The sequence below is a fragment of the Mus caroli genome, unplaced genomic scaffold (genome assembly GCF_978045245.1).
Source record: "Mus caroli unplaced genomic scaffold, Mus_caroli_1 scaffold_13, whole genome shotgun sequence".
Lineage (NCBI taxonomy): Eukaryota > Metazoa > Chordata > Mammalia > Rodentia > Muridae > Mus > Mus caroli.
The window spans coordinates 26,425,117-26,565,990 of NW_028227268.1; the positions used below are offsets into that span (position 1 = coordinate 26,425,117).

Below are 140,874 nucleotides of genomic sequence, written 5' to 3' on the forward strand. Positions count from 1 at the left end.
CACACCTTCTGCTATCTCTTTACTTTTAGCCACGAACAGGTGAAGGGTTTGGTCATGAGGGGGGCTCCTCTTTTTTTTGTTAGGACAGTTTCTCACCCAGTGCTCTTCTTTTTTAACAGTAAACACTTTGATCTTTAGCCAAAAGCTTTTTTTTGTTGCCAGGTACTAAGTTTTCTATTTTCCCTGACTTTTGTGGCCAGCATTTTATTTTTCTTATCTTTTCTGAGTCTGCTGAAGCTTTGCTCTCAGCTCTTTTTTGCAGACCTCTATCCTTCTCTTAACTTCTGTAACTTTTTATTATCTCGGTCAGATTGTTGGGGCACTTTCTAATCCCACAGAGACGAGACCCTCATCAGAGCCTGGCAGTTAGACTCGCAGGTGCTCCTTACCTTGGATGTCTCCCTCACCGGAGCTTAGAACAAACTCACTGCCAGCAGCTCAGGGCGGTGCCTGAGAAGAGAAAACACATGGGGCAGAGAAGGGAGTGCAGCTCTCACATCTGGCTGCACCAGACCACTGATATCTCAAAATGAATGCAATTTTTTCTGTTAACAAGAGACAGGATACAGGGGACAGGGGAATGGCGCAAACTCCTGGGAGTTGCAAACAAACACTGGCAGGGAGGGGGGGAAGGTGGCAGAGGCAACAATTTAACCACTTGATAGACACCCGGTGCTCTCTGCACTGTCTTCCCGCATGGCTTGAGCCCTTGGAGGCGGCAGCGGGCCAGGCGGACACAAGGGAGTGCGGGTAGACTCTGGGGGGGAAGCCAAAGGAGGGACGGCGGCCGCAGTCGGCCCCTCCCCAGCTGTGGCAGGCTTCACGGCCACTCCAGGGCGCCAGGCGGGACCGGCAGGCCGCCGCACTCGCCACCAGCATCTCACAACTCGCTCGCGGGGCGGTGCCTGCAAAACCCAGAACCTCAGCGCCACTGCTGCTATCAAAGCCCTAACTGTGCCGCCAAAGCCGGAAATTTTTAGCCCAGCTCTGCATCTCAGAGCTCTTTTGAGCAGCCTGGGGCTCCCCAGCCGAGTGCAGACCGTGCGCCGCCTTTGTCCGCCGGTGGCAGCTGGTCTCGCGGCCGTCGCCCCGCGATGGCCCCGCAGCAAGGCCGGCCGGCGCTGCCCGCCTGCTGCGAGCCGCCGGTACCGCCTCGCCGAGAGCGTGGTGGGCAGGACCGGCCTGGTGGTTTTTTTTTTTTTCCTTTTTTAAAACCATTGCTGACAAATTCTGTCCTGACATCAGTCCAAGTCTACAGTCGACAAAGGGTTAACACACACACACACACACACACACACACAGTCTGTCACGTGACAAAAACCACAACCAGCCAAACGCCACTTTCTGACGGGGTCGGATTCCACATCGACTCCCTTTCCTGACGGGGGTGGGACTCCACACATTCAGTCCCGCCCTGGCAGAGAGAACACTGTCCTGACGGGGGCGAGATTTCACATCCACTCCCGCTCTGGCAGATTGTCCTATTTTTAGAATAACAGCAGACACAACAAGAGCGGACACGAGACTGAGACAAAAAAGAAACCAAAAACAGCGGCGACTTCGCGTCGCCCACAGGCAACTTACAGAATCAGATGGCCTCTCCAAGGCCGGCCGATTTAGACCTTCCACCAAAGTGATGGTCTCTTGGCCTTCAGAGGGGTCCACCAGGCGTCCCCGGTCCTCCCCTTGTCTTCCTGGGGCGTCCCCCAGGGCGAGCGGATGGTGGACACCGGACACGTCTATCCCTATCCACCCCGCGCTCCCTCCCGGAGCACGGTCTCAGGTGCTCATACTGAGCACAGAGCGTCGCGCAAAACCGAAACTGCGATCGCACCAGATACAGATTCAGATGGCCTCTCCAAGGCCCACAGATCGAGACCCTTCCTGGCCTCCAGAAACAGAACACAGACACCAGACCAAGTCAAAACAGAAAATCTTACCTCTGAGTGGGTCCAGGACCTCTGGGTAGTCGCGCTGTTTCCCGGCCAATGCACCAAATGAAAGACCCCCGGAGGGCAGACACTCACTCAAGCCTCGGGACAGCCGCGCACCCAAGAAGACACTGAGACCGAACTTAAGATGTAGAGAGTAAGATTTAATACAACAACAAGAAAGCACATAAAAAGCACATAAACCAGAGCTCTGGGGTCGAAACTCATACACCCAGCATGGTGTAGAGGAGAATCGACGCCCGGCCCAAATTTTTCACAGGCTTTTATAGGAAAAAGCCAGGGGAAAAGTACAAGTTTTACGTCACCAAGGGGTCGTGTCCTATATTTTGGCAATGTACCCGATCTATTGGAACATTCTGGGGTAGTACCAGGAGGCCCTTATCTCAAAAATGTTCTTGGAACAGTCTTCAGTTAGGAGGGGTAGGACTAGGTTTGTTCCAGGAGACCCTTATCTAAAAAATGTTCCTGGAACAGTTTTCATTTGGGAGGGGGTCGGACTCTGGGGTGAAGAGTTCAGGAATGTACTCTGGGGTGAGAAGTTCAGGTGTGTTCCGGGAACAATCTCTAGATGAGAGGGGTAAGAGGACTCTGAGTTGAAGAGTTCAGGTGTCCAGTAATTTTCCTCTTTCATCTCCATTCTGCCCATTCTTATTTAATAAATACAGTGCTTGAATCCTTAGCCAGAGGGCCTGGTTGGCTCTCATCTGTAATTGGAGCAATTGGGAGGTTAAGGTAGGAGGATGTGAGTTCAAGGCCATCCTGGGCTACAGTTCTTTCCATCTAGGAGTGGTGGGGGGGTTGGAGAAAAGAGGGTGGTTGTAAGGAGCCGCCCTCACATTCGCCATTATAAGATGGCGCTGACACCCGTGTTCTAAGTAGTAAACAAGCAAGCTGCGCATGTGCTGGGGTAGCTTTCCACCCCATGTGCTCTGCCTTCCCCGTGATGACAACTCCGGCCGATGGGCTGCAGCCAATCAGGGAGCGACACGTCCGAGGCGGAGGACAGTCCTCCATAAAAGGGATAGGGCTCCGCCATCTCTCTCTCTCTCTCTCTGGCTCTCTTCTCCACTGGCTCCTGAAGGGGTAAGCAATAAAGCTTGTGCCGCAGAAGATTCCGGTTGCCCTGAGCGTGTTCTTACCATGGGGGACAAAAGCGCGGGCAATAAATGGTGCCGAAACCCGAGAGCTACTACATCACTGGGAAGGAGCGGTTAATGAAGTGTTCCCACAAAGTGTTCCCTGTTGAGAAGGATCCGGCGTGGGTTCAGAACTCTTCAGCTGGGGAACTGTGGTAATGAAGTGTTCCCGAAAAACAGACTGTTGAGAAGGATCTGGTGTGGGTTCAGAACTCTTCAGCTGGGGAACGGAGTGGAACCAGAACTGTGGGACGGGACGTGCGTTACAGCTTTACAAGGTATGTCTGGTCTTGAACTTTCTCTAGTGTTAAAAGCCCTTTTATTTCTTTTCACATGTCAACAAGTGGTTAAGGCAGGGTGGAGAATTCTGGACAAAATTCAAGACAGTCTATCAGAAGTAAAGCAGGGAGAGAGAGCAGGAGCAAAGAGGAAACATGGTGCACCAAATAAGTACACAGGCCTTTCCACGGGTCTTGAACCCGAGGAAAAGTTAATATCAGGGAAGAATACCTGGGGAGAGATTAGAAGGAAAGAGGAGAAAAAACAAAGGAAAAAAGAAAAGTTAATGTCAGGCAAAAATACCTGGGGAGAGATTAGAAGGAAAGAGGAGAAAAAAGATGAGTTTAAAGAGCCAGTTCTTAGTAGCTGTGAATCAGATAAAGAAATTAGCCCTTCTGAGGAAACAGACTTGGAGGAGGGAGCAGCTCGTTATGAGAGAGAAATGCGAGCTTATAGGTCAAGAAAAAAGCCAAAAGCAGTTGGCAAAGGCCAGCTTGCTGCTCGGTCTCAGGGCAGTCGGCTTCAAGGTCATAGTGCACCTCCGCCCTATGCGGAGCCCCCGCCCTGCGTAGTGCATCAGCCCTGCGCAGAGAGGCAGTGCGCAGAGAGACAGTGTGCAGACTCGTTCATTCCAAGAGAGAAACAAAGGAAGATGCAACAGGCATTTCCGGTCTTTGAAGGAGCCGAGGGTGGGCGTTAAAGAGCTTGCCGAATTGGTCCGTAAATATGGAGCCAATGCTAATTTTACTTTGGTACAGTTAGACAGGCTTGCCGGCATGGCACTAACTCCTGCCGACTGGCAAATGATTGCAAAAGCCGCTCTCCCCAATATGGGCAAATATATAGAATGGAGAGCTCTATGGCAAGAGGCTGCACAAACGCAGGCCTGAGCAAACGCTGCTGCTTTGACTCCAGAGCAGAGAGAGAGTTCTTGCCAGTTCCTCATGTGGGAATTAACCCACGCGGTATTCGACCTCTACAGGTCTGGCAAATGGATGTTGCACATGTTTCTTCCTTTGGAAAACTTCAATATCTCCATGTGTCCATTGACACATGCTCTGGCATCATGTTTGCCTCTCCTTTAACCGGAGAAAAGGCCTCACATGTGATTCAACATTGCCTTGAGGCATGGAGTGCTTGGGGGAAACCCAAACTCCTTAAGACTGATAATGGACCAGCTTATACATCTCAAAAATTCCAACAGTTCTGCCATCAGATGGATGTGATCCACCTGACTGGACTTCCATCTAATAAAACAGAAAGGGGGACTCGAGGAGGCTCTACCCTGAGTACCAAGAGTGTCTGTGTCTATGGCACTCTTTACACTCAATTTTTTAAATCTTGATGCTCATGGCCATACTGCGGCTGAACATCATTGTTCAGAGCCAGATAGGCCCAAAGAAATGGTTAAATGGAAAGATGTTTTAAATAACAAATGGAAAGACCCGGATCCTATTTTAATAAGATCCAGGGGAGCTGTTTGTGTTTTTCCACAGAATGAAGACAACCCATTTTGGATACCAGAAAGACTCACCCGAAAAATCCAGACTGACCAAGGGAATACTGATGTCCCTCATCTTGGTGATGTCCAGGGCGACAACAACAAAGGGAGAGCAGTGTTGGGAGATACAGAATTGGACGGCTAAATTTGAACAGACCCTTTGAAAATTGAGACTTGCCCCATGCACTTGGACCTGTCCCTGACCAAGGATTATCTCCCCAACATTTTCCTTCTTTAAAGAATGGGTGGGGGTGGGATTATTTGGAGCTGTTCTTTGCTGTGGATTAGTGTTGCTTCTCTGGTTGGTCTGTAAGCTTAAGGCCCAAACTAGGAGAGACAAGGTGCTTATTTCCCAGGCGCTTGCAGCACTAGAACATGGTGCTTCCCCTGATATATGGTTATCTATGCTTAAGCAATAGGTCGCTGGCCACTCAGCTCTTGCACCCCACGAGGCTAGTCTTATTGCACGGGATAGGGTGAGTGTGCTTCAGCAGCCCAAGAGAGTTGCACGGCTAAGCACTGCAGTAGAAGGGCTCTGCGGCATATATGAGCCTATTCTAGGGAGACATGTCATCTTTCAAGAAGGTTGAGTGTCCAAGTGTCCTTCCCCCAGGAAAAAACGACACAGGAGCGGACCAAGACCCCTTCGGGTGATGAGCCTGGGAGGAGGTTTTGTGTAAAGCCCCTATTTTACACACTGGGGATTTGACCTCTATCTCCACTCTCATTAAAATGGGTGGCCTATTGCTCTTAAATAAAAGAAAAGGGGGAGATGTAAGGAGCCGCCCTCACATTCGCCATTATAAGATGGCGCTGACACCCGTGTTCTAAGTAGTAAACAAGCAAGCTGCGCTTGTGCCGGGGTAGCTTTCCACCCCATGTGCTCTGCCTTCTCCGTGACGACAACTCTCGTCGATGGGCTGCAGCCAATCAGGGAGCGACATGTCCGAGGCGGAGGACAGTCCTCCATAAAAGGGATAGGGCTCCGCCATTCTCTCTCTCTCTCTCTGGCTCTCTTCTCCACTGGCTCCTGAAGGGGTAAGCAATAAAGCTTGTGCCGCAGAAGATTCCGGTTGCCCTGAGCGTGTTCTTACCATGGGGGACAAAAGCGCGGGCAATAGGTGGTGGATAGAAATTGAAAAGAAATAATTCAGATTATTCCCATTGACAAACATGCTTGAGAAAGAAATTAGAACAACACCTCCATTCATGGGAGATTAACAAAATTACCTAGTAATAGCCCTAAGCTAAGCAAAGGACTGAAAAAAATCTCATGATAGTATTGGTGAATGCCAGGCCTGGCTTGAAGTTTAAAAGTTCCCTTGGCCAAATCTCATAACATACATGGCTTAACCAGATGTTGGGAGTTAGTCCCAGAGACCAAATCCTTCTCTACACTAAAGAGAAAACAGCTTCCACTTTGACAGTCCTCAGTATTCTTGAAGATTCTGACCTCAAACTTATTGGCATACAACTACGATTTTGGCACCATAGAGCCTTACCACTTTGCATGCCACCCAGAAAAATGGTCTTCCTGCCTTCAGAGTGAAAATTTCAAACACTGAAAAAGAATTAGAAAGCTGGGCGGTGGTGGCACACGCCTTTAATCCCAGCACTCGGGAGGCAGAGGCAGGCGGATTTCTGAGTTCGAGGCCAGCCTGGTCTACAGAGTGAGTTCCAGGACAGGCAGGACTACACAGAGAAACCCTGTCTTGAAAAACCAAAAAAACCAAAAAAAAAAAAAAAAAAAGAGAGAGAGAGAATGCATTAGAAGATGGAAAAATTTAACAATGTTCTTCACAGAATGGGGGATGAAATCCTACAGTTCGTCTTGCACAAGCACAAAGAAACCCCAAGTGGCCACAGCAACTCTGACAAAGTAAGCCACCACCACCACCATCACCACCACCACCATCAGAACACCAGATTTCTGATCATCTGATCATCACCAAATTATACTTCAGACTCATATGAATTTCAAACTTCTGGTTTGTTTGGAAAGTCAGTTATGTCAAATGATGTTTTGCTGGGGCACACAGGAAAAAGGATGTGTTGTTAAAGCAGACATGTGAAAGAATGTTTTCCTGAAGTAGACACAGGTGAAAGGATGTTTCGCTATAGTGGACACGTGAAAGAACACATGATGAAGGAGTATAAACATGACCCCACAGACAGTGGTGTCAGAGACCATCCCGTGAGAAGATGATCCCCTCTCAAATCTCTTTAACAAATCAAATGGCCTTGTGCTAAGAGCTGGTTGCCACCCCCCTTCCTCCTTATTCCCTTCCTAACACCTAAGGCTGTAAAGTTGAATAATGGTCCCCTCTTCCTTATCTCTTCCTGAGTTCCCATGACATCCAAGGACATGAGTTACGCCTGAGCCCAGCCTGACACCCAAGGCTGTCAAGGAGGATCTATGTTCCAGAGATAAGATGCAGAGTGCCCGCAAGTTTGGCGCCTGACCTCAGCCCCCATGTCAGCAGATGCCCACTTCTTTGTTCTTTGTATAATTCTCCCTCGACCCCTCCCATTTTCTCCGCGATGTATGCTTTAAAAAGAAGGCACCTCAGCTTAATAAATGAGACCTTGATAGGTACAATTCTACTTGGTCTCCGCCTCTCTTTCTTTTCCTCCCATTTCCTTCCAGGTTCGCGGTCCCCCTCGCACCCACGAATAACTGAATCCCGCGGGACGGGATACAGTGGGAGTTGAGCAATGGTTTGCTCTGCCTTGCTATTCTTCGCTAACAACACACATATATTGGTTCGCCTTACATTGCGTTGTTGAGCTCTGCTACTTGTGGTGATGCTGCCATTGAGAGAAACTTGCCAAAGAACAGCTTGTGCGGTTCCTGAAGCTTCTTAGCGATTCAGCAGCCTCGGGCTGGGTGGCAAGCCTTGCAGTTTCTTCAGGATTGAACTACAGCTGCTGGTTTGTGCGTGGTGTCTGCCTACCTAGAGGATTGGACTGTAGCTGCTGATTTGTATTTAGTGTTTGCTGTGGTGCTGAACTGCTGAGAAAGAAGATGGAACTCGCCCCCAAAGAACTACAGCTGAACAGCTCCTCTTCCTCCATATCCTAATAATTTTTCTCTTCCTCTGCGGGGTGGTGGGCTAGAGGAGAGGGTGAAGCCTTATTAAAACAGGCTGCAAAAAATTTATGCCTACACCCATAATACCAGAAGAGCTTGATGCTGACACAAAAGCAAACACAGACCAAAAGAATCGAATGCAGAGTGTCCAACCTGTGACCTACGGGGCTGCATATGTCCTAGGATAGCTCTGAGTGTAGCCCAACAGGTATGTATAGGCTACAGAATCGTGTCTTGATGTCAAAAGAGATCCCAGAAATAAACCCACACAGAGACAGCCATCTGAATTTTAACAGAGGTTCCAGGCAACAGATATTGGAGAAAATATGGTATCTCAACAAATGATGTTTGAGACACTGGACATTTACAGGCCAGTGAATGAAGCTAGATGCCTATCTCTCATTGGGCATCAAAACACAAAACAAAACAAAATCAGTGCAAATGTATCAAAAGCCTCAATAGATGATTGGAAACTTTGAAGATGCTTGAGGAAAAACAGAAAAAAAAAAAAGAAAAAAAGAAAAAGAAAAAGAAAAAAAAAAAGAAAAAGAGAAAAAAAGAAAAGAAAAAAGAAAAACCTAGAGGATGTAGGCAGAGGGTGTTCTTCCCAAAAAGTACTTCAATATCGCAGGGAATGATCACGTGAATAAATGGGCATTGTGTAGAATCAAAGAAATTCTGCACAGTAGAGGAAGACAGAATGAAAGACAGACTGCTGACTGGACTCAATGCCAAAGGGCGGAGGAGAGGGTTCAATCAATGAATGAGTGAGCTGGGGGCTGGAGAAATGGCTCTGCAGTTAAAGCATGTGCTGCCCTCGGAGAGAACAGCTTTCAGCATCCCCAGTGGACAGCTCACTACTGTATGGTAATTCCAGCTTCAGGGGATCAGACGCCCTCTTGTGGCCTCAGGGGGTACTAGGCATGCATTTGGTGCTCATATACACATAAACTAGGCACATGTGTCTAGTCCCAGCACTTGCAAAAATAGAGATAGGAGCGTCAGGAGTTCAGGGTTATCCCCAGTTACATAGAGAGTTCCGGGAAGTTAGTGTTACATAGTGAGACTCTGTCTCAAAGCTACACACATAGATGGCATAGGAGATGGGAAACCTCATTTCAGAAGTATGGGTGGGTCCGCCGACAATGACCTCCAAGCCTGCTAATGCTTGACTAGCTACCTGACAACAGTTACAGCCAAGACAGAACAAAGAAACATTCCGCCCAAGACAACAGTTACCCCAGGGAGACAGCCAAGGACAGAACAAAGAAACATTCCACCCAAGTCCAGTGTGCTGAGCCAATGAATTCCCTGGGCCTGTTTACAAGAGCATGAGATGAGAAGTTACTGACTGGTAAGTCCACTGAGTTGCTCCTGTTATGATTGATTATCTCATAAGGGCTACATCCTGGGGCCCTGCTTCAGTTAACCTCCTGTCTCAGATCTACTCTAGCACTTTCCAAGACCACTTGCAGTGGTACCCAGGAGTGGGTAGTGGTGGTTTGTAAGGTTATGGGCCTGCCATCCTCCCTGTCTTCTGCTAGGGAGTGGTGCTTGCTTTACTATTATTACTGTAGACATAACTGCTGTTTTCCTTGTTGCCTTGCAGGGGTTGTGAAGCTGCACGTAGCTCTGTGATAGTCACACTCACCTGGAGGAAACAGTCCTTTATGTCCTCTACCAGCACTCACCCTTCAGCAGCCTGTATTTATTCAGCTTCTACAACATTTCTATCTATTATCGATCTATCTGTCATCTATCTATCTATCTATCTATCTCTATTATCTGTGAATGAATGCAAGACAAGGTATCTATCTATCTATCTATCTATCTATCTATCTAATTTTTGGAGTCTAGGCTGCCTGTGAATTTGTAACCTTTTACCTCAGCTTCTTGAGCTGGGATTATAAGAATATAATAATCCCAAGAGAGAGTCTCACCTGGTATGGTCTGAAACTCACTGTATTGCCCATCTAGGCTGAACTTGAACTCATAACCCTCCTAAGTGCTGGGATTATAAATATGCATGATGCCGGTCGTGGTGGCGCACGCCTTTAATCCCAGCACTCGGGAGGAAGAGGCAGGCGGATTTCTGAGTTCGAGGCCAGCCTGGTCTACAAAGTGAGTGCCAGGACAGCCAGGGCTACACAGAGAAACCCTGTCTCGAAAAACCAAAAAAAAAAAAAAAAAAAATGCATGATGAAGATTTCCTTTTTGGTCTTTATTTTATTTTATTTTATTTTAAGAAAGGGTCTCTCTATTTGCTGGCTACTGACTGTAATGGAACTCACAGCTACCCTCTTGCCTCTGCACCCCAAGTGTGCTGGAATGAAAGGCACCACCATACCCAGTCTGCTTTGAGTTTTGTTTTTTTTTTAAGGGGGGGCAGTTGAGACAGGGTTTCTCTGTATAGCCCTGGCTGTCCTGGAACTCTGTAGATCAGGCTGGTCGTGAACTCAGAAATCAGCCTGCCTCTGCCTCCCAAGTGCTAGGATTAAAGGCGTGCGCCACCACTGCCTGGCTCCTTTTGGGTTTTTAATGGATGCTTTACTATATACCTGATACTAATAGACTGGGTGAGAGATCCCACAAGGTGTATGTGATGGTTTGTACGTACTCGGCTCAGGGAGTGGCACTATTAGGAGATGTGGCCCTGTTGGAGTAGGTGTGTCACTGTGGGTGTGGGCTTTAAGACCCTCACCCTAGCTGCTTGGAAGTCAGTCTTCTACTAGCAGCCTTCAGATGAAGATGGAAAAACTCTCAGCTCCTCTTGCACCATTCCTGCCTGGATGCTTCCATATTCCTCCTGCCTTGATGATCCTGGACTGAACCTCTGAACCTGTAAGCCAGCCCTAATTAAATGTTGTCTTTTATAAGACTTGCCTTGGTCATGGTGTCTATTCACAGCAGTAAAAGTCTAAGTGTCCATATTCTTCTCTGCTTTTCTGTGCAACATTCCTTCTTCCTCGTCTGAACAGGACCTCTATGCCATGGGGTCCTATAGAGACAGGATCAAAGGAACACTAGAACTTGGGACTTGGGTGGGGAAAGGAGCCACTTGCTTCAGAGTCTGTTTTGGAAGTATGTCAGCAGAATTAACAAAAAAAAATTTGCTCTGACAGTGTCTTAGTTGGGGTTTCTATTGCTGTGAAGAGACCCCATGACCAAGGCAACTCTTATAAGGATGACATTTAATTGGGGCTGGCTTATAGTTTCAGAGTTTGAGTCTATTATTGTCAAGGCAGGAAGCCTGGCAGCATGAAGGCAGGCCTGGTGCTGGAGGAGCCAGGACTTCTACATCTTGGTCTGAAGGCAAACAGGAGAAGACTGAAGAGAAGGCCTCCAGGCAGCTAGGAGGGTCTCAAAGCTACCTCCACAGTGACACAGTTCCTCAGACAAGGCCACATTTACTCTCAGCAAGGCCACACCTCCTAACTGCTGGGAGCCTCCCAGCCTGGGGCAGGGTAGGGGTGGAGTGACAGAGTAGGACTCTGGTGAAGACTTTAAAGTCTGAGGGTCTCAGGGCTTTCTAGCTTTCTAACTGTACTGAAATGCTGATGATAACTTCTAAAAAGTCCTAAAAACTTTCTTGTTCTTTCTGAGGGTAAAAGACTGCTGGTTTAGGTGATTAACACCTGTAGCATAACAGTGGAGGATTAAACAATGCAGCCTTTGTTCTATCTCAGCAGGAACTGCTGGGCTCTAACTTTCAGCCTGCTAGTTGGAAGTCACAGGAAGAGAAGTGATTATAGAGTTTATTATTAAAGTTGCAAAAAGTTTCCTATGAAAGCTATCTACCAGCACTTGGGAGGCAGAGGCAGGCAGATTTCTGAGTTCGAGGCCAGCCTGGTCTACAAAGTGAGTGCCAGGACAGCCAGGGCTACACAGAGAAACCCTGTCTCGAAAAACCTAAAAAAAAAAAAAAAGAAAGCTATCTAAGGGGAAAAGCAGAAAGATCCTAAGCAGGTAAAGGGAAAAGTGGGGAAATGGAAAAGATTCTAGTCTAAGTGAGGAAAGGCAAAAAAGTCTCCTCTATCGAACTCACTTATCTCTTTGTCCTCAGTACTTACACATCTTTCAGAATACATGATCACATGTTACAAAGTTCATTACAAGTTCACACAAAAAAAAAATCAAATCATAAATTGAAATAGAAGTTTACAACAGAGAATGCTTATATGCGTATCCATTAAGAGTGCTTATCTAGCTAAACATCGATCACCTGTCTCAGCTCCACAGGTTCACCGAAGGTTTAAAACCATAACTATGTTATTAGTGAAGTTTTGTATAGATAAACCCAGTAAATATTTTATCTTCTGTCCTAACAGCAATAATAAGTCTTTATGTTCCTTTTTGTGACCTTTGGTTAATTGTTTTACAACCTCTTGGACTGTGCTCTGAGTAGGAGAAAGTCTGATTGCTATCTAAGAGCAATTAACTGATGACACTTGGGAGACTGGCAGAGTTCTCATCGAAGTTTTGATCACCAGAAAAGGTCCTAATAGTGGTCCCATTAATAAAAGAGCTCAATGATCACAGATATAATTTTAGGAATTCTTATAGGATCATCATGAGGACTTAAGTCATCTATTTGTCTATATAGCATCACTACAAGATAGTACATCTTCATGGATCTGCTCCAAAGGGGTGTGCCACTATTTAGTGATTGCTATATATGTATAATAATGACAGGAAAAGCATATTAATAGCAGGAATCTTTCCTAAAATGAGTCCCTCACAGCCTTGCTTAATAAGGGCTCACCTGTCGCAGATTATATAATAATCCGAAGCAGGCCACTTCAGGATGATCACCTGTTAGTTATTAGCTTGTTCCATTATGTCTCCTGACTCCTAACAGTGCCACTTCCTGGGCCAGCATATTCAAACCACCACAGACAGTATTTGAATAACCACAATAGTTCTTTAATAGAGATGTCCTGGGTTAAACACATCAGTGAATAACTCAGAGTCACTGACAAAGAACTGGTGTCACATTAAGGGAGAACATGAAAACCCTGTCATTAAACCAAGAACAAATCCAGATGTGAATTCTGTCTGTCATATGCCCAGTAACTCTCATCCTTCTATCTGACCATTGCCTGAGTCTGAATCCATGTCTGCCTCTGTACCTGTGTCTGTCTCTGTCTGTCAGTCCTTAACAAAGGGCTTCACACACAAGGCATCACGTGGAGGAAAGAATGAGGGGCACTTCACAGAAATCTTTAACAGAGTTTACAAAGGGATTATGTCACTGGCTCCAATGGATCCCAACTGACACAGACAACAAACATCACTGCTTACCATCCAAGAGTCATAAACGAATCTTCATTTTAGGGGCATGGAAGGTACATCATAATTTAACGAGTATATAACCTAAACTATTTAGTGTTAGTGTAGGTCATAAAAACTTCTCCGTTCTCTGTGGTAAACCCAAGGCAAGTGAGGTTATCTGTTACATTGTTCTCTTAAAGGAAGATTAAACAAACAGGCTGAGTACTCAGGCTTAAGGGACTTCAAAGTATATTATTAACTTTGGTTGTGGGGTTCAGCAAAATTCCAGACTCTCAAAATGTAAGAGACACATTGCGATGAACATTTGCACGTGAAGGTGCGTGGAGGGGATCTACTGTGGGCCACAGTGGGCCACACTGCAGCTTCTGCAGTGGAGGGTTCGATGCTTTGTTGTTGTTATTGTTGTTTGTGTGCTTTTTATTTGGGGAGGGGAGGTTGCAAAGGCAAAGGGTGAGTAACAGGGGACAGGAAGAGGAGCAGGACTTGGGTGCATGATGGGAAACACACAAAGAATCAATAAGAAGTTTAAAAAATGTAAGAGACAGTTTCATAAAATTGCATTGCCACAAGAATTTTTTCTTTCTTCTTTTCTTCTTTCTTTTCTTCTCTCTCTCTCACTCCCCTTCCCTCCCTTCCTCCCTCCCTCCCTCCCTCTCTCTCCCTCTCCCTCTCTCTTCTTTCTTTCTTTCTTTCTTTCTTTCTTTCTTTCTTTCTTTCTTTCTTCCTTCCTTCCTTCCTTCCTTCCTTCCTTCTTTCCTTCCTTCCTTCCTCCCTTCCTCCCTTCCTCCCTTCCTCCCTTCCTCCCTTCCCCCTCCCTCCCTCTCCCCCTCTTTCTCTCTCTTTCTCTCTCTCTTTCTTTCTTTTTCCAAGACAGGATTCCCTGGCTGTCCTAGAATTCAGTCTGAGAGTAGGCAAGTCTTGAACTTTGAGATTTGAATGCCTTTGTTTCCCAAGTGCTGGGATTAAAACCTCAGCTGGCAATCTATGTATCTATCTATCTATTTTTGCCACAGAAATTTCAAATAAGAGTATGTGTGTGTGTGGGGGGGGGTGGTGGTGGCTGAAGAGATGGCTCAGCATCTCTTAAAGAGACTTGGCTGCTCTTACAGAGGACCTAGTTTCAATTCCCAGTGCCCACATGGTAGCTCACAACTTTCTGTAACTCCAGTTCTGACACCCTCATACAGATGTACATGCAGGCAAAAACATTAATGCATACAAAATAAAAATAAATAAATTAAAAAAGAATGTGCATTCATGTGTGTGTGTGTGTGTGTGTGTGTGTGTGTGTGTAGTTAGTTCCCCAGGGGAGAGCATGAATACAGTCCCTCACTATCAAAAATTATACAATCAAGTTTCACAAATTTGGAGAAATCACAACACATGTAGACTGCAGTAGACAATCCTTTGCCTGGCATCTCCCCTGTCAGGTAAAGATTCAAAAGAGAATATTAAATAGCAATGGTACTGAGAAGGCAGAGGCAAGTGGATCTCTCTGAGTTCCAGGCCAGCCTGGCCTACATAGTGAGTTCTAGGACAGCCAGAGTTATGTAAAAAGACTCTCTATACGGACTGGAGAATGGCTCAGCGGTTAAGAGCACTGACTGCTCTTCCAGAGGTCCTGAGTTCAATTCCCAGAAACCACATGGTGGCTCACAACCATCTGTAATGGGATCCTATGCCCTCTTCTGGTGTGTCTGAAGACAGCGACAGTGTACTTATGTGCATAAAATAAATAAATGAACCCCCCCTTAAAAAAAAGACCCTATACTTTATTTCTAACACTTGCTAGGAAGAAGCAGGTGATCTCCATGATTTTGAAACCAGTCTGGTCTACAGAGCAAGTTACAGGCCAAGCAAAGCTACACAGTGAGAGAGAGAGAGAGAGAGAGAGAGAGAGAGAGAGAGAGAGAGAGAGAGAGAGAGAGAGAGAGAGAGACCCTTAAAAGTATTTCCCCCTTGGGGCTGGGGAGATGGATAGTCAGTAAAGTGTTTGCCATACAAACAGAAAGACCTAAAGACCTGAGCTCTAACCATAGAGATCCATGTCTGTTGCCCCAGCACTGAAGGGGTAGAAATAGGTAGATCCCTGCAGCCCACTAGCTAGCCAGTCTAGACAAACTGGTGAGCTCCAGATTCAATAAGAGACTGTTTCCAAAAATAAGGCGGAGAGTAATGGAAGTCAAGAATCTTGGCTTCTCCTGATTAGAAGTGTCCAAAGAAAGGAACAGGTCCGGTAGGAGCCAGGAACTGTGTCTCTGGTCCACATCCCACTGTTATTGACACTGTGATCCATTTTCAGAGAAGTTGGGGAAGATCAGAATTTCTATGACCCACTGAGAACCAAAAACAAATTGCTGCGGACAGTCCCTGTCATGGTGTGATGCTGGGGACAGCAACAAATCACAACACTGCAGTGACACAGGAGGCATGATGGGATGAACCCTTTCCCACTCTGCTTGCAAGCTGTTGTGCCGCCCACCCTACTTATAACAGATTAAACCTCTGAACCTGTAAGTCAGCCCCAGGTAAGGGTTGTCTCTTCGTAGCAATGGAATAGTGACAAAGGCAGTCAGCTTTTTTTAATCTGAGTAAACCTTTAATACTTAGAAATTTGCAAGCCTTATTTATCAAAAAGATTTTATTCATCAAACATGTTGTTCCTCATCTAAAAATTTTACTCTCAGGACAAAAATTATCATAGAAAATCCATCCTAGGAGCCGGGCGTGGTGGCGCACGCCTTTGATCCCAGCAGTCGGGAGGCAGAGGCAGGCGGATTTCTGAGTTCGAGGCCAGCCTGGTCTACAAAGTGAGTTCCAGGACAGCCAGGGCTATACAGAGAAACCCTGTCTCGAAAAACCAAAAAAAAAAAAAAAAAAGAAAAAAAAAAAAAAGAAAAAAGAAAATCCATCCTAATCCAAAATGCCTTGAAGATCTGCTCTTGCCTCCTTAGTCTAAAATGGAGACATCGTGATAAACCCAGAGCTCAGTGGGACTAAGAAGTGTTCCCTTAGTCATCTCAATCAAGATGGTGGTGAAATTATGTGGCATGGACTCTCTTTTCTTTTAGAAATGGTGGCTGCCAACCACAGGGTTGCTTCTACCCTGATGAGGTCATCCATCAAGATAGAGGCAAGACTCATTGTTGGAATTTTAAAACATCTATTTTCCCAAACAGAGTTGAATTCAAACTGCATATACACTCTACAGTAGTAAATTAACATTATCTTATGTGTGAATTTTTGTAAACTATCAATCTTTTGTTTTTGTTTTTGAGGCAGGGTTTCTCTGTGTAGTCCCGGTAGCTGTCTCAGAATGTCCTTTGTAGATCAGGCTGGCCTCAAACTCAGAGATCTGCCTCACTCTGCCTCCCTAAAGGTGTGGACCATCATGCTTGGTTGCTTGTTACACTCATTTTTTTTTTTTTAAATAGGTTTCTCTTTGTGTAGCTCTGGCTGTCCTGGAACTCACTCTGTAGACCACACTGGCTTTGAATTCACAGAGATCCAGCTGCTACTGCCTCCTGAATGCTGGGATTAAAGGCATGGGTTATGATACTTGAAAAATATTTTACAGATTTTTAAACCACACCTAGTGAATTTACAAATCTGGAGATAAAGAGTTTACGTATAGTCTTAAGAGATTTCTTTATGAGAGCAGACTGTAAAGAAATAGAAAAGGGGGGGAGGGTATGGGGGACTTTTGGGATAGCATTGGAAATGTAAATGAGGAAAATACCTAATTTAAAAAAAGAAATAGAACAGATAGGAGATTTTTTAAAAGAGTGGATAAGTAGAAAAAAGCTTATAGATTAGAAACTTTTGGAATCATTTGCTTGTGTGGTGGCAGAAGTTGTTATAATCCATGAGAATTTGAAAATTTTGTGGCCACAAATCTGTCCTGAGGCCAAGTAATTTTTGGGAAGATACTGAAGCACTAATGTAATCTCTGAGTCCAAGGATGAAAAGAGAGGGTTGCATGAACAAAACTCCTCCAGAGGAAAGGGTCTGTTGTGTCTTGTTTGAGAGCCCCAAAAGATGACCAGGTAGCCCACTCTGATGCAATCGTACTAAGGGTCTTTATTCAAGCTCGAGCTTGGGCAACAACACAGTCTCTCTGATGCCGCCGCAGAACGGGAGGGTGAAGCCTGAGCTCTCAGAGGGACAAGGCTTTATAGGAAATGGTGAGCAAGCAAGAGGGTTTCAACCCAGCAAGCATCTAGTTTATGACTATTGTAAACTGACAGGTGGGTGCTCTGAAAAAAACCATGAAGCAATCACAAACCCTCGGAAATTATATTTGAAACAATCAGACTAATCCTTAATTGACTGTTGCTAGGAAGTAGCTAGGGAGTAACTCTGGGGTATAGGTCAACGATAAGTCATGGGGTCCTTCCTGGTACTTGGGTGTAGCTGGGGTACAGCTCTAGGTCAAGTTTCTCTTAAGATGGAGGCCAGTCCCAAGATGGAATAGGTTTGGCCTCTTAGTTCCAGTTCCAGCTCCCAGAAGGGAGCTGAGAGACAGCAGGGACAAGGATCAGAAGCAGGAATTCTACCAGCAGGATTCCAGTATTGTAGAGGTCCTGGAGGGCATAAGGAGGAGATAGAGTGGGCAGCTCCCGAGGGAGATGAGGAAGTGCCAGGAAGGAGCTGGGAACATGTGGTCCTTGTGACAGTTTCAATTTGGAGCATTCCCAAGTAGATCAAGAGACTTGTCAGAGAGAAATATCCCAAGTTAAAGATGAGGAAAGGTGGGCTGGAGAGATGGCTCAGCGGTTAAGAGCACCGACTGTTCTTCAAAAGGTTGTGAGTTCAAATCCCAGCAACCACATGTATCTGTTAACGAGATCTGATACCTTCTTCCAGGGTGTCTGAAGACAGACAGCTACTGCAAGTGGGTGGAGCAAAGAGAAAAAGTGCCTGAAGATAGCTACTTACTTTTTTTGGTTTTTTGTTTTTTTTTGTTTTTGTTTTTTTTTTTTTCCGAGACAGGGTTTCTCTGTATAGCCCTGGCCTCGAACTCAGAAATCCGCCTGCCTCTGCCTTCCGAGTGCTGGGATTAAAGGCGTGTGTCACCACACCTGGCCTATTTTTTTTTTTAAGATTTATTTATTATTATATCTAAGTACACTGTAGCTGTCTTCAGACACACCGGAAGAGGGCGTTAGATCTCATTACAGATGATTATGAATCACCATGTGGTTGCTGGGATTTGAACTCAGGACCTTCGGAAGAGCAGTCGGTGCTCTTAACCACTGAGCCATCTCTCCAGCCCCCTACAGTGCACTTACGTATAATAAAAAAATAAATAGGCATCCTTTTCCAAGTGACTGGGGTCCAGGAGGGTGAAGGAGCTTCCTGGCACACCTGTATGGTTTTTATAGTAACAGTAGGCTCCTTTGAGACAAAGTAGGCAGCTTCAGGGTGACACTCAGCAGATGAGGAGAGAGCAGGTGGAGGGAGAGTAAACCTTTCCAAGTGGTGAACTCCCAGGAGGGCATAGCAGTCTCCAAGAGTCAGAGAGACTGAGAGATGCCCTCACAGTGGAGATGAAGAGCAGGAGGGCAAGAAGTGGTTGAAGAGGCAGACCCCAGAATTTGGAGGCAAATATGGTGGGTGACAGAAGCCAGCAGAAACAAATGAACCATAGGTCCATATACACCTTACTGAAATAAAGTCAGCAGCTTGGTTCCGTTAGGAAGCCAGGCCCCTTGGAAAGGGGTTTATTTATACCCCACTAAGAGGTTTCAGCATCTGATGTATAAAGTGAAGGTGTGGCCACCCCAAGGTATGGTTGAAGGCATGGTTTCTATTGTAGATGTGAGGGAGAACACAGTCAGAGGCATCTGGAAGAGTTTAGAGCATAGAGACTAAGTAGTTTAGTCAATTGAATGTGGCCAGCAGACTGAACTTGGCCATGGGAAGGCAGGGAGCGAGAGGGCGCAGCTGACCTGTCTCAGAAAACAAGAAAGAAAGAAAGAGAGAGAGAGAGAGAGAGAGAGAGAGAGAGAGAGAGAGAGAGAGAGAGAGAGAGAGGAAAGAAGAAAGAAAGAAAGAAAGAAAGAAAGAAAGAAAGAAAGAAAGAAAGAAAGAAAGAAAGAAAGAAAGAGGAAAGGAAAGGAAAGGAAAGGAAAGGAAAGGAAAGGAAAGGAAAGGAAAGGAAAGGAAAGGAAAGGAAAGGAAAGGAAAGGAAAGGAAAGGAAAGGAAAGGAAAGGAAAGGAAAAAGAAAAAAGGGTGCACAGCTGAAATGGCAGGGTTTTAAGGGAAGGAGAAAGTGAGGAAGGGACCCGTATGGGCTGGGAACAGTTAGGGTAGGGAGTGGGGTGGGAAAAGCAGCCACTGGTAGTTGTGAAATTGAGGAAGTCTGCATGCAGGTCAGCATCCACTTTGGCATACTACTAAATACCACAAATAGTCTTTTGTCCTGACCTGACAGGCGCCATACCACTACCCAGAAAGCTGAATTCATATCCACCATGAAAAGAAAAGGGGCTCTCTGACGCCCACCAGTCTTTCTGGCCTCTGCTTCCCTCTTCCCAGTTCTCTCTCCGAGTGTTTCCCCCCTCCCCCACCTCTTTCTCTGTCTCTCTTTGTCTCTTTCTGCTTCTACTTCATTCTCAACCCCCTTTCCATCCCCCCCTCAAAAAAAAAAAAAAGAAAAGAAAAGAAAAAGAAAAGAGGGAGATCAGACTTATGATGGAGTTGGAAAAAATGGCTTTATTCTTTCTTTTTGAATTTCTTGTATATTCTATGGAAATCCTGTCAGGTGTACAGTGGGGCAAAGATCCCCCCTCCCCCACGCCGCATTCTATGAGTTATATATTCATCTAACTGGTATGTAACTAAGGGTGACCTTGGATTCCGATCCTCCTGCCTCAGTGACTATATCTTTCTTACCTGGCTGGATATTTAGGATTACTTTGTTTTTAGCCGTACTTCCTTTCCGGGACACGGCAAGGTATACCATGTGTAAGCAGATTGCACACCGTCCTCTGCATACCTGAAACTAGCCGTATGCTCGCAGTTTGGCAGAATCAGAACAACAGTAGGATCCCATCTTCATCTCAACGGAGAAGAGCCCCCCCCCAAAAAAAAAACCCACCCCCAACACCTTTCGAAAAGGGTTTCACAAATGCAAATGCGGAACGATTTCGTGTGAAATTCGCTTTTTTCCTACGTCCAAGCAAAAAGGCATCATGTGGTCGGATAGGTCATTGTAAGAGGGATTGGGCTACGGATGCCGCTTTGTTTTCCTGTCACGACAATCTGCGGTAGAGTGTTAGGGGAAAGGTAAGGGCAAAGGCTGAATTTGAGGGAACTGAAATTTGAGCTGTAGAAGGGCGGGTAGGGGCCCGAGATGACAGGGAGACTTGGGAGTGGGCTACGAAACTGTGTTTCTTTCTAGGGTGGACAGAAAACCTTGATGACCCGGGGAGGCTGAGAAAGAGGATCAATTTGGAAAGAAGCACAGGGGCCAGGGTTGCGGGTTGCGGGTTGCGGGTGGCAGTGAGCGCCCAGGTTATCAGGGCGGTGCTAGGACACGCCCTGAAGCCTGGAGGACCGCTCTGGAGCGAGAACAGAAAGAGCGGAAAGCCATTTGCCCCGATGAGGGAAGCGGTGGCACGGAATCGTACTTTCTCCAGCTTCACCTAGTTCATCCTGAAGTTTGGGTAAAACTCTGAATCCGCTCTATCTCCCTCCGAAAGACCTGCCCACCAAAGAAATGTAGTGAGCTGCCCTGGGGGCGTGAGCAGAGATGGCTTGCATTTTTAGCCCCGAACCCAAAGGACATAAAATACACCAAAGTGGTTTGAGATGCTGCTTACTATTTGATGATCCCCAACTTGCCTAGATTTCTTCATCTGAAAAGCAAGCCGCAGAACTGTCGTTGGGGCTGTTATAGCTTATACAAGTTAATAAAGCATTAGGACCTGACTGTAACTCTTCTAGGCGGGGCGTTGGTCACCGGAGGGATCATGTCGTACAGGGACATAGGCTCCTGGCGCCGCACAACCACAGTGGACCAACTCAAAGAGTGTCAAAACCGTTGGAACACATCCTGGACCCAAGGCAAGGTCCAGCGCCTGGGCGGGGGTTGTGCGAGGTAGGCGGGCGCGGTCCCTGGGACTCGCAGCTCATTCCTGCTCGCGTCCGGACCTGCGGTGGGCAGTCTGCAGAGGTGGCTGGAGCGAGCTGCGATGACTTCCAGGTAGTGAGTGTCCCTGGGCCGGAGGAACGTGGGTACGCGGAGTTGGGGTGGGGGTGGGGGACACAGGTGTAACGGCGGCAGCCAGCAACCTGCTGGTGGAGCCCGGGGAGTCTTCGCGTGGGTGACAAGGATCTCCCGGCACAGTGCGTGCCTTCCTGGCTAGACATCCCGCTCCTCTCTCCGGTCTCAGACGCTGCGCCGACTCAAACCCCGAACCGGTTTTCCCATGGGGAAATCCGACTTGGAGGTTGATCCACAGTTAACCAAACGGGGGTGGGGGGCAAGTCCGAGCGTGGGGTCGTCTTGGGGGTGCCGGGTGCGCTGAGCGGGCATCAGGCGCCTACCTGACTGAGTCTGGTACCCAGTTGTAGGATGTGGGGCTTAGGCAAGTGTAAGAGCCTGGATCTCTGAGTCCTTTCCAGAGAGTTTTATAGCAGCCCTCACAGAGCCTATGGGTTTCAGAAGGTTGGTTGCATCAGGGGTAAGAGGCTCAGCTGTACCTCAATGCACCGCACAACAGCGAACGCTGAAGAGGCTGTACTTAGGCGTGTTCGATTAAGTTTTACAAAACACTCAGAAGGATCAGAAACGAGTGTGTGAGTTAGAAATCTTTTTGGTGTGTTACACGCCCCACCCCCCCCACCCCCAAAGTTATTTTCTCTGATTTTTTTTTTCAAAAGCAAATGCAGTTAAGGGGAGGGGCATGTAGCTCTGATGGTGAAGTGCTTGCCTGACACTCAGGAGCCAGTCACTACTACTAAACTTCCTGGAAGGCAGAGGGCCACAATTCTGAGGCCAGATGGCCATCCTATCTGATCTCAAAACTTTCAAAGGGGCTGAGGAAGTTGCTCGGTGGTGTAACGTTTGCAGACTATGCACCAGGACCTGGTTTGGGGGGCGGGGGGGGGGATTTGTTTGTTTGTTTGTTTTTAAAGCACACATTTGTTCCACAAAGGATTTAGGGAGAGAGGGGAGGAAGGCAGATATTGGGAGTCTGCTGTGCATTGCTAAGGGCTTCAGGAATCCCAGAGTCCTTCAATATTCTTTCTAGCTTCCTGCTTCCTGCATGTGGGAGGAGGTAGGAGCTGGGACTTACCTTTCATAGACTCAGTCAACATGAATGATGCTAATGAACACAAGGCTGGCACATTTTGGGCCAGACTTTGTTTTTCCTCTACTTATAAAGAGCTAGAATTGTATTCTTAGATCTACGATTTTCATTTCTGAAGTCTGCTATTTTCCTGTTTTGACTACACAGTGCTGGCCAGTGTGGCCTTGGGGAAACATCTCTTCCAACTTCTGACTTTCTACTTCTGAAATGGGACAGTTCCCCCCAAAAACAAACAAACAAAACCCACACAAAACCAAAAAACAAACAAACACCTCCCCCAAATAAAACAAAAGCCCAAGAAGAGATTAGTGTCCTCTAAACAAAACTGACTATATATTAATTATTCCACTCATTTCAAAAGCCAGTGTGGTGGCTCATGTCTGTGGTCTCCACTCTTCAAGGTCATCTTTTGCTACATTGTGAGTTTGAAGCCAGCCTGGGCTACATGAGACCTTGGCTCCAAAGGTGGAAAAAAAGTTCAATTCATTTTATACCCAGGGAGCACCTAGGGGAGGGCTCCAGGATTATGTGTCTCTGTAAAGTGGACTGAAAAGCCTGATGAAGGAAGAGGGGGGCCAGGATGGAGAGATGCACTCGTTCCTATGCAGCACTGATTCAGGATGGAGTGGCTGTGTTCTGGATTCTCCCAGCAGCTCTCCTAACAATTCCTATGAAGAATATACTGCATGGATCTCCACTTTACAGTGGGGGAAATGGAGGGAGAAGGTTGTCTGAGGGCCATGCTGGAAGGAGCTGATTGGATTGTAGCAATTGTTTACTAGAATTTTATTTAACCAGTGTTGGAGGACTTTCTCTCTCCCCCACCTCCCTTTCTCATTTTCACACACTCACTTAAAAAAAAAAAAAAAAAAGCTAGCTACTGGATAGTCCCTACTATGTGCTGGGTATCTTTTTTTGTTGTTGTTGTTGGCTTTTTTTGTTTGTTTTTTGTTTTTTTGGGGGGATGTTTCGAGACAGGGTTTCTCTGTATAAGTGCTGGGCATCTTTTGTTGTTGTTGTTTTGTTTTGTTTTGTTTTTCGAGACAGGGTCTCTGTATAAGTGCTGGGTATCTTTGTTGTTGTTGTTGTTGTTGTTTTTGTTTGTTTTGTTTTTTGTTTTTTTTTCGAGACAGGGTTTCTCTGTATAAGTGCTGGGTATCTTACTAGGTTCTGGAAATATAAAAGTCCCAACCTCTTGGAGAAGTGGTAACTGTGGTATTTGACACCAGCATCTAAACAGATGTCCTGGGCAAAGGCTTTCATTCCAATGTTACATTCCCCTCCCTTGGACCTTGAAAGACACCACATTTCTTTAAATGCGCTCTCATTACTTTCAGTGAAACCGAACATTTCTGCAGCCCGCTCCTGTCTGCAGGACATGCACACGGAAGTCAGAGGGCAACTTTTCGTTGGCCTTGTTAGTTCCAGGGGGTCAAATTCATGGCTTCAGGGTAGCAAGTGTCATGTTTTATAAAAAAAAAAAAAAAAAAAAAAAAAAGGGAGGAAGAAGAGGAGGAGGAGGAGCCAGGAATATGTTTAATAGAGCCAGGTATGTGGAGGTGAGATGGGTTCCTTAGCTGGCTCATGCTGAGGCATTCGTTCCCCCTGAGGTACCAGCCACACAACGGGTTTAGTACAGCATAGAGTTTATCTAGGACATGGGAAGGTGAGTTGAGAATGGAGTAGAGAGAAGGCCGGGCTGGGGGGGGGGGGAGTGGGGAGAGGAGGAGGAGAGGGAAGGAAAGAAGAGGCTGACCAGGAACATGTTGGGGAGGGGAGGGAGAATGGGGTCAGAGAGGGAAGAGAGTCAGAGATAATAAGAGAGCCCCGCCTACCTGGCTGTCCCTGGTAACAGCTGGGCAGAACCTAGAAGGAAGCTAACAGCAAGCACCTTTAAATGTGAGCCCGTCCAGCCACCCAGCCACCCTTCCCTCCCCCCCACCGCCCCCTCCCTTTTTTTCCCTTGCTTCCTTTCTTTTTTCTGATTCAGTGATAGAGTTTCATGTAGCCCAGGTTGGCTTTGAACTCATTATATACCCAAAGATGACCTTGAACGTGGGATTTCTCCTCCACCTCCATGTCCCACTGTGGCAGTTTTAACACCCTCTTCCTCTTTGGGATCAAATTATTTTGGTAACCGATGAATAAGCAATAAGTATCTTCTTGTGTCTCTTGTTTTCTTATTTAGTGTGTGTACGTATGTGTGCACATGTGAACATCTCCAAGTGGTACATGCAAGGAGGTCATGGGACAGATTTTGGGTGCCCTCACCTTCCGCCTTGTTGAGGCAGGGTCTTTCCTGCTTCTGCCAGTGGGATGCGTACTCCACTCCTGGCCTAAAGCTTCCTGATGATTCTCTCGGCCTTCCCATTTTATCTTTTCTGCGGTTGTTTTTTGTTTGTTTGTTCTTGAGAGAGGGCCTCACTATGTAGCCCTGGCTGTCCTAGAAGCTATGTAGATCAGGCTGGCCTCAAATTCACAAAAGATCAGGAGTGCCTCCATCTCACAAACACTGGGATTAAAGACATGGGCACCTTGCTTGGGAGCCCCCCTCCCATTTTTTCGGTAGAAATGCTGAGACTATAGATGCATGTCTTTTTATGTGGGTTCTGGGGTCAAACTCAGGATGTTGGGTTCCCACAGCAAGTATGTTTGCTGACTGAGCCATTTCCCCAGTTTTTCTTTCTATTTAGGGCAATAAAAAAGTTATATTTTTAAAAGATTTTCAAGTTGTGCGAAATATGTATGAAGGAAAGAGTTACCAGTGACAGGGTGCTTGTCTAGTTTGCATGAAGGCCTGGGTTCATGCACTGTATTACCCAAAGGGGCAGAGCTTAGTTAGCTAAGATGTTTAATTCATAGTTAATAAAAGGTTACACTTCTTAAGCCAAGCATGGTGGGTCTCTCCATCTCACGGATCTTGGTCTACAGGGGCAGTGGGAGCAGAGACCTCCAGGAGGCAGACCAACTTTACTCAGGGTGACTTAAGGCTTTTAAAGTTTTGGGGAACTGAGGGTACGGACTTTCAGGATAGGCAAAGATCATTGGCTGGGAGTTTAGGGTATCTGGAATGTCTCATTTATATGGGGAAGCATTCCAGGAATCTCAGGTCCTGGAATCTAATTGAGGCTACATGACATTCCTCAGGGAATGAGCCAGGGTCCTAATCTCCTCACTATAGGTCAAAGGGTCACTTGGATGGAAGGCTAGAGAAACCCTGTTTCAAAAAAACAAAACAAAACAAAAAACCCAAACAAAACAAAAAACCCAAAACAATTCAGGTTGAACAGAGAGGGAAAAAAATCCTACTCTCTAAAACAGCTAGAGAGATTCTGTATATTATAAAATTAATTCACTTGCCAGCTTGTTCTTATAAAGAATCCAGGTGGCTGTCTGTGAAGCAGTGCAGTAAAGAAACTGCTGATGTGACTACTCCATGATTATTATAGATTGTGTGTGTGTGTGTGTGTGTGTGTGTGTGTGTGTGAGAGAGAGAGAGAGAGAGAGAGAGAGAGAGAGAGAGAACAGTCAGAAGCATATGGAAGAATCTAGAATAGACAAAGAAAGAACTCAACTGAACACGTCCAGAGCTAGGGAAGTGGGAGAGAAGAGTGGACATAGAGAGATAAAGAATAGAGCAGAGCTAGAGAGAGTAAGTCAGAGAGAATTGTGGGAATGGCCAGGCTATATGAAGGAGGACTAGCTGAGAGGAGGGAGGCCTGTGAGCTGCGGGGAGCTTAGGGTCGCCGAGGAAGTAAGAAGACAGGATGCTGGCATGGACTCTGAACTGTCCAACAGGTACCTGTGATATCAGAACAGGTGTTGACATGCTGACAGGCGGCAGCACAGGTCTCTTCTGCCAGAGAGAAGGGAAATGACATCTTGATAGATGGGAACAGGCTTCACAAGTCCCCGAGGAAGTTTGACTTTTATCTAACCACCAGAATCCTATAGTCCAGGCTGGGCTCATTTCTGGCTCTTTGGACAGCCTGAGACCTGACACTGAGAACCAGGTGGATGCTGGGAGCCAATCACCCGACTCTGAGTTCTTCAGATTAAATTCCTCATTAAGGGAAAAATCGAAAGATCCGGTGCCTGGCTGGGGCTCCCATATGTCCTGAAAACACAACAGTAAGCAGCTGTGCAGAAATGAAGACAGAAATCTTCCTATTTTTCTGGGATGAAGTACCCTGTGCAAAAATTAAAAATCCCCCAAATCAAATACAATGGAAGGGCTGGTGAGATGGCTCAGTGGGTGAAGGCCTTGGCACACCACAGACCTGAGACGAATCCTTGGAACCACACGCAGGAAAGGCAGAACCCACTGCACAAAGCTGTCCTCTGATCTCCACATTTGCATGGTATGTGTGCCCCACCCCATGCCTGTGCACCTGAACACACACACTTGCTCACAGACACACAAAACCCATACACACACACCAAGAGGGGCATGGTGGCTCATTTCTTTAATCCCAACCAACACTCCAGAGGTAGAGACAGGCAAATCACTATGAGTGTAAGGCCAGCCTGGTCTATGTAGAGAGTTTTAGGATAGCCAGAGCTATGTAGAGAGACCCTGTTTCAAAACAAAAATTAACAAATAAACAAAGCAACAACAACAAACCCCCAAAAGCTTTTGTTTACATGGGATATTTTTACTGCTACTTGACAAGCTGTGAATTAAAGCTGAGGCCATTTAAAGATACTTAAGAATTCATTAAAAGTGATAGGGGCTGGGGGTGGTGTTGGGGTGCTAGCATTACAGTCAATACAATTAATCAATCAATCATAACCTTAGTAGGTGTTATCCCAAATTCATCTATTTATTTATGTTAAAGATTCCCCATGTAGCCTAGGCTGGCCTGGAATTTGCTTTCTAACCTCAGCCTCTTGAATTCTGAGTTTACAGGTATGCCCTGCCATGCTCAGGTTTAAACATATTTTAATAAAAACATAACTATAACGAGTTATGTTTTATATAACTATAATTAGACCTGAGTAAGTCTCCAGTATCCACTTCCTAGCTCAGTCCTGTACCCTTTGCTTAGAGGTTCTAGATTTTCTTCAGGTGAAACTCTTACCAATTCACCATATGGAAACGAGTTTCAGAGAGAGAGAGAGAGAGAGAGAGAGAGAGAGAGAGAGAGAGATCTGGGAGAGTTCAGAGTGACATGAGTAGATTGAGCCAGGTCATGTGATGAGAGATGGGAGAGGAGAGGAGGAGATAGGAACTAGATTAAGGGGTCAGGAGGTTAAAGTGTAGATAAAAGGGCGAGGTAATGAAAATGGCTGGATTTATAGGGTAGGGGGGGTTATGGTGTGCCAGCCAGGAGGGCCCTGTAACAGGTAGGGGCCAGTGTCTGGCTTTGACAACGTTAAGTAGGCACTTCCACAGTCTGTCTGGGGTTTACAACTTCCTCCTCAGGAAATCATCTGAGGACACCACCAAGGCTATGTGCATGTTTGCTGATTGCAAAAGCCAGTGTGAGAAAGGATGACACGACCGGTTACCACGGTGAGCTGAGGAGTCTGTCTTCTACCGCGAAGTCAAAATGGAGTCCTATGTCCCGACCATACAGGTTTCCAATGCTGAGCAGACAGCTTGCCTTTGAGGCGACCACTTGATAACCACAGCTGAAGACATTCTGGTTCCCAGAAAAACCATAGGCAGACGGCTCACAGTGTGTCGGTTGACAGTCCTTTCCTGCTTTGTGACAGGTTGTTTCTCCACGGGTGAAAGAAGTCAATTCAAGCCAGATTAGATTATATTAAAGTCAGGTTTATTGGGAAGCTGCTGGCCCCAAGGACCGAGGTCAGGGAAGTCGCCATGGGAAGGGGAGGGGAAAGAGATAGCGTGCTCTCAGAGAGAAAGAGAGAGAGAAGGAGAGCGGGGAGGCCAAAATGTCTGGATTATATAGAGAAGAGCCTCTAAGGGGAAGGGCAGCCCAACCTCTGGGCTGGAAAATTCAGGGATGGGGGCAGGGTATGCGAGGTAGGGACTGAGGGATGCTGGGAGAACCTTGAGGCCCCGTCTGCTTTGGTATTTAAAATATGCACCTCAGCCACCCACCCCCACTCCAGGGTCTGAAACCCTTTTCTGTAAACTCCAGACAGGATGGCTTTTTACATGGTCTCCAGGGGTTGAACTCAAGTTATTGGGCTTGCAGAGCAAGCACTTGTATGTTGAACCCCATAGGAGTCATTTTCTTTTCTTTCTCTCTTTCTTTCTTTTTTTTTTTTTTTTTTTTTTTTTTTTTTGGTTTTTCGAGACAGGGTTTCTCTGTGTAGCCCTGGCTGTCCTGGAACTCACTTTGTAGGCCAGGCTGGCCTCGAACTTAGAAATCCACCTACCTCTGCCTCCCAAGTGCTGGGATTAAAGGCATGTGCCACCACTGCCCGGCAGGAGTCATTTTCAAAGCAGGGTTGGAATCTATTAGGGAAACTACATAGATTTAAAGACCCAGTAAAAAGGGAGGGGTCTCAGAGAAAAGATCAGACATCTTCAAGGGTCAGTATGGACTTCTGAAGGGGTCACCCTAAATTATTTTTGCATCTTTTATGATCTGAAGAGTAGTTTTGTTTGGCTGCACTTATTTTATGCTGAATTTAATCTAACACCACTCATTTTCGTTTCTTTGAGGGCAGCTTTTCCTCCTGTGCAGTATCTTTTGGTTTAGGGCAGTGAGGATCATCTGCAGGAGGCAGGGTGGGGGGTGGGGACAGGGACGGGGGAGTGGGGGGAGGCTCCTGTGTGGGTCAACCCAGCTTGGACACCTGAATATGCTCACTGTCCAGAGAATCTATACCCAACCTTGAAGCTCAGTTGTATTGTCTGTGTTAAGGCTTGTTTATGCTTATGAGTACGGGTGTTTTTTGCCTGCTTGTATGTATGTATGTATGTATGTATGTATGTATGCAAACCCCGTGTGCACCCAGCATCCGAGGAGGTCAGAAGAGGGTGTTGGATCCCCTGCTTACTGACCTCTTGTTGCTGAACATGCCTGCTCTCTTGGGTCCCACATCCACAGGCAGGCCTGGGCTTCTCTTCCTACACAGTGCCCTCATCCTGGCAGCTGCTAAGGGTTGCACCTTCCTGCCCTGTTGATTCTTCTCCCAAACACTAATAAAACAAACAGCCTTCGGTTTCCTTCTGAATGTATTTTAAATTTCTTTCATTAGCAAGACCGAGAACCCATAAAAAGGAACTCTAGTTCTCTGGTTACATCAGAAAGTAGATTGGGGTTATAGCCAGCTCTGAGCCACTGGTACTAAGGAATGAAGAGGAGTCCTCTGTGGGAACAACAAAAGCTCTAACTAGGAAGTCATTTTAACAGACTCTGGTGTCTTCTTTTTTAAAAAAAAGTGTGTGTGTGTGAGCGCGCGTGCATGCGTGTGCACGAGCTCGTGTTTCTGTATCTGTGTCTAGGTATAAGCACGTCTGTGTAATTGCCCTTGGAGTCCAGAGGAGGCACTAGGTCTTTTGGAGCTGGAGTTACAGGTATTGGGTGCTAGGAATCAAACTGAGGTCCTCTGCAAGGGCAGTCAGTGCTCTGAACCATTGAACCAGACCCCAACCTGACTTCCAAACTCTAATCCATGTTCTTAAGTATCTGCTGTAACCAGCAACTGGAGTTTCTTTTTGTGGGTTCTTGGTCTTGCTAATGAAAGAATTTTAAAGTAGATTCAAAAGGAAACTGAAGGCTGTTTTATTAGCTTTTGAGAGAAATATCAAAACCAAAAAAAAAAAAAAAAGAAAGAAAGAAAGAAAGAAGAAAGAAAAAAAAGAAAAGAAAAAAAAAAGCCGGGCGGTGGTGGTGGACGTCTTTAATCCCACCACTTGGGAGGCAGAGCCAGGTGGATTTCTGAGTTCAAGGCCAGCCTGGTCTACAAAGTGAGTTCCAGGACTGCCAGGGCTACACAGAAAAACCCTGTCTCGAAAAAGAGAGAGAGAGAATGAGAGAGAGAGAAATATCAACAGGGCAGGAAGGTGCGAACCTTTGTGGCTGCCGGGAAGAGGGTAAGAGGGTGCTGGGTAGGACAGCGAAGCCCAGGCCTGTGGATGTGGGACCCAGGAGAGCAGGTATGTTCAGCAACAGAAGTTGGTAAGCAGCTGGTGGTGGTGGTGGGATGCTCAGAGGAAGACCAGGGTGTCTGGACAAGTAGGTTTAGGTTATGGCTGGTCCCAAAGAGATAGAAGGTGTAAAACGGAAATGTTAAAACTGAGAAGAGAGACCAGCAAGATGGCTTAGGGGGTAAAGGCACTTGCCCCAAGCCTGACGGATCTGAATTCAGTCTCTGGAAGTCACATGGTAGAAGGAGAGAGCTGACTGCACAAAGTTGCCCTCTGACCTCCACACATGGGCTGAAGCAGGCTGGCTGCCTTTCCCCACACAAGACAGACAAACAAGTTGGAAAACGCATAGGCTTCGAAGTGAGGATCCTTAGCACTGAACTGAGGGAAGGCTTCTAGACCTAAGAGCACATGATCTCGTAAAAGTTACTCTTTCCGTTTTCATGCCTTTGGATGAAGCAACATTTTCAGTGTGGAAGTCTCCCAGCCCGGTGATTGACAGGTAGTTCCTTATTACTAATTAACATTAGGGAAAGGAACAATGGCATATAGTGTTCTGACCTTTGGGGTAGATCAGAACACCAGGTCTCCAGGCCAGGCCAAGGAAAGAGTTCAGATTTCATTCCTTTAACTAGGAGGAAGTAACTTTACTGAATGGGGCTCAATGGAGTCCTGATTTCCACCTCCTTTGATTTGGTGGTTTGAATTTTAAGTGGGCATTGTAGAATATTTGACCACATCGGGAACCCCGAGATTGTGTTGGGAGACTCTGTTTCTAATTGTGATATAGCTCAGCTCTTAGCACACACCTTTAATACCCTGACTGGAATAGAGACAGGCCCTGAGTACACATCTTTAACCCCCCAAAATGAAGGTAAAGTTAGTTTGTAGAAGGAAGCACCCGTGTTTGAAAGTGATGTCTAATTGAGTGGCAGACAAAGTGACGAATCAGAGAAAGATCTGCTAGAACAGGATCTGCCCAACTCTCAGGAGAAGAGAGAGGAAAGGGACGCTACTTGAGGGGCAGAGAGAGAAACAGTTTTACTGGAACAGTTGTACAGAGACTGGTTGCAGAGAAAGAGCAAGCTAGACACAGGTGAAGACAGAATGAGCCAAAGAATGATCTAGAAGATTAGAACAGATTACCAGAGTTAGAGGCCAAGCAGAACAATTGAGAGAGAGAGAGAGAGAGAGAGAGAGAGAGAGAGAGAGAGAGAGAGAGAGGAGCCAGATTGAAGCAGTTTTCGCAGAGAGGAGTTTAAGCCAGAGTATAGAAAGAACAAAAAAGGGCAAGCTTATTCAGAAGCAAGTCTCCAGGCCTAGATTAGACTATACCGAGGCTAGAAGCTTCTAGGACTAGTTCTAGGTTAGCAGGCAAAAGCAGTACGCATCAGAGAGAGAGAACAATTCACAGGAAAACTAAAGATATAAATGGGGGCAAAGATGATCCTTCCCTTTCTAGAGTGTCCAGAGAAATGGGGGTGGGGGGGCACATGCAAAACTGATCACGAGGGAAGGGTCCATCTTTTTTTTTTTTTTTTTTTTGGTTTTTTGAGACAGGGTTTCTCTGTGTAGCCCTGGCTGTCCTGGAACTCACTTTGTAGACCAGGCTGGCCTCAAACTCAGAAATTCGCCTGCCTCTGCCTCCCGAGTGCTGGGATTAAAGACATGTGCCACCACTGCCCGGCAGGAAAGGTACATCTTGACTGGCCTTCAAGCCTGCCAGTACTTGTCCAGTCACCCAATAACTGCAGGAAAAAACCAACCAGCACTCATTTTGTACCCTATGCCCAGCACTGCCCTTTGGTCTGTCACCTCTGCACTCTTGTTACCATTTTAACTCTGGAGCGGTTCTCATTGGTTCTTTCAGATACTTGTGGGGTTTGTGGGTAAGCATCTTCATTAACTTGTGGGAGGACATGAGCAAATGTCTATTCACCCCGGCTAGGTCACCAATGACAGACGTAAGTAGGACCCCACCAAAGCCCAACCTAACAAGCCAATGAGCTTTGAGGACTTACAGAAAGAGCATGACTGAGGAGTTCTTCACAGGAACACGGGTGACCGCAAAATAATGACATCAGTACAAAGTTGCACCCCATTGTGGATGGAGACTTAGCGGGAGCCACACTGTGGAGTCCCATTTCTAGTCAACCGTCTACTTCTTATGAATCCTAGCATCTCCCAAGATCACTTGCAGCTGGACAGTCCTGCGACCTTTCCTTGGTTCCTTCTACTTCCAAAGAGCAACAGCTGTAACCAGGGAACCAACCGTTACTGGAGACCTGGAGGCCTCAGTCTTTTTTAATTAATAGCCATGGCAATCAGCCAAAGGATTCTCCACACCAAAGAAACGCCCGGAGGAAAGGAGTCACATTGCAATATCCTTGAAGGCAGGGACAGTTTTACAGACAGGTCCTCAGCATGGTGATGCACACCTTTAATCCCAGCACTGAGAGAGGCAGAAGCAGGCTGATCTCTGAGTTCAAGGCCAGCTGTGATCTATATAGAGTTCCAGGTCAGCCAGGGCTACATTGTGAGATAGTTTCAAAAAAAAAAAAAGGAAAGAAAAAGAAAAAAGAATAACAGCCTTTAAAAAATATATATTTTTGAGGTGTGGAGTCTTATTAATTCAGCTGAGATGGCCAGGAACTTATAGAGATCTTTCTGAGTCTACCTTGGGAGTGCTGGGTGCTGAGAGTAAATGCATGCACCATCACACCTATAACTATGTAATATTTAATATGTGTTTCCCCACTGTGCACGAGTCGCTGTGCACGAGTTGCTGTGCACGAGTTACTTTTCTCGTCATTGTCATGTAATATGTTAGAGAGGCAATCTAGGACAGAGTGGCTTCTGTTCAGTTCGAGGCTACATCTGTCCATCCATCTGTCTGTCCGTCATGGGAAGGGGGTGGTGGCAGCAAGCTGAGGCATCTGGTCAAGTTGTAGCTCCGGTTGGGAAGCAGCACCATGAGTGCCGTTACTTAAATCACTCTCTCCTTTTAAATCTAAGTTTTTAAAAGGCTTTTGATGATGGGTGTGTGAAGAATGTGTGTGTAGGCACACATACAAGTGTGTGCACTTGGCAGGTCCAAGATCCATGTTAAGAGTTGCCCCTGGGGCTAGGAGAGATGGCTCAGTGGTTAAGAGCACTGACTGTTCTTCCACAGGTCCTGAGTTGGATTCCCAGCACCCCCATGGTGACTCACAACCATCTATAATGGGATCCGATACCCTCTTCTGGTGTGTCTGAAGACAGCTACAGTGTCCTCATATAAATAAAATAAATATATATTTTTTAAAAAGGCATTTTATTTATTTAATTTTTTAAAGATTTATCTATTTATGTTATTTATATGAGGACACTATAGCTGTCTTCAGCCATCTCTCCAGCCCTATTTATATAATTTTTGTTTGTTTGTGTGAGACACGGTCTCACCATATAGCTCTAGCTGTCGTGAAACTTACTCTGTAGACCAGGCTGGCCTCGAACTCAGATCCTCATGCCTCTGTCTCCCGAGTGCTGGGATTAAGAGTATGTATAAATATGCCTGGTTTATCATTATTTAATATATGTATCTATTTATTTACTCATTTTATATGTATAATATGAGTGTATGTCTGTATACCATATGTATGCAGTGCCCACAGAAGAGGGCATCAGAACCTGCACAGCTGGAGTTAAGGATGGTTGTGAGTGCTAGGAATTGAAACTGATCCTTTGCAAGAGTAAAAAGTGCCGCCGGGCAGTGGTGGCGCACACCTTTAATCCCAGCACTTGGGAGGCAGAGGCAGGAGGATTTCTGAGTTCAAGGCCAGCCTGGTCTACAGAGTGAGTTCCAGGACAGCCAGGGCTACACAGAGAAACCCTGTCTTGAAAAACAAACAAACAAACAAACAAACAAAAAAAACCAAACCAAAGTAAAAAGTGCTCTTAACCACTAAACTTTCTCTCCAGTCCCCCCCCCCCCCAAAGTATTTTACTTTCACTGATAGCTTTGACTGGTCTGTAACTTACTCTGTAGCCCAGGCTAGCCTTGAGTTTCTAGCAATCCTCCTCCTGTCTACCAAGTGCTTGGATTACCAGCCTATGGCCTCACCCACTTCTGCCCCACCCCCTTGTGCATGTTAGCTAAACATCTACAACTGGGCTTCACCCCCCAGCTTTGTTCTTAACCTTTCTTGGGAAAAGTTTCAGTAGTTTAGTAAGTTGTTAACCAGCAACATTGGATAGTTTTTTGTCAACCTGATACAAAGCAAAGTCATCTGAGAGGAAGGAAGCTCAGTGAAGAAAATGTTTCCATAAGATCGAGCTGTAAGGTGTTTTCTTAATTAGTGATTGAGGGCTGAGGGCCCAGCCCATTGTATGTGGCCATCCCCTGGTTTGGTGATCCTGGGTTCTGTAAGAAATCAGGATAGCAAGCCAGTAAGCAGCACTCCTCCACAGCCTCTGCATCAGCTCCTGCCTCCAGGTCCCTGTCCTGTTTGAGCTCCTGTTCCTTGATGATGAACAGAGAATTGAGAATATAAGCCAAATAAACCCCTTCCTCCCCAACTTACTTTTGGTTGGTCATGGTGTTTCATTGTAGTAATGGTAGCCCTAACTAAGACACAAGCTTTACTTCAGAAACATTTTTCACTATGCAAGAATTTTTAAAGTTCTGATATATATTTAAATATTCTGTCTCTTCCACCACAGGTGTTTCTGGATAGTCAGTGGCTATGACTCACGAGGGGTTGGTGGGAAAAGTGCACAGAAATAATGAGTTAGGAGCTGGAAAGATGGAGATTAAGAACCCATTCTGGTTGTGTAGAAAACCTGAGTTCAGTTCGAAGTACTCACAGTGGGTGGCTCACAAGTGCCTACAACTTGAGTTCCAGGAGATCCAGTGCCCTCATCTGGACTCCACAGGCACCTGTACTCACATATACAGAGACACGCACACACTTAAACATAAGTCGGGGCTGGTGAGATGGCTCAGTGGAAAAGAGCACTGACTACTCTTCCGAAGGTCCTGAGTTCAAATCCCAGCAACCACATGGTGGCTCACAGCCAGCCGTAATGAGATCTGATGCCTTCCTCTGATGTGTCTGAAGACAGCAACAGTGTATTTATAATAATAAATAAATCTTTGGGCCAGAGCAAGGAGAGGCTGAGCGAGCAGGGCCGACCCAACAATTCAATTCCCAACAACCATATGAAGGCTCATAACCATCTGTACAGCTGCAGGGTACTCATACATAAATATATAACTAAATCATAATAAAAAATAAAATGTCTTTAAAAAATAATTTATTTTATGTGCATTGGTATGAGGATGTCAGATCCCCTGGAACCAGAGTTACAGTCAGTTGTGAGCTGCTATTTATCAGTACTAGGAATTGAACCCATGACCTCTGGAAGAGCAGCCAATGCTTTAACCACTGAGCCATCTCTCCAGCCCCAAATGAAATAAGTCTTTTTTTAAAAAAAAAAAAAGAGTTTCTAAAGCAAACGCCAAAAAAAAATTTTTTTTTTCCTGGTTTCTGAGAGAGGGTTTCCCTGTGTAGCCCTGGCTGTCCTGGAACTCACTTTGTAGACCAGGCTGCCCTCGAACTCAGAAATCCGCCTGCCTCTGCCTCCCAAGTGCTGGGATTAAAGGCATGCGCCACCACGCCTGGCACAAACGCCAAATCTTGAAAAACATAATCACCACCACCTTCTTGTGTCGGACCAGGAGAAAGACCCATCTGGGTCTCAGGGTTCCGCTGTCCCCCATTTCTGCTCATTTCAAAAGCAAACCCTGCCAATTGCATATAAGCCAGAAGGGACGCACTGCTAACTGTCTTTACTTTGGCATGGACGTTTATAGTGTACACAGTGGTTCTTCCTTGGATGTTTCTTAGGTGTTGTTCAACCAGCTTCCATGAAAGCACATAAACTGTATTGTTTTAACAGGATAAAATCTTTTTACTTATCCAGTAAAAATTAAACCTTCATTAATAATCTCCTACTACAACAATCTCTGATAATGATGTTATTCTAGTTAGAGCCAGATTTGGGTAGTCAGAAGCCTAAGAACATGGGGCTGAGGGTTTAACTCAGTGGTAGAGTGTTTGCTGCACATACAGAAGGCTGTGGGATCAACATGTAACATTACCAAAAAGTCCAAGTCCAGGGATTTAAGTTGACCACGGTGTTCCACACCTGTCATGCTGGCCCTTGGGCTAGGGGTAGGATCGGAAGGAACAGAGAGTCCCTGGAGCAGGAAGTCAAGGTTATCTTTGGCTAGACGGTGAAATTGTGGTCAGCTTGTGATTTTTTTAGTTTTTATTAAAGAAAAGTCCAACGGCCACGGAGATGGCTCAGCATATAAAGGTTCTTGCCTCCAAGGTAAACAAACGACATCCAATCTAAAGGCGTGCGCCACCACTCTCAGCAACTAAATGGTTTTTAAGAGCTTTAGGAATTGAATAGAGGTCTATTTTCTGCTAGTGTTTCTGAAACTTGATTACTTTAAATGAATGTGTTTTGATACCATTTTATAAAGTTCAGACATTAATAGGCATACATAACAAAGGTAGTGTAATTTCCTCATACACACACACACACAGAGGTGTGTGTGTGTGCTCATTTCATGAAGTTATTCTGAGTTCTTGTTGATTCCTGGATCAATAACCATGCCTTAAAATCACTAGCTCCTTTGAAAGCTCACCCTAGAGTATAGCCACTCCCCATTTTTCTTTTATCTTTTTGTTTGCTTTGGGGGGGGGTTGTTGCTTTTTCAAGGCAGGGTTTCTTTGTGTAGCCCCAGGTGTCCAGGAACTCACTCTGTAGACCAGGCTGATCTCAAAACCAGAGATCCACCTGTCTCTGCCTCCCAAGTGCTAGGATTAAAGGTGTGTGTAAGTATGTGCTTTGAGTATCTGTGTGGGCATCACTTGTGCACAGGTGCCCAAGGAGGCCACATGAGAGTGTTGGCTCAGATCTTCCTGACCTGGAGTAGTAACTGTGAGCTACCGTTTGAGTTATGGGAATTGAACTTCATCCTTCTGCAAGAGCATCAGGTGCTTTTAAACCACTGAGCATCTCTCCAAGTCCCATACGGTAGCTGTTTTGGTGTATGCTTAATTTATTAATTTCATATTTTGTCATGAAAAAAAATGTGCATTTAAGGTGGGTGGTTGTGGTGCCTTTAATCCCAACACTACGGAGTCAGAGGCAAGTGGGTCTCTGTGAGTTCAAAGTCAGCCATCCTGGTCTACAGAGTGATTGCCGGGACAGCCAGGGCTACAGAGAAACTCTGACTCATGAACAATAACAAAAAAAGTGTATATTTAAATTTTACCATTTTCCTCTCAATATATAGTTCTAGCACATTTCGTAGTGTAGTATGTTGTGGGACGCCTGACTCGCCAGCAAGAAAGACACCACAATAGGATCCTTCTGCACATGTTTATTGGGCTGCGCATTGACTGTGTAGGCGAAAGACCCCGAGCCTTGGGCCTCTCTTATATACTATCAGTTCCCATCCACTCACAGCAGGCCACATCACCTCACCAGGTATGCAGCTTCAGCTAATCAGGGCAGCAGGGGCATATCTCCACCAAAATGGCTTCGCCAGTAACCTGGTACACCTGCGCAGCTCTCACAATGTTTGTGGTTTATATGAGGAAGTCAGGTGCAAGTCAGACAACTTAGCTGCAGTCCCTGGCGCCTTTGGAACTGTCTCCACACCCGCTCCCCACATCTCCTTTTTTTTGGCAGAGAGAATGTCTGTCTTAGATTGCCCCCTGCAGCAATGTCACTTACCCGTCCTTGGGAGACAAACAGCATTGGTTTGATCCCTGTCTTAGGTTGGTGACATGCCCAGGAAGTCTTATCTGTCACTGACTACTTCTCTGTCATGCCAAGCCACACTTGGGGAGATTGTGTTTTGCTTGCGGCAGGTGCATCAAAAGGCCAGGATGTTGATTAATCTATGGCCAGATCTTAATTGCTGCAAGCAAGCCTCATGGGTGAAGGTAGAGGTCTGATCCCCAGTGTGCAAGCATAGGGGCCTTACACAAAACCATCCCTTGGGCTCATCACCCAGAGAGGTCTTGGCCAGCTCCCGTGTCATTTTTCCTGGGGGAAGGGAACTAGGACATTGAACCTTCATGCAATCAGACGTGCCTTCCAGAGGATGCCAACAGCAAGCTATCCTCTGTGCAGTGCTTAGCCTCGCAACCCATGGCATAATGCAGCATAATTTCTTTTAGAGTGGCAAACCGAATCCGAGGATATTGTCCTGCCTCCACTGCAGCAAAAGCTTACGCTACCATGGCGAAAGTGCGGGCCTGCACACGCTGCACCTAACACATGTGCCAAACACACAACACACACACTATTACAAGCATACATCCCAGGGCTCCCATCCCCGCTCATCAGCCCTGAAGCAAGGGATCTTATGAACAATAAACACAAAAGGAGGTCACGTACAAACAGGCATAGCCTGAAAAGAAACATTCCTTCCTTCAGCAAATTGAAATACAGAAGTTTCAAACACATTAGAACTGTTCCAATAAAATTTGCATTATCCCAGCCCCCCCCAACCTGGCTTAAGGGGGAAAGATCAGTGCAACTACCATTCACCCCACATAACAACCATACATATAAGGGGCACTGCCCAAGGTGGAAGGGAATCAGGAACACTCCTACAAAAAGGAAAGGGGGGCCCATCTAGGTTGAGAGGGTATAGTGCCATTGCCCTTGGATATACTGGCAGGCCACACCCCTCGAATCCAGGTAGCATTAGTTTTAGTAGATACAGCTGAACACAATCACTCATCTGTGGAATATTTTGAATCATCTGAAAACAACAATCCCTTTAACTGAAGCAGCATAGAAAAAAGGCAATTGTAGTGAAGCATTAGATGTAAAGAATTGAGGAAACACTTGCATGCGTCAATGACATGGGTTTCAGGAACACAGCCCCAACGTAGCTCTTCAGTTCTCACTAGCCGGAGCATTCCCAGCCACAGGTACATCCACGTCCTCACAGCTCCACCTGCCCTGAATTGCTCTGGTCAGCCACTCCGGGACCTGCAGCTGTTGTCGATGATCCTGAGGAAACACAAACAGACCCTCTCTCCCAAACCAATTGAGAGCACTCCTCTCTTACCTGATTTAGTGCCTCATTGCCTCTCTGGAGTTCTACCAGACCTTCAACACCAGTGGGCAATGATTTCCACACCCTTATGGCAATCTGATTCACCTGCTCAAACACCTGCACTGGATATCCTGTCTGTTGTTGTGCAAAGCGACCTTGACCAAGCAGCATGTCCCTAGCCCATGCTGGATTTCCTGCAGCAATGTTAGCCATTGCCTGTTCATTTGTAAATTCAATAAGGAAGGCTTTCCAATCTAAATACTGCCCAGGTGAAAGGCATCCCTTTACCAAGCCTGCCCAATGCATCATGCAGTGTCTATTCAAGGCCTCTACTTGAGCCACAATATAGGAAGCACTCAGGCCGTATGTCCGCACGGACTCAGCCAAATTCTTAATTACCTTGAAATCCAGAGGCTCATGATATCTCTGCCCTGTTTGGTCAGTGAAAATAGGACATCCCAGCAAGGAGAATCTAACCTTTCTCCAATCCTCCAGACAGAAGGTCTGCTTATAGGCAGCTGCCAAGGAAGCATAGGGAGGGGGCGCGGAAGCTAATTTGCCTTCCTCCTCTGCCTCGGCTCTTTTGCTTTGTCCTTTCTGTCCACCTGATAACACTGTGTCTCCTTTCCTTTTTCTTTTTAAGCCCTTCTCCTCTTCCAACATACTCTCTTATTGCTCTGTAAGGATTTTCTGACCTGTCTTGACTGCCTGACAATTCAAACAGTAACAGAGTCCATATATCAGAACAAACAAGACCAATATTATCAGACCTACCCACAAAGGGTCAATGGGAGAAAAAAGCATAACTACACAGCGAGGATCTATTGATCACTACACTGAGGTTATCATAGTTCCTTAACTTGTCCCCAAACCATGAATCTTAATTTGTCCCAAAACCGTGAACCTTAACTTGTCCCAAAACCATGAACCTTATTGTTACTGCCAGAGAGGAAACAGGACGTCTCCCGTTTTCCTTCTGTCCCTAGGAGAGCTCTGAAATAACTTATTTTCATTTTTCTCTTCTTATATTTCTTATTTTACTTATATTTCTGCGCATGCTTTCTTTTTCATTTCTCTCTGTTTCTGATATGCTTCCCTGGTGCTCCTGCAAAAGTTGCTACCCTTATCAAGGCAAGCGACAATTACCGGACCTACTGCGTAAGAAAGCATACCTTTCAGAGACTCACATTAATTTCTTTTTACTTACCGGTACCACTGTTCCCCAGCTGAAGAGTTCTGAATCCATGCAGTTGAATCCTTCTCAACAGTCTGTGTTGCGGGAACACTTCATTAACCGCTCCTTCCCCGTGATGCAGTTCTGAATCCTCCCTGTAACAGGGGGTCTTCGCTCATGCCTGAAGATGTTACTTCCCGGGTTTCGGCACCATTTGTGGGACGCCTGAAAGACAAGACGCAAGAAAGACACCACAATAGGATCCTTCTGCACATGTTTATTGGGCTGCGCATTGACTGTGTAGGCGAAAGACCCCGAGCCTTGGGCCTCTCACTCTTATATACTATCAGTTCCCATCCACTCACAGCAGGCCACATCACCTCACCAGGTACGCAGCTTCAGCTAATCAGGGCAGCAGGGGCATTATCTCCACCAAAATGGCTTCGCCAGTAACCTGGTACACCTGTGCAGCTCTCACAAAGTTTGTGGTTTATATGAGGAAGTCAGGTGCAAGTCATACGACTTAGCTGCAGTCCCTGGCGCCTTTGGAACTGCCGCCACACCCGTTCCCCACAGTATGTTCTGGATTTGTTTGTTTGTTCATTTGTTTGTTTGAGATGTGTAGTGGTTTGAATAAGAATGGCTCATAGATTTGAATGCTTGCTTACTATAGTGTCGCTATTTCACAGGATTAGGAGGCATGGCCTTGTTGGAGGAAATGTGTTCCTGGTGGTGGGCTTTGAGGTTTCAAAAGCCCATGCAAAGCCCAGAGTCTTTCTGTCAGTGAATCAGGATATAGCTTCCAGCTCCTTCTCCAGCGCCATTTCTTCCTACATTCCACCATGCTTCCTGCCATGATGATAGTGGACTAAACTCCTAAAACTGTAAGCCAGTCCCAATTAAATGCATTCTCTTATAAGAGCTGCTTTGGTCCTGGTGTCTCTTCATAGAATTAGAACATTGATAAAGACAAGATGGAGGTGTCATAATGGGGGCTGGGGTCCTTGCAGGTATCAGACCAGGAATTGAACCACATAAAGAGAGAAGACTGAAAACCCAGAGTAGACTGATTTGGCAACCTGGATCGGACTTCAGGGAGTCTAACGCCAGGTGGTTCATTGTTGGCATATTTAAAATACAGTACAATTTGGGGAAAGGTTTCCAGGCAACAATCAGTCCAATTGCAGGTTCACAATAAAGCTTTAGGAATGTGTACTGGCTAGTTTTGTGTCAACTTGACACAGCTGGAGTTATCACAGAGAAAGGAGCTTCAGTTGAGGAAATGCCTCCATGAGATCCAACTGTAAGGCATTTTCTCAATTAGTGCTCAAGGTGGGGAGGTCTCCTTGTGAGCAGTGCCATCTCTGGGCTGGTAGTCTTGGTTCTATAAGAGAGCAGGCTGAGAAAGCCAGGGGAAGCAAGCCAGTAAAGAACATCCCTTTATGGCCTCTGCATCAGCTCCTGCTTTCTGACCTGCTTGAGTTCCAGTCCTGACTTCCTTGGTGATGAACAGCAGTATGAAAGTATAAGCTGAATAAACCTTTTCCTCCCCAAACGTCTTCTTGGTCCTGATGTTTGTGCAGGAATAGAAACCCTGACTAAGACAGTGTGATTACTTATAAACTCTGTTATAAAGTACATGTGCCCATGAGGGTGGGTTCTATAGCTAAAAGGCCTAGACTCTAGTGTGGTCTCTCACTGATAGCACAGAGGTCAGCAGGCCATGAAGTCCATGTGACATCTCCCCTGAGGATGATCTAGGGAGGGGGAAAGAGTCTAGGATATCATTCTGGGGAACTGGGTGAGGTCTGCCTCTATAGCAAAAGGTGGGTGAGCTGCTTTCACAGATAGCTGAAATGTCACCAGATTATTAATAAAACCCACTCTCAGCTTTCTAGATGGAATTCAGGGATTTGACTTTATCTCCTCCATTGAGGAGACACTCCTGCAAGACTCTTGGTCCTCTTAGTTCTTCTCTATGAGCACAAGGACCTCTGTGGCCCCACCATCATAAGGCCCAGGTTAGCCTCAAATTCCCAGTGTAGCTGAGGGTGCTGTTGAACCTCTGATCTTCCTGCTTCCACTGCCCCAGGGCTAGAGCTACAGGCATGGGCCGCCACACTTGGTGTATGTGGTGCTGGGAATTGAAACTAGGGCTTTGTACACAGCAGGCAAGCACTTTGGCAAGTTATTTATATCTCCTGGCCTAGAGTTATGTATTTATTCTTGCTCTGATGGTCTTGATTCAAAAGATGCCTTTGAGAGCTTTAAAGTTTTCCATATTCGAAGGTTGGCTATAGTAGCACATGCCTTGACCCCAGCACTCAAGAGGCAGTGAGTTCAAGGCCAGCTTGGTCTACACAGGATGTCCAGGTCATTGAAACCTTGTCTTTAAAAACAGTCATAGATTCTATGAAACCACAGTTACTCTGCATATTCTCCCTTGGAGAGGGGATGTTTCAAGAATTTGTCACAATTTCCTTTCATAGAGGACTTCATAAGATATTTTTTTCTACTTCTATCATAGTTAATGGCCCAAATAGACTTTAAAAACTGACTGGGTGCATATTACTCTTAGCTTCAGAAGATATATGTATATTTAAGAGGTATTTAGCTATTATAAATTATTTTGATGACTTAAAAAATGTTAATGCTGCTGGGCGTGGTGGTGCACGCCTTTAATCCCAGCACTCAGGAGGCAGAGGCAGGCGCATTTCTGAGTTCGAGGCCAGCCTGGAACTCAAGTTCCAGGACAGCCAGGGCTGTACAGAGAAACCCTGTCTCGAAAAACAAAAAACAAACAAACAAAACAAAAAAAATGTTAATACTGAGTTGTATATTTTAAAATAAATTTTATTAGTTTAATAAAAAAAGAATTAAAAAAATAGCAATAGATATAGTAGTAATGGTGATTGTAACGATTGTGCATTGGGGCTGTAGAAGTGGAATCCATCGCAGAGTTAAGAGCTCGTACTTATTTGTCACTGGAAGCAAATGCTGGGGACAACCACACCTACTTGCTTTGACAATTCTAGGCAAGTGCTCTACCACTGAACTAATCCCAAGTTTGGTTTTTATATTTTTAAATTTTGATCTGTTAAGAATTGAATGGGTGTGACAGCGCAGTGGCTAAGTGTTATTATTAATTGTTACTTTATTTCTTTTTAAGATTTACTTATTTATTTTTTATACATGAGTACATCTCTTCAGACACACCAGAAGAGGGCATCGGATCCCATCATTATAGATCGTTGTGAGCCACCATGTGGTTGCTGGGAACTGAACTCAGGACCCCTGGAAGAGCAGTCAGTGCTCTTAACCACTGGAGCCATCTCTCCAGCTCCCTCGTTACTTTATTACTAATGGTGCCAAGGGCGGCACCCAGGGCTTTGACAATTCTAGGCAAGTGCTCTACCACTGAATTAATCCCAAGTTTGGTTTTTATATTTTTAAATTTTGATCTGTTAAGAATTGAATGGGTGTGACAGCGCAGATGGCTAAGTGGTTAATAGCACTTGCTACTCCTGCAGAGGAACCTGAGTTGGTTCCCAGCATCCATATCAGGTGGCTCACACTTGGCTGGAATGCACTGGAACAACTGCAGGCTTAGGCCAAGAAGTCAAGAGCTACCTCCCCCCAGCTTTGGAAAGGACAGTTAGCCAAGCTTGCAGCCCAGAGGTCAAGAGCTACTCCTCCTTGACATGAAGCAAGAAAGAGCATCACCCAGACCCCCAGAGATAGAACCCACCGTTCAACCCCATAGATTACCCATCCCTCCCTAAGTTGCTCTTTTTGGCTTTAAAACTGAATCTGCGAATTCACTCGGGTCCTTTTATCCAGGTGGAATTGGGTCCCTGCATGCAGGAATAAACGCTCTTTGCTTTTGCGTACTATTTGAGTCTTCAGCAGTTCACAGACCCTAACCTTCTGTGTATTGGCCAGGAATCGCTGGAGACCCCCACTCCAATAGTTGAACATTTTGGAGGAGCCTCTCTCCCCACCAATCGGAGGCCAGAAAGGGCAAAGCAGATACATATTTTGCCGCTCAGCGGCTGGGAAATAAGGGGAACGCCTACTCCCCCAAATCCCACCTGGAGAGCCCCCCCCAATGCCTTCTCATGCAATCCAGAGAACCTGGGAGTTCTCACCGGGTTTCTGGAGAATCTGAATATTTCCACCTGGTTTCTGAACCACACCTTAGGTCTCCGCTGCTCTCGTGCACGGAGGAGGGAGAGACTGTCTGAAAGGCGGTTCCTGTTTTCCTTTCCTTTCTGTCCGGCCCTATGTGCTCTGTAACTGTTGTTATTCTGTACTGGCTTTTAGGATATCATCTTGATTTTAAAAATGGGACAAGCGCAGAGCACCCCTCTGAGTCTGGTTCCGGGCCGTATTTGGAACTTCCGCCAGGTTATGGAGGCCTCAGGGCTGATGCAGATATAAAGCCCACTTTATACGTGGCTGGCCCAAGGAGGAAACTTATCTTCCCATCATTTACTGGGTAAAAACTGTGGTCTTTGGGGCCTCGGGTCCCTGGGCCAGGTGCCTTATGTCATCATATGGTGGAAAGACCCCCTCTCTTTGGATGAAATCCTTTTTGCTAACAGCTACACCACCCCCTGCTCTCCTTCCTCCCAAGGATAGGAGGCCCAGGCAGCCAGTCTTACTTCCTCCTTCAGACCCAGAGGAGGTCTCCCCCCCGACCCCCACACCCCCCACACCCCCACACCCCCCACATCCCACCAACCCCCATATTGCTTCCTCAGCTCCTGCCCACCAGGTGCAGGCTGAAAAGGAAGCTCCTGATTCATCCTGGAGCCTGCCACATACTTGGGGTTCTAGCGGCCCAGAGAGCTCACTCAGGTTCTCATCAGGCTGCCTCAACCACCACCCTACCCCTCAGGGCTACAGGACCCCCTAGATCCACTGGGCAGACCTTTTATGACCTATTTGCCTCTAGCCAGTAATGACAACAGGCACCAAGCTCTATCCATGGACAAGTGGGAGAAAGTGGACTTGGGAGTGGGGCAGGTAGCTCACCCTTTTATGGTCATCCCAGGATGCTCATACCCTCTGCAAAGGAGAGATCTCCTCACTAAAATGGGAACCCAATCCCATTTTGGCTGAGAGAAAATGGAAATGCTGGGTAAGAAGAGGTATAACTTGTCATTCTGCAACCCCGCAACCTGTCCCGTCCTCAGATGTACAACATGACGGCTCTGTAGTTTGAGGGCATGTTCAGAACATTAGGCCAGACCTGACTGGCATACCCTGGCCAGATGTTGAATGCATCTATATCATGGGTGGGAACAGTTTTGTTCAACATGAAACCAAGTGTCCAGGGGTAGCAATAATGAACTTGACATGGGACTCTGTTGTTTGGGCAGTTGCTTTGCCACCAGGAACATCAGCCCCAAAAAGCTGACCTGATATCCTTGATCCAAGTTCTAAAGCTGGCAGAAGGGGCCATAGTCAACATCTACACGGATAGCAGATATGCCTTTGCTACTGCACATGTGCATGAGTGTATAGACCAAGAAAGGGGATTATTGACTGCAGACGGGAAAACAATTAAAAATAAAAAAGAGATGTTTGCTCTACAGTCAGCACTATGGCTCAAGATGGCTATAATCCATTGCCCAGGGCATCAGAAGGGACCACTGGAGATAGCCAGGGGAAACAGTGGCTGAGAAGGCTGCCAAGGAAACTGGCACAACTCCCACTGCTCACATCCAGGTGGCCCTGCCACCCCCTGCACTCCCTACGGATCAGGCTAAATGCAAAGGAATCTACAGAAAAAATGGATGACTGCATACCAATGAAGGTTGGACCATCCTACCCAAGGAGTTTGCCAGACAGCACATCCACCAAATCCACCAAGCTTCACATTTGAGTCACCAAACACTAAAAATCATTGCTAAGAGGGCCAAAATTCAAAACATTTGCTATAAGACACTAACCAGGCAATCTCAAATTGCCCCACCTGCCAGGCTATCATCTTGCAACTCCAGCCAAGAAACTCCAGGAATTAGAATCAGAGGCCAAAAGCCTGGAGCCAATTGGGGAATAGATAACACAGAATTAAAACCAGGAAAATATGGGTATAAATATCTATTAGTATTTATAGATACCTTTTCAGGATGGGTAGAAGCCTACCCAATAAAAGAGACTGCCAATGTAATGACAAAGAAGATTTTGAAAGAAATTATACCAAGGTATGGCTTGCCTGTCCTCCTTGGGTCAGACAATGGCCCAGCATGTCTCATGGGGTGTTCCTAGCAGCCCAGAGAGGCCATTGTGTGATGCTGTGAAGGTGAAAGCCTGGATTGCCATGGAGACCCCAAGATGTTGGAAGCATCAGAGTCGTGGGATTTCTGCAGAGAAAGGCAGCTAGCAGGGAATGGATCCAGCCCAAGAGAAAATGCATTGCAGTCAACAAAGCTGAAAGGCGTTGGAGATCTGAAGAGCACTTTGACATCAGACATGGAGATTCAGAGATGGGAGTTTGCCCGGCTGGTTTTTGGTCTCACCTTGGCCCAGCGTTTCCTCCCTGTGTTCCTTCTCCTCTCTCCTGGGATGGTAATGAATGTCTTCTGTCATTGTTGGACGTATGTCATCTGTTTTTTTTTCATTTTGATTTTACAGGAGGTCAATGCTTAAGAGATGGCAATGCTTATCAGAGACTTTGGACTTTTAAACATTGATGAGACTGCAATAGACTACGGGGACTTTTGGAGGAGGACTAAGTTCATTTTGCGTTAGGGTATGGCTATAAGCCTAGAAGGACCAGGGAGTGAAAGATAATGGTTTGAATGAAAATGAGCTCCCATAGGCCCCATAGGGAGTGGCAGTATTCGGAGGTGTGGCCGAGTGGCAGGAAATATGTCACTGGGGGTGGGCCTTGAGATTCAGAGGCTCAAGCCAGGCCCAGTGTCACTCTCTCTTCTTGTTGCCTTCGGATCCTGATGCAGAACTCTCAGTTACCTCTCTAATACCATGTCTGTTTGTGTTCTGCTATGCTTCTGGCCACGACAATAATGGATTAAACTCCTGAGCTATAACCCAGCCCCGATTAAATGTTTTTCTTTATAAGGCTTCCTGCCATGGCCGTGGTTTCCTCTTCACAGAAATAAAATCCTAACCGGAGAGAGTCTGCGAAAACATTTCCAGAAGGATTAAATGGGTGACTTACTTGTTAAGGTTCAGAAAGTTTTGAGTCACAATATTCCTTCAAGGAAGGAGGAGGACACACTCAAAATGTAAACAAACAACTAAGCAGCTATGCAGGGCCCCTCCTAAGCCTATAAAGACAGCAAGCAGCCACTGGGACACGATGCTTTTCCCACCAGCCACAGAGCTGCTTGCAGGAGCCTCTGAGAGCTGTTGGAGAGAAGGAAGCCTGCGTGCGGGTTCTGCAGTGAGCTCGGGCGGTGCAGCTTTCCTGAGTTGTCAGCCATGTTGTGCTTGGTGATGCAGCTGCCTATGGATTGTCGCATCTCCAGCAAGAAACCTCTCACCCAGATTCCCAATCAGTTCATTGCGTCACCAGGTCGGTTTTGATATCATCTTTACTTTCGGCTGTTGCCGTTCCCTGTTTAGAGTGGACGAGTGTTGGTTCACGCTAAAGTGTCTGAAGACGGAACAGAAAGAAAGACCCAGCCTGGGTGTAGGGGGTAATGTCCCTTGGGCTGGAATTCTGCTCTCCCAACTTCCTGTTTTGCTTTGATGTGAGGAACCCCCTTGGGGCCTTCTTTGCACTGAGTGACTAAACTTCTTAAACCATTTGTAATGGGGTCCGACGCCCTCTTCTGGTGTGTCTGAAGACAGCTGCAGCGACAACGCAGTGAGACCTGACTTCAGATGTTTTTTGCACAAATTCCAGCTCTCCTTCTCTCTCTCTCCCCATCCCTTCATTTGGGATCTTCTGGGTCCTTTTTGTCACTTGATTCCTTCCTTCTCTGTTTTGTGAGTTGTCCTAAGAAATGATTTCCACCTTCTTTAAGGCAGAACCTCTGCCTAGTGGTGGCGGCAGCGGCGGCGACGCATGCCTTTAATGTCAGCACTCGGGAGGCAGAGGCAGGAAGTTGTTCTCTGTGAGTTTGAGGTCAGCCTGGTCTATAGAGCCAGTCTCAGGCAAGCCAGGGCTAAATCTTTTCTCAGAAAACAGTAACAACAATGAGAGAGAGAGAGAGAGATCTTATTGCCTTGGAGCTTACCATTAAACTGTCTGGCCAGTGAATCCCTGCCCCTAATATCCTCTATTGTCTTCCTGTTTAACTTCATACCCAACTTAAAAAAAAAAAGTTAATCAGGGCTGGAGAGATGGCTCAGCGGTTAAGAGCACTGTCAGCTCTTCTAGAGGTCCTGAATTCAATTCCCAGCAACCACATGGTGGTTCACAACCATCTGTAAAGGGATCCAATGCCCTCTTCTGGTGTGTGTCTGAAGACAGTTACAGTGCACTCATACATATAAAATAAATGAGTAATTCTTAAAAATGAAAAACAAAAACAAAAAAGTAATCCAGAACCCAGTCATGGTGATGCTCGCCTTTAATCTCAGCATGAGAGGCAGAGGCAGGCAGATCACTATGAATTCAAGGCCAGTATGATCTACATGGTGAATTCCAGGCCAGCTAGGCTTATATGGTGGGACCTGTCTCAAAAAAAACAAAGTAAGACTAATAGTTATTACTATTGAGAGTGTGGAATGTCCACGAGCAAATGCCATGGCTCGGGTATGGGTGTCAGAGGACAACTCGTTAAGACTCCGCCCTGTCCTTCTACCCCGGGTTCTCAAATGAAGTCTTTAGGATTACAAGGTGAGCGCTCTTGCCCACTGAACCATACCCAGCTTTTTACGTGGTTGCAGGAGACTGCACTCAGGCCTCTCCTGTGCAGCGTTCCTGTCTACACCATCTATCTCCCCAGATCTTGATGTCAAACATTCTAATGTGTTTTGCTTTTTCAGCGTGTCTTTTGCCAGCTTCAGGTTTCCATGGCTCCTCAAGACATTTGTCATCATGGTAGGACTTGCCACTGTTGCATTTATGGTGAGAAAGGTGTCCCTTACAACAGACTTCAGCACCTTCAAGTCAAAGTTTCCGAAGCCTGCGCCGGTTGACCCAGTGCTGAAACTTCTACCAGAGGAGCACCTGAGGAAGCTCTTTACCTACAGTGACATCTGGTGAGACTCTGGGTGCTCCAGCCTCCCTGTTGTCCCCCTCAATGTCACTTCCCTGATTCTCCTTGAGCCTTAGACGTTGTAGACAACTCAGAACGGGTGCTAGTTATTAAAGTGAGTCTCAGAGCCCAGGGGTGGTCTGTGGGACCCAGTCTCTGTTTCCCGCACCACCAGTAACCTTGCAACCTCACTGGGAGGGTGCGGTTCCTGCCATCTGCCCTAATGGGACTAGCTGCCAACTGAAGTGCCTGTGGCTTTTAAAGAAGCAAGATAGAAGGGATAATGCTAGAGAGGGCTGTTAGGCATGGTAGTGCACTCAGGCAGCTAAGGCAGGGGGGTTACCATAAGTTTAAGGCCAGCCTGGGCCACATAGGCAAGATCTCCGTCTCAAGAAAGAAAAGGAAAAGAAGAAAGAAAAGACAGAGGGAACCGTCTTTAGTCCCTCCCTTCATCCCCACTCCCTCATCCTGTCTCTGTGAGGGGGGTCACTGCTGGGTGGTTGCAGGATATCATCCCAGTTAGGGTAGCTATGTGGTGGTAAAAAAAAAAAAAAAAAAAAATTTCAGTGTGAGTGACACACAAGTTTAGGGCTAAGGTCCTGCCCTCCCTGCAGTCAATCATGCTTATAAGCTTTTCTCCCTCGTTCTAGGCTCTTTCCCAAAAATCAGTGTGACTGTAACTCTGGCAAACTGCACATGAAATTTAAGTTTCAGGATGCCTATAACCAGAAGGACCTTCCAGCTGTGAATGCCAGAAGACAGGCGGAATTTGAGCACTTTCAGAGGAGGTGATGCAGGCTGTGGGGGCTCCTGGGTTTCTGGGAACAGCAAACAATCAAGTGCTTGAGAGAGTGAGGAGCCCTGAGAAAAAGTCTGGACCTTGCATTCCTGAGGGGCTGCTCCTGGGAAGAACTATTAGGAACAAGCAGAGGAAGACAATGGAGGAGAGTGTTCTCCAAGAAAGATTTGCAGGGCTTTGTGTACACGAAAGATTTCAATGAGGGGCTGAAGAGATGGCTCAGAGGTTAAGAGCACTGACTGTTCTTCCAGAGGTCCTGAGTTCAAATCCCAGCAACCACATGGTGGCTCCCAACCATTTGTAATGGATCTGGTGCCCTCTTCTGGCATGCAGGCGTACATCCAGATAGAACGCTGTATATACATACTGAATAAATAAATCTTTAAAAACAAAAACAAAACATTTCAGTAAAACTGACAGAGAAAAAGGGACAGAGTTTGGCACTGCTCAGTGATGGTGTGTGGTGCAGCCCCCGGGTGCCCAGGCCAGCACAGAAGGTGAATCTATAAGCTGGGGACATTCTGTCAAGTGCCACTGTGTGCAGGGGTACAGAATGTCACTTTGTCTTTTTGACAGTGCTGGAGACTGAACACAGGGTGTCCTACGAGGCAGGCAAGCACCCCAACACTGAGCCCCTACTCCTTTATGCCCCTGCCTCAGTTCTTTTCCTGTGGTGCTGGGGAATCAAACCCAGATCCTTGTATGTGCAAATGCTTTACCTGAGTTATAGCCCCAGTCCTCCTGCCCAGATCCTTGTATGTGCAAATGCTTTACCTGAGTTATAGCCCCAGTCCTCCTGCCTTTCAATTACAGAGGATTGATATCAAAATCGTTAGTTAAAGAGGGAATTAAAACAGGTTCCGGCTGGCTTTTATTAAAGGGGATCTGTGTATGCTGGGCACTTGTCTGTAATCCCAGCACATGGGAAGCTGAAGCAGGAGGATTGTAAGTTTAAGGCCAGCGTAGATTTCATGGCAAGACCTTGTCTCAAACCAACAAGATAGAGTTGCTTGTGACAGCCCCTTTAAAAGTAACTAAGAGGAGAGAGATTTTTTTTTTTTTTTTTCGAGACAGGGTTTCTCTGTGTAGCCCTGGCTGTCCTGGAACTCACTCTGTAGACCAGGCTGGCCTTGAACCCAGAAATCCGCCTGCCTCTGCCTCCCAAGAGCTGGGATTAAAGCCATGCGCCACCACGCCGGGCTGAACAGAGAGATTTTAGAGCAGAGGTTGCCAAGCTTCAGAACGCTGCGACCCTTGAACACAGCTCCTCACGTTGTGGTGACGGCAGCCACAGCATTATTTTCATTGCTGCTTCATAACTGTCATTTTGCTACTGTTGTGAATCATCATGTGAATATCTGTATTTTCCGATGGTCTTAGGTGACCCCTGTGAAAGGGTTGTTCAACCCACGGGTTGAGAACTGATATTTTATTTTTATTTTTATTTTTTTTAAAGATTTATTTATTTATTATATGTAAGTACACTGTAGCTGTCTTCAGACACTCCAGAAGAGGGCGCCAGATCTCGTTACGGATGGTTGTGAGCCACCATGTGGTTGCTGGGATTTGAACTCTGGACCTTCGGAAGAGCAGTCGGGTGCTCTTACCCACTGAGCCATCTCACCAGCCCGAGAACTGATATTTTAGAGACATGCTTCTGATGCAAGCCTAGCTAGCTCTAACTGAATGTGAACCGTGTTTCCTTCTAGAATTGTCTATATATGATCATTGTTTCAGATATCGACATCTATCATCTCAGTAAGCAGGTATATATAAAGGGCCTGTCAGGGTTGAAGATAGTTTTTCATTAAGATTTGCTTTTTAGTTGGGCGGTGGTGAACACATGCCTTTAATCCCAGTACATAGGAGGCAGGAGTATCTCTGTGAGTTAGAGGCCAGCCTGGTGTAGGGCTACACAGAGAAATCTTGTCTTGAAAAACCAAACAACAAAAACAGATTCACTTTTTTATTATTTTAAATCATATATATGTGTGTACATGGGTAATAATTTCACTTGTTGTTGTTGTTGTTGTTGATTGTGAGGGTGCTTTTTAAAATGCATTCTGTTGTACACCAACTCTCATGCTTGCTTTCTCCTGAAGAGAAGGGCTGCCTCGCCCACCATCTCTGCTGGCTCCACCCAATCTCCCCTTCGGATACCCAGTCCATGGTGTGGAGGTGATGCCCTTGCACACAATTCTCATCCCAGGTAGGTACATCTGGATGGTTACAGGCTGCACAGGTGACGCTCTCTCTGTTCTCCTTAAACAAAAGGAGGAGTCAGTAGCTGGCCATTCACTGTGTGACCATGTGCACTGGTACAACCCAGAAATCTCGGTGGGATTTCAGTCTGTGTTAGACTCCCTGTGTCCACAACTGACCAAGCCAGCTCAGTCAACAGGGTTTCTAGGGAAAGAGCGTGGATTAAAAAAAAAAAAAAAAAAAAAAGACAATTAGATTACATTATAGTATGACCCCAGCCAGTCCTGAGGCCAGTTTATTTTTTTCCAGTCTGCTTTTATACCATTCTAGGTACACACACAGAATAGGGTCATTTCCAGCTCAAAGACAAAGTCCTCAAAGAATAAACCAGGCATAAACAAAGGTCCCATGATTACTGTATTCAGGAACTTAACGAGATGATCAAGATACAAAGAACAAAGCCGGGTGTGGTGGTACATGCCTTTAATCTCAGCACTCGGGAGGCAGAGGCAGGCGGATTTCTGAGTTCGAGGCCAGCCTGGTCTACAAAGTGAGTTCCAGGACAGTCAGAGCTATACAGAGAAACCCTGTCTCGAAAAACCAAAAAAAAAAAAAAAAAAAAAAAAGATACAAAGAACACATTCCTTTGCTGTGTTCATCTTGAGCCTTGTCCTAGCCCAGTGTCAAGTTCTTACCTGAGCCTACTTCCTTGTCCTAGCTCAATGTCAAATTCTTGCCTGAGCCTACTTCCTTGTCCTAGCCCAATGTAAATATTCTTGCCAACATCCTAGAAGTGGCACCAAAAGATCCTCACACACAACCCAGAATCTCTATAGCCATGGCTACCCTGAGGCTCCGAGCTAATTCAGAAGTTGGGATTCCGTGGGCCTCTGGGAATCTTAGGGAATAATTGGCTTTCAAAGGTCTTCCAGCATCAGGAGTACATTGATGACTCCATCTTCAAAGAGGGCATTTTGAAAAGAATACTTAATGTCAGCTCAGCTCCCTTCCAGGTAGGAAGTGTCGCTTGGAAGGTAAAGGTGTCTGCGCCATCCATGGCTGACACCTGAGGTCTATGCTCAGGAGCTACATGGCCGAAGAGTCAGCTCCCTCAGGCTCTCCTCTAACCTCCCTATGTGAACTGTGGCATGCATGTACCCTCCCCTCACCCCCACCCCACACACATCCATATGCACAAAATAAAACATGCTTAATGCAAATTAAGATAACAACTAAGTCCCTTTCCAAGTTCAGTGTGGTGGCACTCATCTGTCATCACACAGCAGTCAGGAGACTGAGGCAGGAGGATCAGGAATTTGAGGTTGGCTTCACACACACAGTGAGACTGTTTTAATCCCATATCCCAATACCAAACTCTCCAAATGCAATAAAACAGTAAAGACAAAACGAAGACAAAAATAGCTCTTTGCAGGGTCTTCACACATCCCTTTGGTTCAGGGTCACCTTCTTTCTGAAAGTCAAGTGCCGGAGACCAGAGGTAATACACATATTTTCTCCCACAGAGGTGGTAAATGGACTCTGGACCTTCTTTCTGGTGGATTCTTGCCCTACTATGGGCTCTTGGCATCTGGAGGCAAACAGCTCCCCACCCCCACCCCAATGAGTCATGGAAAAGACCTGAGTGTAGCTGAATAGCAGCGGCACTCAGGACCCAGCAAGTCTCTGTGAGCAAGACCCAAACTATCCAAACCCACATTGCAAATAGGTGGAGAGTGAGTGGCGGAGATAGATGGGAGGCATGCAGGTACCAAATCCCTGGGGAGCCTTCTGGATGGAACAGGGGGAAGGAGAAGCTGGCCCTCCTAGGCTCACTTCTGCCTTTCTTCCTGGCTGAAGTCACAGTTATATCCTGTGGGATGACTGATGTATTTTGCCTGGAGGAAGAGGACTGTTGAGTGAATTCAAGACTTCAGACAAGGGCTGTACCAATGTATGGTACCCTTAACCCTGATAATCTTTTTGAGTAGCCATTTAAAAATGGTCTTACATTTTAGGTAACTAATTATTTAAAAAATAATATCTATTTATTTTATCATTTTGTTTATTTAAAATATTTATCTATTATTTATCTATTTGTGCATGTATGTGTGTCTGTGTATATAAGTACTTTGATACATGGGGATGTGTGTGGAGGCCAGAAGACCATGTCAGGTGCTCTCTGTTATGTCTGCCTTTTCCTCTGGAGGCAGGTTTTTTGGGGGTCTCATGTTTTACCTGCAAGGCTGGAAGTCAATAAGTCTCAGCAATCCTCCTGTCTCTGCACACATCAGGGCTAGAGTAACAAATATGTGGGACACGCATATGATATTAAGGTATTGGGATCTGAACTTGGATCCTTAAGCTTGTGTAGCATTTTTTAAAGATTTATTTATTTATTTTATGTATATGAGTACACCACCATTGCTCTCTTCAGACAGCACCAGAAGAGAACATCAGATCCCATTACAGATGGTTGTGAGCCACCATGTGGTTGCTGGGAACTGAACCCAGGACCTCTGGAAGAGCAGTCAGTGCTCTTAACCGCTGAGCCATCTCTCCAGCCCTTGTATAGGGTTCTTCTGAGCCATCTCTCCAGCCCTTGTATAGGGTTCTTCTGAGCCAATTCTCCAGGCTGTTTGTGTTGCAGAGGGTGAGTTTTTGGCTGCATTGCTTTATGCTTCCAGGATGGGCGTACCCACCCAGGAGCTATCTCAGATTCTCGAAAGGAACACACACACACACATACACACACACACACACACACACAGGACAACACACACACACACACACACACAAACACACACACACACACACACACACCAGATAATTTTAAAATGCCTTGGCTACCTCAAAGGCTGGGTACTGCTAGACCTTCCCCTGCTGCCCCAGGCCCAATCGAGGAAGTGGCCAGTGATCACTTACCCATAAAACTCACAGCTCTCCCTCCATCCCTGATGGGCGGGGCCTCATGAGCTCTTCCTCCATCTATGGTGGACCTAGTCTTGTTCAGATACTCACAGCTGCTGTGAGTTCATGACAGAAAAGGCCACATCATGTCCAGGAGACAGCGTTCAACAACACTCCTCCCGGCTCTGACTCTAAGGTTCTTTTTGCTCACTCTTCTGTGAAGTTTCCTGATCCTTAGAGGGGATCGGGTAGTGATATCTCCTTTAGAGCTAAGCAGACACAACGGTCACTTTATTCAGATACAGGTAACTCCACATGTCTCTATGTAAACCAATGACCTTGAACTCCTGACCCTCCCTCCCTCTACTCTCTGAATATTGGGGATACAAGCATGTACCACTATGTTTAGGGTTATGTGGTGCTGGCAATCAAATGCAAGGCATTGTGGATGCTAGGTAAGCACTCTATCCCCCACTCCCACTCCCCACCCTGTACTCTACACACACACTGAAAGTTTATACCCACTTATCTATAACTCCCTTGTCTTGGTTTATTTTCCTGTTGCTATAATAAAATACTCTGACAAAAGCAATTTAAGGGAGAAAGGTTTATTTACCTCATAGCTTACTGACTGTCATGGTGGAAGTCAAGGCATCAGGAACATGAAGCAGCTAGCCATACTATGTATGAGATCAGTCAGTAGAAGGGGACAATAAATGCATGCACATTAGCATTCAGCTCATTTTATCCATTCATACAGGCCAGAATCCCTTGCCTAGGGAATGATACCACCCACAGTGGATGGGTCTTCCCATTCCTCCAGAGACATGCCCAGATGCTCTTCTCCCAGGTGATTCTAAATTCTGTCAGGTTCATAATTAACACTAACTATCACATACTCTCTCCCACTGCCTGGGAATGTGTACTCTATTTCTGAGAGTCTGACTCTTCTCAGGTTTATTTAAAGATCATTCACTATTCATTATGCCTCCATTGTTGCTTTGCCTTCAGTAACAGGACCATCTGCAAGGGGCTGTGTGAGTTTGCAGAACCCAAAGCTGAGGATGGGCACTAGAAGTCTTAGACCCATGAGGGTTTGAGACCATGGGACCATCTCACAGCCCTGGGAATGGGGACAATGTAGGCCAACCATCTGATAGGAAATGACACTTGGTGGGGCTCTGTTGTGTCCGGCCAGCGGCTCACATGTCAGGGTTCTAGTCTGGAAAGGCATCTTGGAAACCTGGAAGAGAAGAGGGGGGACTAGGCGGTGCAAGAGAGAGACATAGCTAAGACAAACCAGGTTCTGATCAAAGCTCAATTTTAATGTCAGCAAACACGCTTTATAAAGAAGAGGGGAGACCCATCCCTAGCCATGCAAAGTTGCTTTGAAGTAGATAGGTCAGCCTTCTAGTGAGAACTCTCAAAGATAACAGTTCCTCCGGAAAATCTTGGAAGAGAACTGGTTCAGCCTCAGGCAGGTTGGGCCTCAGGCAGGTAGTGGCACATCAAAGGAGCAGCACAGCAGGTGGCTCTGCTTAAGCTGGTGGATGGTCACAGTCAGCCTTGCTAGGCTGGAAGGAGGTAACATTTCCCCCCTTTAAATAATATTAAACAAAACTGGACTGAGGCAAAAAATTTATTTATGCTCTATAATTCTGCCTGAATTCTTAGGGTCCAATGAAGAAACCTGTCTCAGTGGGAATCTCTAACTTTTCTCATGGTAAACCCTTATTTGGATAAGACTGTCCTTTCTGTCCTAGTAACTTCTTTGCTAATTCCTACTGAATTTCACAGTCATACTAGGATGTTGGAACTCTGGTGAAGACTTAACTATATCAGGATTTGATTTTAAAAAGCACTATATATCGAAAGATGGCCTAGTCGGCCATCAATGGAAAGAGAGGCCCATTGGACTTGCAAACTTTATATGCCCCAATATAGGGGAATGCCAGGGCCAAAAGAATGGGAATGGGTGGGTAGGGAAGTGGGGGGTGCTATGGGGGACTTTTGGGATAGCATTGGAAATGTAATTGAGGAAAATATGAAATAAAAATTTTTTAAATTAAAAAAAAAAGAAAAGCAGAGAACATGTGTTGATGCAAGTTCTATAGAACTGATGAGGTTGTAAATTAAATGCATCTAAAAATGGCTCAAAAGCAAAAAAAAAAAAAAGCACTATAATAAGATAACACTAAAGGAGAGCACGTGGATCCTCCTCTGCATTCTTGGATGACAGGCAGGGAACAGGGAGGAGGGGATGACGACCAGCTCCGTAGTACAAGGCCAATTGGCTTTTTAGGGTGGGAGGCTATGAAGGGCTTGACCTTCTAGCGGTACAGTCTCCAACCTCTCTCCTCCCTTTTAATTAAGCTTAATAAGGCCACGCTTAACTGAGGTGATCAAATGATTTTCTCATCCTTAGATGAGTGGGCTTTAACCACGGCTGGGGGGATATTGACCCGATTCCTCCTGTGGGTGTTGTCCCGACCCACACTTGTGGCTCTTGGTATCTTTTGGGGAGGGGAGGTAGAGCCTTAGCAAGATATTCTTTTTTTTTTTCTTTCTTTTTTTTTTTTTTTTTTTTTTTTTTTTTTGGTTTTCAAGACAGGGTTTCTCTGTGTAGCTCTGGCTGTCCTGGAACTCACTTTGTAGACCAGGCTGGCCTTGAACTCAGAAATCTGCCTGCCTTTGCCTCTGCCTCCCAAGCGCTGGGATTAAAGGCGTGTGCCACCACTCCCCGGCGCAAGATATTCTTGGTTGTAACTGGAACTAGATACCAACCTCCATCTAAACCGGGTGTATCTCATAGGGAACCCAGAAATGGTCAAGCTGGACCTTCCCCTGCAGTAAATTTCTGCACCCAAGCTGGTACTCATACCGTATTCTTATGATTATGAATCAGTATGTACAGTTCTGAGTACTGTTCAGCTCCTAAAGGAGAATTGTCAACCTTAGATTTAGCAAGGCCTCGACAAGAATTATGTCACTAGTAACACCACAATTTGTGGCTCTAGGCTATATTAGGAGCCCGAGGTCACCCTCCTCATCTCTGTTATTTCTACAGCCTGAAGAACTAAGGAGACCTTGCAATAACAGCAAGGGTGGAAAACCAGAGACCAGCTAAGGGACTAAGCCTGTCTATCAGAATAAAAACCAATTTCTATAAATATTTGAAATTTCTGCCTTTTTAGCCCTCATAGCAAACCTAAATTTAAAGTCAGACCAAAAGCCACAATATGTCTTTAGAATGAAAATAACAGCTGCCTCTAGCACGCTCTAGGGGGCTGGGATGCACGCTCACTGCAGTCCAGCTGAAGGTGTTGATTGATCTGCTTGAAAGTCAAAAATCTTAGACAGTGAAGAGTAACATCACAAAGCTTTTTCTGGGGGAAGTCTAGGTACTTATTTCAGTTGCAAATTAGCAAGGCTCAAGCTCAGTCTCTGGGCTGGTTTAGAATTAGTAAAAAGGCCAGAGATTCTCTGGAAGTGGGGGATGTGCTCTGAATTAACTTTGCTAGGTAATTAAGAATTTTAGTTATCTACAATGTGAATCTGTAATATAAGACTAAATATTAGACCAGTCTAAGATTGAGTTAAAATAACTGGTCACACTGAAGAAAAGAGAAAAATCATTATGACTCTATTAAATGACTAATCTTATTAAGTCAGAACATACAGTCTCTGATGTATTATTGCCAATAAAGTTAAAAGACTAGAAGCTAGTTCAAACTGGAAAAATGGCAAGCAAGGATGGATCTAAAACATGAATTTAATTTAGTTTCCTAGTCACTTTAATCAGGGCACTGAGTCAACTTATCTGCCAGCTCGTCACATGAATTAACCATCATGCTTCTGCAGCATTCTGTGGAGAGAGCCTGTGTTTCCCTTCCCTAATAAGGTAGCTGTTTAGGATCAACCTATAAGCCAATAAGTAGATCCTTTTAAGATACTAAAAAGCATTTATTAAATTCTTTGACATTTAAATTTTAAAATTTGAAATAAAGGTATGATTTAAATAGTGTGCATGGGAATGCACTAAATAGTATGTATGGGGATACAATTTACCCCTTCTTTGTCTTTTAAGAAGTTAAAGTTTTAAAGTTTTATAATATCTAATCTTTTGACTTAATAACTTGTTGACAAAACATTTTAAATATTTGACTGTAAAGGGGCAGTGACTAATTGTACTTTCAATCATTTCTATTAAGGAGCAATTGTAACTAGAAAGTTTGAAAAGTTATTAAGAGTCATATGTGCATAATCTATTTATTAACTAGAAATAAGAGCATTTATTTGTAGCAAATTATTAAGTAAAAGTCCTCAAGAATTAACACTATTATGTGGAGACAAGTAGTAACTGAGGACACTAGAAGGAAAGAATTATACATGCACAATTTTTAAGAATACTAAAATATTATCTTAAACCATAACTTTTATGAATATACAAAGAACGAGGTTATATATCCAATCTATCTTATATGTACAACCTATAGACTGTCTGAGATATAAATCTATCTTGGCATTGTTTTAAAATGTCCAGGCAATTTAGAACAATTTAATAAATGTCTAAAAACCACCTTCTTAAAAGGACAGTATTATTTCTATGAGTTGTATATGCATAAGCAATTGCAAATTTGAGAATTAATAGCATCTGAGGGATGAACAATCTTAAGCAATTGTGAGCTCTGAGATATAGCATTGACTATTAATATACAAATTAAGATTTGATTGTTTAGCATTTTAAAACACCATCTACAACACAAAACTAGATTATTTGTGCTGAAGCAGGGGGAAACTTAAAGAGACTAAGCATGTGATCTAATTTACATTTACTTACGTCTCATATAGGGGTTGTTATTAAGCACAGTAATTGGGATGTATGTATGCAAGAATCTATAGAAGATATAATAGCATGCATAAAAACAATTTTTAATTCATCTTTGGGATATTGATTGTTAATCTATTTAAAATGATGGTATGTAATAGGTCAATTATTAATATTCTGTAATAACCAAATTAATTGCTGTTTGGAACAAGGAACAGACACTTAGTCAGGTTTTTAAGACACAATTTTTGTTATGGGTTTTCTAAAATACACGAATATATTTTACAATTTTTTAAATTAGCACTACAGTGGTTCTAATAGGATGATGAAACTGTGCTTTGAGGTGAGTGCTATCTCGGTCCTGCCCACCTGCCCTGGTGTGGCTCTGTGGTCTAGGGCCTGACACCCACAGGGTACTTGGGGAGGGGTGTTTGCCCTAAGTCTTTTTCAGCCCTGGCCTCCTTACACCCTGTCATGCGGAGTCACTCTGAAAAGGACTCTGGATTATAACCCGCTGCTGAGCCCTGTATCTCTAAAGCGGAGAAGGCAGTGTGTGCCTGACGTGCCACTATGTTAAGCAGCAGCTCCGGTCCTGGCACTGGGGCGGAGGCGGCCCTATTGCCACAGCCGCTCTCGCCACCTTGGCCTTCTTTTCAGGCTAGAAAACTCAAACAAGGGTAGCAGAGCACCCGGGGCCTTAGTGGGAAAAATATGACTACTCTGAAAATATGGCTACTCTGGTCGGGACACGTGGAGGCTCGGGGCTCATGGGGCAAAGGTGAGCACGGCCCTCTCCTGAGTTCACTGTAAAGCTGCCCTTTTGGCAGCCTTTTGTACCACTATAGCTCTGGAAAACTGTGTGTCTCAGGGCCCCACCCGCGACAGCAGCCAGCAGCTAGCTGGGTTCACGTGGGCCAAGGATCGGCTGGGAGGATGAGAAAAATGGCTTTACAATAATGTTTGTTTTTTGGTTTTTTTTTGGCCAAGGAATTGTTTTGGGCACAGCTAATATTTAATTACCAATGAATATAATTAATAACAATTATAAAAGCTTTTTTTTTTTATTTTTTGTAAAACCTTTTGTAGTAAACTAAAACCCTAAGTAATAAAAAGATATTGTCTCTGAATCTTTTGGGTGAAAGCAAGGATTTAAAGTAAACTTCCCTTGAGAAGCATTAGTTAATAAAACATTTTCCACTTAGTAAACAATATACACTGAAAGATTAAAACTCTTGGCTTCTTGTTGTGTCCGGCCAGCAGATCACAGCCTGGGTTCTAGCCTGGAAAGGCATTTTGGAAACCTGGAAGAGAAGAGGGGCTAGGCGGCGAGAGAAGGGAATGAAGCTAAGACAAGATTCTGATCAAAGCTCAATTTTACTATTTCCAGACACTCAGTTATAAAGGAAGGGGGAGGGAACCCGATTTCCCGCCAAGTAACTCAGGGTCCAGTAGCAGGACGAACACTTGTGTGCCTCTTCCAAGCAGCAAAGCGACAGGGTTCAGCAGTAGGCGTGGCAGGACGAATGAGCAGGAAGCTCCACCCTTGAGCAAGCAGGTTCAAGCAGGTGGGGGAAAGGGAGACCACAGCTTCTTGTATAGAAGCAGAAATGATAACATTTTTTACATAATATAGATCAATATTTAGCCATACTAGAGGCAAAATATTCTAGTTATTACAAATTCACTAGAAGCAAAACCCTTACAATCATTAAGATGCAAAGGAGAGAGAAAAAGAAACAAACCTTTGGCTCTATAATAACTATATAAAAGGTAGGCAAACCAGATTGTAATGCCTTGATAAATTTTACAGTCTGATTGACTCTTTATAAACTATGAATTTGAACTTCATTAAAACAGCATCTGGCTAGATCAGTAAAGAATTATTAAGTTTCTTTTGCAACATTAACTTTGGAAAAGTAAAACCCAATTTCAAAACAATTTATTACTTATAGAATTAATATTAGAAGCATTACTATCATATTACGAAGTTTGGCTGCCAATTAATACCTATGAATACATGTAAGTTTTAATGCTTTAATAAAGAGGCATTGTTTTAAATCTTATCTTTAATTTTACTTTCTAGGATAGGAACCACATTAATTATTATCTCAACTAGAAATATCCTTAGAGACCCAGCTTCTTGGCCTGCCATATGCCACGTGTTGGAAGGACTCTAAACTTGAGTTATCAATTTTAAGGCTAACCACCTGTTACCAATGTAACAATTATTAATCTTAACTAATAACTTATGAGCTGATTGTGAAAACACACAGAGCATATTACCAATAAAAAAAAATGAAGCAGTTACATTTAGACCAATCAGAGAACATTAATTTTTCTAGCTACAATCATGGAATAAAAAGCACTTTATCGGGCTGGTGAGATGGCTCAGTGGGTAAGAGCACCCGACTGCTCTTCTGAAGGTCTGAAGTTCAAATCCCAGCAACCACATGGTGGCTCACAACCACCTGTAATGAGATCTGATGCCCTCTTCTGGTGCTACAGCTACAGTGTACTTTCATATAATAAAATAATAAATAAAAAAAAAAAAAAAGCACTTTATCATTTACTAAACGCAATAATCACGAATGTAGAGAACCCTCCAGGAAAAAACCATTTATCAGCTTTATTATCCAACATGAAACATAGAACATTCATTCATACAGACTGGACACGAACATACATGAATTGAACACGTGAACAGATTGGTGCACCAGACATTAGACAAAGACACAAGGAGGGCAGAGCACTTCTGCTATAAGGCCCAGAGAGAACAAAGCAGGGCACCCCTGAAATTTCTCTCTGCTTTTTGGGACAATTTCTTCCCGTGTGATGCAGTTTTTAACTGTGGCCATCCGCCTGATTATTAATTTTTCTTTTAATAAACCCTTTCTTTTCTCACGCTTAAAACTGTAGCTTCTGGGAGCTACGGCTAACCGCCTGTTAAGTTCCTAGCTCTTGATAAGCTTCACTGCTGAACCTAAGTGAATTAGCGCTCAGGTTTAACGCTGTTTCAACTTAGCCCATACCGACCTTCTCTGATATGAATTTCCTTTAATTATTTTCTTCTTTCATGGAGCTCCAAACCAGCAATGTTTCTTCCAAATGTCCTCTGCCGTTTCTCAGCCCTGTGTGGGCTCCAGATCTGTTGTGTCCGGCCAGCAGCTCACATGTCTGGGTTCTAGTGTGGAAAGGCATTTCGGAAACCTGGAAGAGAAGAGGGGGGAACTAAGGCGGGGGGGGGGGAGGGGAGGGGGAGAGAGAGAGAGAGAGAGAGAGAGAGAGAGAGAGAGAGAGAGAGAGAGAGAGAGAGAGAGCACGAGCGAGCTAAGACAAACCAGGTTCTGATCAAAGCTCAATTTTAATGTCAGCAAACACGCTTTATAAAGAAGAGGGGAGACCCATCCCTAGCCATGCAAAGTTGCTTTGAAGTAGATAGGTCAGCCTTCTAGTGGGAACTCTGGAAGATAACAGTTCGGTGCTAACTCCGGAAAATCTTGGAAGAGAACTGGTTCAGCCTCAGGCAGGTTGGGCCTTAGACAGGTAGTGGTACATCAAAGGAGCAGCACAGCAGGTGGCTCTGCTTAAGCTGGTGGATGGTCACAGTCAGCCTTGCTAGGCTGGAAGGAGGTAACAGGGCTCTCCAGATATGTAGGAGTCAGAGGCAGGGAGGTGTATGAGGGTGCTTTGGTATCCACTCAGACACTTTTTCCTCCCTCTCCTGTGTCTTCTAGGCCTCCAGTATGAAGGGCCAGATGCTCCAGTCTATGAGGTAAGACTCAGCATTTTTAGCACTGACTTCCCCTTCCACAACTATGTTTGATCTCAGCCTTTAACAAGCCCCTGTCATTAATCCAATTCAAACCCTACATGAATACAAAGTGGGCCATGGGGGGCATTGCACAGTTTTCTAGCCTTTGGAGTGACTGCAGTGAGAACTTCCAAAGAGACCTCCATGGCTGTGTGTGCTCTAGGAGCAAGCAGCTGCCACATGTAACCTCTGACAACAAAAGGATGAGATGTCCCATTGTCCTCCCCCAACTACACAGCTCTGTGTTGAGGTCTCAGGATGGGATGTCTGAGGGTGAGATGCCATCTCATTCAGAACCTGCAAAAGGGCCCTGGGAATGGAGACTTGGGGTGGGAGGCTGTGCTGATGTTCCTGCCCAGGGATGAGTCTGGAGGTCCAGAGGACAGACATCAGTGTGTCCTCCTCTACGGCTCTCTGTTTCCTTGAGACACTGGGGAGCTCACTGGGTTTTGGCTAGGCTGACGGTCAGCAACCCCCAATGAGCTTCCTGTCTTGTTATCCATCTTTGGTGGCTGAGGTTGCCTGCCTGACATTTTTATGTGGGAGCAGGGCATTCAAATTCAGGTTCTGCTACTTAAGCAACACGCGTCCTTACCCACTGTGCCATCTCAGCTCAGAAATGAGCTCTACATCCTTCGCCCTCCCCGCACAGGCTGAATAGAGGGTGGAGTGGGGATGCATGAGCTGCTCTGTGTCCTCAGAGGGCTCCTCGGTCACAAACCCTCTCATCCTATCCCTGTCATTTTTCTCATAACTATGATTTATTTCTTTATAAGGGCACTAGAGATGGACTCCAGTCCCTCACACACACTGGGCAAACACTTTAGCCCTGAGCCAAGCCTGTATCTAGCCTCTTTCATTATGTGCTTACTCAAGCTTAGTTACCCTGTGGGTGTGGCTGCCTAAGGACTTGCTTCTCAGAGATTTGTCTGTTGATTGGCCTGAGTCTTCAGCAGGATTAACCTAACCTGGTTGACTTCCCACAAAGATGCCTAGCTATTGCAGACAACCAAAGGAAGAGTAACCTTTAGAGCAGTGGGAATGGAGAGAAGCCTGCTTCCACTGCATCTTCAGGTAGAATGAATGGGCAGGAGAGAGGAGCAATAATGGCCACTCTTTGGGCATCCAAGAGCTGGAATGGAAGCAAGTGCCTTTTACATGTCACAAGGAGAGGACTTGGGTGAGAGGGGGTGATGGACTTACAACAGCAGTTTCTATTAGTGACAAACTGATATTATTTATTCATACTGATTTATTTATTTATTTATTTATTTATTTATTTATTTATTTATTTTTAAAGACTTATTTTATGTATATGAGCACACTGTAGCTGTCTTCAGACAAACCAGAAGAGGGCATCAGATCCCATTACGCGGATGGTTGTGAGCCACCATGTGGTTGCTGGGAATTGAACTCAGGACCTCTGGAAGAACAGTCAATGCTTTTAATCACTGAGCCATCTCTCCAGCCCCTTGTTTTGTTTTTTAAATCTTTGGGGGTGCTGAGAATTGAACACAGGCCACCAAGCACAGAGGCCAGAAGAGCTATCTGATCTCTCAGAGCTGAAGTTACAGGCTGTAGAGAAATTTTAATCCAGCAACTTGGCTGCTCTGGCAAGGGATCCCATCCAAAGATATGATCTGGCCCAAATGCAGACATGTCCTTGATTACTGTATGATCTGGCTGGATAGCAGACATGCCCTTCTTTTTTTTTTTTTTTTTTTTTTTTTTTTTTTTTTTTTTTTTTTGGTTTTTTGAGACAGGGTTTCTCTGTGTAGCCCTGGCTGTCCTGGCACTCACATTATAGACCAGGGTGGCCTCGAACTCAGAAATCCGCCTGCCTCTGCCTCCCGAGTGCTGGGATTAAAGGCATGCGCCACCACGCCCGGCTCAGACATGCCCTTCTTATACACCATCAAATCCCTAACAGTGAAGGTAAGGTTATTTTGTAGAAGAAAGCAGCCATGTATGAAAGTGATGTCTAATTGAGGTTCAAAGTAATGAATCAGAAGAAGATTTGGCAGCCAGGATGAATCAGAGATAGGATATATCCAACTCACAGGAAAACAGCACAGGGAAGAGGGGTTACGAGAGAGAGAGAGAGAGAGAGAGAGAGAGAGAGAGAGAGAGAGCACAAGAGAGAGAGAGCAAGAGAGAGAGAGAGAGAGAGAGAGAGAGAGAGAGAGAGGAAGGAAGGAAGGAGGAAGGAAGGAAGGAAGGAAGGAAGGAAGGAAGGAAGGAAGGAAGGAAGGAAGGAAGGAAGGAAGAGAAGTGGTGTGGTGAGGTGTGTGTGTATGGTAGTTTTATGGGAAGTTTTGTAAAGATGAGCTGCCCAGAGAACAAGCTAGACAGGGTGAAAACAGAACGAGCCGAGAGCTGAGAATGAGAAAGAGCCAGAAGATTAGAACACATTGGGGCCAGGCAAAGCAATTTAGGCAGAAGCCAGGTAAAGCTGTGTGAATCAGTCATCTTGGAAGATTAGATTGTAGGGAGTCTAGATGCTTACAGGCCGAGGCCTGGGGATAGTTAGAGCAGAGAAGGACTTGCTCTGGACTCAGCCCAAGTGTGTATTTGCACAGCTTGGATAAGCTCCCATCTCATCACTTCACTTGAAGAATTAAAGTGAGGTACAATAGGCTTTTGCAGAATGCCCAGCTTTGCTGGGGACAGCACACGATGACAGGGACTGCCTGCAGTAGGCCGGGATGGAGACATCTCAGTAGCCGGTGGCAGCTCCTTGTAAAATCCAGTTGTTCCCACCCTGGATCTCCATCATCCATGCTTACTATTGGAAAAAGCACCAAGTTTTCCCCTTGTTCTCTAGGCTTCTGCACTGCTTGCAGAATGCGGGACTGAGGGAGTCCTCTTTTCTTAGGCTTAGGAGGAGGTTGTAGAAGAGGGGACAAGTCAGGATATTTAGCTGCTTCCTCCTGTAATTCAGATTCATCTCCAGGATCTTAAGGCTCTCCCTCTTCATCATCATCAGAGGTGGAAGAAGTCTCTACTAAGTCGACAATATACTGGGAAGAAGGTGTTTTTTATTTCTTAATAGTTTGTTTCTCACCAATTTGTTTAGACAATAGAGGAATGCCTTCTTCCATAACATTTCTGTACTACAAACAGAACCTGCTGATGCCCTGGGCAGGTCTGTTATTTCGGCATGGGGTAGTGCTTGTTTTATCACAAACCAGAACATAACTGCATTCTCTGGAGCCTGCCCTTCATCCTCCTCATCCTTGTAGTCCAGGATCCAGGTCTTCACATCCTTCCCCTTCTCCATGCTGCCTTATCCAAGGTCTCCAAGGTCCCTTTATCAGGAAACCAAGGGCTCACAGAACAAACCAAGCAAACCATGCTTTTCAAAATGAATTCCCTTCTTAAGCAATAACTTTAAAAGAATCTTTTTATACATAGATCTCTCACTTGATTCAGCTTGACCCATAATAAAACTATACATCTCTCTCTCTCTCTCTCTCATTCACTCGCAGCTTGAGGCTGCACACACTCTGCATTCTCTTTTGCTCTCTGCTTTTTCTCTTGTGTGCTTTTCTTCTCTGTGAACTCTCACGCTCACACACACCTCTGTGCATTCTCCTTTCACTCTCACACACACACTTCACACACATCTCTCTCTCTCTCTCTCTCACACACACACACCACATGCACTCTTCTTTCACTCACACGCACTCTCTTCATGCACACCTCACATTCTCTCCTCACTCACTCTTCATATTCTCTCCTCACTCACTCTCCACATGCTCTTCTCTTGCTCTCTGCATTCACTCTCTCACTTGCTCTTCTCACGTTTGCTCGCCTTTTTCTTGCTCAGTCTTTTAGTGATAACTCCAAAAGCAGATTTAAAAAAAGACGTTGTATAATCATTGCCAAATCAAATTCAAAAGAATAACCACGTCCCGCAAATAATCAGGAATTACAATTGTTCCCCAAAGTTTCAAGTTTTCCCTATTCCCAGGCCTGTAGCCAAAATAATAACAATTGCTAACTTACCATTATTTAAACTTTAACTTTTGACTGATTATACTTCAGAGCTCAGATCTCTGAGGTCAGCTACTTGCATTTTCCTGTGAAGCCCTAATGATAAATGACATGGGCAAAGCTGCCAGGCAGTGGCCAGAAAGAGTCAAGTTAATGCTTAACTCAATAGTTCTGCTAGCTTTCTGCTTCTGCACATTGCACACAATGACTCTCCTAAGAGTCCCAGTGTTTTGACTTAATTTTACTAATAAAAGATTTTACATATCCTATACTTGCTTATCCAGGAACCACTCTCAAATTTTATGCAAAACTTATTTCATAACTTCAATAGTTGTTTTTTCTTTCTTGGGGTCCCAAGGTTGACTCTATTTCATTTTCTAATAATTTCTTCAAACTTTCTTTTTTTTTAAGATTTATTTATTTATTTTATGTATGTGAGTACACGGTAGCTGTACAGATGGTTGTGAGCCTTCATGTGGTTGTTGGGAATTGAATTTTAGGACCTCTGCTCACTCAGGTCAACCCTGCCTGCTCAGTCCCTGCCCGCTCTGGCCCAATGATTTATTTATTATTATGTATAAGTACACTGTAGCTGGCTTCAGACGCACCAGAAGAGGGTGTCAGATCTCATTACTGGTGGTTGTGAGCCACCATGTGGTTGCTGGGAATTGAACTCAGGACCTTTGGAAGAGCAGTCAGTGCTCTTAGCCGCTGAGCCATTTTGCTAGCCCCTTCTTCAAACTTTCTTTGCAAGTCAAGCATTAATCTGAAACTACCATTGTGCAGTTATTACATTGTTTCTAAGATGAGAGCTCACAGCATGCACCTGGGCCATTAGGACTATGCTGTGCTGTGCCCTATGCCTTAGTTTTTAATTGTTTAAGAATCATTACATCAGGGAACATCTAGTTTCGCAGAATTCACCATAGCAGGAGGAGAAAGAAGAAAATCAGATATAATAGAATAATTATGCACACCAAGGCCAACTGAAAAGCAGTCATCCACAAATAAAATCATTGCAGCCATTATCTAGGGCTAAGGTTGGGAGAAATGGGGACAACTGTTTTTTACAAAGAACTGCCGCGGGTTACTGAGATATCTCCTTCCCGGCCGACTGTAGGCAGTCCCTGTCATTGTATGCTGTGTGACTGTACAGCTGAGCCATCTCTCCAGTGGTTCTGTTTTTTAAAAACTAACTTTGAGTTGTGAGCCTTCCTAGCAGGTTTTTGGTTAGGGTTTATTGCTGTGCTAACACCATGACCAAAGGCATCTTGGGAAACAGAGGGCTTATTTCAGCCTAGGGTTTCACATCATAGCTCATTCATCAAAGCCAGCGCAGGAACTGAAAGCAGGACCTTGGAAGCAGGAACCCAAGTGGAAGCCATGGAAGTACGCTGCTTACTGCCTTGCTTTTTCTCTTCAAACTGTACATTTTTGTATTTCTTTTTGCCCGATTGTTCTTTTTCATTATAAACCAGCTGAAGAGTGCTCAATAATAACCCTATGACAGAGTCAGTATTAAGCTGTCTTGAAATCTCCTCTGCTGAAGAAATTAGTTCATTACTTTGAACTTTGCTTCAGGCAAGTTCTTAGAATGAGGGCAGAAAGCAGACTTTGCCAAATCGTCCCAAGGACCGGCTCTAGCCCAGTTGCTAATATTGTTCCCCTCTGAAACCTCTTGAGCCAGACCTCCACAATCCACATAGCTCTCAGCACTGTTGTCTTCCAGGCTCCTACTAGGATGGCCCATTAAGCTCTGCATACAGCATTTAACCACTTTCCTAGTTCAATGTCCCCCTCCCCCCAAATTTTCCACATTCCTTCAAAAATATGGTCAGGTATGTCATATCCCATGAACATGATACCAATCTCTGTCTTAGTTACTTTTCTATGGCTGTGATAAAACACTATGGCCAAGGCAACTGAGAAAAGTGTTTCGTTGTGCTTACAGTTCAGAGGGTTAGAGTCCAAGGTGGCAGAGCAAAGGCATGGTGGCAGGAACAGCTGAGTGCTGCATCTTTTGTTGTTGTTTTTTTGTTTGTTTGTTTGTTTATTTTTCAAGACAGGGGTTTTTTTTTTATAACCCTGACTGTCCTGAAACTCACTTTGTAGACCAGGCTGGCCCCGAACTCAGAAATCCGCCTGCCTCTGCCTCCCGAGTGCTGGTATTAAAGGCAAGCGCCACCACACCCAGCATGAGTGCTGCATCTTAAAAGCAAGAGGCAGAGAGCACACTGGGGAGGGTGTGGAGCTTTTTTTTTGTTTTGTTTTTGTTTTTGTTTTTGTTTTTGTTTTTGTTTTTCAAGACAGGGTTTCTCTTTATAGCTCTGACTGTCCTGGAACTCACTCTGTAGACCAGGCTGGCCTCGAATTCAGAAATCCGCCTGCCTCTGCCTCCTGAGGGTGTGGAGCTTTTGAAGCCTCAAAGTCTGTCCCAGTGACACACTTCCTGCAACAAGGCTACACCTCCTAATCCTTCCCAAACAGTTCCACCGACTGCAGACCAAGAATTCAAACACATGAGCCTTTGGAGGCTGTTTCCATCCAAACTGCCACACAGCGTCAAGGTGAAGGCAGTGGGATGAGTCAGAGACAAACTTTTTGTTTATCTCTTTTGATACAAGGTCTCACTACTGCACCCTGACCAGCCTAGCTTTTGCTATGTAGCTTCAAACTCAGACAGCAGAGAGCTGGAACCAAAGACATGTGCCACCAAACTGGGCTACAATAAACATTTTTAAACCACTTAAACAGTGATGGTACCTGGTTGATGATGGATAAAATCCTCAGCCAAGGAGTTGTACTCCAATAAGAGAAAAAGACCCAGATCCAAAACCTGGAAAACTCTCTCAGATGTCAGAGGGTAGAGGACCAGGAGTAAGTGACAGACAGATGTCAGTAGCAACTGCAGCAGGGAGCAAAGCAAAGTGTCCCCTAAATGTTGTGCCAGCTATTTTTGGGGGGTGTAGTGTGTGTGGCAGGAGATAGAAAGATCTTTTCAGCTCTGGAGTTCAAGGCTGCTCTGGGCAACATAGTGAGACCTCAGAGACCTTGTTGAAAGAGGAGGAGGAGGAAGAAGAGGAAGAGAAAGAGAAAGAGAAGAAGAAGGAGGAGGAGGAGGAGAAGGAGGAATAATAATCTAGAATTCTTCTCTCTCTCTCTCTCTCTCTCTCTCTCTCCCTCTCTCTCTCTCTCTCTCTCCTTGACAAGAGTTTCTCTGTGTAGCCCTGACTGTTTTGGAACTCACTCTTAGACCAGGCTGGTCTAGAACTCACAGAGATCTGACTTCCTCTGCCTCCAGAGTACTGGGATAAAAGGTGTGCGCCACCACTGCTCGGCTCTAGAAGACGTCTCAATGAGCAATGTTCCATAAAGACAAAGAGATGTTTGCAGGAATGAGTCCTTTAAATCCATGAGTCTTTAGGTCTTGAGGGGAAACGTGGGGGAAGGGTGTAGTTGTAGTATCTATTCCCTTTACAACCAGCCTTATCCTGTCCTAGCTCGCTCTGCCCCCTGCTGGCCATCCTGAGTACTTGCCTTTCCTGTGAATGGATTTTTCTCCATCCGTGGCATTTAGAATCTTTCAGGGTTTAGAGGATGGGAGACTAACGAGTTACAGTCAGGTGGGAATAAAGTTTTATTGGGTAGGATAAAGGGCTTCTAGAGATGGATAGGGATGACTGACAGCTGTATAACAATATGTGTACTTCTAATGTCATGTCTAGGTCATCCTGAAAGCTTCTCTGGGGACATTGAACACCCTTGCTGATGTGTCAGACAATGAGGTTCAGGGCAGAGGCCAGAGGCAGCTGACCATTTCCACCAGATATCGGAAGGTCCTGAATTTCATCCTTCAGCATGTGACGTACACCAGCACAGAGTACTATCTCCACAAGGTGGACACAGGTCTGTCTTCTGATCACAAACTGCTGGAAAAGAGCACCACTCCCTCTCAAAACCTTCCCCCAGGACGCTTCCTGTGTGCGCCCTCTCAAAACCTTCCCCCAGGATGCTTCCTGTGTGCGCCCTCTCAAAACCTTCCCCCAGGATGCTTCCCGAGTGCCAGTTTCTGAGCCTTGACAATTACCTGCCTATTTACTGCACCCAGTAGAGTCCCCCACTGCCACTGACCCCAGAGCAACTTGAGAAAGATCACTGACACTGCTTACCTTGCGCACATGAACACACAGTGTCCTGTCACTGTGGCTAATACCCGAGACAGCATAGAAAGGCTGGCTCACAGCCTTGGAGGCTCCAGTCCGTGGTGACTCGGCCCTTGTGGCGAGGCAGCATAGTATGGTGGAGCTGTAGGACAGAGGAGAGACTCTTACTTCACAGCTAGGAAGCGGCTGATCCTACTGTCGTCACCTTAAAGGCATTCCCAAAGGGACCTGAACACCTCCCATCATATCCTAGGTTCTAAGGGATCCACCTCCCAGTGTCACAACAGCGGCTTATGCCTACACTATAACGACCTTTAGGGACACTGATCCAAACCACAGTACCATCCCATTCTGTCTGTTATTGATGGAGTTTTGTTTTGCTTGATACAGGGTCGTACATAGCCCAGGCTAGCTTCAGACTCTGAACTTGTGTGTCTCCAGTTTCTACCCACTATGCACTGCAATTACAAGCAAATGAACCTCTAAGTGCAGTTTATGCAGTGCTGGGAATCAAATCCAGGCCCTCCTGTGTGGTAGACAACCGCGCTGCCAAGCCAGTTACATCCCTAGTCTTATTGTTTCTTGAGATGCTCTCGTGTAAGCCAGGATTTTCCAAACTCTCTTACATAGTTGTGGCTGGCTTGCCTTGAGCTCCAGTTCCCCCCATTTCTTCTCTCAAGCTTTGGGGTTACAGGTGTGTACACCCCGCACTCTGTTTATTTTTTGTTTGTTTATAAGTTTGTCCATTTGTTGAGGCAGGATCTTGTGTGTGTCTCGGGCTGGCCTCAAATTCTCAATTCCTATGCCTCGGGCTCCATAATGCCGAAATCACAGCCATACATCACTATGTTTGACTGGCCTTACCTAGTCCTGTTAGCTGTTCTCTGCAGCTATTTATTTCACTTATTTATTGGGGGGGGGGCATGAACATTTCACAGTGGTCATATGGAAGTCAGAAGTCACCTTGTAGGAGTTTGTTCTCTCCTACCACATGAATCCCACGGATCGAACTCAGGGCATTGGGTTTAGCAGCAAGCCCCTTTACCTGCTGAGCCACTTTGCGACCCCTCTGGAACTTTTAAAGCTGCTTCAGCTTCTGTTGAGGCGGTGACTTGCCTAACCAGTTTGTGCAACAATATCTTGTGAGCATTCCTGCAGAGAGAGAATGTGGCCAGTTTCAAGGATATGAACTTGTCTTTCCAAATCCCCCACCCACCCATTACAGAAACTCCTGGGATGACAAATCTTGCCACCCTCAGGACAGCCTCAGTTTTTCTCTTTTCCTTTTTGAGTTGCTCCATAGCACAGCAACAGGGGGGAAAAATGTAATATGCACAAATGAAAGTTCAGCTTGGTTGGTAGAGTACTCGCCTAGCAATGCACAGAGCCATGGGTTCGAGACCCAGCATCATATGAAATTGGGCATGGGAGTGCTATGCCTAAGACCCTAGCACTTGGGAGGTGGAATCAAAGGCTAGTGGTCCTAGGTTATCCTTCATAGCTATAGTAAGCATCCTCTCCACCTTCAGATTTTAAGGCATTTCCCTTCAGAAAATGATCCTGTGTTCTAAAGTACAGTGGGTACTACTGTCCTGGTCTTGTCATTGGAGACATGACGGAGGGGCAGGGCGGAGTAATCCAGATCCTCGAATCTCCAGCCTGTTCTAGCAGCCCATCCTTAATCAGGTTGCCTCAGGAATGCACAGAAGTCAGGAGTCAGGATGCCACAATGTCCATGGACCCTCAGCCTCCTCACAGGCAGGGCTCTCCCCGCCGCTGCTGGCCTCCTTGGGTTCCTCAGGGCATCAGAGTCTGATCGCATCTGACACTGCCTGGACTCTGACCTCTCTTCTCCTTCCAGTAAGTATGGAATCCGAGACATCAGTGGCCAAGTTTCCAGTGACTATCAAACAACAGACTGTACCCAAGTTGTATGACCCTGGACCTGGTAAGACTCTTATCCCCAAGGCTCAGGCATTGTATCAGGCCTGGTGGTTTGAATGACCAGGGCTCCCCCCCCCAAGACTGGTATATTTGAATGCTTAGACGAATAGCTGGTGGAATTTTGGGGGGGGGGAAGGAGTAGGAGGCCCTGTTGGGATATCGGGGTGGCCCTGTGGGAGGAGGTGTGTCACCAGGGGGTGGGCTTTGAGGTTTCACAAGTTCAGGCCGAAGCTTTGCTTTCGTTGTGCCTCCAACTTGTGACTAAGATGTAAGCTCTCAGCTATTTCTAAAATGCCATGTCTACCTGCTTGCTGCCTTTCTCCCAGCCACGATGGCTGGGGACCAACCTTCAGAAACTATCAGCAAGCCCCCAGTGATGTGATGTATGTATAAGCTGCCTTGGTCATGGTGTCTCATCACAGCAGTAGAAAAGTAACTAAGGCAGAGGGAACACTTTTTCTCTAAGATTCATTTTGATTCCTTTTCATTGTGTGTGTGCCCATGTGTACACATGTGCCCTTATGTACAGATGTCCACAAAGGCCAGAATGTCAGTCTTCCTAGGGATGGAGTTGGAAGTGGTTGTGAGCCACCTGACTCAGGCGCTGGGAACTAAACTCTGGTCCTCGGCAAGACTAGTACATGCTCTGAACTGCCAAGGCATCTCTGCAGTCCTCTCAGTCCCTTTTTGAGACAAGGTCTCATTCAGCCCAGGGTGAGCTCAAACTATGCATATAGTTGAGAATATTATTAAGCTCCTGAACTTCCTGCCTCATTTCCCCCAGGGCTGGAATTTTATGGAAACACCACCAAGCTCAGTTGCTAGGGATCAAACCTAGGGCTTCGGGTGTATTAGGTAGGCACTCTACCAACAGTTAGATTTCCATCCCTTCTATATTCCAGGATAGACAGGTAATCCTCTGGACTCAGCCTTGTTAGTGGTGAGATTACAGCATTTAGTGATGTGTGTGTGTGTGTGTGTGTACACTCATGTGTGTTTGTGTGTGTGTGCTGGTGTGTGAGTGGGCAGGCAGGCGGGCACACCAGCAAGCACTCCTGCTACAGTGGGGATATGAAGTCAGAGGACAATCTCAGGGGTTAGCCCTAGCTTTCCTTCTACCTTAGGTGAGGCAAGGTCTCCTTTTGTTTGTTTGTTTATTTGCTTGCTTGCTTGCTTGCTTGCTACTGCATATACCAAGGTAACTGGCCCTAGACCTTCCGGAGACTCTCCTGTCTCCACCTTCCGTCTCACTGAGGTTACAGTTATGGTATTGAGACTTAGCTTTACATGGGAGCTGGGGATTTGAACTTAGATTCTCATGTTTGTGCAGCTGGAACTTTATCCACCAAGGTATCTTCCTAGTCCCGAGTGATTTTTCTTTTCTTTTTAAATATTTATTTGTTTATTTATTTATTTATTGTATGTGAATACACTGTAGCTGTCTTCAGATACACCAGAAAGGGGTATCAGACCCCATTACAGATGGTTGTGAGCCACCTTGTGGTTGCTGGGAATTGAACTCAGGACCTCTGGAAGAACAGTCAGTGCTTTTTTTTTTTTTTTTTTTTTAAAGATTTCTTTCTTTCTTTCTTTATTATATGTAAGTACACTAAAGCTGTCTTCAGACACACCAGAAGGGGTATCAGATCTCATTATAATGATAGTGAGCCACCATATGGTCGCTGGGATTTGAACTCAGGACCTCCAGAAGAGCAGTCAGTGCTCTTAACCACTAAGCCATCTCCCCAGCCCCGTGATTTTTCTTTTTAACATTGAATCTATAAACGTTCTTTTAGTGATTTTGCTTTTTGTTTTGTGAGGTTGGGTGTTGTTACACAGCCTAGGCTGGTCTTGACTTCACCATCCTGCAGTTTCTGCCTCTCTGGCTCCCAAGCACTGGGAATATAGGTGTGAGCCTGTATACCTAGATCTCTCTCTCTCTCTCTCTCTCTCTCTCTCTCTCTCTCTCTCACACACACACACACACACACACACACACACTCTCTCTCTCTCTCTCTCTCTCTCTCACACACACACACACACACACACACACACATACACACACACACTCTCTCTCTCTCTCACTCTCTCTCTCTCTCTCTCTTCTTGCAACATATGGATCAGGATGCAAGTTCTCAGCTATTGCTTCAGTGTCATGCCTGCTTGTCTGCTAACATACTTCCAGCCATGATGGTTATGAACCACCCTCTGAAACAATAAGCCCTCAGTTCCATGCTTTCCTTTATACGTTGCCTTGGTCATAGTGTCTCTTCACAGCAATAGAACAGTAATTAAGATACTTGTCAAGTTATATTTGGCTACCAACTCCTCCATGGTGTTGAATAATAGTAGCAGGCAGTTTTGTTTGCTCCTGACTTTAAGAAGAAAATAATAGCATGATGCCATTCATGTTGCCATGTGGCAGGTGTTTCAGGGCAAAAAACCTCTCTTCTTCCATATCCTTTCTAAGAATTTTTATTATTTATGAATATTCATAATATTTATGAATCTTTTTAAGATTCGACAATGTATTTGTGTGCATTTGCTTACACTTATGTATGGGTTTTTTTGTTGTTTTTGGTTTTGTTTTTGGTTTTTTCGAGACAGGATTTCTCTGTATAGCTCTGGCTGTCCTGGAACTCACTTTGTAGACCAGGCTGGCCTCGAACTGAACTCAGAAATCCGCCTGCCTCTGCCTCCAGAGTGCTGGGATTAAAGGCATGCGCCACCACGCCCGGCTTTATGTATGTGCACCACATACTCACTCAGTGTCCATGGAGGCCAGAAGAGGGCGCCAGAGCCCGCGGAACTGCAGTTTCAGGTGGTTGGGAGCCTGCAGGTGGCTGCTGGGACCCCAAGTCCTCTGCAAGAGCAGCTGCTGTTTATTGCTCCTGGTGTTTGTATCGTGGTGTCTTTTCCATGGAAGAGCTGACCCTTTTCCCTTTTCCAAGCTTTTTGCTTTTCCCTTTTTCCATATTTTGCATACATATGTTGTGTCTGTATACACATCTGCTTGTATATCGATGATGCACTGTTGGGAACAGGTTGTGGGGAAATAAAGGGGGTGGGAGAGATGACCTGCATCCCGCCAGGGCTCAGGGGCTCTGGGCGGGCAGACGCAGGGGATTGCCGCGTGGTCTCTACGCCACCCGAGTGGGCGTCTGGCTGTGGAAAGCCACGGAACCCCAGTTTGAAGGGGTAGCGAGGGAGCAGTCCAGGGTCTCTGGGACTCATGGAGGCCAGAGATGAGAGGTTCTCAGTCTCAGCATACCAGACACCACTGTATTTCGTGGAAGAGCTGAGAACAAAGTGAGGGCCCTAGGGGCGGGGGTAGGGGGGCAGCTTTGTCAGTCCTGGGACCGAAGTGGGCACGGGGAGAAGGTGCTGGGTGGTTCCCACACGGGCAAGAGTCTGGCTAGTTCAGACTGTTGGCTCTGCAGGCGGCTTGGGTTGGCTGGGGGCCGTGGCTAGAGCATAGGAAGGCTTCCTGGTGGGAAGTTAGAAGAGGTTTTTTAGGGGAAGGTCTATTCCATCGGTCTAGCACAGTGGGTCTTGATGAGCAGAGACGGTCCATTGTTTTAGAGCTTTATTGTAGAAAGTCAAAGAGGGGGGAGGAGGAGGGGGAGAAGGGGGAGGGGGAGGAGGAGGAGGAGCCATGTGGAGAGAGAGGAGAAGGAAGGGGGAGAAGAGACAAGAAGAGCTTAAGAGAGGAGGGGCTGAGCAGCCTCTTTTATAGTGGGATGGGCTACCTTGCTGTTGCTAGGTAACTGTGGGGCGGAGCTTACCTGGCTGTAGCCAGACCACCAGGAGCTTGGGTCATTTTCTATGTGACTGATATTCACAGGCTTATGCAGTTGAGGAGTTGATGTGGTGTCAGGCACTTGTGTCTGGGCGCATAGCTTACGGTTCAGTCGCTTGTAGATTTTCCTACTGGGTCTCCTGAGTAAGCCTCACTTGACCAGAACACAGACTGCCTTTCATGGTTCAACAATGCACATGAACACATGCACAAACACATGAAGAGCAAGTGGAGGGCCACGGGTACTGCCTGGAACCCTCCTCCATGGCACTTCCACCTAGTTCACTGAAATGGAGTCCGAGTCAAAGCCAGAGCTCGATAATACAGCTAGTCTCCCTGGCCAGCTTACCCTGGGGGTCCCCTGGATCCATCCACCTTCTGAAGCTAGAATTACAGGCATGCTGCCACACCCTCCCAAGTACTTACGTGGGTTCTGGGGATGTGAACTTGGGGAACTACACATTCGAATGGCAAATGTTTGAACCACTGAGCATCTCCCTGGCTTCTCCAATTCCTGTGGGTTTCTTGTTTGTCTTTACAAGTCATGTGCTTTATGGTGAAGAGCCTGGTCCGGGTCCTCTGGTCTTCAAGTAGACTTCTTTCTAACCATGCCTTCCTGAGATAGAGGCAGGAAAAGTCTCCTGTGAAGCTCTTCTCAGAACGGATGGCAAAAGTAGGCCATGAGGCTTTTAGACCTTTTCTTCTCTCCCTGGGCTCTGGGCATCAAAACTTCTAGTAGTTAACATGGAAGCAGGACACAAGGGGTTGCTAACTGGCATGCTAGAAATGAAGAATCCAGACAGCAGGAAACGGCATAGCAAATGCAGCCAAGGACAAAAAGATTTCCCCAAGTTGGATAACCTTAAAATGTCTTTACTTCCCAGTGCAATTTTAAAACACTCTGATTAAACAACTCCTGTGTACAGACGGCACTAGCCCCCCCCCCCCCCCAGAGGTCAGAGGATAGAGAGGCCATCAGATGATGGGAGTGTAGCTCAATTGGAAGAATGTTTGCTCAGCATGAGTGAGGCCCTAGGTTCGAATCCCCAGTCTGGTAGGAAACAAAACAAAGCAAGTCTGGAAGAGGGCGCTAGCATCCACTTCCCCTCTCTTCTCTAGAGAGGAAGCTCAGAAACCTGGTGACCATTGCCACGAAGACTTTTCTCCGTCCCCACAAGCTTAAGATCCTGCTTCAGAGTATTCGAAAATATTACCCAGACATCACCGTGATTGTAGCTGATGACAGCAAGGAGCCCCTGGAAATTAAAGATGACCACGTGGAGTACTACACCATGCCCTTTGGGAAGGTATGTCCCCCTCAGACTGGGGACATCTAGCTCCCAGAACAAGAGGGACCCAGATTCAGTTGTTTCCATGATCATCTCTGTGGCAAGGCTGGGTGGGGTGGGGTGGGGTAATGGGTGGGTGGGGGTGGGGCTTCTCTTGTTCAGATGCAGAGGGAAACTGTGGGGCTAGTTTAATGATGTGCTAGTTTAGTCTACCTTCCTCCTATTTGATATGGAAATTGACAGGGGTTCTTACAGGTGACAAATGGGATCTGACAGCTGATTGTGATGCATGGGGCCATAGCAGCCTTTTGTTCTCTGTGACTGTCCCCAAGCTAGGCTCTCCCTCCCTCCCAGTCCTAGCCGCTCCCCAAACATAGAAAAGGAAAGGATATCACTGAGAGCAAAGGTTCCCCAAACCAACATCTCCCAGGAGGTAGAAGGCAACTGTAAGGTGAGAGGGGACTCCAGTCTATTCATAGAGGTCACTGGACTAAGGAAGGACTTTCCAGTCTTTGTCTCAGCCTCTGATCCAGAAAGTCACTGTCCCTGCCATGTCTCTCTGAGGCAGACTGTAGTTGTCAGCCTTGTCTGAACTACAGAGTCCCACAGAATCCAAGTTCACCCATGGTGGGAGGCAGCCTGGTCACTGGGAATTCAAGAAGCCCCTGAGGTGACAACTGCTGATCCAACCCCATGCTGCCTGCAGGGCTGGTTTGCTGGGAGGAACCTGGCCATCTCACAGGTGACTACTAAATACGTCCTCTGGGTGGACGATGATTTTCTCTTCATCGACAAGACCAAGATTGAGGTACTGGTGGATGTCCTGGAGAAAACCGAACTGGATGTGGTAAGGAACAATGGCCAAGCTCAGCTGGCTGCCACCTGTAGTGAGTGGTGAGGAGTGATGGAGAGAGAGGAAGGAATGTTAGTGTCAGAGGGAGGAACTGAGGGGATGAGGGGCTCGCAGCTCGGCCAGAGAGCATGAGCTCTGCTTTGGACTCAACCATTTTCTTTGAAACAAATTTTATATGCCACAATAAAGAAAAGTTTACAATTGTTTTCCAAAAAATTAAGTTAAAAAAAAAAAGCATATTTATACATTTCTAATTACATTCTTAGACTATATGAGGTTTAAGAGAACCGGGTTCTTGTTCAGTCACATTTAAAAAAATTATTTTTTAGATTTATTTCCTTTTATTTTATGTGTATAGTTGTTCTGCCTGCACATATATCTGTGCTCGCAGAAGCCAGAAGAGGGAGTTGGACCACCTGGAACTGGAGTTACAGATGGGTGTGAGCTGACGCATGAGTACTGATGGGAACAGAACTCGGATCCTTTGCAAGAACAGATGCCTTCAACCACTGAGTCATCTCTGCACCGCCCCCTCCACATTCATTTTATAATGAAAACATAGTTGGGGGCTGGTGAGATGGCTCAGCGGGTAAGAACAGTGACTGCTCTTCCGAAGGTCCTGAGTTCAAATCCCAGCAACCATATGGTGGCTCACAACCATCTGTAATGAGATCTGGTGCCCTCTTCCGGTGTGCCAGAAGACAGCTACAGGGTACTTATGCATAATAATAAATCTTAAAAAAGAAAATATAGTTGGACCTAGTGGTACACACCTTTAGTCCAGCACTGGGGAGGCAGAAGCAGGAGGGTCTCTGTGAGTTCAAGGCCAGTGCGGTCTACAGAGTAAGCCCTTAGCTCAAAGACAACAACAAAACCAAACCCCTAAAGTTATACTGTGTGTGGTAGTACACCTATGGAAGCAGGATGATGGGGGCTCGAGGCCAGCCTCAGCTACAAAGCAGGTGTGTATGTATGTGTATACACATGTGTATGTGCGTGCCTGCATGTGGAGATAGGGATTCAACGACCCAGCAGTAGTGTGGAAAGGGCTGTGGCCACATGGCAGAGCCACTGAGGGTCCTTTGGAGGCTAGATCCACAGAGTAGTTTTTATTCTCTTAAAAGCTGCAGTCCTGGGCTGGAGAGATGGCTCAGTGGGTAAGAGCACCCGACTGCTCTTCCGAAGGTCCAGAGTTCAAATCCCAGCAACCACATGGTGGCTCACAACCATCCCTAACGAGATCTGGCGCCCTCTTCTGGAGTGTCTGAAGACAGCTACAGTGTACTTACATATAATAAATAAATTAAAAAAAAAAAATCTTTAAAAAAAAAAGTATTAAAAAAAAAAAAGCTGCAGTCCTGGGAGGCTTCGCAGAGGAATGAACACTGATCGGCTCAGACCCTGGTTTCTGTTTGCTGACTAGGTGGGCGGCAGCGTGCAGGGGAATACTTACCAGTTCAGGCTGCTGTATGAACAGACCGAGAATGGGAGCTGTCTTCACCAGAGGTGGGGCTCATTCCAGGCCCTCGACGGCTTCCCTGGATGCACGCTGACCAGCGGTGTGGTGAACTTCTTCTTGGCTCACACGGAAAAAGTGCAAAGAGTTGGGTTTGATCCCATCTTACAACGAGTGGCCCATGGAGGTGAGAGGCTCAGAGGGGTGTGCCGGGCAGTGGGGAAGGGGGTCCTCCTGGGAAACTCCTTCTTGATACCCCAGGGATCTTTCTTTCACCCCAGACTGTGGAACTCGTGGTCCCTCTTGCCGCCCTCATCTCCCGGTGTCTCCCTACGCTGCTTCCTGCCCACTTGAGACACATTTCTCCGACCTTCCCCGCAGCTCAGCCCTCTACCTTTCTCAGCTTCAGTCTTCTTTCAGAAAGTCTTTTCCACCGAAAACTGTACTTAGGGACTGCTCTCTCCCTTCACCCCTTCCTCTCCAGAACCCACAGTCCCATTTAGTGGAACCCAGCGGTACCGATGCCCACACTCCAATCTGAGAAACTGAGGTTATCTGTTTCTTTCCTTTCAGCTCCAGGGCTCCCTGTCCGGCTCCCTGTCCGGCTCCCTGTCCCGCTCCCTGTCCCGCTCCCTGTCCGGCTCCCTGTCCGGCTCCCTGTCCGGCTCCCTGTCCGGCTCCCTGTCCGGCTCCCTGTCCGGCTCCCTGTCCCGCTCCCTGTCCGGCTCCCTGTCCCGCTCCCTGTCCGGCTCCCTGTCCGGCTCCCTGTCCGGCGTGGGTGGGGAACCACAGCTATTTGTCTTTAGCTTCCTTTTGTCTCCCGTTCCTCTTCTCTTTGCAGAGTTCTTTATTGATGGGCTGGGGACACTGTTGGTGGGCTCTTGCCCGGGTGTGATTATAAACCATCAAGTAAGAACACCACCAAAGGATCCAAAGCTGGCTTCCTTGGAGAAGACTTATGAGAAATACCGGGCCAACACCAATTCTGTGATCCAATTCAAGGTTGCACTCCAGTACTTCAAGAACCATCTCTACTGCTCCACTTAAAAAGTACAAAGACCAGGAATCGCAATAAACAGATTAGCGGCGGACAACAAAAAAATAGTAGGATTGGACATTGAAGGGTACCAAAAGCAGACTCCTAACAAGGGGGACAGGGAACAAAGTAGCTGGAAGCTGGAGCTAGGGTAGGAGCCCGAAGTCGGCTCAGGACCCCCAAGACCAAATTCTCAGCACAGAGATTTATCTGCCCTAGAGAGGGAAAGGGCAGGGAATGAGACAAAGACAAGGGCTGGAAGGTGGTGGGGCACATCTTTAATCACAGCACTCCGGGGGCAGAAGCAGGTGGATCTCTGCGCGTTTGAGGACAGCCTGGTCTACAGAGAGAGTTCTAGGACAGCCAAGACTACAGAGAAACTCTTGTCTTGAAAAAAAAATAAGGCAATAAGTTGATCTAAAATAATGTTATTTAAAGCCAGATGTTAAGGTTGGTGTCGTGTTGTGATCCCAAAGCTCAGTAACTGAAGTAGGAGGATTGAGTTCAAGGTCAGCCTGGGCTATGTAACAGCCCATCTTTAAATGAATGACTAGGGGGCTGGAGAGCGCTCAGTGCTTAAGAGCGATTAGGACAGAGGACCTAGATTGGCTCCCAGGACCCACATGATGAGTCACAACTTCATAACTGCAGTTTCAGGGGACTGGAAGAATCTGCTTACCTCCAAAGGCCCCTGCATATAAATGGTGCATACATACCCTCAGGCACATACATGCACACAAAATAAGCTTTAAAATAAATGAAGGAATGAGTGAATGGCTAAATATTAACCAAATAATTCTGATCTTATTTTGTCAAGACTGCCTGGCCTAGCACTCACTGTGTAGGACAGACTGACCTCACACTCCTGGCAATCCTCCTGTCTCCACTTCCCAGTGCTGAGGTATGAGGTGTGAACCACAATTTCTGGCTTGAATTTTTAAAAAGAATTTACACACACACATACACACACACACACTGTAGCTGTCTTCAGACACATCAGAAAGGGCATCAGACCTCTTGTGATGGCTGGGAGCCACCATGTGGTTGCTGGGAATTGAACTCAGAACCTCTGGAAAAGAAGTCAGTGCTCTTAACTGATAAGCCATATCTCTAGTCTCTAGCTTGATTTTTAAACTTTGACTTTTAAATATGTTTATTCATTATAATTCTTTTTCTTTTTGAGACAGGGTTTCTCTGTGTAGCCCTGGCTGTCCTGGAACTCACTCTGTAGACCAGGCTGTCCTCGAACTCAGAAATCTGACTGCCTCTGCCTCCCGAGTGCTGGGATTAAAGGCATGCGCCACCATGCCGGGCTTATATTTTGATTTTAATGGGATATTAAGATGGATGTTAAGATTGTGACAACCCTGTCTCGGAAAACCAAAAAAAGATAGAAAGAAAGAAAGAAAGAAAGAAAGAAAGAAAGAAAGAAAGAAAGAAAAGAAAGAAAGGAAGGAAGGAAGGAAGGAAGGAAGGAAGGAAGAAAGAAAGAAAGAAAGAAAGAAAGAAAGAAAGAAAGAAAGAAAGAAAGAAAGAAAGAAAGAAAGAAAGGAAAGAAAGAAAAGAAAGAAAAGAAAGGAAGGAAGGAAGGAAGGAAGAAAGAAAGAAAAGAAAGGAAAAAAGAAAGGAAGGAAGGAAGAAAGAAAAAGAAAGAAAGAAAGAGAAAGAAAGAAAGAGAAAGGAAGAAAGAAAGAGAAAAGATTGTGAGCTTTCATGTGGTTGTTGGGGATAGAATCTCTGCTCACTCCAGTCAGCCCTGCTCTCTCAGTCCCTGCTAACTCCGGCCCAAAGATTTATTTATTATTATAATTATTATACGTAAGTACACTGTAGCTGACTTCAGACATACTAGAAGAGAGTGTCAGATCTCATTACCGGTAGTTGTGAGCCACCATGTGGTTGGGGGGACTTGAACTCAGGACCTTTGGAAGAGCAGTCCGTCCTCTTACCCGCTGAGCCATCTCGCCAGCCCATTTCAACACTCTGAACATACTTACATTTTGTTTTTTACTTCCTGAGGTAATTATTGCTCTGAACTAGACCATAGAAAGCCAAACACCAGCTGGAGTGGGTAAGGAGACAAGGAATGACACACCAGCTACTTGTGGTGCGGGCCTTTAATCCCAGCCTTGAATTCAGAGATCCTCCAGCCAGGGCTAGGCAGTGAGCTCTGTTTTGTTTTGTTTCCAGAACAAAACCAAAACCCCAAATCAGGGGCTGAGGAAATGGCTCAAAAGGTGAAGTGTTTGCTACCCAAGCATGAGGACTTGAGTTCAGATTCCCAGAAGTAAGGCATAGCTGCCAGTCTGTAACCCTGGGCATTCTCACAGCAAATGTTAACATCCTCCATTTTGACTGGGTTGTCGTTAGCATACTCAAGCACAGTCTTTTCTCTACTTCAAGATCTAGAACCTTCTCTCCAGGAGAGAGAGAGAGAGAGAGAGAGAGAGTGTTTCCTATGATCCAGTAACACCTCTTCCCAAAGGGTCCAGGAACTCCCTGAAACCCACCAGACAGACCAGGCCCCCTCTTTTCCAAGTATATTAGCTGTGAAGGCTGCTGAGAGGCACTCTCAGACAAGTTGAGATGCCTGAAACAGACATTTTCTAACCTGTTGAGCTGTCTACAAGTTGTACAGAGGGCTTCAGGTTTACAGCTTTTGTGACATGGTGAGCTTTCATGGTGCCGCTGTCTTTTGAGTCCTTTGTGACCCTGTGGTAATCCCTCACCCATACTTCTGTCTGTAACCCCAATAAAACTCATCAGTCCGCTACACTGGACTTGGGTGGTGTCCTTATTTTGATCTGTCATTGGTTCCTGACTGGAGTGAGTAGATGTTTGCCCCCATCTTCCCAAGGTTAGTGTCACATGGCAGGGTGATATTAAGAGTCTCTGAGCACAAAACTGGAACATTTCTTCCTTTGGGTCTTCCTGTGTCCCAAAGCAAGTGGCTCAGTGACCAAGTCTGTTAAAACACTAGCCACATTTAAAGACGATGAAGGCCCAGGGCCCACTCTTGAGACTGCCAGCCACATCAAGTGGAGTGAGAGGGCAGGTTAAAAAACAAAAAAAACAGACACACAACGAACCCCCTTCCTGCTAATTCATACTGCAGTAAGCAAGGACAAGGAAGCAATCCTTTAATGCCAACCGAGGAACACAAGTAGGGTTACAGTGAGTGTGCCAGTTCGTAGGATTAAGTTAAGAAAGAAGGTGTGGGGAATGCCTGGGACAAACCTGAGCATGGAGAAGTGGGGACACAAGGGCAGTCACTGTCACCTACACACTCGCTGTAGGGATATAATCCTCTTGAGAACCCATACCAGGCCAGTTGTGGTGACAATGTCTTTGATCTCTGGTCTACAGAGCCAGTTGTGGGGCAGGAGAGCTACAGAGCTATATAGTGAACCCTGGAGAGTGGACCGGGAGTAGGGGGGGGAGGACTGGGGGAGGGGGGAATTATGCCAATGTGTCCTGTGCAGTCATGGGACCCTCTCGGAGGGTGGGGCAGGTCTCTATGTAGCCCTAGCTATTCTGGAACTCACAGAGATGAGCCTGCTTGTGCCCACAGAGTGCTGGAATTAAAGCCATGTGCCACCATGCCCAGCTCACATGGCCTTTGTAATAATGAAATAAGCAGGAAAAAATGAGGTCTACAAATGCCTAGTGTTCAAGCACAGCCTTGAGGTATTGGGATTCAGACCCAGGACAAGAGGCTGAGGTTTTGGTATTTAACATACCAAAGCAGACCTGGCCTCCAGGCTCTCCCAGCATCCCTCAGTCCCTACTTGAACTCTGCAGCCCAGAGGTTCTTCACTATATAATCCAGACATTTTGTTTTGGTCTGGGCATCCTGTATCCCCAGCCCCCTCTGCATTTCTCTTCCCCGTCCGCTCTGTCTCCTTGTCTGCACGGTGACCTCCCTGGTCTCATTTCTTGGGACTGGTGAACCTGCCCAAGAGCTGCCTCCAATAAACCTGCCTTTATACTTTAACTTGGCTTAAATGAGTTGGCTCATTTCATCGTCGGAGATAACCTATCAGGAATCTCAATGTCAGATGGGGTTTTTTTTCAAAATGGAAACTCTGTAGTGCTCCTTCTGATAATATGCAAGAGCTACAAGCTACTTTTCTTTTCTTCTTATTTGTTTGTTTGTTTTTTGGTTTTGGAGACAGGGTTTTTCCCTGTGTAGCCCAGCCCTGGCTGATCTAAAACTTATTCTGTAGACTGGACTCAAACTCACCTGCCTCTGCCTCCAGAGTGTTCGGATTAAAGGCATGCACACCGCCCCGCCACGCACACCCACACTAGAAAAACTCTTATCCATTCACTCAGGGACAAACTGTCAGACTCTTACCAAATAAGCACTTGGACTAACTGCGTTCGTGACTGCATGCACAGAAGAGGAACTTAGCAGAATAGTGGACAGCTCATAGCACTAGAAGGGGGTAGACAAAGCAAGCTCAGGAAAGTGGCCAAGAATCCAGGGACTGAGGCAACCAGGGGCCCAACAAGGCCAGTTTGCTTGGCATGTCACCTGAGAGGACAGTGGGCATGGCCTGGCTGCCTTACTGCACTGAGGTCAATGGTGTCGAAGACACCACCAGAACTGGATCCAGTTTTAAAATCTCTGGCTCCTGGGTGTCAGTTGCTAGACTGAGTCCAACTGGCCAAGCTAAAGATAGGCAGGCCGACGCACACAAACACACATGCTCACACATACACACACGCTCTCTCTCACACACACACCACACACACACAGAGAGCCTAAAGAATAAGTGTATGTACTTTGGACACAGTCTAGTGTCACCCATACTTGCAAAAACATTGGATTTCTCAAGAAAATGAGACAAGCTATTTTTGGATGTCAACTTGACTACATCTGAGATTAACTGAAGTCCAAAAATGGAGGGCACACCCATGACGGGCTTTTGCACAATTTGAAGTAGCCACTTCAAATCCAGATCCTGACATAGGAAGTCACACTAGAGTATAGTATATACTCTATACTAATATACATTTATAATATATAATTACTTATATACAGAAATATTTATATTATATGTAATAGTCTATTATAACTATATATATTCATCCTATAAGTTGCTATCCTATAGAACCCTAGTACAAGGTCACACAGCAAATAGACTGCACAGTGCATAGCTCTTCTGTTTGCTTGTGAATGGCGTCTTATGCATAAGAAGTGAAAAGCAGGCTGGTGAGATGGCTCAGTGGTCTGGCGAGATGGCTCAGTGGTCAAGAGCGCCGACTGTTCTTCCTAAGTCCCGAGTTCAGGTCCCAGCGACCACATGGTGGCTCACAGCCATCCGTAGTAGAATCTAATGCCCTCTTCTGGAGTGTCTGAAGACAGCTACAGTGTACTTACATATAATAAATAAATAATAATAAAAAAATTGTAAAAAAAAAAAGAAGTGAAAAGCAGAGCTGTTTGGTTCGGTCTTTTGTCTCAATACAAGTTTGGGGGTGGGAGGGTGTCTCTGTGATCACTAACGTCAGCAGAGTGGTGAATCTGTAGGAAACAAGGTTGTTCAATTCAACACAATTAAGCAGCCAGTGTTGGTTCAAACCAAGTAGTTTATTTGGTGAAAACTTACCTGGTGATGATTAACCCAATCGCCTGTGCACAGCACAGCTTAAGACATGACTGCACTGGAACTCTTTGTAAAGTACATGTGACATCTTCCAGAAAGATAGTTTCTATAGACTGAGAAAAACATGCTCACCGATAAGAGTCCAGGGAGGAACTGGTGAGATCTCAGCCTATCAGTCTCCGGTCACAGGCCATTACCCACATCTGCTTCCAGCCTTCTTGGCAGAAGACACATCATACATCTCTCTCACTGAACAGACATCCCTGTGTAGTTAACATTCCTGGTGTCCCTAGTGCTTATCTGAGCCTGGCACACGGGTGATTTCTTAAACTCTTGTAGAGCACGTTATGGGGCCAAGCCTCACTGTAGTATAACAAACAATACATAGTCCAGAGCATCCTTGAAGCAGCCTCGAGGCACAGATGGATGTCCACTAGGGTAATGCTCGAAGGTGAACTGCTGAGTCAAAGTGTTGACTGACCTGCAGAAACACATTTAGGGAAAAATGAAAGACTAGGGAGTGCAGAAGTGGGGATTTTGTTGTTGTTTTGCGGGATGTGTGTGTGTGTGGTGTGTTGATGGTGGGTGTCTGTTGTTAAAATTCTGACTGGGTTTTTCTAAGGATCGGAACGCTAGAAGTTTCGGTAGTCCGGCCTTTAGAAGCGCGGGCGGAAGTGCAGAATTGGAAGCGCCAATCTCCCTACAGATAATTTGCATAGCGCGGAGCAGGGGCTGCGGCATCCACGTGCGGCGCACTCTCCTGCATCCCCGTCTGCACCCCAGGTTCGTCCGGGGTTTGAACGGCTGTGCCACCACGTGCCAGTCCGCGTCCTTCCCCGCTGGGCCAAAGCGTCCTCGCCACAGTCCTCCTGATATAAACGCAGAAAACAAGTAGAAAGCCCGGGCTGCGTGCGCCGAACCTCCTGCCCGGAGTCCGGGACCGGAGCCGGCTTTCTCCGGACTTGGTCCGATCGGACGACCCGCCGCCCTCGAGACTTGGGGTTAAGAGCCGGGACCCTTGGAGGAGCACCGGAAGAGGTGACAGACACCTCGGGGCCCTTGAACGTTTGGAATTCGTAAGGACATGGGAATCTCGGTGGTTCCGTGTCTGCCCGCCACCGCGGCCACCGGCCACGGGCCCAAGCCAAGTGTAGCGAAGCTTAGAAAAGGTTGCCCAACGTCATGTGGCTTGAGAAGGCTGCCGGGCGCCTTAAGCCGCCAGCAGGTCCCATGGTGTAATGGTTAGCACTCTGGACTTTGAATCCAGCGATCCGAGTTCAAATCTCGGTGGGACCTCACTGAACCTTTTTTTGGCCTTAGAATCCCTGTTTTGGGGCCTGCAAGAAGTAGCAACCAACCCGAGTCTCCGCAGGGAATGCACTGACCTGTAGGATGGACGTTCAGCTTCCCTCCCTGTGTCTCAACACGCTTACATTTCAGGAACAGCCTGGGCTGGGAGGCACTGCGCACGCGCGCCGAGTCGGGCGGAAAAATAAACGTGTTGATGGAAGACTGAACATAACTTTACCCTGGAGGGAAAACGAAAGAACCCGAAGGATCCCGAGGCTTTCCTGTCTGAGTACCGCTGCTCTCACCGCGCCTCGGAGTCCCCGCCCCCTACCCTCTGATTGGCTGCTGTGCAGAACGCGCGGTGGGATTGCTTTGTGAGCCGCGAATGAAGTGGCCAGACGGGGCCATGGGGGCGGACAAGTGGTGCCAGGGGACCTCTGATTGGGTACAAGCGAGCGATTCCCGGAGGCTTGTGCGTTTAGGGGTCATAAACCCGTGTTTTGGTCTTGAGTCTGCGTTGCTCACCCAAGGAGGTTGTGTTTCAATTAGACTACAGTCACTTAGTCAGGCGGTCAGTACAGTTTCTCACCGTCCGTAAGGTGTTTCTCCGAGAGAAGGGCAGGAATCGCTAAGGATTTCTTTAGCTGCATCGATCCGCGGGTGGAAAATATGTACAGGGAGTATTGTATCTTCTTTGGATTCAGATCTGGGATTTGAGACGTGTTTGTCCCTGTGGGATAAATGACGAGGGAGCCTGCTGACGCATTATGGTCTCCCTACAGAGTGATTGGCACGGTGGCTATAGGTTCTCACCCTTGGGAGGATGCCATGAAAACAAAAGGAGCTTCTCTCGACTCTCGGATTAATTCTCTAAGCATGCCTCTTGCAGACACAACCCACGCACTCGTTAAAACATCTGAATGGATCAGTTTGAATGAACCATCGCAACCTCAAAAAGATCAAGACGTGAGAGGAGGCACACTTGCGCTACCAGAAAATAAAGATGCTTGTTAACTGTACATTAAAGAAATTAAGATAATGTCTGGATGGATAAACATACCGATGGAACAGAACAGGGAAGCAAGATGCAGCCTCACCTTTAGGCATAGTTTATAATAACAAAGGTGTCACAAATTTAAATAATAATAAAAGGTAGCACAACAGAGTTAGGAGATTCCTATCTACTTGACATCCGGCTGGGTGCTTGCTTATAGGGAAAGAATATGAAATCGGATTCTTGTTAACACTAAACACAGCAGTAAGTCCCAAGAGAATTGTTGACCTGAAAGTGACAGAAGCGGTGAGCTTGGCTGACGACATAGGGGAATACCTACACCTCAGTTTAAACAAAGCCCGAATAAAACGCACAGACCGGACTGTGCTACTCCACGTACCATCAGAAGAGTGAAAATATCTGGGCCTGTTGCTCAGTGGTGAACTGCAAGGCACTCAGGGCCTGGCATACTAAGAGAAAAGGTAAGCCACAGACTAGGGATATGCATGTGTAATGCATAAATAGCAAATAAATCTAAATAAATTCTCAAAGCCTGTAAGAAAACTGCCTGCTGAAAAATAGCAAAACCTGTGCTAGGGGAATAGCTTAGCAGGTAAAGAGTTTATATGCAACCATGCCGACCTGAGCTCCATCCACAGAACTCATGTCAGAGCTGGGCATGCTGGGGATTGTAGTCCCAATGCTGGGGAAGTGAAGGCAGAAGGGTCATTGGCCAGCCAATGAGAGAACCTGTCTTTAGAAAGAAAGAAAACGCTTCACATTGACCCTGGCTTCCACATTCACACCAACATATGCATACCTTTAATCCCAGCACTTGGGAGGCAGAGGCAGGTGGATTTCTGAGTTCGAGGCCAGCCTGGTCTACAGAGTGAGTTCCAGGACAGCCAGGCTACACAGAGAAACCCTGTCTCGAGAAAAAAAAAGAAAGAAAAGAAAAAAAAAAAGAAAAAGAAAAAAAAAAGAGGAAAATAGCCTCAGACTTGAAAATAACCTCACTATGTAGCATATCACTAAAGAGCTAAATTGGACACATCACACCCACCCGATGACAATCCTAAGTGTCTCCAAGAACATGGGATAAGGTTGGCCAGCGGGAGCATAGGTCAGCAGCAGAACACACACGGGCCCTGGCCTGACATCTGCACATACATGGGTCCATTCATGTAGGCACAGACGTGTAAATAAGACAAAACCCACAGGTACTGCTCAGCACCATGGGACATCCCTGTATACCAATACCCGGTGTTGGAGTCGGAAAAACCAAACAACGCAAGCAGTTACAAAAGTCCAGCAAAGCAAGATCTTTATTGGAATTAGGCAACAAAAACTGCCCAGTCAGGGACAGCAGCACATACTCAGACTGTCCAGGCTCAAAAAATAGGAGCCCTGACTGTTCTTCCAGAGGACCTGGGTTTGATTCCCAGGACCTCCATGGTGCTCACAACTGTTCACAACTCCATTTCCAGGGAACCAATGCTGTCTTCTCAGGCACTGCATGCATACACATGGTAAACACACACACACACGCACATACACACACACATACTTGCTAAAACACTCATACCCTTAAAAATAAATAAGTCACCCATTTGGTAGAGTGCTTGCTTAGCATGTAGAAAACCCCATGTTCATTCTCAGAACATCTTTAGGAGGTGAAGGCAGGACAAAGATGTGTTCAAGGTCATCCTCAACTCTAATAGGGAGTTGGAAGCTGGCCTGGGATACAGCAGAAGCTGTCTCAAAAAATTGCAGCACTTGGGAGTCAAAGGCAGGCAGATCTCTGCGAATCTGAGGAGCACCTAGTCTACACAGTGAGTTCCAGAACATCCCAGCTGTGTTGGAAGACCCTGTCTTCAAAATAAATAAGTAATTATTTTTATTATTTTTTTCTTTTTTTTTTTTTGTTTTTTCGAGACAGGGTTTCTCTGTGTAGCCCTGGCTGTCCTGGCACTCACTTTGTAGACCAGGCTGGCTTCGAACTCAGAAATCCGCCTGCCTCTGCCTCCCGAGTGCTGGGATTAAAGGCGTGCACCACCACGCTCGGCAGTAATTATTTTTTAAAAAGACTTTGTCTAAAACAAAACTGATCCAGCAACATGGTTTTGCTTTTACTAGACATATGGATGTATTTACAAGACCAGGTGAAGTCTAGGTGTCATACAAAGACCCGGTTAACCATCCATTCTACCTCAGTTGGCAAGATACAGCTAGGTAAGCAATTTGAATGTATTAAGCCTCTTTGGAAAAAGAATAACCATGGTGCCTTTGCCTGCCAGTGTTTTGAGAATTAGTAAAACACACAGAAGAGCCCTAGCTAGGTGTATTGTTACAGGCCTGTAATCCCTGTACTTGGAAGGTAGGATCAGCAGGCTCAGCAATGCAAGGTCATCGTCAGCGACACAGCAAGGGTGAGGACAGGGTGAGATTCTGTCGGAGAAAGAGGCTGGGGAGATGGCTGAGTGGGTGAAGTCACTTACCCCACGCAAGCCTGGTGGCCTGCAAACTGTATAGAGAGGAAAGACAGAGGTGGCTCCCAAAGGCTGTCCTCTAACCTCCATGCACACACGTGACACACATTTGCCTCCTCCCAACTCGACAGGCACACGAAGACACACACGTAATGTGAGAGAAGACAGAAGCACTTCTATCCATGTCTGAACCAGTCTGTGCTACGTTCAATAATGGTGACTTCTCGAAAGACAACCAAGATAGTGAAATTCTAGAAGCGCAAATACTAGAAAGAAGAAACAGTAATGCAAGGCGGGGAAACTTAGAAAGCACAGACGGCTATTTAATGTATTTGCTTATGCGTTCGCAGTCTAGGTTGCGACAGAGGCAATGGGAACTCAGGGGTGGAAGTTCGAGGGGCAATTAGGAAGAGCACTCTGATGATTTTGCTGTTCATCAATGGTACAGCCCTGAGCGATGGAGCTTCTGGTGCCTAGAAATCTCCCGGAGAACTCGAAGACCCTGTCTGCTGTGGTGTCAGAGGTTTCTGCGCATGGGAGGAACCTGGGCACCACGCATGGCGCCTCAGGCCTTCTCAGCTTCCATTGGCAGGGAATCCTCAGCTCCGGCTCAGAGCTTTCCTGGCCAAAGCTTTCAAATCAGTTTTTCAGGGGTTTCCCCCCTTTTGTTTTTGTTGGTTTGTTTGTTTTGTTTAGTCATTGGCCAACACGCACAGGAACGCGCGCGCATGCGTCTGAGCTGGAAGCATGGTTCAGTGGTTAAGAACATAAGAACACCCATTCCTCTTGCAGGAGCTCTGGGTTCGATTCTCAGCACCCACGTGGTAGATCACGACCATCTGTAACTTCAGTTCCTGGAGGATCCAATGTCCTCTTCTGACCACCTTGGTACATGGATGGTGGTGGCACACCCCTTTGATCCCGGCACTTGGGAGGCAAAGGCAAGTAGATCTCTGAGTTCAAGGCCAGTCTAAACTACAGAGTGAGTTCCAGGACAGCCAGGGCTACACAGAGAAACCCTGTCTCCAAAAACCAAAAAAACCCACTAGTATTCCCCATTATCTCTCTGTTCTTTTTCAGGCTCCAGGTTCTCTGGTCCAATTTTCCCCTCTTCCTAGCCCCTGTAGCTTTGGGGGAAAGCCTCTCTTTTCTCACAATAGTCTGAGAAGTCCTTCTCATGGTTTTCTTCCCAAGAATGGACATTGACTCATTTCCAGGAATGTACTAGAGAATCCCGCTGTTGCATGAGGTCCCAGTCTGAGTCACCAGCAGAGGGCAGCGCACTGGCACCAGCAGAGTTGCATTTAGATACTACCTTCCCGAAGCTGTCCCTTCCTTGTCTTGATTTCCACTTGATAATATACGTGCCCCACTTATCACACAGTCTAGCATGCTAGTAGTCTGTGAATTGCAGAACACAGACTCCTTTCATACCTGTTGGCCAGCAACTTTAAGGTCAATGAGGTAAAGCAAGCCTTGACCTCTGCGCTCAAAGGAGTCTGAGATCCTTAAAAGAAAAAAGAAATTAGAGCTGGGGAGGCAACTGAGTGGCTAAGAGAGCTTGCTGCTCTGGCAGAGGACCCAGGTTCGATTCCCAGCATCCACATGGCAGGTTACAACTTCAGTTCCAGAGAATCCAATGCCCTCTTCTGGCTTCCATAGGCAACAGACATGTACACAGTGCATATAAGCAAAACACTTATACATGCAAAATTAAAAATAAAAAAATCCATATTATTATTCTGTGGGGGATGAGCTGTGCACAGGCTTGCAGACGTGCGTGTACATGGAATGGACAGGAATCAGCTCTCTCCTACTGTGAATTCTTGGGCTTGAACTTGGGTAATCAGGCCTGTGCAGCAACCACTTTTATTTGTTGAGCCATCTTACCTTGATGAAAATATTAAAATTGAATCCCCTAATCCTGACCCCTGGAAGGCTGAGACAGGAGGACATAGAGGCCACTTTAGACTGTATAGCAAGTTGCAGGCCAACCTGGGATAAGTATTGAACACCTGTCTCAAAGCCAAAGCAAGATGGGCATAGTACTCCATGCCTTTAATTCCAGTTCTTGGAAGGCAGAGGCAGGTGGATCTCTGAGTTCCAGGTTAACCTAGTCTACAAAGCAAGGTCCACGACAGCCAGGGCTACACAGAGAAACCTTGTCTAGAAACAAAAACAAAAACAAACAACAACATAGCCAAAACAACCAAGAAAGGCTTTAAATGAAGACCAACTTCTATAGAGAGAATGAACTAGAGACAGGGAAAGCCCTGAGCAGAAGGGGAGCCTTCCAGGTAAGGGTCTTTAACTAAGGCTGTGGCAGAAGGAGGCAATAAAGCCTTTACAGATGAGTGTTTGAGAGCTTTAAAGCCATGGAGAATTAGTGTCCTTAGGAATTAGCACATCCCATGGCGGCGGGTACAAGCCTATAATCTCAATACTTGAGGAGCTGAGAGGGGAGGACCAATGTGATCACATCAAAGGCCATTCTCCACTGCTTAGCATGTTAGAAGCTCACCCTGTCTCGTTAGACCCCCTCTCAAAAAGAAAACAAGCATTTGAAACTTGAAGATGGCTTAGCCCAATATGATTTGAACAGAACTTGGAGACGCTGAAGAGCACATCTCCTTCCTGGCTGAGGATCCTGAGTGGCCATCACCTGGTCTCTGCTGGGCAGTCTCCACTTCTCTGACTCAACCACTCTCAGTACCCTTTGCTGCCCTTCCTCCTCGGGCTGCCGTGAATTGCTGGAGTTTCTCCAAGCTCTGTGTCTGGCCACCTTCTTTCAAACATGCACAGCCCTCCCAAGCAATCTCAGTCACTCTTGGAAGATCAGCTGCCATTTGTCAATGATTTGGATGGAGTAGGGCACAGAGGTTAAGAGGAAGCATGTAGGGGAGTCTCTGGGAGAGTGTGTGGGGAGATTTTGGGGCAGGAGTTTGGGGGTGGATGAAGGGGTGGTTTGAGTGGGTTGGGTGAGTTGGAGGGCAGGGTGGGTTGGGGTGCATGGCGGGTGGGGGATGGGAGGTGGGGAGGTGGGTGACAGAGGATATCTGTACCTGTGGCATCACTGCTCATTCATCATCCAAGAGGAAGCATCCTGGGTACTTTCCTCTGTCTGTCTTTTCCTCTATTCCCTACCCCCACACCATTCTTCCTTCTAACCACATCTGGGAGGATGGCTGAATTATACTGCCCGCCCTTGCTCTGGAAACTGCTGCTCTCAGGGTGGCCCTGAAAGTCCTTTCCACTTCCTGGGAAGTTTTAAAGGTTCTGGCCAGGTGGTCAAAGTCATGGAGCATAACTAAGGAGCTGAAGACAAAGAGATGTAGGTAGATGTTGAGACTAGACCCTTGGTGGGAGGGGGTGAATCCAGAGACTGAAAACAGTAGGCAGTTCTGTAGTGGCAGGTCACAGAGAGAACTATAGATTGTCCCTACTGAAATAGGCAGTGACTTGGGAGTTAGTGTTGCATTCTCCGATATCTGTGGACCATGGAGTGTCTTCTAGACAGCCACGATGTCTTAGACCATGTTGTCTTTAACCAAAAAACTCTTTGCAGGAAAAAAAAAAAAAGGAAGGCAATAGACTCAAGACAAATTCGCCAGGTGTGGTGGCGCACGCCTTTAATCCCAGCACTTGGGAGGCAGAGGCAGGCAGATTTCTGAGTCCCAGGCCAGCCTGGTCTACAAAGTGAGTTCCAGGACAGCCAGGGCTATATAGAGAAACCCTGTCTCAAAAAAACCAAAAAAACAAAAAAACAAAAAACAAAAACCCACAAAGACAAATCCTAGAGCAGAAAAATTACATTAGAGAAAACCTGGAGAAATCCAAAGTCTTGAGTTTAATAAATAGTGTTGTACTGATGCTAATGTCTTGGTTTTGTCTGTTCATTGTGTGTGTTGTGTGTATTCATCCACTCGTGTACACACTCAATAGCTCAGGCCCTCTCTGTGATGTCAGAGCAAACTCTCAAGGTTTGATCCTCTTCTTCCACCTTGTGGAGATCCCACTGAGGCTGCCAACCTTGGCAGCAGCCATCTTTTCTCAGTGATGGATTTCTCCAGCCCCACTGTTGCTTGCTCCTTTGAGGCAGAGTCTCATTGTGTAGCCCTGGCTGGCCCGAAACTCACAATGTAGAACTTGCTGGCATCATGCTTGTTGGTAATTCTCCTGCCTCTTTTACCCACGTGATGGGGTTTCAGGCTTGCACCACCATGCCCGTTTCTTAATTTCTTTATTTTAATAAAGGTCATGGTTATACAAGAGGTTACCATTGGGCAGCTTGGGAAAGGGCAAAGGGGAATTGTTTTATTTTGCAATTCTGCAATTTTTCTGTAAATCTAAAAATAGCTCAAAATAAAACCACTGAGCGGGGTAGGGACTGGGTGGAATGGAGCAGTGGGGGAAGCTTCAGTCAGGATGTCTTAAAAACAAGACAAGCTGGGCAATGGTGGCACACACCTTTAATCCTAGCACTTGGGAGGCAGAGGCAGGTGAATTTCTGAGTTCGAGGCCAGCCTGGTCTACAGAGTGAGTTCCAGGACAGCCAGGGTTATACAGAGAAACCCTCCCTTGAAAAAACAAAAACCAACCAACCAAACAAACAAACAAAAACAAACCAAAAAAAGACAAAACAACAACAAAAAAAAAACTAAATAAAACAAAACAAATAAATAAATAAAACCACTGAAGGAAAAAATTTAAAAAGCCAAGAAGCTAATGGTGGTAGGATTTGATGGCCTCGTGGTGTGTGATCAGAATCTGCCAGCAGTGGCTTTTGCAGTATGGTGGGCAGATCTGGGAAAGACCCAGTGTAGTGTCCCAGCCTTGCTGGGTGACACCACTGTGCCCAGGCTGGGTGCCATTGGAAGAACCACCTGGTGTGCTCTGAGGAATGGTACCCACCTCTCAGGGTTCAAACCCTCAGAGATGGAATTTACAAATGTTCATTACTCTGCCCAGCTTCCTGCCTTCCTTCCTCTCTCTCTCCCCCTCCCCCTCCCCCTCCCCCTCCCTCTCCCTCTCCCTCTCCCTCTCTCTCTGTCTTTGAGACAGGTTCTCAGTATAACACCCTGGTTGTCCTGAAACTCAATATGTAGGCCAGGCTGGTCTTCAAAATTACAGAGATCCACCTGCTTCTGCCTCCTGAGTGCTGGAATCAAAGGCATGTGCCAACATGCTGCCACAGGACTCCTGCCTTTTAAAAAACGTGTCTTTGTACTTGCAAGGACAGCACTTACTGACAAGCCATCTCACCATCCCCTGCTTCTGTCCATTTAACCTGCTCCCATGAGGCTTGGGCACAAGAGGAAAGACACAGCGCCACAATTCCATTAAGAGGAAGATGTGCTCTGTGCTCAATTAGCTGGCATTGTTTACGGAGCTAGGGAAACAGAAGTTGTGTGTACAATTGTATAGTGTGTACACTTTAGTCAATCCCACATTCAAGAAGCTGGGGCAGGAGGACCTGGTGGTTAAGCCTTGCCTGAGCTACTGTACTGGCTGGTTTTGTGTGTCAACTTGACACAAGCTGGAGTTATCACAGAGAAAGGAGCCTCCCTTGAGGAAATGCCTCCAAGAGATCCAGCTGTAAGGCATTTTCTCAATTAGTGATCAAGGGTGGGAGGGCCCATTGTGGGTGGTGCCATTCCTGGGCTGGTTCTGGGTTCTATATGAAAGCAAGTTGAGGCCAGGTGTGGTGGCGCACACCTTTAGTCTCAGCACTTGGGAGGCAAAGGCAGGCGAATTTCTGAGTTCGAGGCCAGCCTGGTGTACAGAGTGAGTTCCAGGACAGCCAGGGCTACACAGAGAAACCCTGTCTCCAAAAAAACCAAAACAAACAAAACAAAACAAAAAACAACTGGCTGCTCTCCAGAGTACTTCCTAGTCTTCCCAGGATGAGGCATCCAGCTCTGTGGACCAAGTAGCTACAGTGTTACCAGCCTCTCTAGCATACAGGACACTTTTGGAATTCCCAGCCCTTATTCTATAAGCAAGCTAACAAATCCCCTTTGTACACAATCTATAAGATCAGTTCCTTTAGCTCACTCTCACTAATACAGCTGTCATTCATGAATATATGCTTTCCTCTCCACCAATCAGATGTCAAGATCTGTAAACTTTACTTCCCAAGGAAACTCTTCAAGCCATCCCGGAAACTACCTACAGCCTTTGCTGTTTATCTTGTGTCTCCACTAAGAACTATTAGTTCTTTCTTAGTTTCCTCTCCAACCTTCTCTTTTCACTTGCAGTCTTGTCAAGAGCAAATTCCCACTAGGTATGGTGATTCACACCTGTCATTCAGCACTGGGGAGGTGGAGGCAGAAGTGTTGTTGTGAGTTTAAGGTCAGCCTGAGGCACTGTATGTATTGTATTCTATTGCAAATAAGCAAGCAAGCAAGCAAACAAACAAACAGGAACATCAGTAACTGACATTCCCAGCGGATAAAGATGTGTAGCCCAACAATCAAGACCCTTCTGACCACCCAATCCACCTCTAGGAGTATCCTAAAGGCCTAGGCCTTCCTCTTGACATTCAATTCCAACCTGAATGTTCTTCCATTTAAAATACAGTTCTTGGGGTTGGAGAGATGGTGCAGCAGATAAAAGCATTGATTTGCTCTTCTGGAGGACTCAGTTTGGTTCCCAGAACAAATATGGTGGCTCACAACGTCTGTAACTCCAGTTCCAGGGAATGGTATGCCCTCTTCTGACCTCTGAGGGGAATAGGCATTCACGTGGCATATGCGTGCATACATACACACATGCAAGCAAAATACTCATTTACATAAAACAAATACATCTCAAAAAGCAAAACGTTAAAATACAACTCGAGCTGGGCATGGGGACGCACACTTTTAGTCCCAGCTCTCAGGCGTCTAAACAGCAAGTTCCAGGCCATCTAGAGCTACATAGTGAGTTCCTATCTCAAAAGAAAGGAAAATAACAATAACAAAATAAGTTTGAGAATAGCTGCATAGGCTCATCCATTTGAATGCTTAGTCACCAGAGAGTTGAACAGATTAGAAGGATTAGGAGGTGTGGCCTTGTTGGAGAAGATGTGGCCTCATTGGAGGAAATGTGTCACTAGGGGGGTGGGCTTTAAAGGTTTCAAAAGTCCACATCAAGCCGTGATGCCAGTGCTCTCTGCCTGCTGCCAGTGGATCGTGGTATAAAGTTTCCAGCTATTGCTCCAGCACCACGTATACAGCCATGCTCCCACCATGCTGATAATGGCTAACCTCTAAAACATAAGCAAGTCACCAACTAAATGCTTTCTTTTATTGCCATGGTGTCTTTTCACAGCAAAAGAACAGTGACTAAGACTATATATATAACAAGAGTTCCACTAGGTACACTAGGTATCCCAAGCTGGCCTCAAAACAAACCGTCAATTTCCCCAATGCTGGAATTGCATGCTGTGATGGTTTGTATATGCTTGGCCCAGGAAGTGGCACTATTAGGAGGTGTGGAGTAGGTGTGTCACTGTGGGCCTGGGCTTTATGACCCTAGTCCTAGCTGCCTGGAATCGAGTCTTCCACTAGCAGCCTTCAGGTGACGATAAAGAACTCTCAGCTCTGCCCGAACCATGCCTGCCTGGATGCTACCATGTTCCCACCTTGATGATAATGGACTGAACCCCTGAACATATAAGCCAGCCCCAATTAAATGTTGTCCTGATAAGAGTTGCCTTGGTCATGGTGTCTGTTCATAGCAGTAAAACTCTAACTAAGACACCTGCCATCATGCCAGACACCAAACCGTGGTTCTTCCTCTCCTTTTTGTGACTCTGCGTGCAATGTCCTTATCCCCACGAGTATCATCTCTCATCTATTCACAACACAAGCCTTCGATGCTCAGTTCCCCAAGGCATTATTCCTCTCTCCTCTCTCCCAGGACTCAGTGTGACCTTTCAGCTGGTCTCGGTAGCCCACCTAGGAGTCCCTGTAACATCCCACAGACCTCTCTGATATTTCAGGGAGCACTCTGCAGCATGGATGTTTGTCTATGGTTCTTTCAGACCGTAACTCCTGGCTGACAAAGCTTCGGAGCTGTGTCTGTGATTTATATCCTCAGCCCTGAGCAGAACCTGACTCATCTATTAGCCGAGCCAGGTCCCTTGGCTGCTTAAATACCTCGCTCAGCTTCTGTTTACCCTTAAGGTAAAGAAGTAAATCCCTCTCTTTTTAGATAGGGTGTCCCTGGAGTAGACCAGGCTATCCTGGAACACACTATGTAGCCCATGCTGGACTTGAATTTGTCATCTTCTTCCCTCTGTCTCCCTAGTCTTGGCATTATAGTCATGGCATGTTCTACTATGCCTAAATTATAAAAACAATTCTTTAAAATTTGTAATTTATATTTTTCTTATTTATTTTTAATTGTGTGTGTGTATGTATGTGTGCACACACGCACACACGTTCACATGTGAACATGAATGCATGCATACTTTTGGAGACCAGATATGTCAGACCCCCTGAAACTAGGGCTACAAGTGGTTGTGAGCTGGGAACTAAACTGGGTTCTGCAAAAGCAGCAGCACTCGCTCTTAACCACTGATCTCTCTCTCTCCAGCCCCTCATGAAGAAAATTTATAATTGATGCCCCAGAATGTTCCTTCAAGATTTTTCCTGGCTCTCCCTCTATGCTTCACCCCCTTTCCACTTCTTTACACTGGGCCCTTTTGCTGATGGTTGCCTTGACCTTGTTGTTCATTGCCCTAAAGTGCATCTGTTATGTGCTTCTTCCCCACCCTTGACTCTCCCAGGCTGTGGCGTGACTATTGACTTCACTGCAAATTCTTTTAGGTTTTCTCTACCAAATTCCATGAAAATAAGAACCAGCTAGTCTTTCCCATGCTTCTGGATATATTGCCCTATGCATAACAGACATGCAATACATTATATAAACCATAAACAATGTAATTCTGACCCTACAGACTCTCTCTCTCTCTCTCTCTCTCTCTCTCTCTCTCTCTCTCTCTCTCTCTCTCTCTCTCCTTCCCTCCCTCTTGTTTTCAGGCCATCCCAGCTACGGCAATTTTTTTCCTTCCTATTTTGTTTCATTTTATAGAAACAGGGTCTTACATAGCCAGGGGGTTGGTATCAAATTTCCTATGTACTTCTGAGCTTCCTGTCTCTAGCTCTCCAGTGCTGGCACTTCAGGTAAGAGCCACCATCCCCAGCTTATGTGGTGCTGGGAATGGAACCCTGGGTCTTCTGCATGCCAGGCAAGCACATTACTAACTGAGCTCCCACCTCTCCATTGTGGTCTGAATAACTAGGAAGTGGCTATCAGGATAGGGCATGAAGCAGGACAGCCCTCATCCTAGCCTCTAGCTCAAGCTACATAGATATAGTGAGAGAAGAAAAGATGGGTGTGGGGCAACTCTAGGAGGAGTGAGTGCTTGCAAGGACTGCCTCTGGGGCCTTGGAGGCACTTCTAGAAGACATTTGCCACCTGCTCAGCTGTCCAACTCTCTCTATGCCTTCATTTCTACATTCTTCCCTGCCACACTCCCCCAGGGGTGTTCCCTCACTGGTTAACACTTCCTTCCTGTATCCCTCCTGTGGCAGTATCATAGGCAAAGGCAGGCAGATGGAGGAAGACAATGGAGACCATGACTGAGAATCCACTCCGAGGTTGTTGCTTTTTCTCAACATCTTTATTTGTGTCTAAGAGGAAGAAAACATTGGTCCTTAGGTATCCCAGTACACTTGGGCGTGGCTGAGGAGGGACAGAGAGGGTGATGGTGGTGAGGGTGGGCCATCAGCTTAGCACACAAGTGCCTTTCTCCTTAAAGGGATTCTTGTCTTCTGGGATGCCTTTGAGAAGAGGGTCTGTCCCTGCTTGGGCCTCTACATAATCCTTGATTTCCTTTCCTGTCTTGGAAATCTGTAAGATGACAAAACATGGTCATAGCTCTTGTTCGTTTTATAGAATCCATGACTTGACAATCGGAGGAAGATGGGCAGGGTAGAGATGAGGTCAAAGAGGAAGGAGGGAGGAGAAAGAGGCAGGCAGGAGGCTGAGTCCCTTGGACCAACCCTCAAACACCTGATGGGATCATGCCAGCCCAGCCTGGAGACACAGCTCTCCGAGTCTCCCCTGTGCCCACCCCACCCCAGCCCAGTGATACATCCTGTGCCTAGTGTCTCCTCAGTTTCGAACAGAAAGAGATACAGAAGCCGAGAAGAGGGACTGCGGGCTCACCGGATCACGTGGGTTCTTCACCTCCTTCTTCAGCTGCTCCACCTCCATCCTCAACAGCTCCTTCTCACTGAGGTCCTGGGCCATCCTGCCCTAGAAGGATCCCACAACCATGAGGGCTTCCCTTCCAATTCTACACTCTTCCTGGCCTTAGGGCCCAACCAAAGACCCTCATGGGTTAATATTTCCACAATGTATCCCTTCCCCGAAATGTAACCTCCACTCCTTGCTCTGTCGTGAGCAAAGGCTTAGAAGGACTAGAAGTGACCTGTCAGCTACGGGTGGCGCAATCTCTGTCCTTGAATAAGAACCTCTTTATGGAGGAAATAGAAAAGGAAGGGGAAATAGAGTTTAAGCTAGAAAATTTGGGACAAAGAGTGACTGCTCTGTGTGATGACTCGGGGGCATGCTTTTGTCTCTAGGTCCTGTCCAGGGACAATATTAAGACTAGGAGCTTTGGAGGCAGCCAGAGTCCAGCAGTGACCCCCAGCTCTGCTGCTTCCTCCTGTATGGACTGAGACAAGTCACACAGCCACACAGCTTCTTTGGGTCTTAGTTCCCCCATTAGCAAATGAGTATAACGACGGTAGCAGTGTTTGTTTTTTGAGACAGCGTCTCCTGTAGCCCAGGCTGGCCTCAGACTCTGTATGCTGCTGAGCATGAACTTCTGATCCTTCTGCCTCCTCCTAAATTCTGGAACAACAGGCATGTACCACAATACCTAGTTGGTGTGCTACTGGGGGTGAAACCCAGGACACTGAGGACGCTGGGCAAGCATTCTGTCAATTGATCGACATCCCTAATCCCATTATTATTGTGAAAACTAAAGAAAAAAAATAATGCTTAGGGTTGCTGGAGAGATGGCTTTTAGAGCACTTATTGCTCTCACAGAGGATAAGGATTCGATTCCCAGCATCCTCCTCGTGGCTCACAACCACCTATAACCCCAGTTCCAGGGGGTTCAATGCCCTCTCCTGACCTCTTCTGTGAGAACCAGGGATGCACATGGTACAGTATATCCATGCAAGCCAAACATTCATACATATGAAATTTTAAAAAGACAGTAACGCACGGAAAGCATTTGTACTGCCTGGCACCTAGTGACCAGGGCATATTTCTTCTTCTTCTTATTTCCAACAATAACATCATTACCATCAAAACTCCAGGCAACCAGGAGAGAGCCAGCCTGGTGCTTAAACTGAGTCATGCTAAGACTAGATCCCAGCCCAGGGCCCCAAGGCCTCCTTACCTGTTAGAGCTCTCTCCAGATCACCGGTCCAGGATCCAGACACAATGGATCTTCCTAGCGCCTCATCAGCTGAGAAATCTTCAGACGAAACAGATGGTTGGCAAAGCCAAATCTCCGCTGCCTAAGCTGATCATGAGCTCAGGGTGCTAAGTCCTGATTCTAGCTGAGCCTCCCAGTCAGTCCTCCGCTCGTCCACAGCAGACACTAACGTTCTAAAACAGGCCATCTCCATGGTGGGCCCCAGGAGCACACTTCATCAGCCTCTCTCCTTTAGTGACCACACCCCTTCTCCCCATCCCACAGCTTCCCTTTAGCCTACTGTCCTGCTAACCTGTCTCTCTCCATCACAAAGCCTGCTCCCAGCCTGCTCCTCCCCATGCCTACAGCTCCCAGCTTTCTCCATCCTGAAGAACCCTGTGCTTTCCATTAGCGGGTTCCATAATTCCACTGCACAAGGGTCTTCAGGCTCACTCTGCATTCGCTCCATAAAGACATACCCTGAGTTCCAATGCTCAACAGTTAGTATCCAGTGGCCGTGTCCACCCTAATGCCATGTCTTTTGCTTCTTGGCCTCCGTGTCCTCCCTGGAGTGTGGAACTCCCTTCTCTTCAGGCCCCGACACTCCCCTTACAGCCTGCTCCTTCCCTTCAGCTCCTTCCCTTCGCCTCTCCCAGGACCACCTGACACCTGACACTATGACATTTAGCAGAGCTCTGGCTGACATTTGTCCAATAGCAAGGGACATTCTTGAGGAAATGTTAAGGAACCAGTGTGGTTAGAGAGGTTCCTCTTCTGCCAGGAGGATGACAGACTGGGAGGGGGAGGGGCTCTGTAAAGCCATCCCAGATGCAGGATCAATCCCCCCACCCCCCACCGCCAAGCTCGCTCACATCTGGGACCTCGTTGAACTCAAGCTTAGGACAGAACCATTGGACTTTCCAACTCCCGGTTAACGCATGAGCCCCGCTCAGTGCTCTGTCCACCGGCGCTGCCTCCAGCCCACACATCCATCTGGACCAGTGTTGTCTCACATCCAAGGCCTTCCTGTTGCTGATCCGAGGAGTCTTTGTAAGAGTTATCTGGTCAATTTCACCTTCTCCTACCATCATTAGGCATAAATACTGGTCACAGGACTTCCTACCTGACCCTTCACAGGCTTGCCCACAGTTATTCAGGAACTCTAGCTGTGTCTTCCTGGTGTCTAACCCTGATTCTTCTTGCTGCTGCGTGAGCTGTTTACCACTGGGGCTGCACTGCCAGCCCAGCCCCACCCCCCCAGTATGACTTATCTCCATATCCTATCCACCCTCCACTCCCCAATCCCGTGGTGACTCATCCCAAGCTTCCCAAGGAAGCCCCCACCCTCTGCCCTTTCCTCCCCTTTTCCATGAGTGGAAAATCCACCCCCCATAGCAGGCCAGCCCCTTCCTCCTGTCTCTACTACCCCATCCCCCCATCAACTAGCTTCCTCTCCAGGACCAGGGAGCAATCACAGATGCCCCGACCTTGGCTTCCTTTGCTTGGTGGGATTGAGAGACCGAGCCCCCAACAGGCCCCTGGCTTCCCCCTTCTCCTGAGCAGGGGACAGAGAGGCCCAGGCCAAGGGCCCAGGGTCTGACTTCCTCTTGTCCCGGAATGAGCATGCCTACCCCTTTACAGGCAGGTTTGGGTCTCTCACGCAGAGGAAACCAAAAGCAGAGGGAGGGAAGGCAGAGCGGCCAATCAGGGGCAGGGTGAGGCTCAAAACCCAGCAGGCTCCCCAGGGAACCCCACCGAGGCCGAGCTATGGCGGAGCTGCAGCAGTTGCAGCAGCTGCAGGAGTTTGATATCCCCACGGGCCGGGAGGCTCTGCGAGGCAACCACAGCGCCCTGCTACGGGTGGCCAACTATTGCGAGGATAACTACTTGCAGGTAAGTGGAGAGGGCTCAGGTCAGGATACACCTCGCGGGGACCTGCAGCCCAGTCCCTCTGGTAGGGTCATCCGACAGGTATCTGTTCCTGCCTTGGCTGAGCAATCTTCAGGCTTCAACGCAATCCCCAAGCTTCCTAAACGCCAAAGCCCTTGTTCTCGGGCCATAGCCTCAGAGGTAGATAATCTCACACCTTACCTCTCACAGGTGCCGGGGACTGTCTTCAAGCTGGCTCTAGGGGAATCAGAACACTTCCCACTCACGGGAAAGGGGTTTGTCCCTTGATGTTTGAGGAGGAACAGAGGAGAGTCGGAGCAGACCCTGAGGAAAGAATGGGGTGTGGTGCAGAGGCAGGGGACTCCCAGTCTGGCTGCTGGGAAATGAGAGGCAATGTAGAGCAGCTGTAGACCTTTACACATTGTGTGGATTTTGAGACAGGGTCTCACTGTATGGCCTCCGCTGCCCTAGAGTTCACTGTAGTCCAGGCTGACCTTGAGTTCACTGTTGCCCAGGCTACCCTTGAGTTCATTGTAGCCCAGGCTGGCCTTAGATTTACAATCCTCCTGTCTCAGCCTTCCCTCAGTGCTGGGACTACAGGCTCCCACCACCTCACCTGGCCATTGTTTGTGTCAGGTCGTTTTGTTTCAGTTTCTAAGGCTTTGGGAGGGGAGCCCAGGGTTGTCTGGGAAGAGCTCTTCTGCTGAGCTAAGCTCCACTCCACCCTGGAGTAGTCTTGCTCATATAACATTGACTCCTGGGGAAGGAAGATGGGCAGAGAGGACTTCATGACTGCCCACCCTCACAGCCACCGTGTGAGACAAAGACTATTAATTCCTGTAGATGAATGGGAAAACAGCAGTTTGTGTGTGTGTGCGTGTCACCCAGCTCTGGATAGCAGAGCCAAGCATGGCTGCCCTGCCTTCTCACCTGAGCCCCTTCCTCTCCATCCTTCTATCTGTCTGATATAGTGTATGGCGCTGGACAGTTTATCTGTACCCCTGGTCCTTGGTTTCCTCTGCTCTAAGAGTGACAGACCAAGTCTGCAACCTCTTACAGAGCAAAGCAAAGCAAAATCCTAGCCAGACTGTGAGACAGCGCCAGGGGCCTCCCCTGTAGTGAGAGGGCTGGGGAGAAAAAAGACCCGAAGGCCTATGGCAGAGCAAAGAGGCAATGATAGGCAAGTTCTCTCTGCACCCACAGCCTCTATTTGTCCCTTCCCCAGTCCTACCTGGTGCGCACTATGCACACTTCACAATGAGAAAGCTGATGTTTGGAAAGGGACTGTATTTCCAGATGCCTCCAAGGTAGTCACCAAGACAGGTTTCGAACTCGGAACTCTAGCTGGTTGTGGTGGCCCTTACAAGTAATCCCAGTACTTGGGAGGCTATGGCAGAGGGATCTTAGAAAGTTCTACCTGTTTTCTAGTCTGCGTAAATGAGTCCAAACCAGTCAGGATTAAATAGCAAGATACTACCTCCAATAAACCAAACACAGCAAAGCAAAACCCCAAATCAAAGAGCAGCTAGGATTCTGACTCCTGAGCCCAGTGCTACCTTGAGTGTCATTCCAGTGTATGTGTATGTGTGTGTGTGTGTGTGTGTGTGTGTGTGTGAGAGAGAGAGAGAGAGAGAGAGAGAGAGAGAGAGACACTGAGTGACCAGCCTGATGATCTGACATGTGGTTTATTACCAGTCCTGCCTGCCCTGAACTTAGGCATTCTCCTTCCCTGGCAGGGATGGAGATAGGCCTTTCCGCTCCATCGTTGTCTTCCCACACCTCAAAGTGCTGCTAGTGGGTGCAATCCCACGTGTGTAATTGGTGTGCATGCAGGATCTGAAGTCACAAAGCTGAGTCACCAGGTCTGCCACCTATTTATGTAGAAATGTGTAGTGTGTTTCCCATTGAGGGGTCTCTCTCTCTCTCTCTCTCTCTCTCTCTCTCTCTCTCTCTCTCTCTCTTTTTCCCATCCTTCCTTCCAATATTGCCACTCTGTAGCTCAGACTGGCCTTGAACTTATGACCTGCCCAGCTCCCCCCACTCCCCTTCCCAAAGACTATTCCAGGCCTGTGTCACCATTTGGGGGTGGGATGGGATTCCACTTAAACTCTATACCTTCTCCAGGCTGGTTACAAGTACTAATTGAAACAGTGTGTTAAACCATTTGCCCAGGGCCCATCATCCTTTAAGAAGGGCAGAATAAATAAGTGTATCTGCTGTGCCTTCTATTACCATTTCAGAAGGATAAAAGCCACGTGCTAGTGATAAAGCCCCATTTTATCCAGGTGACAGCCTTTGCAAACACACTCAGGGTATCTGAAGCCCCGAGACCCAGGTTGGAATCCCTGGATTCTCTTGTGTAGAGTTATGGCCCCTAGACCATCAATAGCCATCCCTGCCTGTCTACAGAGGAAATTTTTGGGGTGATGTCTTTAATAAAGTCTCTGTCCCATCTTTCCCCAACTAAGTGTCAGAAGCCCGTGCAGGAGGCAGATGGGTCAGCGTAGGGTTCTCTGTCAGAGTTGACTGAGAGTAAAAACAGGGTCATTTGCATGACAGCTTAGGTGAAGGATCTCCGGCCCTTGTTCCTCCAGACCTGACTTTGGGACAAGTTTAAAGCTAGAGGTTACTTAGAAACATCTGGGCTAGAGGAACCCAGAGCTGGGTCCAAACAGGCACCTTTCTTGTTTGGGTTGCAAAGTCCATGTGCCAGGCTGGGTAGCAGGCAGAGGGGGCCTGTTTTCTTACCTATGAAACAAAGACCTAGAGCGAAGCTTGCAGTCCTCTCTAGCTTCTCTGCTTAGCCAATATTTTGGGTGGCATATGCTGATGAGATGTAAATTTTATTGCATATGCAGATGACATGTAAATCAGCACACAAATGAACATCGGTTTCCTGCTGTCAGAACAGAAAAGTTGGGAAGGGAAGGACCATGGCGCGGGTTTTTCCAGAAGGTTCTCTCTAGTTCAGATTGCATGAGGGGAACCCAGAGGAATCTCACGGATGATACAACTCTTATAGCACCAGTGGTGGAGCCCACGGAGCACAAAGTTCCAAGCCAGGAGGCCACAGGGGTGTAGCCTTGCCTGTCAGTACACTGCCCCTTCTAATTTGCCTTGGACTCACCTCTACCTCCCCACACCACCCAAAAGGACAGGCTTCCGTGCAGCAAGCTTATGGTTGATGGGAAAGGAGGAAGCTGTTTGGTGAAGCAAGAGACCCAGCCCTGAAGGTCTGGTCTGGGACCAAAAAAACCCCGCTTTTGTCTTTAGCCACTCTCTGATCACCCTTTCCCAGTGACTGGCAGTGTGGCACTGGCCAGTGTCTGGCATGCCGTAGGAAGCTGCCCACCTCATATTGGGTTCCCCTTTGGCCTGTCAATCAGCCAACAAATGCACATGTATTTAGTATCTTCTGTGTGCTGAGGACTATGTCAGCATAGGATGCAAAACGGAATGGACCAGCTCTGTTTTCAGGGTATTGATATTTGGATGAGGGAGGGGTGAAAAGAAAAAGAAAGAACAGGGCAAATATGATACTTCATAAATGTGAGCTGGGTAAAAACTTAGGGCGCTGAGAGAAGTGGAGACGCTGGAACCATCTAGTGAGAAGAGCTCTAAGAAGTGTAAGCGCCAAGGCCCTGAGGTAGGAACACAATCTCTCTTGCTAGGGATTAGAACGCCAGGAGCTAGTGTGGCTGGAGAGAAGCAAGGGATGTGTGTGTAAGGCAGAAGATAGTATCTTAAAGCCAACTGTGCATGGGTGGGTGGAGATGTCACACACCTTTGATCCCAGCATTCAGGGGGCAGAAGCAGGTGGATCTCTGAGTTTAAGGCCAGCCTGGTCTACAGAGTGAGTTCCAGGACAGCCAAAGCTACTCTGTCTCGAAAAATATAGTAGTAGTAGTAGTAGCAGCAGCAGCAGTAATGCCAACTGTGCCATGGCACACTCCTCTAATCCTAGCACTTAGGAGATGGAAGCAGGAGGATATCAGGAGTTCAAGGTCAACCAGCTTTGGCTACGCAGAGAATGTGAGCCTATACTACATGAAACCCTGTTTCAAAAAAAAAAAGAAAGAAAGAAGGAAGGAAGGAAGGAAAAGAAGCGAAGCATGTCAGAAAGCTGTCAGAGGCAATGAGAGGATGAAGTCATTTGGCTCTGGGACATGCTGCCCCTCTCTCAGTTCCTACACACCTTCCTAAGGGTTGGGGCTAAGGAAGTGCAAGGTCAGTAGGGGGCTCTCTCTCCTGGCCTTACTTTGGTTTGAGGACTTTGGTTTATAGGTAAGAGCCTGCTATTGGCTGGTTGGGTTTTAAGTGGCTGAATGTCTCCCCTAGCCAGCATCGCCTTCCCCTTCCTATCACCAGCCAGCCTGCCAGGAGACACTTGCTGAGGGAGGCAGTAGGGTCCTCTCAACTCTGTCCTCACCTCAACTACTGGAGGACAGGATTCCTGCCCCGACCCTCACAGCCAGTTCTCTCAGGCTGCAACTTGCTTTCCCAATGTTCTTTGCACTGTCCTCCCATTCCCCACTTACTCCACCATCCTTCCAGAAAGCTACCTCAGGCATCTAAGGACCGCAGCTTTCTCCAAGTTCAGCTCTGGCCTTCCTTAGATTCTCTTCTGGCCCCGTCCGACTCTGCCAAGGAAGCAGTGGAATGTGCTGGCCTCGGGCCAAGGCTGTGTGTATTTCAGGCCACAGACAAGCGGAAGGCGCTGGAAGAGACGATGGCTTTCACCACCCAGGCCCTAGCCAGTGTGGCCTACCAAGTGGGTAACCTGGCTGGGCATACTCTTCGAATGCTGGATCTACAGGGTGCTGCCCTGCGGCAGGTGGAAGCCAAGATGAGCACACTGGGCCAGGTAAGGATGTGGGAAGGCATCCCTCTTTCTGTCCTGGCTCTTCAGTCCCACTCAAATAGCCCTACATTTCTCCACGCCCACCTGGCCAACCCGACTGCAGAAAGTTGGCACATTCCAGACTTTGGAGCCGTCTGTGTCTCAGTGGGGTTCTTGCTACCCCATTAGATACAAAGTTCTCTCTCTCTCTCTCTCCCTCCCTCCCTCTTTCTCTTTCTCTCTCTAAAAGCTTTCTTTGTTTGCTCTTCATAGTACCTGCAGAGAACAGGAGAGACCAAAGGCCATCCTGTCTTCATTAGAACACATCCAGTGATTAATAAATGGCCTCCACGCAGGCCAGGCAAGCCCATCGTCAGCCCCACAGGAATCCCTGCCAACACCATACAGAGTCCCCACCCTTGGCTCATAAATACCTACCCTTGGTTCATAAATACTCTCAGCTGTCCTTCCTGGATCCTTGACCCCACAAAGCATGTGGGAGTTACACTTTTGGTCTGACCATAGGTCCCTGAGGGGTCAGTGTATGGGGTGTGTTTTCCTCTTCTTCCTGAAGACCCAAGGTCCCATCCCTCAAGGCCTGAGGGAACATTTGGAGAGGAAGCTAATTCCCGTCCTTGTCCCCTGAAGGGGAGAGCTGATTTAGTTACAGTTCTCTGCCACCTCCACAGAATGCCTGTCTAAACCAAAGCCTGCCCTGTCCTTTGGTTGCTATCCAGCAACCCCAGGGATTTTTTCCCTCCCTTTTCTTCTGGTTCCTGCACAGCTAATAATAACCTTTATTCTCTTCTACCCGGAAGTCGCTCCGAAGTGGCTCCATCCTCTCCTGCTATTCTTTCTCCAATGGCTATATGGCCATGGGACTCCCTCTGGTCCCCCCCATGGCCCCCATTCTTTCCTCCTCCCCTGTTTTGAGATGGGGGGTCTCACTATGTAGCCCCTGGCTATCCTAGAGCTCATCATATAGACCAGGTTGGCTTCAAACTCACAGAGCTCTACCTGCCTCCCTCTGCCTCCGAGTGTTAGCTTTCTCCCTCCTTTAAAGGGAATGGTGTCGTACAGGCTGTTTCTCACGGTCTCCTCCCACCTCCCGACCCTGTCGTGCAGATGGTAAACATGCATATGGAGAAGGTAGCCAGAAGGGAGATCGGCACTTTGGCCACTGTCGTGAGGCTGCCCCCTAACCAGAAGGTCATCCCTCCTGAGAGCCTGCCTTCCCTCACTCCCTACTACAGAAAACCCCTCAACTTTGCCTGCTTGGATGACATTGGCCACGGAGTCAAGGTAAGGGAAACCCTGCTGACCTCCCACTGCCCACCCTGTCCTGCCCTACAGCTAGCTCCCTCTTGTCTCGCCTTTCCTCAAGCTTTTGTATGACCTCACAACCCCTTCTTCCTCTCCACACTTCAGGACACGTGGCCTAAACTCCCCTCTCCCTAGGTTCTTAACTTCCCTCTACTCAGACACTGCTCCTGGAAGATCATAAGCTGTCCCTGCCCCACCCCCCACTCCCACCCCACAATGGGTCTTGTGTGTATGTGTGTGTGTGTGTGTGTGTGTGTGTGTGTGAAGGGGAAGAGGGGGAGGGGGGAAGGGTGTCAGGGCACGCATGAGAACCTCTCCTCAGCCACATGAGAACAGCGACTTCCTCTGTCTGGGGGGTTGAGGTCATTGCTCTAAGAAGTCACCCCAGAATGCTGCTGATAGGGACAGGAGGCAGCAACAAAAAGAGTTGGTGGAGGGGACCTTATCACACTGTACCCAACTGCTTCATGTCAGATTAGATTAGAAGCTTTCCTGGGTCTTAACCCCTTGATACTATGCCAGACCTCCAGGAGAGAAAATACCTCTTTCCTTCAGTTCCCAGCTCTCTATCCGTTCCTTTTTCCTGTCCAGCCTTCTTATCTTTTGTTTTTCTTTTGATGGTGCCCTGGGTAGAACCTAGGCCTGCTGTAAACTCAGCAGAAGCTCCATCCTGAGCTATGTGCCCAGCCTCCAACTTATCCTTTATTCTGTAATTCCCCTGTCTTGCCTCTAGTGCGGCAGGGTGACAGAGAACATGACCCTCCCCCCCACCATTCCCCCGCCCCCTCACCCCCCCTGCTCACGCTGGGGGAAGTCCCAGTTTCAGAGGTGTCTCTTGGCTTTGGGATTGCACCCCATCATTGAGACTCTCCTAAGTGTCTTGGCCTCTGCCATCCCTCTGCCTCGAATTTGGGGACGGTCACTTCCATAGGTTTCTGGGAAACAAGGAGTTCCCCTGTATGTGAGGCTCCTCAGCTCCTGCTGGAGTACAAGCTAAATCAGAGCTAAGGACCACCAAGCCACCCAGATCCCTGGGAATTTGAGATAGTGTGGGGTTGCAAAGGACAACTCAAGTCACTGTGGCTGTGCAGAGGAAGTGGCCTTCAGACGGCGTCTGTGCTGTGGGTTTCTTTCTGTGGGATGGCTTTGGGGGACCTGCTGCAGGCCTAAGGGGTGGGGGTAGGGTTAGGACGGGAGGAGGGCTGAGAAGTGGAAGTAGGAACTTGCTGAGTCTGGCTAGCCCTCCCAGTTCTTGCCCTCCGCTCCCCTCCCCCATTTCCTCTCAGGGATGTGGGTAAGAATGCCTCCCCGTGTCCCAGATGTCAATCAACTCTATCGTTCTCCCTTCAGGACTTGAGCACGCAGCTGTCACGGACCGGGACCCTGTCTCGCAAGAGCATAAAGGCGCCTGCTACACCTGTTTCCGCCACGCTGGGGTGAGGCCTCAAGGCCATGCCAACCAGCCCTGCCCAGCCACTCCTGGTTCTCAACTGCTTCTTCCACCCCTCACCCCCCCCTCAGCACCTGGTGTCTTGACGCTGCTGCGCCTGGCACCCAGCTTCTCCCTCCGCTAGTCACCCTTCCTCAACCCTAAACCCTGCTCAGCAGAGAACCCTCCCTCTTCATGCCACCCTACTCCACTCCCTAGGAGACCACCCCGGATCCCTGAGCCGGTGCAGCTCCCAGCTGTGCCAGACGGCAAGCTCTCCGCTGCCTCTTCTGCCTCTTCCTTGGCCTCGGCAGGGTGAGCACTTGAGTCTAGTGGGTGGGTAGACAGCAGGTGGATTTTGAGAGGTGGCCTCCAGGCAGACTTGTGGTTGAGAAAACGAAAAACCACTAGCTGGGGGAAAAATTAATGCAGATTTTGCTATGAGGTCTGGGGACCCCTCTGGGACGCTAGGCTAGAAGGCGTCCGTCCCTCATCAGCATATGATCTGGTCTTTTAGCAGTGCGGAAGGTGCCAGTGGGATCCCCCAGTCCAAGGGACAGGTAGCGCCTGCAACCCCGCCTCCTCCACCTGTAGCGCCTGTAACCCCGCCTCCTCCACCATTGTCTGCTGAGGTCTTCTTGCCGCCCCCTCCGCTGGAGGTGTCCCAGCCCCCTCCGGGTAAGATGGGTCCCGCCTTCTCAGTATTCACCTTGAGTCTCTCATTCAGCCCTGTGCTCCTCAGGAACCCCAGAGAAGCAGTGAATCTAGACTATTTTACACTAGCCCTGTCTTTGAAGCTTCTCACTTAACGGGACCTTTATAGCTTAAGCCAGCTGCCTAGGTGTTGCCCCGTAGGCTCTGTCTACCCTGTGCTGAGTCTGGCTAGAGGCATTATGAGTGATGACAGGAACTGGTTAGAGCTTAAGGATGCTGCAGGGGTGGCCCACTTTCCTTTACCCTTTTGTCTTCCCAGATGCAGAGTTGCCTCTGCCTCCTCCCCCAGCTCTAGAGGGAGATGAACTGGGGCAGCTGCCTCCGCCCCCACCAGGTTTTGGACCAGATGAGCCCAGCTGGGTCCCTGCTAGCTACTTGGAGAAAGGTACCTTTGCACTCTTGGGACTGAAAGGCAGCAGAATCTGTTGGCAGGTTCCTCTGGCTTCTGTTGCTTTGGCCTTCACTCTCCAACCCTGAAGCATTTGCTTTCCCTACCAAGGTGCGGGCGACCCTATCTTTTTTCTCCCTCTCCTTCCTTTTGGATGAGCTGAGTTCTGAACCCTGCTAGGAAAGAGCAGCTGGCCTGCTATTGAGTAGTACCTGACTGTTCCAAAGCTCCTCTACGCACGACCTAGTATTACAGCTCCTGTCACTGTGGGCGGGTGCGCGCATGACCGAGGGGACACCTCACAAGGTTCTCTTCTTGCCCCACAGTGGTGACACTGTACCCATATACCCGGCAGAAGGACAATGAGCTCTCCTTCTCAGAAGGCACCGTCATCTGTGTCACTCGCCGCTACTCGGATGGTTGGTGTGAGGGTGTCAGTTCAGAGGGCACTGGATTCTTCCCAGGGAACTATGTGGAGCCCAGCTGCTGACAGCCCAGGATCTGTCCCTGCACCAACCCTGCACTGCCTGGGTGGGCCTCTCAAGCCCCAAGAAGCCAGCTTCCACAGTCAAAGCTGGACTAAGGACCAGTCTACCTCTTGGGCTGTGAACTGTGTTCAGTCCCTGCTCCATACAGCAGTGGGAAGAGGGTGGGCTAGAGAGGGGTGGTACTCAGGGGGGACTGCTGCAGATGGCATAAAGAATACAAAACAAAACAAACAAACAAAAAAACCTAGAAGGCAAGGAGTTTAAGCACCTTGCCCAGAGGACCCCCCAGCTCATGCTCAGAAGATTGCCAGCTTTGAATAAAACTGCTGACCTCCTGGTAGTTGCTCCAAAGGGCTAGAGGGCAAGACAGGGAGTGATGGAAAGGGAACACAGAAGCCCTGCAGTCTGCCCCAGAAGGACTCTCAACCTCAACCCTCACAAGCAGCCATTCGCTGGGCTCTTCACGCCCTCACAACTTAAATAGGACTCCCTGAGAGCAGAGAGCACCTCTCTCGCATCCCCCCTCTCACTGTGGCACAAGAGAACAAGTCCCTTTGTCCCCCTTCACCTCCTTTATTGGTCTGAAACTCCAGAGAGGGGAGGGGCTTGGGTTTCCCTGGCTCTGCTTAAAAACATGGCTTTCTGTTCCATAAGGGCAAAGGGGAATGCGGGGAGAAGGGGGCGGGGGGGGGGAGGACGACTTTGGTGAAGTCCCTGGTCTCTTGCTGGAGTGCTAGGATTTTTCACACTCTCCGAGGTCAATGGTCGGCTCTACCTCGTTCTACCAGCAGGAGGCGGTAGTTCCTTCTGGCTTTTTCTTCCTTTGGGTGGGTGGGGGTGTGGGGGGGGGGTTGGGAAGGAAGCAAGGCGCAGCCAGCGCAGCGGTAATGTAGGGTTGCGTTGGCTGAAGCAAGATCAAGACCTAGAGCTGTCTTCTGAGAGCATCATAGGTCTACCGCGAGGAATCTGGTACTGGCATGCGGATTGGGGGATCCTGAGTCTGTTTGAAAGACTGGGCAGAGGAGGTTATGCAGCCGGTGCAGCAGCTAAAGTAAGTGGGAGATGTTCCTTCTCCCAACTTCCAGGAACCCGTTCCTCTCAGTTCGAGGGGCACTGCCTGCCTTCCAAGGGGTGCTCACCTCCCTGGAGGGAAGGCAGCAGAGCTGTGTTAACTGCATAGATAGGGACGGCTCTGAACCCCTGCTCCCAGCCCACAAGCAGACCGAATTCCAGATACGCCCGGAGGAGCATAGCAAAGCGAAAGGAAAGAGGAGGGTAGTAAAACTAGGTGGTCCTAACCAATCCCCAGTCCCGTCCCTCCTCCGTCGGTTGTCCGGGGCACCCCTAGCAGGCGATGGTCTTCAACACATCTTCAGCACCTGTTGCAGATGTTGGCGCACATCGGCGGCTGTTTCCCAGGGCACCACGTGGGCGCGGAAGGAGCTGGGCTCAGCTTTCTGTGCCTCCTGGATGAGGCGATGCATGGGGTAGCCGCGGCGCGGGAAGGCCACGTCCCCGCCCGCCAGCAGCCCCATGGGGCAAAAGTCATTTGCACCATCACCCACGTAGAAGAGGCGCTCGAAGTGCACGCCGTCGCGGGCCCGCTCACGCAGGTATTCGCTGAGCACCTTGTGCTTGCACATGTTGGCCGGGCAGCGCGAGCAGTTGTGCGTGTGGAAGGGCCGCAGCGTCAGCAGTCCCCGCGCGTCGGGTCCCGACGGGTTGCTGAGGATGCGGCGGAATAAACTGTGGTGGCCAGCGGCACGCAGGGCACTCTCCACACCGAAGGTGTTGGCATCCGAAATGAGAATAACCTCGAAGCAGGAGCCCTGTTTGGCTATGAACTGCAACAAATCGCCCATGCCCGGCGACAGGGGGATGGTCTCGTAGACAGCGCGCAGGTCCCGGGGCCGTACACCCTGCTCACCCAGGTACTTAAAGACTCGTTGCATGTACTCATTGTAGTAGCCCTCGCGATAGGTGGCACGCAGGCTCTCGGGTAGTTGCTGGCCTGGCGCGGCACGCACGATCGAGTCGTCGCTGTTCTCGTCCACGATGGTCTCATCGAAGTCGAAGGTCAGGAGGAAGCGAGGCGCGCCCAGCGCAGCCATCCTGCCGTCCTGGGAGCAGGGGGAAGAGGAGCAGGAGGAGGAGGCAAGCGAGAGGCGGCGCGGCGGGAGCCGGCCAGGGAGAAGCTGATTAGCGGGCCACAGCCAGGGTCGCTGGCACATCCAAGACCTGAGGAGGACCCAAGGCTGGTTAAGCAGGAGTTGGAACCAATGTGCTGCCCACACCCCGCCGTCCCTTGCCTGTCTCTCAGTTAATCGTGCTGGAGCCATACTAGTCTTGAAGCCAAAAGCTTCCTTGGCTTCCGTTTCTGCTGCTCTCATGGGATCCCTTAAGAGAGGGGATGACTCGTCAAGGATCACTCCTTGAGACTCCTCAACTGGGTTGGAGGTTTCTGGTGGCAGAGCAGAGTAGACAGAAGATTCATGTACCCAGGGGGTGCAGCCTCCTTTTCCCGTGATCCCCCTGGGATCAAGGATGAATGGAGGAGCCAGGCTCCTGGAAAAGCCATTGACATCACCAAGGCCGGGTGGGCAATGAGTCTCAGGTCTTTCCTGGGCCTGGATGCCAATAAGTGCCAGGCCTGGAAAGCCAAATTCTTGAGCCTCCCTGGGCCTGGCCAGAGAGCTAGGTTTTAGCCCTTGAAATTACCAGGTAGGTATGCAAACCACACAAGACCCTGGGAGTCTCTTTGGGAGCTGCTGGGCCCTGTGCTAATGTGCTGCCCATGCTAATCACTTGCCAATTCCCTGGGAAGCACGTGCCAGCAGGTGGGGTTTCTGCCAGAGTCCGAAGCAAGCAGGCAACAGGAGAAGCAATGGGGCTTAAGGAGGTGGGAGCCCCCCTCACCAGGCCACGGCATACCTGGGAGACAGGTAGGGGAGGGGAGAGAGAGGACGGCAGTGGCTAAAAAGGCAGAGGGAGGCAGGGGTGGGCAGCTATGTGTGTGTGTGGGGGGCGGTTAGGGAGAGGATGTCTGGGATGAAGTCAGGCAGGGAGGGTAGAGTAGGCCCCTGGAACATTGTGGGAGCTCTAGGCAGTCATGAGACTTTGGGTAACAGAGTCATCTTTTGGGAAGTTGGCAAAGGGAAAACAGCTGGGGATGCAAAGGGAGTGAGTATTGGGGCACAAAGAAAAGGAAGCATGCAGACACAGCAGGTAAGCCACCCAACTTAAGCATGTCCCTGTCACCTTTGTTTGCCAGCTGCTATAGGAGGGAGACAGAGAGATCCTAGAATATTCCTCCCTTGGCTTGCCTTTCTATCTTCCCGCATGCACTTCCTACCCAGTGAGGTAAATACCAAAACAGAACCTGGTTTCCCACCACACACCCACACACCCCAACTTCTTTCTTTCTTTTTAAAGAAGGGGTTCCCTATAGCTCAGGCTGACCCCAGGCTTGCTTTGTAGATAAGAGTGAACTTGAATTCCTGAGCCTCCTGGTTCACCTTCTTAGTGCTGGCATTAACAGAGTTCTACCAACCGAGTGACATCATCCCAAGCCCTCACCCACTCTTACTACTCCTGGGCCTGGCACACCTCATTTCAGAGTTGGTATTGGAGCTTGGCTACCTCTCTCCCTCAGAGAACTGTCCTCTCCACTTTATCCCTCCAGGAGTCACCCCTGGGGTTTTACCAGCCTGTGGACTCTCTGGCTTGGATCCCTGTTATACAAGACACTAGGATCCACAGAAGAGAAAATTTTCAGGGATCCATAGAGCTCCAGTGGAGAGGACAAATCTGAGGGGGGCTGGAGAGGGCTCCTCCTATCCCGGGGTGGAAAAGTAGGGGCTTAAGGCCTCATTCTGAAGGGCTCCACTTACCCTAGATAGGCATCGTAGTCCAACAGCTGGAAAACACCCGCTCATTGTCAGTATATTATCTTGACCACCACCTTTAGAAACTGTTGGTCTCCAGCTGTCATCCAGAGCTCCTGGGGGGGAGGGAATCCACAAAAAGTCCATACCTGTTTTTTTGGAGTATGGTGGTGCAAGCCTTTAGTCCCAGCACTTGGGAGGCAGAGGCAGGTGGATCTCTGTGAGTCTGAGGCCAACCTGGTCTACTTAGTACATTCTAAGACAGCCAGGATACATAGAAAGACTTTGTCTCCAAAACAAAGTGCCTGCCCACTGGCTTCCCTTTCCCTACTGATCCCATCAGACTATCTCTTCCATCAAGCCCACGAGCAAAAGTAAACTCTTACACGTACACCGAGGCCACGCTCCTTGCTAACAGCATCCTTGGCTAGCTAGTTCCCTGGCTTACCGGAGGGTTTACAGAGGACACTGTTGGAGTTGTAGACAGATTAAGTAGGAGATTCACCCAAAGGTCACTCACTCAAAGTGGCTGAGATTTTTCAAAACCAGATCTCAGAGGCTGGTCTGCCGTGACCTTTTGCCCACACATGAGTAGTGGGGTGCATCACGGTTTACCAGTCACCTTTATTCCTGATCTCATGCATGGTTCATCACAGCCAGGAAGACAGAGAGCAGAGCAATTCACTCACTTCCCACAGGCTGTATTGCTTCAGCAGGGTGGCAGCTGGTTCATAAACACTTCACTACTGTCTAGAGGCTGAGAGCCCTGGGCCTGCAGGAGATATGAGACTCACCTCTGGCACTAATTTGTTCAGGGATCTCACCAACAGGGCAAGCTGAAATTTCCACGGGAGTTTCAGTGACTGGGTGGTGATCTTTTGGTTAGGGCCTTCATTAGAGCATCTATACAGATACCATTTACAGCTTTTGGTGCCTCCCTACTCCCCTACCCCTCCACCCCTAGGCTATGAGACCAGAGGCCAGCCCCTTAGAATTGGAAAGATGCAGCTTGGAATTGGAAAGATACCAGAGCAAAGATAGCAAAAAAAAAAAAAAAAAAAAAAAAAAAAAGAAAAGAAAAGAAAAGAAAAAAAGAAAAAAAACTAGGTGGCTGCTGCCCTCTAGTGGTAGCAATGAGTGGCACTGTAAACTCTTGACTCTCAAGGTGACACACTCCCTGACTATCCCAAGGCAGCAGAAGCCACTGCCTCCAGAGTAGACGAGGGAAGGTTCAAGAGGACACAGCCTCTGGAACCCTCTTTATAGAGCTGTATCCCTGACCACCCTCGCTTTGTCAGAGCAAAGCTTTTCAGTAGAGACAGGAAGTAGCTCTCAGTGTTCGCTACCCCCTCAAAGAACCTATAGCTAGAAACTGGAAAGAGGTTAAAGCTCACTAGCAAAAACTAGCAGTGCTCTGGGAGACTCAACATTGTTGAGATAGTGAGAGAGAAAGGGGCAGGGATGGTAGACGAGGGAACCGCATGCAAGGGACATTGAGGAAACTGCCACCATTGGAATCCCGGCTGACATAACCTTTGTCCCAAGACAAGAGTTAGAGGTGATAGGTCAGAGGGTGCCACACCCATTGTAAAAGCAATCTCAAAGAGAGGGACTAAGTGTCAGGCAGGAAGGGAAGCAAGGGTCAGATACAAAGATACAAATGGGTCACCAGCAGCCACACAGACCAGCTTTCTCTCCTCTTCCTGCTTCACTCCCCTCGTCCCACAGTCAGGACCAACCCCAGGGCTTTGCAGGTACTATACAGCATGCCCTTAACCCATTATCTTTGTTTTAAATTTTAATTTTGAGACAGGGTCGCCCAACCTGGACAAACCTCCTGAGTTCAGAGATTCCAGGCATGTAATAAAATACAATACTCTTGATAAGATTAATTTTCATCTCTTGGGAGGGGGGTTAACTACTTGCCTGTCTTCCTTTGAAAGAATTATACTAGTCCCAATGCTGACAGCTGACAGGATCTCACTACTTAACCTTGGCTGGCTTGCAGTTCTCTCTGTAGACTAGGCTGGCTTTGAACTTAGATCCTCCTGCCTTTGCCTCCTAAACACTGGGATTAAAGTCCAGCGCCGCCACTCTGGTAACCTTGTCTTTTTCTCAGCAGAGCAGAAAGCCAGGTATTCCGGGTTTCTTCCTAAAAATTGACACAGCCTCACAGACACACTTGGTCCTTGCCCCATTCATCCCTAGTTATTTTCTGGCTTCATAGCATAGACCAGTGGCAGCTGGTGATGCAGGAGACAGGGGCAGAGAATCTGAGTTTGAGACCACCCTGAAGTACATGAAAATTCTTGTTTCAAAACAACTGCCATTAAAAAAAAAATCCCAAACGTCACTCACTTCTGACAGGTGATAAGCGATAAGTCCCGGGCAGTGCAGGGCATTGCCTTTAATCCCAGCAGAGGCAGGTGAAACTGAGTTGGAGGCCAGCCTGGTCTACAGAGTGAGTTCCAGGACAGCCGGGACTACACAGAGAAACCCTGTCTAGAAAAACAAAGCAACAAAAAATTCTGTGTGACCACCAGAGTCCCTGTGGAGGACAGGACAGGACCTTTGAGTTTCTCCCACATGCTAGGGCAGCCAGGAGGCAAACTTTTGGGGGCTGAGGGAAGTCCTTTTCTAGTCTCATCTAAGATCAATGTTTGCGGCCCTGATTCCCTATCACAGCCCTGCCTGCTCCTTTGATACTTTTAGGTTAGATCTGTGGGAAGACGGGGGTAGGTGTGTGTGTGTGTGTGTGTGTGTGTGTGTGTGTGTGTGCACTAACTTAAGTCTAAGCTTGAAATTCTCCTAATGGGGGAGAGGGTAGAGCCCATAGGAAAGTTTGGGGAGTTTTCCACAAGAAACATGCAGGCTGAGAGTGGCTCTCTGCTTCAAGAATAAATATGCCCATCACTAGAAATTAGATCTGACAATTAAGCTAGGATTCCTGCCCCTAACACTCCCAACTTCACGAACTCCTTTCTTGTTCATTAACCCATAATGGACAAGGGGGGGGGGGTGTGCAGAGAGGTCCAGCTTACATCACACAGCATCAGAAATAGGATTAAAACTCAGGGATCTCTACTGCCTCTTGAAGAAATTACCTGAACTCCCCGATTGCTCCGGAGGTTCTGTATGTTCCCTGTCCTAGCTAGTTTGTGCCCTGGGGCCAGTGAGGAATCTGGGACTAGGCGTCACCTCTGGGGTCCCCTGCCTGGGGTGGACAAGCAGAGGTGATTCTTACTGGGTAGGGGCAGGGAGATGGCAGCTGCCGGTGGGGTAGCAGGAGAGATATTTTTAGAGGTGACTGGAAAGCAGGCACTCTGGCACACCCCCAGCTGGCGGGCGCTTCGCTCTAATGCGGGCGGGGGGTGCGCAGCTCGGGGAGAAGGAAGGACTTGTGGGTGGCGGGGAGCTATGTCCCCGGAGATGAAGGGACACTGGGCACCATTAACCTGGGAAAGGAGGGGGTTCAGTTCTCTGCCCCTGGGACTACCCCACCACCAAGCACATGAAACACACTCAAACTACACACAGCCCCCACCCCAACATTTAGATCGTGGTCCTCCCGGAGCCCAAGACTCATGCGGGGCAGCAGCGGTCGCGCTGTCTGTCCCAGCTGAGTTTGAAGTGGAAGTAGTGGGAAGGGGGCTAGTTAAGGGATTTAGGGACAGGATGGAGCAAGGGGTGCTTACGGGATTTGGGGGGTACGCGGTCTTATCCACCCCCGGATTTCTGAGCTCCGGCTCACGAATCCCTCCAGCCCCGAGGGACTGTGGATGATGTGCTTCTGCTCCGTCCCTTCCACCTGCCCCCCATCCCCGGGGCCGCCGCCGCGTCCCCTTTAAATGCCGGGGAGCCAGAGCCCGAGCCGCGGCGGGCGCTGCGGCAGCCGCAGCACCCGGGCCCACCGCAGTCCCCGCACGTCACAAGCGCCCAGCCAATCACCGCGGCGCCGGCGCACATCAAAGGGGCGGGCTGCCCGCGAGCCACGCCTCCAGGCTGTCCCGGAGGCCGCTCGAGCGGCCGTGAGACTGGGCGGGCGGGACGGGTGGAGCGTGGCGCGTCCCGTCCGAGGAGCGTGGGTGCGGGGCACCCTCTGCGTGCGCGTGGGCACGTGCGTGAGTCAGTGTCACATTGCCCGCCTCCCGCTGGGCTCGGCGCCAGGACTCTGCAGGCAGCCCTTCCACCGCCCGGCTTCCCTCCTTGTCGCGGGACAGCCGGGTGACCGGCCCGCCAAGCAGCCCTCCCTCCATGTATTCCGAGCTCGCCCTCTGCCCTTCCGGGAGGAGTCGCGGCATCCTGCCGAGTCCTCGGAACCCTGTCCCCAAATTACCGGGTACTCGGGCTTGCCGATGGAAGAGCTCTCCCAATCCAGCACCGCCTAAACTCGGAGTTGGAGAACCGACACTTGAGCACTGTTGTGCAAATAAAACCCGCTTTCTCCCAAGTCCCCGCTCTTCTTCTCTGGCGAGCTTTCCCTTACTTTCCACCCCTCAGGACACTAGATTACGATTAAGAGAGAAGAGGTGAAACCTGCACTTTCTGAACCGGTGCGACGAACCCAGGAGAAAAGACTTGTCCAAGAGTTCGAACACAAGGACACCTCACTTCAGTCACAGAACAGGATCTGTGGTTGAGAAGGAGGTGCACCCTGGCCTGGGTCTACCTTCAACTCTCCTATCACCCTCTAGCTTTGAATACCAGTGCTCCGTGCTTCCACCTGCAGAAGGCAGATTGGCAGAAAAGTTGCCAAACCGATGGACCACCCGCCCAAACCTTTGAGGTCGACGTCTCCATTGCCCCTGCTCCCTCCCTAACACGCCAGCGCCCCTTCACCTCTCTCTGAGCTGAAGTCCGAGGGCAACTGCCAGCTACCGGTGTTTATTCTACCTAGCCGTGCTGGTAGAAAGCCCTGGGTCTTTTATCTTGGGTTGGGGGCGGGAGGGTGGGTCCCTTATAATTTGTTACTACCTATTCTAGGCCCGGCCCTGAGCTCCTAAATCTCCTGCTTCCATGTCCAATTTGATGGATTAAAGACCTGAGCCCCTCCTCTTACAGAAGCAGTTTCATCTCCACACTCTTCTCAAAGATAGGCTCACACAGCCTTCATCATCAGTGTTGTATCTGTCCTCGGCCCTCCAATGCCCCTCAGCACACACACACACACCCATTTGAGACAGTTTCCTGTCGCCCGGGCTAGTATGGGCCTTGCTGTATAGTACAGAATGACCATCTACTCCCGAGTTCCTGCCTCTACCTTCTGAGCGCTGGAAGGCACATGCCACTATGCCCTTTCTTATACCAACCCTAGGTGTACTTGAGGGGAGTGGGTAGATGGCTGGAAAGATTTGAATGTCTGGATCCATGCTCCCATCCTTGTTCTCCTTCCAAAATGACGCCAGTAAGGTTCTGCGGAAATCGAATTGGGAAGAGCTAACGCAGCTTGCTTGGGCTATCCAGTTGAGGAACCGTAGTGTTGGGGTTCCAACCCAGTTTGCTTACCCATGACCTCATACTGTGCCTCTCCCTTGTCACTTTTACTCTTTTTTAAGTAAATCGAGGGCAGAGACCATGTTTGCCTTTGTTGCTGTCTTCCAAAAGGATAGGGTTTCTCTGTGGAACTCTGGCTGTCTAAGACCTCACTCTGTAGAAGAGGCTGGCTTTGAACTCCGAAATCAGCCTGCCTCTGCCTCCCCAGTGCTGAGATTAAAGATGTGGGCCACCACCACCCGATCGATCCATGTCTGTTTTACTCAACACTGTGACCCAGACCCCAGGATTTAATCTGGACACTGACACCTCTAGGCCTTAGATGTTTGTTTTTGCTGGCTCTGGTAGTGGCACTCACCTTTAATCTCAGCATTTGGGAGGCAGAGGTAAGAGGATCAAGGCTAGTCTGAGTGAGTTCCAGGACAGTCAGAGCTAATCCCTGTCTTGGAAAAAAAAAAAATCTGATTCTCTTGCAAAATTTCAGCCTCCTTTCCAAATTCACTGATATAGTCAGAGAGCGCTGGTAGATGACTTTTGGCCCCCACTAATGATCTCAAGTTTTTCCTGCCCTGATCTACCTTCTAGCTCCGTCATGGGGATGATCCCCATGCCCCCAACTCTGTGAAATAAGTATAGCAGTGTTGGAGGGCGTGCTAGACAGCTGCCCTACCTCTGACGTAGTCTCAGGCCTAAACATAGACACTCAGTGTTTTTTAAAGATTTGTTTTACTTTCAACTGTGTGTATATGGTGTATATGTGCATGAGCCTGCAGGGACCCACGGAAGCCGAGGGCTTCATATCCCCCGGAGTTGGAGATATAGGCAGTGACTGTAATAGAGGTGAGCTGCCTTACGTGAATGCTGGAAACTGAACTCTGGTACTCTGGGGGCTCAGTACCTCTCAACTGCTGAGGTGTATATCCACCCCAGCATCTCTTCTCCCTGGGATAAAACTTTCAGGATACTCCTGTTTGTCTTTCCACTTTCTTTCCCTTTTAACTGTCAGAGAGTGAACCAATGAACGATCAGCCTTGTGTCTAAAGATGGGGACAGGAATGGAACGGAAGAGTGAGCCACAGTCCAGACATCAGAGGCTCATGCTCAGCCAGGGTCAAAGTTCACTTTAGGACTTGGGTCACTTGACTTGGCAGAGAGCTTGAGGGGTGAAGAGTAATCGGAGGTGACAGAGCTTGCTCAAGTCTCCGGTGACCCTTGACTCAGGTGGCCAGAGTCGAACTTTCCAACTGGTCCTCACGAAGAGGCTGAGTCACTTGCCTAAGGTTCCAATGGTAAAGCCAAGAAGCCGAGAATCCAAGGTCACGGCCTGCTCATAGGAAGGAAGGAATGGCTCAGTTCACAAGGCCCACCTGAGGGAGGAAGGACCACTAACCTTTCCAGAAACCAGCTGGGTCTTGGTCATGTGGTCTGGACAACTGCCTCTGCAGGTGGCTTTAATATTTCCAGTTTTACAGAGACAGAAACCCAGGGACATTTAGAAAGGACCTTGCCTGAAGGCATGATGTGGCAATCCTAGGTGGTCGGACACAGATCTGGACTCCTAGTGAAGCCAGAGAGGACAAAAAGGCGGGAGATGTGGCCAAGTGTCCCATTTAGGCATTTCAGTTGGGAAGCGCTGTGCTAGAAGTTGTTACCAGGACTGAAAACATCCTCTGTAGCCCAGCCTGGACAATGATGACCGATTCCGAAATTCTCTGTTCTTCCTGTGGCAGTCCCTGTGTGCTATCAGCTCCTAATTTACACAATGAGATAGAGGGATGTCACAGAGCTAGGAAGTGGCAAAAGACAAGACTCAAAACCTGAAGGTTTTATTACACATCTATGTATTTTTGGGGGGTGATATTTCCCTATGTAGGCAAGGTGGCCTAGAATTCCTAGTCCTATTGGCTCGGCCTCCCGAATGCTAGGGATATAGGAACCAGTCATTTTCATTATATGCAACTGGGAGCTGAGACATTCTTTTCTTTTCCTCCTTGGATGGGAGTTCATGTAACGTAGGCTAGTGTCAAACTTACTATGTAGTATGACCTCTATGTGTAGTATGACCTCTATCTGTCTGACTCTACCTCCTGAGTGATAGGACTGGAGTGCATGCCACATCTGGTTATGAAGTGCTGGGGGCGTGGCTTTGTGCATGTTAAATAACTCCTCTTTCAACTGAGCTGGGCTTCATCCCTAGCCCTGCCCCCACCCCCAACTGCATTTTAAAAAATTATTTATTTTCACTTTCTGTGCATTGATATTTTGTCTGCATGTGTGAGGGTGATGGGTCCTCTGGAATTGAAGTTACAGAGTGTTGTGAGCTTCATGAGAATGCTAGGAATTGAACCCGGGACCTCTGGAAGAGCAGCCGGTCTTCTAACCTCTGAGCCATCTCACCAGCTGTGCTTAATCAGAAGGAAGTTTCCTCTTATGGTCAAGAAAAAGATGCTGGCCCTGGAGGATAGGAAGATGATATAGAGGCATGTTTATTTCGTTTTGATTTTGTTTTTCTGAGACAGGGTCTTGATATTGCCCTGGCTGATCTGGAACCCAGCCTCTCTCCCGTGTGTGTGTGTGTGTGTGTGTGTGTGTGTGTGTGTGTCTGTCTATCTGTCTGTCTGTCTGTCTGTGTTTAGAAACAGGGTCTCTTGTAGGCCAAGCCAGACCCCAGTTCACTATGTTGCTGAGGCTAACCTAGAACCCCTGATCCTCCCTCCCCTATGAACCCACACCCCACACTGGCATTACAGCACCAAGTCTTGCAGGAGGCTCATATTCTTGAATGAAATACTTTCTTTTCTGAGCACACTTGGGCCTATTAGTTTTGTTTGTTTGGTTGGTTGGGGTTTTTTGTTGTTTTGTTTTTTTGTTTTTGGGGTTTTTTTGTTTTTGTTTGTTTGTTTGTTTGTTTGATTTTTCAGACAGGGTTTCTCTGTATAGCCCTAGCTGTCTTGGAACTCTCTGTAGACGAAGCTGGAGTCAAACTCAGAGATCTCTCTACTTCTGCCTCTCTAGAATGGTGTTAACTGTGTGACCACCATAATTGGCTTTAGTTTTGTTTTTGCTTTTGAGACAAGGTCTCTCTACAGAGCCCTGACTGTGCTAGAATTCACTATGTAGACCAGGCTGGCCCAGAACTCATAGAGATCAGCCTGTCTCTGTCTCTAGAGTTATGTATTTACCTTATGAGGTTGAACATCCCTTAAGTTCCAGTCTCTAGAACAGTTTGCCTGGGAATGACGACATCTGCTTTTGGACTTTCGTGACATCAGGTCCCTTTGGACCTTGTCTTCCAGACTAGAGCAGATTATCAGGATCTTACAGGTTTTAAAGGCTGGCTGTTATTTAATAGAGACCAGAGATTGAGTCTTAAGGGTTCCTCCTCTAACTGCCTAGAGGCCACACAGTCCCCTGGAACCCTCAGATCTCAGGCAGGTCCAGAGGGCATGGTTAGGAGCAGAGCAAGGTTGGGCGGGGTGTCCTTTTCTGCACAGGCACCGGCCTGCCTAGTCACCTGGGTCCGCAGCCTCAGGAAGGCACGGCTAGGAGCATTTTTGAAATATTCTGGCCTGAGTCCCTGGGCTCACCCAAACATGCAGAAGCCTGTCTGCTGCCTGGTGGCACATGGAACACTGCATAAATCTGTCCCCAACCCAGTCCCTGTGGAGAAGACTGAATTGTCACGTTAAACTACATGAACCTGTCTGATTTTGAATTGCCCTTCTGTGGATCCAAATAGGCTGTCCCAAGCCTACTGGTCCTCAGATGGAATTGGGCAACAACAAAGCACAGGTCGGGGCTCAGATCTTCAGAGCCAGGTCCTTCCGAAGTTGGGAACAGTGTGTATTCTCTGGCTATCCAGACATCACAATCGTGCTATGCTAATTTGTGGTCTTTCTCTCTCTCTCTTTTTTTTTTTAAACAAAAACTCAGAGGGTAGAGATGGCTCAGTGGTTAGCCCTTAAGAGCACTGCCTGTCCTTTCAGAGGACCTGGGTTTGATTCCCAGCATCCACATGGCGGCTCCATAATCATCTGTGACTCCAGTTCTGGTTTTCACAGGCACCGTGCATGCCACGGTGCACAGACATACATGTAGGCAAGCCATCCATATTCATAAAAATAAAATTAGACAACTATCGACTGGGTAGGGCACTGGGAGAGGGATATTCAGTAGGGTGGAGATCCTGTCCTAGGTTAGCTTACAGTCTGAAGGAGACTGGGCAAGAAAACAGGCCTTTCAAAAGAGTGTCAGGGAAAGCCAGGCCTAGTAGCACAGTCCTATAAGTCTGAGACAGGAGGATGGCAAGGTCAAGGCCTGCCTGGGCTGTAGAGTAGCCTTAAGACTGGTCTGGGTAACTTAGTAAGATCCCTTTTCAAAATAAAAACTAAAAATAAATTTGAAAGGTCTAAGAAACTAGGTGTGGAAGTGCAGATCTCTAATCCCAGCCCTTGGGATGTAGAGGGTCAGAAGTTTGTCATTTTACAAAACGATCTTTCTTCTTTTCTTTATTTTCATTCATTCATTCATTCATTCATTCATTCATTCATTCAGTTTTTGAGACAAAGTCTTACTATGTAGACCAAGCTGGCCTTGAACTCACAGAGATCTTCGTGCCTCTGCTTCCTGGGTGCTGAGACTAAAGGCTTGCATCAAAGCCAGGTGTTGGTGGCACATGGGTTTCACTCCAGCACTCAGGAGTCAAGGCCAGCCTGGTCTACATAGTGAATTTCAGGACAGCTAGGCATACACAAAGGAACTCTGTCTTAACTCTCTTCCAAAAAGAATAATAAATAAATAAATAAATAAATAAGGCATGCATCGCTATCCTAAGCTCATATATTTTTTAAAGGTTTATTATTTTATTTATATGAGTACACTGTCGCTGTCTTCAGCCACACCAGAAGAGGGCATTGGATCCTATTACAGATGGTTTTGAGCCACCATGTGGTTGCTGGGAATTGTATTCCCAGCCTGCTCTTCCAGAGGTCCTGAGTTCAAATCCCAGCAACCACATGGTGGCTCATAACCATCTGTAATGGGATCCTATGCCCTTTTCTGGTGTGTCTGAAGATAGCTACAGTGTACTTATATAAATAAAATAAATACATAAATAAAATCTTTTTTTAAAAGCCTCTGGGGGGAATGAACTTAGGCTGGAAAGTTCAGGGTTGGGGACAGGGTATGCCAGGGAATGAGGGATTCCCGAAGAACCTAAACAGGGAAACTAAACAATGTAATTGTCAGAAAAATCTTTAAAGAGGCCATTTTCTTTTTTCTTTCCTTCTCTGACCCCCTCTACCCCCGAGACAGGAATTCTCTGTGTAGCCCTGGCTGTCCTGGAACTTGTTCTACAGACCAGGCTGGCCTCGAACTCAGAGATCTGCCTGCCTCTGCCTCCTGAGTGTTGGGATTAAAGTTATGTGCTGCTGCCACCTGGCTTTTTTTAAAAGACGATTTATTTTCTATATACTGTAGCTGTCCTCAGACACACCAGAAGAGGGCATCAGATCTCATTACAGATGGTTGTGAGCCACCATGTGGGTGCTGGGAATGGAAGCCAGGTTTCCTGGAAGAGCAGCCAGTGCTCTTAATCATTGGACCATAAATCCCCTTTTAATACATTAATTAGTCCATTCTATCCATTATGTTCCTTTGAGAACCCTGACTAACACACATGTCTTTCTTTCCACTCCCGCCTTGAGTGCCCTCATACCCTCTAGCTCTTCACTGAGAAGTGTCACCTTTAGGGAGACAGTGTCCACTGTCCTCGCCTAGTGCATGTGTTCCTGGAAGTGTCTGCAATACTTTGCAATTCCATACACAAGTGGAAGTTACAACCACACTTGCCCTCTTTCAATTATTTTAGGGTTCTTGCTCCCAGGCCTTTGCATGTACTGTAACCTCTGCCTGGAGTTAGGATTCCTTGCTGAGTTCAGGACTTAGCTCTTCCTGTAAGATGTCTGTAAGGATGCTTACCTGCTGACTCCCGAGAGCAGCACCTCATATGTATCTCCCCAGCCCCGGGTATTTCTCCTGGTAAGTGATACCTCACTGTCCCTAGACTATCTGCCCCACAGCATGCAGAGACCTTTTTGGTTTTACTCTTATGTTATCTGACATGCGCAACTGAGTCCTGATCTATAAGAGCTGATCAATAAATGTTGGGCCAGAAAGATGGATGGCTCAGTGGTAAACGTACCTGCTGAGAAGTCTGGCAACCTGATCCCCTGAACCCAGAGTAGAAGGAGAGAGTGGATTCCCACAAGTTGTCCTCTGACCTCCACATGCTCACACGGGCATGTGGGCACAAACCCATTGTGCACGAGTGTAAACACACATTAGACAGTTGGAACAGGGCCAGGTGTGCTGGCACATGCCTTTAATCCCAGCATTTGGGAGGCAGAGATAGTTGGAGTTCTGGGAGTTTAAGAACAGCCTGGTCGCCGGGCGTGGTGGCGCACACCTTTAATCCCAGCACTCGGGAGGCAGAGGCAGGCGGATTTCTGAGTTCGAGGCCAGCCTGGTCTACAAAGTGAGTTCCAGGACAGCCAGAGCTACACAGAGAAACCCTGTCTCGAAAAAAAAAAAAACAAAAAAAAAACAAAAACAAAACAGCCTGGTCTTACAAAGTGAATTCCAAGCCAGCCAAGGCTACACCGTGATGCACTGTTTCAAAAAACAAACAACAACAAAATAAAATAAATTAAATGCTTAAATGAAATTGCCACATAACAAGTTTAATCAGTAAAAATGAAAACTAAAATTTTCTTGTTTGTATTAAAAATAACTGTGGTCTGAACGACTGTAAGGCTCATCTATTCCATTCCTACAGTGTGAGCAATACCAAGGAAATGCTGCCGGCCTCAGTCAGGTTGCAACCAGCCGGCTGACTGGGGTAGCACCAACATAAGAAGGGCTGGCTGAGACATTTTCATACCTTCCCCTGAGCCAGATGCTCCTCCAGGAATCACCCCTCCCTGAGGCAAGGTACAGCTTATGTTGATGGTAACCAGGAGCCAGCAGCACCAGTGACTCCGAACCTTCAGTTCCTCGGGCCTGGTTCCAGATGTGCACACCAAAATAAGAGCTCATCCAGAATAAGAGTCTTTCATATTCTAGCAGCCTTGTTGCTATGGAACACACTGTTCTCATGATGGGGAACATGAGTCTGAGAGGCCATGATGAGTCTAAGGTCATGCAAGTGAGGAGGGAGCACAAGGCTTGGCTGGGGTTGGGCTCCTGAAATCAGCTGATATTCTGGAAGCAGCTATGCAAGAAAAGGGATAGTCCAGTCAGCAAAAGACTCTAGCCATGTAATGTCTTTTTTCTTTGTTCTCATTTATTCGTTCCTGAGACACAGGTTCCAGCCATTGTCTTCAAGGAGACCATGGTTCCATATCAGCATTGAATCTAAGGCTTGGAAATGGCTTGGGGGTGTTGGAGGTACCTTTGGAACCTTAGTGCTAATGTCAGGAATCATGGTGCTTACTTGTAATCCCCATACTCGAGAGTTGGATGCAGAAGGATCAGGAGTTCAAGAACATCCTTGGCTACATGAGATGTCTCAAAGAAAGAAAGGCAACACAGGGGCCAAAGACATTGTTTAGTGGTTAAGAACATGTGGTGGTTTGAATGAAAATGGCCCCCATGAGCTCATATATTTGAATGCTTGGTGCCCAGTCAGTGGAACTGTTTGGTAAGGATTAGGAGGTGTGTCACTGGGGATGGGATTTGGGGCTTCAAAAGCATAAACCAAGCCCAGTCTCTCTCCTTCCCTCCCTCTCCTCTGCACTGTGAATCAAGATATCAGTTCTCAACTTAGTACCATGGTAGCACCTAGTCATGGATGGGTTCGCCCTCTGAATCTGCAAGCAAGTTCCCAATTAAATGTCACTTTTATAAGTTGCCTTGGTCATGGTGTTTTGTCAGGGATATAGAAAAGTAACCAATATGCTGTCAGTGATGTTGCACACCTTTAATCCCAGCACTTGGGAGGCAGAGACAGAGGTCAGCCTGGTCTACAGAACTAGTTCCAAGACAGCAAGGGCTACACAAAGAAGCCTATTTTGAAAAACCAACCAATCAACCAACCAAACAAACAAAAAGTCACAAATACAAAGTGGCATCGATCATGCTGATGACCCAAGTTTGGTCCCCAGCATCCAACTAAATGGCTCACAGCTGCCTGAAACTCTCATTTCAGGTAACTGATGCTCTCTCATGGCCTCTCTGGCACCCGAGTGCACATGGTGCACATAAAACCCACTCAGGCACACACACATAAAGGAATCTTTAAACCATCTTTTTAGGACTGGTGAGATGTCTAGTGGTTTGAAGTACTGGCTGTTCTTTCAGAGGACCCAGGTTCAATTCCTAGCACCCACACAGTGGCTAACAATCATCTGTAACTGCAGGTACCCAGCACACAAGTGATACATAAACATACATGTAGATAAAACACCCATACACTTAAAAGTAAATCTTTAAAAATCGTTTTTTAACACACTATATATATATATATATATATATATATATATATATATATATATATATATGAATGATGGTTTGTATAGTGTGTATACACTTGGCTTGGCTTAGGGAGTGGCACTATTAGAAGATGTGGCCTTGTTGGAGTAGGTGTGTCACTGTGGGCAAGGGCTTAAGACCCTCTTCCTAGTTGCCTGGAAGTCAATCATCCAACTAGGAGACTTCAGGTGAAGATGCAGAACTCTCAGCTCTGCCTGCACCTTGCCTGACTCTAGATGCTGCCATGCTCCCACCTTGATGTTAATGGATGGAACCTCTGAACCAGCAAGCCAGCCCCAGTTAAATGTTGTCCTTAACAAGACTTGCCATGGTGTCTATTCACAGCAGTAAAACCCTAACTAAGACAATGTGTATATATACATACAGTAATAAAATTGTATATATGTATATATACATATATAAAGTCTCTATATATGTGTGTAATAGCTTTGTTATTAGTGTATATAAAATATACATATATATTTGAAGACAGGATCTCATATAGCTGAGACTTGCCTTGAACACCTCAGCCTCTTCCCTCTCCCTTCCAAGTGCAGGGATTGGTATACCACACTCAGCTTGCAAATCAGTTTTCTTGTAAATTTTCTCCACTGCAGAAAACTTAAAAACGGATTGGTAACTCAGGCTTGAAATAACAAAACTAGCTGGGTAGTGGTGGCGCACGCCTTTAATCCCAGCACTTGGGAGGCAGAGGCAGGTGGATTTCTGAGTTCAAGGCCAGCCTGGACTACAGAGTGAGTTTCAGGACAGCCAGGACTATGCAAAGAAACCCTGTCTTGAAACAAACAAACAAACAAACAAACAAATAAACAAACACCCTGCTGGGTAATACAAGCTCTATAGTATAAACAGAAAACAGCCCCTCTGTGCGGTCCTCTGCATGCAAGGCCCTAAAGCATCTCCAGCCCAAATGGTAAACCTGCTGTCTAGGCCATGTGACCCAGCTTGGCACTGCCACCCCAGGGTGGCTTCTCTGGTTAGGCTAAGCAACACTCTAGGAACACTGACTGTGTGCTCTCGAACACTTCACGCCATAGCCCCCCAAACACTGTGATATCAGGGAGATTCCTGGGTCGTCCCCAGGGTGTGAGCACATTCGAGCCCAGCATGGTTCTGTCTGCGGGTGGGTGTGCCCTGCATTGTGGTGCTTATTTACATCGGTGTGTATTTCCATCTACACAATAGGCCAGTGTGTTTCGGAATGTGCCCACAGTCACACAGCTGGCTGGGTTTGTGTGGACTGTAAGAGCGCAGGAGGGGGTGGCAGGGAGAACACTGGGTGCCTTTAAGGTCCTTTGGAAATAAGTTACTGGCCACAGCTGCTAAATCCCCAAGAGAACTAAAAATTGAACTACATATAATGATGCTAAAATGACTTTCTCTCTCTCTCTCTCTCTCTCTCTCTCACACACACACACACACACACACACACACACACACACACACACACACTATCTCTTCCTCTCTCCCTTATGTGTCCCTGGCTGACCGAAAATTCTCTATGCAAGCCAGACTTTGACCTCCTCATTCTCTTGCCTCAGCCTTCTGAATGCCTAGACCACAGATGTGAGTTACAGTAACAGCTCCAATTTCCATTCTCTTTCTACTCCTGTTTCCTGGGAGCCTTCTCTGTGCCCCATGCATGCTGATGACAGAGGTGACCATCTCCCAGGGGCCCTGACATGCCCACCTTCTGGTGTCCATTCCAGCATGAAGTGAAGGGCCATCACTTCCAAGGCTGAGTTCCAAGGCTGCGACTCTGCCTTCACAGGCCCTGGGCCTAGGGCAAGCAAGCAGCTGCTGAGTCCTGCAGCCCTGAGAGGCCCTTGTCAGAGAGGACCAGGCTTGCTGGTCCTTCACGAATGAGCCTGGACACACTCTACCCAAGCTGGCTTGGAGAGGGCCACAATCTGAGGAGGACTCGGGTGCTTTAGAGATGAATACTTGCTGGTGTGAGCTGCGAGATTTGGGGTGGGAGATTTACTGGTGGGGGAGGGTGGTACATGCCTGTGAACCTACGTAGTATGAAGTAAGATCAGAGTTTAAGTCCAGCCTGGGCTATGTGTGTGAGACCTGTCTCAAACACATACGCACTTACATGGGGCAGGGGTAATGACTAAAAGTGCGGTGAGCCAGGAACACCGGACCTAAAAGGGAACATTTAAACAAAGACTTGGGGCGCTGGTGAGATGGCTCAGCGGTTAAGAGCACCAACTGCTCTTCCTAAGGTTCTGAGTTCAAATCCCAGAAACCACACGGTGGCTCACAACCATCTATAATGAGATCTGACTCCCTCTTCTGGAGTGTCTGAAGACAGCTACAGTGTAATAAATAAATAAATATTAAAAAATAATAATAATAAAAAAATAAGCAAAGACTTGGGCCCAGCGAGATGGCTCATCCGGCTAAAGTCCTTGTGTCACAGTAGGTCTGCTTCAATTCCCGGAAGCCACAGTGCGAGGAGAGAACTGACCCTGGGAGTTGTCCTCTGACCCCTACGTGTGCATCATTGCCCTGGTGAGTCTGCACCCATACACACAGATATAATATGCACGAAAGGATGATAGCATACATTAATTGATAAACATCTGAAATGGTAGAATGATTGATAACAGAAAACAGTTCCAGCTTGGTGTCCGAGCCTGGAATCCCAGCGTCTCAGAAGCTGAGGCTCTGGGATCCCTCAACCTAATGACTTGGGGGCTTGTCTCTGCCAAACAGAAATAAGGAGAGAGGAGAGAATTAAAAAAAAAAAAAGGAAGGGCTACACAGAGAAACTCCGTCTTGATAGACAAAGACACACACACACAAGAAAAAAAAGGAGGGAAGAGGGAAGGGGCCCGGGGAAAGGAGCAGTCAGGGGAGGAGCTTGCGGGTGCCAGAAACTGCAAGGACAGGGGTCCCGAGATGCAGACATGGCTGGGTCATGCGGCTGTTCTCACCTCACTTATTTTGCCATCAAAGTTATTGTCCTCATTGGGCTTAGGTCTGGCCATTTCCCACCAGAAGTGGGGGGGGGGGCAGGTGGCGGCGTGCAGAGGCCTTGTTGCTCTCCTGCTGTCTCCCTAAAAGGCCGGGGGCCCTACATCTTAGCTCCTTGACTTCATTCCTAGGAGTGGGTCTCCTGGTCTCCGAGGCTGGAAGCAGCTGTAGGACCATGTTTTCAGGCCCTGGAGGAGAGTGGGTCTGGAACCCATTCCGGGGAGGCTCCAGTAGAACACAATGAATGCCACGTCAGATGGACATCCAAGCTGTCACACAGGAATGCTGGTGACTCACAGTCCCCGTTCTACCTGCCACCCTCAGTCTCAGGATGCCCGACACATCCACAGCAACTTCTCAGAAACCCTGGGTTTCCCTTGAGCAAGCCTGTGCCCAGAGTAACTGTGTTTTGCAGGTCAGGATAGACAGAGAGTGTGGCAAGCCTGTAAGACACAAAGGACAGAAGGACAGAACGCTGAAGTCGAACGTATATAAGCAGTGGAGTCTAGAAATGTAGCTCAGTGGGAGAGTGCGTACATAGCAGATCCACAAGTTCGAGGCCTTGGGATCAGCTACTGGCAGCACATAAACTGAGCATAGTGGTGTACATCTGCAATCCTAGCACACAGGTGGATGCAGGGGGATTGCAGATCATTATACTTTTCGTGGCAAAGCAAATTTGAGGTTAGCCTGATCTAAATGAGACCCTATCTCATGAAACAAACAGGAAGACATCCGGAAATTGGAGCTTGGGCTGTCCTAGAAAATGGAGAGCTCAAAGTAACCAAGAGCCACCCCAAGTCTCCATCCCTGAGAGCCTCCTAAGAGACTCACATACCTCAAAGTGGCTAGAGGAGTCTTTTGTTTATTCACTTATACATATCCTTTCAAAAATCCTGTCCATGAAGGCCTATTGTCTGCCAAGTGCTAGGAAACAAAGGAAACACAAAAGAGGAGCCATCCGGGGAGTGCTCTCAGTTGCCCAGGGAGACAGACCAGGGCACGGATGAGGCCACTGTGCCCGTGGGGAGCCCATCCCAGGTCAGGATAGACGCGTGTATGTGCTGTGATGTCAGGCTGCAAGACTTCCATGAGGAGCAGCTTCTAAGCTGAGACCCAGAGAGCAAGAGGAAGTGAGGTGAGGGAAGAATACTGAGGGGAGGGAGAGCTGGGGAAGGGTCCTGAGGTGACAGAAGCAGTAGAAAAGGACACACCCACACAGAACACATATACACTCACTCATTCACACGCATTCATACACACAGATGCTCACTCTCACACTCATACCAGTTTACACACTCATATACTCATTCACACACCTGTTTCACATACACATACCTGTCACACACTCACACCTGTCACACACGCATACATTCATACCCACACATTATACATTCATACACACATATGCTCACTCTCACACATATACATGTCACACATACTCATTCACACATACACTTACACACGCACACACATACCAATCATATGCTCATTCACACACACACACTCAGACTCACTCTCCCACATACCTGTCACACACACACACTCACATACATACTCATATACACCCTCACACCCTCACACACATATGCTCATTCTCACATACATATATGTCACACATATACTTATTGAAACACATGTCACACACACTCACATATACACTCACACATATATCTATCACACATTCATTCATACACACACACACACTCAGACTCACACACATACCTGTCACCACACACACATACTCACACACACACACATTTATTCTCACACATACACATACACTCATACACATACTCACACCCATCACACACACAAAATCAATCAATCTCTCTCTCTCTCTCTCTCTCTCTCTTTCTCTCTTTCCCTCCATGACCCCATGGCTGAGCTCTAGAACACAGGCAGGATAACCCAGTTCCTATGGTGTAGGGTGTGCATGTGTGTTGGGGTGGAGGGCAGGTAATGACAGGCTCTCAGTTGCTCTGCACCCCACCCAGCCCAGCAGACACTGGGGTCAGGCTTTGAGGATGCTATCCCTGTCTCTTGTGGGTAAGGACTCCTCAATGTAGCCCACACTGAGCCAGCTTCTCCCTGGGGTCCTCCCAGGGTGGCAGGCCTCCTCCCAGAGCCCCAGTGTCTAAGATAGCAGGGCAGCTTGAAGACTGTTTATGAAAGGCCAGTTAGGTGGGGATGGGCAGGGCCCTTGGGAGCTGTGACTGTGGCTACAGATAGCAAATAGGGTGGGGAAACATGTGTAAATTACAGCTCCCAGAATAGAGGGCCACAGGGAGTGGCGGGGCCTCTTACCAAGGAAGCCCTGGCAGCCTGCCTCGCATGTCTGGGCTCCAGGCACTGCTGGAGGCTGAGGCCAGTGACCACATGATGGGCTTGTGGTGTGTGAAGAGCTGTCCAGCCCAGCCAGCCAGGTCATGGCAGGGAGACTCGTATGACTAGAGAGAGAGAGAGAGAGACCTGCCAGTTGTGAGCTTCTGGTAGGGGGATGAGTGGCAGGAGAGGGAAGGTCTAGGATGCAGGCAGATGACATCTTGCCTGCCCCTGGAAGGAGAGGAGATTGTCCTTTCAATGTCCCTGTGGCTGTTTCATCCAAGTGTGTGATCCTCTAAGAATAACTGGAATGACAGGCAGAGTAATAGTAGCCGTGTGTCAGGCTGTTCTCAGCAGTGACACACATCACGGTTCATCTCCTGTGCTGCTGATGTGTTATTATCTTCATTTACAGACATGGAGACCAAAGCCCTGGAAATTAAAAAAAAAAAATGTATCAAGTGACCTCAGGTGAACTCAGACCCGAGCCCAGGTATGACAGCCGCTTACCATGCTGGGCCTCAGATTCTGCTGTCTCATAGGATCACGGTCACTTTCCTCATACTGGCCTTGGTGGTTTGAATGGAGATGGCTCTCATAGGCTCATCTATTTGAGTGCTCAGTCAACCACATAGTGGAACTGTTTGAAAGGATTAGAAGGATTAGGCGGTGTGGGCTTGTTGGAGGAAGTGTGTCACTAGGGGGTGGGCTTTGAGGTTTCCTAAGCCCATGCCAGGACCAGAGTCTCTCTGCTTGCAGATCAGGAGGATGGTGTCAGCCATTGCTCCAGCTCAAGCATGCCACCACGCCTCTCACCATGATGACACTGGACTGAGCCTCTGAAACTGTAAGCCAGCCTCCAGTTAAATGCTTTCTTTTATAAGAGTCATTATGGTCATGGTGTCTCTTCCCAGCAATAGAATAATGACTAAGGCCAGGTTTCAGCTGAGCTTTGGTTGTTTCCTAGACTGGAGGCTTCAGAGGCAATGACTGGGCCCTGGGTAACCCTCATTCAGGCTGCAGATGGCTTTAGAGCCTTTCAGAGCGGTGGCCACGCCAGGACAGTAGCAAGTTCTGAAGGGCTTCAAGTCCGGAACACAGTCTAAGACACATTTTACCCAGTCCAGGCCTGTTTTCCCATTGTAAGCTGAGGGAATTGTGGGTCTTCATAGGATCCTCTGGGAGTCTGATGTCATGCATGCTTTAACTATTTAAGTACTTCGTTGTTTGTTTTGAGACAGGGTCTCTTGTAACCCAGGCTAGCTTCAAATTTATAATATAGTCAAGGATAACGTTGGACTCTCAGTCCTTCTGCCCGTATCTCAGAGTGCTGGGATTACAATGGATGGACCATTACACCTGGTTTATGCAGTGCTGGGGCTTGAACCAAAGGCTTTGTACCTATCAGGCAAGCACTGTGTCAACTGAGCTATACCCTTAGCCGAGGTCTTTGAAGGTAGTCTATCCACAATGAAACTTCTAAGGAAGG

General features: G+C 47.4%; 4 protein-coding genes, 1 long non-coding RNA gene, 1 other non-coding gene and 1 pseudogene across 13 annotated transcripts; 4 read left to right on the forward strand and 3 right to left on the reverse strand.

The window, feature by feature from the left end:
• Positions 1-21,378: 21,378 nt before the first annotated feature.
• On the forward strand, positions 21,379-85,977 carry B4galnt2 (beta-1,4-N-acetyl-galactosaminyltransferase 2 (SID blood group)). Its single transcript, XM_021177919.3, has 11 exons — positions 21,379-21,461; positions 49,918-50,133; positions 50,780-50,917; positions 53,031-53,137; positions 64,600-64,637; positions 72,398-72,578; positions 74,697-74,783; positions 79,698-79,885; positions 80,574-80,714; positions 82,144-82,363; positions 83,018-85,977. Exons 1-11 carry the CDS (start codon positions 21,451-21,453, stop codon positions 83,221-83,223), a joined length of 1,533 nt encoding a protein of 510 aa, XP_021033578.1. The 5' UTR covers positions 21,379-21,450; the 3' UTR covers positions 83,224-85,977.
• A 4,071-nt stretch (positions 85,978-90,048) lies between these two features.
• On the forward strand, positions 90,049-90,120 carry Trnaq-uug (transfer RNA glutamine (anticodon UUG)). The gene has a single exon. It is a non-coding gene; the product is annotated as a tRNA-Gln (tRNA).
• A 13,134-nt stretch (positions 90,121-103,254) lies between these two features.
• Gngt2 (G protein subunit gamma transducin 2) lies at positions 103,255-106,648 on the reverse strand. Of its 4 annotated transcripts, XM_029483922.2 has the most exons (5): positions 106,567-106,648; positions 105,952-106,160; positions 105,062-105,139; positions 103,816-103,905; positions 103,255-103,497 (listed from the first exon to the last, which is right to left on the reverse strand). In XM_029483922.2, the coding sequence occupies exons 4-5, from the start codon at positions 103,897-103,899 to the stop codon at positions 103,372-103,374; spliced, it is 210 nt and encodes a 69-aa protein (XP_029339782.1). In that variant the 5' UTR covers positions 103,900-103,905; positions 105,062-105,139; positions 105,952-106,160; positions 106,567-106,648; the 3' UTR covers positions 103,255-103,371. The 4 variants fall into 4 exon arrangements, with proteins under 4 accessions (XP_029339782.1, XP_029339783.1, XP_021032663.1 ...); XM_029483923.2 differs by lacking the exon at positions 105,952-106,160 and having other exon boundaries at positions 106,567-106,647; XM_021177004.3 differs by lacking the exons at positions 105,952-106,160; positions 106,567-106,648 and adding an exon at positions 106,203-106,379.
• Positions 106,649-106,684: 36 nt separating this feature from the next.
• Abi3 (ABI family member 3) lies at positions 106,685-116,488 on the forward strand. Of its 2 annotated transcripts, none has more exons than XM_021177002.3 (8): positions 106,685-106,972; positions 111,666-111,833; positions 112,935-113,111; positions 114,483-114,568; positions 114,781-114,876; positions 115,079-115,239; positions 115,535-115,660; positions 115,990-116,488. In XM_021177002.3, the coding sequence occupies exons 1-8, from the start codon at positions 106,847-106,849 to the stop codon at positions 116,151-116,153; spliced, it is 1,104 nt and encodes a 367-aa protein (XP_021032661.2). In that variant the 5' UTR covers positions 106,685-106,846; the 3' UTR covers positions 116,154-116,488. The 2 variants fall into 2 exon arrangements, with proteins under 2 accessions (XP_021032661.2, XP_029339779.1); XM_029483919.2 differs by having other exon boundaries at positions 115,082-115,239.
• Positions 107,171-112,511, reverse strand: LOC147001406 (uncharacterized). Its single transcript, XR_015044970.1, has 3 exons — positions 112,248-112,511; positions 111,532-111,686; positions 107,171-107,293 (listed from the first exon to the last, which is right to left on the reverse strand). It is a non-coding gene; the product is annotated as an uncharacterized LOC147001406 (long non-coding RNA).
• A 62-nt stretch (positions 116,489-116,550) lies between the features above and the next one.
• On the reverse strand, positions 116,551-123,960 carry Phospho1 (phosphoethanolamine/phosphocholine phosphatase 1). Of its 4 annotated transcripts, XM_021176790.3 has the most exons (4): positions 123,731-123,960; positions 120,042-120,151; positions 118,961-119,082; positions 116,551-118,389 (listed from the first exon to the last, which is right to left on the reverse strand). In XM_021176790.3, exons 2-4 carry the CDS (start codon positions 120,084-120,086, stop codon positions 117,513-117,515), a joined length of 1,044 nt encoding a protein of 347 aa, XP_021032449.1. In that variant the 5' UTR covers positions 120,087-120,151; positions 123,731-123,960; the 3' UTR covers positions 116,551-117,512. The 4 variants fall into 4 exon arrangements, with proteins under 4 accessions (XP_021032449.1, XP_029339781.1, XP_021032452.1 ...); XM_021176793.3 differs by lacking the exon at positions 118,961-119,082 and having other exon boundaries at positions 116,552-118,271; positions 123,731-123,959; XM_085829624.1 differs by lacking the exon at positions 118,961-119,082 and having other exon boundaries at positions 116,554-118,389; positions 123,731-123,959.
• Positions 123,961-136,470: 12,510 nt separating this feature from the next.
• LOC147001407 (uncharacterized) overlaps positions 136,471-140,874 on the forward strand; it is a 15,094-nt pseudogene continuing 10,690 nt past the window's right edge.

What these genes read in the sequence shown, in the direction of transcription:
- B4galnt2 (XM_021177919.3), top strand. An exon ending in CAGATGCTCCAGTCTATGAG is followed by an intron (nt 64,638 to 72,397) that starts GTAAGACTCAGC and finishes TGTCATGTCTAG; the next exon opens with GTCATCCTGAAAGCTTCTCT. An exon ending in GTTGTATGACCCTGGACCTG is followed by an intron (nt 74,784 to 79,697) that starts GTAAGACTCTTA and finishes TCTCTTCTCTAG; the next exon opens with AGAGGAAGCTCAGAAACCTG.
- Gngt2 (XM_029483922.2), bottom strand. Translation starts at nt 103,899, where the DNA reads ATGGCCCAGGACCTCAGTGAGAAGGAGCTGTTGAGGATGGAGGTGGAG. An exon ending in TGAAGAACCCACGTGATCCG is followed by an intron (nt 103,498 to 103,815) that starts GTGAGCCCGCAG and finishes GTCATCTTACAG; the next exon opens with ATTTCCAAGACAGGAAAGGA.
- Phospho1 (XM_021176790.3), bottom strand. Translation starts at nt 120,086, where the DNA reads ATGAGCGGGTGTTTTCCAGCTGTTGGACTACGATGCCTATCTAGG. An exon ending in GACTACGATGCCTATCTAGG is followed by an intron (nt 119,083 to 120,041) that starts GTAAGTGGAGCC and finishes CCTGTCTCCCAG; the next exon opens with GTATGCCGTGGCCTGGTGAG. An exon ending in ACGTGCTTCCCAGGGAATTG is followed by an intron (nt 118,390 to 118,960) that starts GCAAGTGATTAG and finishes GGTCCTCCTCAG; the next exon opens with GTCTTGGATGTGCCAGCGAC.
- Abi3 (XM_021177002.3), top strand. Translation starts at nt 106,847, where the DNA reads ATGGCGGAGCTGCAGCAGTTGCAGCAGCTGCAGGAGTTTGATATCCCC. An exon ending in AGATGAGCACACTGGGCCAG is followed by an intron (nt 111,834 to 112,934) that starts GTAAGGATGTGG and finishes CCTGTCGTGCAG; the next exon opens with ATGGTAAACATGCATATGGA. An exon ending in TGCTAGCTACTTGGAGAAAG is followed by an intron (nt 115,661 to 115,989) that starts GTACCTTTGCAC and finishes CTTGCCCCACAG; the next exon opens with TGGTGACACTGTACCCATAT.